Raw genomic sequence first — 144,179 nt, forward strand, 5'->3', positions numbered from 1 at the left:
AAATGAAAACATTTCATTGGGGCTGGCTTACAGTTTCAGAGGTTTAGTCCATTGTTATTTTTAGAGCCTAGATAAAACATTAAGATCCAGATGAAATGTTAAGGTCTAGGTAAAATGTTAAGGCTTAGGTAAAACTTTATGGCCTAGGAAATAGTTACCTGGCTAGCCTACCATTATAAGAAAACTTTCTCATATGTTTCTGCTAGGAAACTTCTTAATGCCAAGATTGACTACATCTTCTGTTATGTTCTGTGCCCTTGGAAACCAATCATGATAGAAGACAGTAAAACTGTTTTGTATACTAACCCAAAATAAGCTTGGACCCGAACCAACCACCCAACACCAATTCCTGCACCTATATATAAGCTTTTATGGTATAAGCTGCCCCTGGGGTGGGCCCCAACATAATAGAGACACCTGCATCAATATAAGAAACTATTTCTATAAGACTTCCATTTTGAGTAGTGGTCAAAGTGAGTAAAGTTTACATTCCCAAGACCTCCCTGGGAACTGACATTCACCTCTGTAGAAAGAGGTGTACATGAGTTATTGACATCCTGGTTGGCAAGTTAATATATGAATATTAGACAACTGGCCTGCTACAATTGAATATCACAACCAATGGATATTCAATGGAGCAGGATAAGTGTACAACAAAGACAGTTCCTAAGGAAATCCTATCCCTAAATCCTGATTGGTGAACTAACTTGGCACAGAAGTTTTGTAGATCTAGAGCTTTAAAACCCTGTAGGACCTTAACTAGGGGTCATGGTTCAGTTCCCAAATCTGGACCATAGCCCCGGTTTGTCAGTCCTGGGACATAGGCTCAATAAACTATCCCTGTCTGGTTGAGACTGGTGTTCCTCTGGCTGTGAGGTAATTCCTGGACCCCCAACAATCATCATGGCAGGAAACATGGCAGTGTGCAGGCATACCTGGTGCTGGGAGAGCTGAAAGTTCTACTATTACAGGAAACCTGAGTGTAAATCCTACCACCCACATCAGGGTGCCTAAAGCTCCTGGGCAACCTGATGCCTCTTACCCCCAGGGCACCTGTGCTCACACACACACAGCCACTCTACACATAGACACACTAGTAAAAATAAATCTGTATTGTGTAGTTTTATATATATAGCTACAATACCTCCTACTTTTTGTTCTGTTTGAAGCACACATCACTCCTCTCATTACTTTTAAAATCTTCTAGGAAGGCCCCAAGCACAGAAGTATTTCAGATTGTTTATAGTTTGTGCATCTCATGGTCATGTAGTTAGGGTTAGTGATTTCATATGCAGTTTAATAACTGATTTATTGATAACAGAAATAAAAAATAGACAATAAAAGACTTTATTCAAGATATCTAGAGCCATATAGTTCAAAATGCAAAAATAAAAGACAATTTCTGGAAACTTAAGGACTGTCTAAAACCCGCCAGATTAACATCTAGTATTTAAAATATAATATCAAAATCTAAGCTGATCTTTGTGTTTACTTTTGTGTTTTACATCTGAGATAGAATTTTATCCACCCAACTACTCTATTTACAGTTCTAATGCTTAAATTTATAACTTGGGTCTTTTCTCACAAACAGAAATACACAGCATCAAACTCTTTCTATACAACAAAATGCAACTAATTCAACAAACGAGCAATGGATTTCTACTATAAAAAGACAGCAAGGTTTACTTCTTTTGCAAACAGTACGGGTAAAGGGATTCCAGATCTAGTTTGGCTCACTCCTACTTAAAGGCTGTCTAGATTACCCATTGTCCATTACTGAAATACAAGCTGTGCAAAATACTTCTGCCATTCATTACCCAGGATTCAACACCCAGGTACCGTGAAGGGACTACATTAAATCAGTTTAGATTTCAAGAAGCAAGGCTTGCTGTGAGACCTGGACAGAGCCAGTGTGGGGCCTCACTGGTTTTCCTGGGGAACAGCTAGAGTTTCCTCCGAAGCAGATCTTACTATTTTTAAATAGAAGTACCAGAGTTGGGGTTCCCACTGAGAGACTTAGTTTTGGGTCAGCGTAGGAAGTTCAGAGCATAAGGTGGAACTTTCAGTGTGAGGGGGTCAATAGGGAGAGAGTGAGAACCCGGAGAAAGCGTCTTTTCAGACAGAGATCATGTTTCAGAAGTAAAAATAGCAAAACAAGAATAGAAAAATATAATAGCTATAGAGTTTCTGATTTCTAAGTCCAGGGGCTTTTGCAGAAACCACTTTGAAAGAGGGATCTCACTTGAAGCTAGCCCTTAGCCATCTTATTCCCCACCCCCATCAGTGCAGCCTTGTGAGACAGAGAACCGCTGGCTCGAAGGGCAGAGCTGCCAAGCAGACATGTTAAGAGGCGAGGACCACATGGAGACTGAGCAAATGGGCTGGAGATGGAATGTTGGATAGCACTAGCTTAGAGCTAGGAGCAGAAGGGAGAGGGGTGATAGGAACCTTTAGAGACAAATGGAACAATAGGGGATCTAGCGGCAATACCTGCTGCTTAATATAGGTCTTTTACAAAGGAATTGGGATTTTTTTAGTATTCAGTGAAACCCAAGATGCTGGACAGTCGTCTGGGCACTGAAGCGAGGGAATTTAAGGGAATTTTGCACTTATGTCGAGAATATGTGAGAGTACAGAGGTGTGGCTGAGCTGTACTGTGCCCTGGAGTAAACTAGTACTTGCAGAACAAACCTCTGCTGCCTCTAGTTAAAATATAATGAATGCTGGGGCTGTTTGTACGATTTCAGAGAGGAATTTAATTTAGTTTCATCAATACACTCGAGTGGATTTAAAATCCTTATTGTTCCTTGAAAAAAAGCACTGAAAACCAAAACAATGGTGTCCATTCAGTTGAAAAACTGTGTGTAACCCTGGGCTTCATAGATCTACTGAGTGCTATTAAGGGAAATTAACCTCTGAGGAAGACAGAGAATTCATCTCTTCACGGCTGTCAGATACATCTGAGTTGGGACAGGGCTCAGTCCCAAGCCACTGTAGCAAATCTGATGATATGGATTCCCAGGGAGGATTTCCCTCGGGGTCTCCTCTAATCACTTTCCACAGCCAAATTCCACGAGATACCCTCAATCCAGCGTAGGCCACAAATGTTTTAGGGACATCCATGAAGGGGCAACTGTGTAGCCTCCCACCTTAGACTGGCAGGAGACTGACCTAACTCAGAAAGGCCCCTTTGTTTACAGAAGACTGTTTGCAATAGTAATTAGAACCTGAAAGACCAAGCCCAGCTCTCTTCATATCTAAGTGACCTGCCCCCTGTGCAGAGTTTCCTTGTGGCAACTGTGATAACTTCACTGCGGGATTGTAGCCCAAGAGGATAGAAGCCTGTCAGTTGGTTGTCAACTCAGATATTTTGCTTTTTCCCATAAATCTGCATAGTGCTGACAGTGCAACCCACGATAACACTTGTTACTATGGATAAATGTCAGTAACTCTTCAACAGGTTCTTGACTTCAGAGCAGTGAGTAGCCCTAGCCCCACCCCCATCCCAGTATGAGGGCATGACAACCTGAGAAATCTTTACCAAATCCTCTTACACTGGATTTTGCTTTTATAATTATTTTCAAACATGCCGATCAGTTTCAGTGTGCCTCTAGGGATGGTTGGTTATTACCCAATGCATCCTAATCAGGCGTGTACATCTTCCAGGGCCCGACAGCATTTGCGAAGCTCTCTTCACGCCAGAGACTGGTAGCCCATGCTTTATTTGTAGCCCGACCCTTGAGGCTTTGTTAATCCAGTGAGCGACTATTTTTCTATGGTCAATTGGGTGGTATTAATCGTTTAATGGCTCAAATCATGTAGGACCAGTCCCCCAATGAACAAGCCCAACAGACTGAGATACCTGACTTATTCTCTGTGTAGAAATCAAAGAGAACAGGAATCTGGCTCACTGAATCAGGGAGCACTGCTGGACTTACTTCTGATAGCTCTTGCAGATAGGTATAGGGATGCTGTTGGGTGGCCTGGAAGGGCAGAATCAGGACTCTCAACTGTTTAGAAGACTGGTGGACTGTTCTGCAGCTTCCTGGCTTATTAGTACACGTGATATAGTCCTTGGGCTAAAGATTAATTCCAGTGTAAAGTATTATCGGGTGAGGTTGGAATGGAAGCACGCAGCCCTCACATATCTCAAAGGCTGCCAAAACAGCCTTAGCAGCTGACGAGGAGGTTCAGAGTATATTCCCGAGTGGAAGAAACCCACATATTTCATCTGCTGTAACATGACTACTGTAGTAACAGTTTATAGTTAATTGGGTTTGCAAACATTAGCTTTGGGCTTAATATGGATAAAAGTCCTGGATTCTTTTAGACTTCAAATGACCTAAGGATGAAGACTTGACTGTCATTCAAGCCCCAGAAGAGAAACACAGAGCTGAGAGGAGCAGGTGGTGACCTGGGCATCTCAAGCTTTCATCCTTTCTACCCTTCTCTGGCTTCTTTCCAGCTATGAATGTTGCCACCCTGGGTGGTGCCGAGTCCTTATTGAACAGAGACAAACAGCAAGAAGTGTGTCCAATTAAGACTAGGGAAGGATGTTAGAAGTCAGTGCCCTGTAAAACCAAACCAATTGGTATAGGCTGCTTTATCTGATTTGTTTGGCCGGCCTTTGTCCCTTAACCTAATGGACAGAGGGGTACGTACGGATATTTACAGGCAACAAGGGAGCCCATGCATTTGCTTTCTGCTTGTAACAGCTCTTATAGTTTTATGTGCAGGCTATTATCCTGCCCTAGAAAGAAAACCAAGACAACTGCATTCCCTGCCAAACAAAGCAGCTGAAAGCTCACTGGTGATCTACGGACCTACAACCGGGTGGTGTGGGAGTAGGAACCTGTCTGTTCCCAAGGGAGTTCTTCTAAGAGGACAAAACAAGGGTATGAGCCTATCTGGTGAGATGATCATATAAGATGCTGGCCCTAGAACCCCGACCATCCTGCACTCAGTACAGCTACTCATTAATAGTGTTTTGTAAGACAGGAGCAACCACGAATTCTAACATGTCTCTTCAATCCTACCTAAAGCCTGACAGAGGTGAACCTTTTTAAACAATATTTATTATTTTTATTGCATGTGCATGAGGTGTGTGGTGGCCCTTGTCTCTTCTTGACTTCTATGCTATCCCCAGGGTTTGAACTCAGGGTCCCAGGCTTGCGTGGTAGGTGCCTTTACTGGAGGAGCCACCTCAATGGCCCAGATGTGAAATACTTTATGGGATCAATGCTTATTATACTAATGGAATGTCTGTACTTGCAATTGGTCACTGCTGAAGGCTCTCCCCGGGAACATTCCAGGACTCTAAATACTGGCAAAGGCACCGGAAGCTGAAGTTCAGTACAAACAGTGGAGTCCTGGGCACTTGTCAGTTTGGAGAGAAGTTAGTTTCTCACCCACCATTCCCTAGTTCCGTTTTTACCACAGTTCTGCGCAGTTGACAGGGAAAGCCTCTGGTTCATGGGTGGGAACAATTGATACCTGAGGTACTTTAACTTATTCTCCTAAGATTCTACAGTAGGGGTTAAAGTTGAGTATAGAACTGATCTGTTGTTCTGAGAACAACAGGGGATCCTCTCATTTCAAGGCAGGCCCTACTGTGTACAGCAGGCACAGCACAAAGGGGAGAGTGAGTTCAAGAGAAGACAAGCAACAACAAACACAATTCTTGAAAATTAATCTTCTGTGAAAGACAACTTGGGGTGAAGGACTTGGTCCTGTTTAGCAGTGACCAGGACACAGATAATAATAATGATGGCAAGAACTGGGCCACTTAATGGGTCTTTCTTTAGTCTCTGTCTCTGTCTGTCTGTCTGTCTGTCTGTCTGTCTGTCTGTCTCTCTCTCATGTGTGTGTGTGTGTGTGTGTGTGTGTGTGTGTGTGTAGTAATATAGATGCCTAGCACAGGTAAGAATGTCATATACTCCAAAGCATGTCGATATCCTCACATTTAGACCATACAAAATGCCAGGCATGGAGGGAACTCTCATGGAGGACACAACACGTCACTGCTGTTTGCATTCGTATCCCATTAAGTCAGGCTGATCCTAGCCAGTACAGATGCTTCAGGGAACTGAGATGCAGCGGATCTGGTGGTCTGCTACTGTAGTAGTCATAATGTTGACAGGTGAGATAGGCAATGGGGGCTGTGGTGAAGGTGAGCATGTCCCCCTGCCTCCTTGGAATGCAGTGGCAGCAGTCCATGGGCAACTGCTATGTGGATTTACTTCTGTCCCAGTGAACTTTAATAAAACAGTAACGGGGAGACCATGACCAGCTGTGGATATGCCCCTCAACCTCACTTACAGTCTAGTTTCCTAATTTAAATGCCACCGTCAAGGGCTCCAAATACAGAGGTCAGCAGACTAATTTTGGACGGCATTCTTCAGTTGAGGGGACTGGTTAATCAAACCCTTTTAAAGCTGTTCTGTATTTAGCTAACTTTTTCTTTTGAAATAGAGAACAGACAGGAGGCGCTAGAATAAGCTATTATGAAGCTTATGTGACCCATGTTTGGGGCCAACAACTATCAAATATAGCAGTTTGCCCAAGGACTTTTCATAGCTAACAGACACACAGACAACAGTGAACTTGCTGGCACCAGACAGTATCCACACCCTAAAATAACTTTTTCACAACAATACTAAGAATGGTTGAAAGGTAGACAGTAGGTTCCTCCTGGGACAGTGCTAAGGACAGGACAAAAGGCTTCCAAATCCTTTTCTCTGGCACAAACGAAGACATCCCACCCCTCTCCCTGCCTCCACAATGCACTTTTGTGGTGTGGATTCTACAATCTGCTTCCCAGCAGGACTTTAGAAACTGTCTTCAGCATTAAGATATTTTTAAAGCCTTCTGAAGGAGGGGTTGCTGCACTCTGGGCCCTAGCATCTAGGTAATATGAAATGCTTCAGTGTCAAAGAAAACTCTCGGTACAACCCTAACTATTGGAAAACAATCACAGGGAATCCTAGAACATTAGTTACATTGGCTTAGTAATGGCATCCTGAGCAATGAAGGTGGCATCATCTTTGCTATAAAGGCAATAAAGTAAATCCAAAGTACTCCAGCGATGGGGCAGAGGACCAGTGGAACTCTAGGTGCTCTGGAGCCGTAGCCTCTGAAAACACTAATCCTACCGGAGATATATGATGAAATTTGAGCATCCTTGCTCCCAGAACTACCCATCATCCAGGGAATGGCATGGGTGGGTATATTACTGCAGAACCCCCTCTATGACTTATCCCACAAAGCTGGACAAACAAACAAAAAGAAGCAGAGGAGAATCCCAGCCAGCACAGCGTGTATAAGGTGTCTTTGGCATGTCACTATCAACCTGGTAATATTCTCATTTCCTCCTGAAGCATAGGCTGGAAATGTATACTATTTATTTTCCCGTTTCTACTGTCCTCTTTTTACAAATTATGTAACAAGTTACAGTGTTTTATTTCTTCATACCAGTGACACACTCTGGCCTTTCCAGGATACACAGTAAAGTGACACTACTCTCAAGATGGATCAAGGATGGCTTTGCCTTTAAGTTTCCCTCCGTGCTCTCCATTGCCAATCTCGGTGATGGACAGCTGGCCAAGGGAGATAAGTTCTAGAACTCCAGGCAGACAGGAGGAGCAGGCAGCACAGCATCGCAGTGTAGCTTTGTAGCTGTCAACCCTGGCAGAGAGGCTACTATTCCGACCAGGTGACATGGGGAGGAGAATAGAGGACATGTAGATTCCACAAGCATGTCATACTGAAGTAGCTTTACAAAAGAAAAAAATAGTTTTCAAATTTTCCACCAGGCTTTTAAGAGTGAGGGTTATTTTGTACTGATTTCTAATAGGCTTTTTTTTTTCTCCTCTCTATTTTTTTTTTTTTTGAGGTAGATAAGACATGGAAGAAAAGTAAAGAATGAAGAAGAGTAGCTAGCTAAAGCCTGTGTGGTGAGCTGGCCTTGAAAGCTATAAGAGGTGAGCACTGAGCTTGTCTTGTGCGAGCGAATGGAAACCTGGCTAAAATGTCCGCATCCCATTTCAGCAGGGATTTTTATGGACTGAAGAGGTGGGAAACGAGCTAATTGGGTCAGTGGAACACAAGTCTGCAGCAACAGGGACAAAGTAGACACAGCTGGTCCCAAGGGGACAGAGGGCAGACATCCCCGAGGAGCCCTTGGAGCCTACTGGCTAGGAAGGACACGGGGCACTAACACGGGTTCACAAGCACACAGAGGCTTGCCGCTTCCCCTTGCCTTTGTCACCATTGGTTACAGCAGTCCGCTCCTCTCCTCTGGCCTCTGTACGCAGGTATTGTTATTGTACTGGGAGGCTAGGGAAATCAAAATCCCAGCTTAATAATCAGTGAACTGGATGTGGGGCTCGTTTTCCCACCTGTTTAAAGGACAGACAAGCAGTGCCTGAGACCCAAGCAAAGCAGTCGCCAGCATCTGGGGCCTTCCCCTCCAAATGAACACACCACTGGAGGCCAAGTGTTAGTAGCTAAACTTCAGAGTTACAGGGAAGTGAAGCTACAGGTGAGCTCACACACACAACTGGTGGTTAAGGAACCCTTAATGATGTTAAGCAATCTACTCTTAGCTCTGATTCGTCCATCGATCGTTGCAACACACTTTAAGACTGAAATCACTTAGATGCCTCAGTGTCTCTCAGGTCTAAGAATAAACATTTGTTAGAACACCCTTCATGACAAGGAAAATCACACATAATGTTCTCGTGGGTTGATGTAGAGTCTCTCGGGGTTGCGTGGGTGATGTTGGCGAGGGCTTCGGTCTTGGTGGCACATCTGGCTATAAAGGGGGCACATGCGCTGAGTTCCATCTTCTTGCATTGTGCTCTCATCCTCATAGTCAAATCTCCTGCTAATTGGTCCATTCTAGAAATTCAAACATTGCTTACATTAGTGGAGACACTGTTTACATTTCTTCTAGGACACTGGTGAAAACAAACAAAAGTCAAATTCACTCAAGGCCATGACCCTGACCCTACCCCTCAAAGGAACTGGATGGAAAACCACCATGGTGCAGTCATTTGGTGCCCATGGCACCCGAGTAAGAGGAGTGGCACCTTGTAACTACAAACTGTAACTGTAACCTACAAACGCTGAGGAATTTTATGATTTGAGGTTTGGAATTGGGTCCCACTAAGGTCAGCTAGGGGAAGCCATGGTTGTGAATGTCAGGAGCCTCTCAAATAGCGCTCTGGCTTGGAAGGAATATATGAGATAGTCAGAGAGTTAAATCAAACAAAACAAAAATAAACATCAAGATTCAGCACTGGGGGATTAGGGCATGGACAAAGCAAAAGGAGCTGGCATTTGACCATATGTCTGATCATGGGGAGATTTTAAAACACTGCCCAAAATAGCCTCTCTCTTCACCTTTCCTTCTGACTTGACCTTGAGCCACAGCTGACACTTCACTCTAGACTGAACTGCATCCGATGCTCTGTGGCATTTCTGAAATGGCCCTCTCTGCCTTGGGTACTGGTTTCACACCAAAGACAGCTGCTTCTGAGATGACTTAGCAGTGTTCTTTAGATTACTTGCAAGAAGCAAATTTGAAGCCTTTATCAAGTCATGTACAGACATTTAAACAGAGAGCAATGGATAAGATGAACGGTTATGGCCATCTGACAGAACGGTAAAGGATACCTGGGTGAGTACAGCACGAGCCTTACTTACAGAGGGCTGAAGACCACCAGCTCCTTTCTCCTTGAACTGAGTCTGCAAAGGCAAGTGTTCAGTCTGGAAGACATTAAAAGACACATGCCCTGAAGCACCAACACATGAACCAATACCAGGCAGGCTCCCGGGTACAGGGAGCCAATCATGACTTGCTAAATGTCTACCAATGGAGTGAAATATTCTCCAGGAGGACAGAAAACATAAACATCTACATATTCTCTCCCCTCACCCCATCTGTCTTGGCGTCTTCAGGGAGAAAATATCCAGAACATGTGATACACAAGAGTTAGGGCAAAGTGAGAATATATGACTTGAGAGTTTAAGCACCGAAGGTCTTTGGTCTTTCCCCAGTAGAACAGTCCGGTGCCTTGAATCAGGTAAGAGTGGGCTGAACTGGCAATGACAAGCCTTTATCTGTGGTCATTCATGTGACCATTCTTTTCTCCCCGATTCCTACCTCATCACTTTGAACATCACCTCCACTGCAAAGGGCTCTCTTCTTAGCCCCCTCTGCCTGATACATTCAAGCGCCACATCGTTTGTAAGGCCCTCTATCAGCCTCGGGTGAAGTCAGCCATCGGAGCGTATAACAGCACTACTGTTTTCTCATCAGTCTCCTGAACAAAATGGAGTGCTGGAAGGAGTCTCGTACTCTCTCACTCATCTAACTCACACACACGTCATTCTATAAAACTGGTTTCCCTTGAGGTAGAGGTTTGAGGAGACCACCGCACTTATGGTAAAGATTCTACAAAGCTAATCACTCACTCCCTGACAATGAGAACGAAGATGTTACAGACCAAAGCCAAATTATCTTTCTCTATCTACTTTTACTCCTGTTGAAAGCCATTCGGTGTTTCCTCCTATCTGACTTAACATCCTGGTGACTATCAGGAGCTTTGAAATGCATTCTCAGCCGACCACTGGCTTCCCCTAGCCCAAGGAACAGAGACTGTCATCAAGTAGCATCGAAGAACACATCCATGTGGCACCCACCCATGCAAATACTTGGATTTAGAACTTTCTTCCGTAGCTAACAAAATCTCAAGTTCCTGCTCCCACCATGTTTGGGGGGATCTGAATCTAAGTTCCAGGCGATCGTCACTCATGTCTGACTCCACAGTAAACCACCTCTTACTTGCTTTGAAGTACAGACTGTGTTTTCCTATCAACAGTGTCTTCATGTGACTAAGTCAGGGGTTCAGCATGATTAAGGTATCTCATCTCACAGGTGGTTAGCAGACTGCTACTCAAGTGTAATTACATCTGGTTCTAAGTGTTTGTTTGAGGCTTAAGGCCCTTGCTTCTAGCTCCATGCCTACAGGAGATTGTCTGCAAACACAATAAGAGGAAGACTGAATGCCCTGTGTGGCTATATCTACTAACATGTCTTTGCTCTGCTGTCCCTTTGGTCTGGAAGGTTCACCCCTTAAGCTCTGGAGAGTGAAATACTCCCCCTGTATGGTGGCCTGACTAGACTCGTGCTTCCCTTCCCAGAGCCTTTCTGTTCCACAGCCAATTATTTCACTCAGCTTTCCCCACTGTTCTCTGTGCATCTATTATGCCTCGCCTCATAATTTGCCTTCTGTTATAATCTTGAACATTTGTCATTTTCAACACCAGTTGAAATACTGAACGTGTCTGGTCTGCTGCTCTGACTGAATATTTGTCCTCCCCCAAGGCCATTTCTGAAACCCAGTCTGCAGTGTGATGGTACCAGCAGGCGGGCCACTGGAAGAGGTGACGCCATGGGGGTAGGCCTCTCATGAATGGGGACAGTGCTGCTTTATCAGGCACTGAAGACACTACAGAGTTCTCCTCTAAACTATGAGGTTACAGAAAGATGGCCATGTCAGGAGAAGGGTTTTCCCCAGGCACCGGATCTTGCAATGCTCAACCCCCAGAACTAGGTGATGCTTCTGCGTGTCGTGAGTTCCCTTTTATGGCTTGTTTTTATAGCAGCTCAAACAGATACAACTCTTCATTCATTCCTGTATCCCACCCTGTCTTCTGTAGTAAGTTAATAGTTAATGAACTGATTAGAAGCTAAACTCTGATTGGTTCTTGGTCTCCTGTGTCAAGGCTAGCCATATTATACATTATCTCTGAGAAGCTACCTCCCCCTAGAGTCGTCTGCAGCATGATGCAAGGATGCTCTTCATACAACCAGATGACATTAACAACATAATACATACTGGTAATAAATTCCAAGCAGGTCATCTTAACAGACCTGTGGCCAGTCATGTAGAACCCTTGAAATTCAATACTATGTAGCTGTCATATTTGATTTCTTAATTTTTACAGTGAATGCATGTCTTGTATCTGGCTCTAGGCAAAGCAGCATGCACACATTCGCACGCGTGCGCACACACACACACACACACCTCGAGTGAACCTTTGATCACCCTGACTTCTCTGTTGCCTTCAGGAGAGGATGATTCATGATGACCAACGTCTTACTGAACTCACAGGGAAAAGTTCTACTTTTAGGTGAGCTGAAGTGTCTAGAATCTGGAAAAGGCAACTGAAAATGAGAATCAGAAAAAGCTCAGATCCAGGCACAGAGAGAGTTCATCTGGCTCAGATCAAATCTAAGCATACAAGGATCAGACAATGAATGGGTACTAGAGGAGGAGATAGATATTGGTAGAGACCTATAATCTTATCATTCCTAGAGCCCTATTAAAGCTGAGAAATGCTCAGGTTGTAACCAGCCAAAGTAGAAAAATTCCCTCTCAACATGATACTGAAGTACTCCATTTTGGATACCACAAGAAAAGAGGTTTACATTGGCTCCCTGTCCTGTCGGTATATGTGAGGGGCTGTACCTAATGTCGATCTTCTTGCTAATAGAGGCTGAGACAACACAGGGAATCACATGGCAAATGACAGGGAGTGCACACATGGCATGTCTGGTTTCCCTCTTCCCATAAAGCCACCACTAAAAGGATTTTGTTATGGGGATCCTTTTTAGTGGCATTATCTAATCTTAATCATATCTCAAAGCCACCCCTCAGCAGCATAGCTGCACTGCATTTCCAGCCTCTTAATACAGTGGGGATTAAATTTCAACATATGAAGCATTCACAGATACGGAACACATACCCAAAACATTTAAGAGACAAGAACCTGTCCTCCTTAGAGGTAAGGATAAGTTTCTAGGACAAACAGAAGCTTCTAGAAGATGAAGTTGTTTACATTCATACTGCCAGAAAATAACACAATTCTTACTAAGGAATAACTGTAACATTTACAATGCCCAGTGCCTAATTGATATCTAACAACCATGAAAAAAGTAGATAAAGTCAATAAAAAAATTAACCTGGAAATGATAGATACACTTTCATATGTCTACCATAAGCCAGACATCGTGGCTCACACATACAATTCCAGCACTCCGAGAAATCAAAGCGGGAAGAGGATTAGTTCCATGCCAGCCAGACTACACATGGAGATGATCACAAAAAGGTTATTATCCATGCATTTACAGCTACAAAGAAAATGTGAGCATTAATAAAGATAAAACGAGATGAAAGAGAACTGAAAAGCTAAAGTGGAAAACCTTTTTAGGTATGCTCATAGCCAATTAGACACTGGGTGTATACAGGTATACAGTGAGTATATATGTGCATACAGAAACTATCAATGCAAACAACAGAGTGGAAAGAGAAAGTTAGCAAACACTTCCAGTTTGGGTTAAAAAAAAAGTCTGTATTTCTAAAAGGTCAATGCATCCTAAAAAAGAATTGAAATATGTAATATTACCCAAACATATTGCAGAATCCAATTGCTGAAAAATCAATACTAAAGGCATAATCAAAGATATAGCTAGAAGAAAAATGGAATAAGATATGTAAAAATTATGCAAGAATTATCCCTCGCTTTTTATCAGCAATAAAGGAAAACAAGAGAGTATGCAAATTCAATTTGAATGTGTGTAATGAAAAAAATTAAACTGGATATCAATTGTAAGCCCCACAGAAATGTTAAATAAAGACAGCGAAATGAAGAAATTTCCAGACAACCAAAAGCTGAGGTATTTTGTGCTCAGATCATCTTTATCACAGAAGTGTTATAGAAGGATTCTCCATGTTGAAGAAAACCAACTCCAATAAGAACTTTGACATTTCAAAATTATGTATTATGGTTTAAGAAATAATGCAGTAAGAATAGATTACCAAGTTTATATAACACATGAAAAACAAACTAAAATATTATTCGATTATTCTAAGACTACTAAGGGGAGTAAGGAGGCAGAAATAAAGATCCTGTATTATAAAGTTGTGTAATATTACGTTAAAAGTAGAGCACAGTATTTCTGTTTTCTTTTTTGTTTTTGTCAGCTTGACCTAGGCCAGTGTTATCTAGGAGAGAACCATAATGAAGAAAATGCCTTCATAAGCTTGGTCTGTAGGCAAACTTGTAGAGTATTTTCTCCATTAGTGACTGATGTCACTAGTGTACTAGTGTACAGCTGAGGCCTTGCTCAGTCCTTGGTGGGCAGGGCCATCCATACAAGGGGTCCTCAGTGTTCTGAGAAGGCAGACTGAGCAAGCCATGTGGAGCAGGCAGGTAAGCAGCCTCCTCCATGGCCTCTGCTTCAGTTTCGGTCTCCAAGTTCCTATCCGGAGTTCCTGCCCCATCTTCCCTCAGCGATGGGTGTGACTGAGAACTGTGAACTGGAATAAGCCCTTTCCTCTCCAAGTCGCTTTTGGTAAGAGTGTTTATCATAGCCACAGAAACCCTAACTAGGACAGTAAATTCAAACCACAGAAAAACAGTAAAAATAAAAATATGTAACTAATAATTCAACAAAGAAGCTAATAACAAATGACTCACAGAGTATGGAAGGAGAGAGGAAAGGATGAGGGATAAACAATTGACAGAACAAATTTAAGAAATAAGTTGTGAGGTTAAACCCAACCATAGGAATAAGAATGGAGTGCATATAGAAACGAAAGCTGAGAATTTTTAGAATGACTACAACTCATCTAACTGACATGATTTATATAAAATTCTTTTGTGATACAAAGAGGGTATCAAAAAAGCAAAGGCAGCACTGTGTGGAGGTTGTCACCTGCAATCCCAGCACTTGAGAAGCAGGGATAGGATTATGCAAATTCAAGGGCTAGCCTGGGCTATAAAATAAAATGTAACTTCACATCCACACCCTTCTTCTTTCCTCAAAACAAGAAGGAAAAGCCATACCGTGAAAGCATGAGCCACTAAAGAAATGTTCAAAGTGTTTAAAAACTGGAGTGACTATACTATACCAAGCCAAGTGACTTCAGGTCAAGGACATTACTAGAAATAAAGGAGTAGTTTTCAAAGATGCTGGAAGGATCAGTACGTCAGAGAAATACTAGTCCCCCCCCACACACACACCCCCAAGAAGCCACAGTTTATTAAACAAGAAGCCGGGTGCCTGCCCCACAAGTTGTTGGTCAGAGAGGTCCCAGAGGGCCTGAGGCCGATGTGGGTTTTGCCATTTCTGTTGGTTGTACACAAGAACTTGATGGAACAGCCTGTTGTTGAAGACACGACATACTTTGGTCACAGAGCATGGAAAATCAAGCTGGAAGTGGGCTGGATGCTAACTCTTACTGGCTGGCTTTCATAGAGCTGGATGGTTTACTCTGCAGGAGGGAACAGGCCTAGTGCCGTAACCCTGCCTAAGAACTTGAAGCTGAGGAGGTCACAGCTCAGCCAAACCAAAATAGTATCAACCCGCCTTCTAAATATTTGACATTCATAGATGAGTAGAGCCCTCAGATCCACCAGAGAAGCTTCTGATTGCAGTGCACAGGGGTAAATTCAGAGACTCACAGTCAAAGTGTGGACAACTAGTGATCGAAGTGCTCAGCACTTTGTGTCACCCTGCCCTCACTCCCAAGGTGCAGGGAACATCATGGGGAAGGGGACAGAAGGGATCTCAGAGCCAGAGGTTGGGTGAGGATTGCTGCAAAGCAGTATGCACAGAACTGCTATAGCATTGGTTACCAGACCAAGATCATGCCACTCCACATTTCACCGTGGATGTGGGCAAGACTCCTGAGGCCCTACCTTGTGGGTCAGTGGACCGTGCCAGGAAACCTGGCAAGGTAGAGTGGGTTTAGAAGCTGCACCACTCCTGACCAGATCCCCACATAAAGAACACAACCACTGGTCAAGTGTTACAGAACACAGAGTTCTCCATACTGATGAGGTATCTAAATGGACCCGGAGGGTTTAGCCAGAAAACTTCCCTCCCTGGACAGTCCTCGTTCTCCTACCCCTTGAGTCCTGTATCAGTGCTTCCCCCAAGCCCAACATCTGATGGCAGTGTAGGGTGAAATGTAGCCTAGCTTTCTGAGTTTTATCTGCCTGAGCAGAGTTCCCACACCCCAGTAGCTAGACAGAATGTAAAACTACACCAACTTACCCATGAGGCCTCACTTCCAGAAGTAGCTTCTCCCTTGGTCTTTGGACCTCCCCAGCCTCGGGTTCTTAGTTAGGTTTACAATACCAGGCAGGCATGAGTTCCCTCCTAGAGGCTGAACCCTCTGCTACCATGAAAGCAAAGCAGTAGAGAATGAGAGTAAGACTTATGAAGTCCTGCTCCCTGTGGGGCTACTGACAGGTAATGATGGCCAGAAGAATGGGTGTCACTTTCTTCAGTGCTTTGGTCCCTGAGGAATTACGTGTGCTTCAGTGAAGTATCCCTCAAGCCATGCTCATGCAGGCAGCCCTATTTAAACTCAGTGAGTCATTCAGTCAAAGAGACAGGGAAGGAGGAGGAGGGAGACATGTTAAAAAGAAGGGTTTCATCCTTAATCATCAGAGAAATGCAAATCAAAACAACCCTGAGATTCCACCTCACACCAGTCAGAATGGCTAAGTTCAAAAATTCAGGTGACAGCAGATGCTGGCGAGGATGTGGAGAAAGAGGAACACTCCTCCATTGTTGGTGGGATTGCAAGCTTGTACAACCACTCTGGAAATCAGTCTGGCGGTTCCTCCGAAAATTGGACATAGTACTACCGGAGGATCCAGCAATACCTCTCCTGGGCATATATCCAGAAGATGTCCCAACCGGTAAGAAGGACACATGCTCCACTATGTTCATAGCAGCCTTATTTATAATAGCCAGAAGCTGGAAAGAACCCAGATGTCCTTCAACAGAGGAATGGATACAAAAAATGTGGTACATTTACACAATGGAGTACTAATCAGCTATTAAAAAGAATGAATTCACGAAACCTAAGCAAATGGTTGGACCTGGAGGGCATCATCCTGAGTGAGGTAACCCAATCACAAAAGAATTCAAATGAAATGTACTCACTGATAAGTGGATATTAACCCAGAAACTTAGTATAGCGAGATATAAGGTACAATATGTAAAACGTATGAAACTGAAGAAGAGCAAAGACCAAAGTGTGGACACTTTGCTCATTCTTAGAATTGGAAACAATCACCCATGGAAGGAGTTACAGAGACAAAGTTTGGAGCTGAGACAAAAGGATGGTCCATATAAAGACTGCCATATCCAGGGATCCATCCCATAATTAGCCTCCAAGCGATGACACCATTGCATACACTAGCAAGCCTTTGTTGCAAGGACCGTGATATAGCTGTTCCTTGTGAGACTACGCCGGGGCCTAGCAAACACAGAAGTGGATGCTCATAGTCAACTATTGGATGGATCTCAGGGCCCCCAATGGAGGAGCTAGAGAAAGTATCCAAGGAGCTAAAGAGATCTGCAACCCTATCGGAGGAACAACATTATGAACTAACCAGTACCCCGGAGCTCTTGACTCTAGCTGCATATGTATCAAAAGATGACCTAGTCGGCCATCACTGGAAAGAGAGGCCCATTTGTCAGGAAAACGTTATATGCCCCAGTACAGGGGAATGCCAGGGCCAAAAAAATGGGAATGGGTGGGTAGGGGAGTGGGAGGGGGACTTTTGGGATAGCATTGGAAATGTAATTGAAGAAAATACGTAATAAAAAAAAAAAGAAAAAAAAAAGAAGGGTTTCAGCAGGAAAGGGAGTGAGGGCTGGAGAGGACATTGGGGGAGGGGTGCAAAGCACTGAAATTATTATACACATGTAAGAAACTGTCAGATAATAATAATTTCAAAAAAAGGGACCAGGGCATAAAGAAGAGATGACAAAGCAGTCCTCAATCCACGTGCACCCGCCCAATAGGAGAATTACAAAAATACATGAATAACTTACTGACAAGAGTTAAAACAAGACAGATATACTCATATATACAGCTGGAACGAATACTCCTTTCTTATCGACTGAAAAAAGATATCTCATGGGTCACCAACTCTATGAACCATCTTGACCCAAATGGCATTGGTAGAAGACTACATCCAACCACAGCATAATGATAATGACAACAGTGCAGGAAGACAGACCATGTGTTGGGCTTTAAAAAGTCTCAGCATGGAGGGACTAAAATTCGATAATCATTCTTATAGACATTCATTCTCACTAGAGATATGTATGTATATGATGCTAGAGAATTAATGGGAGGTTAATATTAAAATATTTTAATTATTTTTATTTATATTAATTTTCATAATTTACTAATTTACAAGCATTTCTAAATAACTGATTGAAGAAGACGACAAGGGAAACTAGAAAAGACATTTCTCTGTATGTGTGTGTGTGTCTGTTCATTTACACATTCATTTGCTGAGACACATGAATGTGCATGGGTGTTTGGAGGCCAGCAGTCATCCTTAGAGACACTCTCTATATTCTTTTTACAAAGTTGCAAATTGGCATGAAGGTCAGGGTGGCTAGTCATGGAGCCCCAGAGATCTGGGAATCAAACCTAGGACTTGCCAATTCCCAGGCTCATATTCTGAAGTTAATGTAATAAAATTGTCAAACCATGTAGGATCTCAAACAAAGAATTACTTGTATTTTAAGTGTTCAAGCTAGAATACTGCTACTTTAAAATTAAACCTAAAGGAAGGAGGAAAGAAACAGTAATAATGGGAAATTAGTAAAAATGGACAAACTCTTAGACAACTTATAAAACTATAAACTGCCTCTTTGAAAAAAATTAGTAAAATTGGAAACTCCCAGCAAACATAAAATGCTGGAAATGAAAATTAAAACTATTTGCATTACTAAACTCACCCCATTAAATTAGTAGGACAAAATCATGTTATAAACAATTTGATGGTAAATTTCAACAACCTAGATGAAAAAGACAAATGTCTTCAAGATACCAACAAAATCCTTTGCAGAAGAAATTCCCAAGGAGATGGGCTTACTGTTAAGTCCTATTAAGCATTCAAAGACAGACTAATACTAGTCTGAACTCCTTTCTTAGATGGGGACAAAGAGGACATGACGAATCCTCTTGTGAGACTGGCATCGAAATCAGCTAATAAACTATTCACAGTATTCCCAGAAGTGAAATCAGAGCAGACTTCAACAACGAAGTGATTTTAAAAGTTCGTGTGTGTGTGTGTGTGTGTGTGTGTGTGTGCGGGTGCGGGTGCGTGCGTGTGCGCGCACACACACACAGCAATAAGCTATATCCCTTCAGTATGAATGAATCTCGAACACATCATGTTGATCGAGAGTATTAGATCAAAGAGAGCACGCTGATTCAACACACGTGGGTGTTGACAAAAGGCACACCTGACATACTGCAGGAGAAATCACATCAGTGCCTGCTCGAGAGAGATGTGTGTGTGGAAGGTGGTGGGCCAGGTGATGAGGAGGAACACTATGTAAAAATGTTTCTGGTCACTGAAATGTTCTTGGGTGAGGCAGGGATCATAGAATTCATACATCTGTTGGTGTTTATCAAAGTTTACACGTAGAATGCAGCATTGTTACATAAGCTATACTTCAATGAAGTTGACTTTTAAAAGGCCATATTTCCATTTTATCATCGCTGATCCATGTGGAGGAATTCAACTGAAGAGATGAAGTAGACTAGGAAGCCATTCACACAGTATGGCATCTGCTACAATAAAACAAATTCTCTATTACAACCTGGTCTCTGACAGAAACTTTCTGTTAATGTACCCAGGTGTGTTCTCGTGTTTTAATGACAGAGTTGTTAATCTTTGCAGATGTTTTCTCCATGCTAAGAGAAAAATACAAAAGAACTGGCTATCATACATAATTAATAATGTACAGACTCTTCAAAACATGAATGATATCTTCCAACCTATTAACTACCTTTCTGAAATGAGACAAAACCTAGTTGGTGTGGTGGAGGATATCTTTAATCTCAGTTACTTGGGAATGTGAGGCAGGAGAATGACTTGAGCTGAGGAATTAAGTTCAGCCTGGACATCACAGAGACATCCTGCTCCAAATCAACAAAAGTCCTAAATAAAACTGCTAACCAAAGTTCAATTTCTCTCTTACTGCTGTTAGTTGTTATGTGAGAGGCCGATCATGCAGGAGCAACACCCGTATTGATGGGATTCTAATTAAGCAGCACTCACATTGATCAGGTACCTGTTTAACAAGATAAGTGATTGGTATGCTCTCATGACAGTTATCCACATGGTAACTTACTCACAGACTGTCTACTCATATTCAAGACCCTCAGCATTTTGGAGACTGGGTGACATCCGTAGACAGTGTTCATGAGTGATCATAAGAGGCCTATGACAGATGATAATTTGTACTTCTGTAAAGACAAACTGGAATCAAGACCAAAGAGGTTTTCTTGATGGGACTTATTATTTAACCAGCTGCCAAGCTCGGGAACCACTCAATAGCCACCCTTAGCTTTTATTTTCAACTTGACATATCATTTTTATAAAAATACAAAGGTATTTGGGGATGTAGGGCTTTTGAAAGATTTATGGAATGCCTTCTGAATGCTTGCAGGAAGTGACATGTTACTAAGTTTGGACTTTCCCCCTTATTTCTTTTAAAATTAATTCATGGTTCCCCAGTATATGCAATGAACCATGCTCACTGTAGACTTTGATCCCACGTTTCACATAATAACTGTGTGAAGTCTGTGTGGACTAGACTCTCAAATACTGGAGATTTCTCTGCATATAGCCCCTCTTTTCCAACACGTGGCAGTTAAGGTTGGCCTCAATGTACTCCCTGGCAGTTCTCATCTATCAGCACTCTCCTTAGTTTAGTAAGAGACTGGCAGAGGCTCTCTGAAGCCTTGAATGGTGTTGTCAAGGGGCAGGGCTCAACAAAACCTTGCAGAGGTGCTTCGGACACAGGGGACCTGCTCTCTGTCCCACTCTCTGTAAGGGATCCCCACAGATGATTTGGATACTAGATGGCAGCTAGGAGAGAAACTTTAGGTTCTGAATTGCTTCCTGCAAAGAGGAGGAGGCAGAGCTGTGGACGGGGAGCAAAGTCCATAGAAGCAGGCTCTCAGCCCATGGTATTCTACAGAGTTGTTAAAGTAAAAGCCAGGAGAGAACAAGAACGCAAAGCCTGGCTCAGTGATGTTCACTGGTCAAGAGAGCCGCCACCAGCCATGTATGTCTGTGGTAAGCAAGCACTTGGGATTTGTAACAAATACAAAGGATTCTTCCTTTACTGGGGCCGTCCCAATGCAACTCAAGAAGAAAGGTTTCAAAATAAAGTTCCATACAAATTTTAATGTGTACTTTCCTGAAAGCATACCTACACCAAGTTATGCTCAGACAGGCCTTGACAAAGATAATATAGATGTCATATGTTTTTATATCCTATAAAATTATTAATATTTATAATAATTATAAATATTGTAACATAATTATTATTCCCATGTTATACTTGAAGAAACTGAGGCAAATGTTCACATTTGTAGAGTTAAGATTTAAATTCATGTTGATGTACTATCACATTGGCCTGTGTCTCCAACCACCATTGGAAACTGCCTGTCTCAAGAATATCCAGCTCTCCAAATTTGACTTAGAACATCAGAGCACGAATGGTGAGGTGGCCGAGTGTCCAAGGACGGATCCTAATGCTCAGTCCTCGGCAGCTTAAGGTCATCTTCATCTCATCAGATAGACGGTAGGGCCTGAGTGCCGTCACACGCCTCCCTGAGCTAAAGGCTCCGCAAGGTGACGGTGACAAGCTTCCCATGAGTGAGCAGGAGACTCGTGGGGGCGGGGCATGCAGAGTGCATACCTGCTATAGGATAATGCTCTAGAACGGTGGGTGCTGCTTAACCTTCCCAATGCTGCGGCCCTTTAACCCAACGGTTCCTCCTGTCGTTGTGACACCCACCCCCCCCAACCATAAAACTATTTTTGTTGCTACTTTGTAACTGCAATTTTGCTGCTGTTATAAATTGTAATGTAAATCCTTTTAGAGACAGAGATTTGCCAAAAGGGTAATGACCCACAGGTTGAGAACCATTGCTTTGAAACAGTTTGGAGGGCGGATTCCCTCTCCCCTCTCCTCCCCTCTCCCCTCCCCTCTCCCTCCTCTCCCTCCTCTCCCTCCTCTCCCTCCTCTCCCTCCTCTCCCTCCTCTCCCACCTCTCCTTCCTCTCCCTCTTCTCCCCCTCCCCTTCCCCCCTCCCCCTCCCTCTCCCCTCTCTCTCTTTCTCTCTCTGACTGTTTGCTTACACCTTGAAGAGAGAGAATTATTAAATTTCAATATACAATTCCCTAATTCAAGATATTATAGACTAAAATGAAAGAGTTAAGGAAGAAATGGCCACTTGGTAATATTTTTACATATAGGTCTAAATCATTAGACTCATTTTCAAGACAGAAGAGTGTATACATTATCACATTTGGTATCATGAGATTTTTCTGAAGCTGTCCCCGGCCTCTAGGAGCTTTGCTGTTGCAAATGCAGCAGGAAGGGTGTGCTCTCCCTTCTCAAGGATAAACAAATGCGTGACTTCTGCCGAGTAGACACACTGGATTTTAACTTTTAAAGTGAAACTTGATAAGACATATTTTAATGAAATTTCTTATCTCAAGGTATAGTTTCAATTCTCATAGTAAAATACACAAGATAGCAAAAGTTGCAATATGTATGCAAAGCAAAGTGTCTAATTAAAGTGTACAGATGACACAACGAGATAGAAAATTATTTACAAGCAAACTAGTCATCTCCACCCACCCATGAATCCTAACCATTTCCAGGGAACAAATCAAGGGGTTATACATGCCTAGGGACTCATTCTCACTATCAATACATTATTACACATTTATATGAGAACGCTCCAGCATCTCTGCTTGGGGTTGCTTGGTTCTTCGCCCTCATATTCTAATCTCATTCTTGATGAGGCACTCTAGATATTCACACAAACGAAGCCTTCCTTTCCAAGGCTTACCTATTACATGTATTACAAGTAATTACAGCCACGCATGTGAGCACTCGCAAGAACAATGAAAACTGCCCTTCTACAGCACTGTATCTCATGGCAGTAAAAGCAGAAGTGTTTCTTACATGAGCACACACCACCTTGGGAAAGCACGCACTATCAAGATATAGGCCTCAAGCTATCCCAGAAATGGCTTTATGCAGAATGGTAAAATTCTCTAACATAAGAACCAACACAAATTCCTCTCTAGAGGCCATTAACTCATCAATATGAGCCTCAAGAAACCTCCCATCCAATCTTCTATCTAAGTGAGCACACCCACGAACCTGAGCCAATACGCAATACACTTGACCTGACTTCACTTTCTCATGGTTCCTCCTACTGGAACGTTATGCAGCCTAGGAATCATGTCCCTTGTCAATCATATACTCATTTACTGAGGGCATAATAAAGTTAGAAAATGTGGGCCTGTGACAAGGCAGTACATAATGACCATTGGACATCATTCACTTCATGTCAGTGAGGAAGCAAGAAGAGAGTAAGGAAGAACCAAACAAAACATCTCACTACTCCCCCTTGGGAGTACACCTCTAAGGACCTAATTTCCTTCTGCCAGGTTCAACCTCCTCCAAGTTTCACTACAGGCTAGAGACTAAGCTTTTAGCATCTGAATCCCAAAAGGACATTTTCAGCACAAAGTAAGAGAGCAGAACACTCATGATTAAAAATTACAAACTTTGAGGGGCACCACATAGAAGATTCTTAAGTAGAAGGCAGTTTTGTTTGAATCAGAGAAGTCACTGCAATGCTGGTTTTGTGCGGTGCAGCCCACCTGCAGTGACACTTGAGTGAAGAGCTCAAAGGTACCTTGTGCTGGCAGCTGGCTCAAGAGTTAAGTAACAGCAGCCTGGAGCACTGACTGGATGTGAGGCCATACACTAGTGGTTCAGGAGAAAAGGGAATCAGGTGATGCCAAGGAGAGAAATTCTTCCACAGGACATCTGCTGCCTAGAAACGACAGGAGCCAGTCACGTGGTTTCCTTGTCTTCACTTCCTCCTACTTCATACTCACACGCATAACAAGTATTCATACTTGTTACACAATGGTGCTACTTTATTACATGTTAGTCTTGCTGAGGCAAGAAATCCTGCATGCCAAGAATAAATGACAGCTAAAAGCCTTTTCGTGCATACATAATTCATGACTGAACAGAGTTGGAGTATCTTACTATTGGCTCCTAAAATAGGCTTACACTACAAATAAGATCATGTACTTAGTCTGAGACTAGTAAATGCCATTGCGAGACAGCATTCCATTACTTAGGAGGAAAGGACTCAGCCAGTCTGCTGGGACATAAGCATTTCCATTATTTAACAGAGAACTAAATGTACATAGCAACTCAAAAATGCGTATTTGAGCCAGGAAGTGGTGGCACACTCCTTTAATACCAGCACTGGGGAGGGAGAGGCAGACAGATCCAAGTGGAATACTCACCCAGCAATTAAATGCACCCCACTCCCAGGATAAGCAGCAATAGCCCTAGCCAGCAGGTGACTCTGATTAGTATTAGCCATACAGGGAGACCTCCTTGGATACCATTAGGAACCCCGAAGCACAAAGAGCCTGTCTCTTAGCCCCAAGCAGACAGTTTAAAAGCGTTGGGGTGTTGGGGAAATCTGGCTTGAAATAGGATACAAATGTTCTGTTATCTGTGAAAAGCCATGCAAGGGGAATAGCCGGGAAACTCACCGTGAGTTGCCTACAAAGCCTCACATCTGAAACTCTCTCCCAAGGGTGTTGAAAAGAACTCATGGGCCTGTGCTCTTCAGGAATGTATTAATCTGTTTCATGTGGGCCTTCTTTTCAATAGTTAACAAAGCAAGGTGCTTTGGAAGCAAGGACTCTGCCTGCACTCTGCTTTTCTTTCTCCCCCTTTATCACAATACTCGGAACACCGGAGGCCCGTAACATCTGAGACTGTAAGGACCAGGTGATAACTTGAAACGTATATGTGAAGATCAAATTAAGGTAATTAGTCTTTCCGTGTATCACAGCCTTCAAACTATCCAAGTTTATAGCTATTTTGAGACATAATACAGTTTTATAAGCTTGCTACTCTGTTGCTGTACAGGAGACTAGACCCCATCCTTAGCAAGCTTGATTTTAACTGTAACAGATCAACTCAGAGTTTAGATGTGAGATGCTAGGCCTTGTAGCATTTGCCTTTCTGTTCCTGGCTTACTGCTCTTTATGCCATCGGTTAAGCAGAGGTGGATGCTGACCAGTATTAGCAAGGATCCACTGGTGAAAAAAAAAGAGGGGTCCCATGGGGAACTGAGGAGGCACCAAACTAGGTGTAGTGGGGTCAGGTCACACACAGAGAGGTGTCTAAGCCCCCAAATAACCCAGGTTGGGGCAACGATTAGAATCAGACCTGAGAGACACTACTCTGACTCATGGTGACAGTGGTTATGATGATGGTGATGACAAAGATGAAGATGGATGTGGGGATGGTGACAGAAATGACTAGGTTCCCATCATCCCTCGGAATGCATGGTTTGATCACTACCAGCTGGGGCCAAAGAAGGGAAAATCAGAGAAAGGAAACTCTACCGATAGACTTAAACCGAAAGTAGAGACACATGCGGGCTTTATACATTCTATTACATAAAGGTCTGCAGGACCGACGTGTGTATCTGTGTGCGAGTATCAGAGCCATTACTACAGATGAGCTCTCTCAGGATAAGCTGGATCAAGTTCCTTCTGTCCAGGAACACAAACGCGCAAAGGGAGGAGGAAGGCGGCCTGCTCAGCTGGAAGAGGGCCTGGCTGCTGGGGAAATGACTGTGTGACATCCCAGGCTTGTGTTTTAGACACTGCTCTGAAAGAAGGAACGAGGCTTTACGGGCCCCACAGAAAACCCTGATTAGATAGACCACGTATGATGACAGTGAAAGCAAGACCCTGGGGGTATAAGCTGCCGACAGCCTGAAATCTGACAAGATGTCAGGAAAGGAGAGGGCCTAAGTGTTATCACATGGGGAGCCTGTTAATGTGAAGACAAGGAACAGAGTCAGGTTCAGAAATCAACTTTGCTCCTTAATGGAGAAAGGCATCGTGGACCAGAATGGGCAACACATCAAAGAGAATGCACTCTGCCTGAGTACTAGGGGCATAATGGTTTGCTCTGGACAGTCTCTGCACCCCCTCCCCCAAAGAACATGGAATTTGTGTGCAAGCTGTTTGGAGTAGAGGAAGAAAAGAGCATGCTCAATGTTAGAGGCTCTGAAAGCTACAAAAATTGTCACCTTTCACTGAAAATGGCTTGGAGTAGTTTGCAGAAACCATGCTTTGGGGAGTCTGAGAAACTCAGTAATACAAGGACTCAGAAAGAGTAGTATAGCATTTCACTCTGGAATTCACAGAAAACACGAGGCTGCCAACCTGTTCCCAGAAGAGCAGGTCAACGGAACAGGAGAAAAGAAAAGGATCCACCTGATAATAAGTGGGTGGAGATTTTGCTAATGAATATTACAGGGCTATTAGGAATGAAGTTAAGTAATATAAATATCTTTTATGTAGAATGAAATCCAGGCTAATAGACACTTTTAATGTGAAAACATGGGTAGAACAGATTTTATTTTTTATTTCTAATCTTATTCACCAAAATATAAACATATTTACAGTATTTCATATGCATTTTAACTTAGCAACATCTAGGATTCTGCACCACAGTTGCAAGGTGCCTGCATGATCTTTAACATGTGTGCATGTGAGCACCCCTGTGTGCTTAGCAGAAGGTGTAAGAGCAGGAAACTAGGAAGTTAAAAGAAAGTAGAGCATGTTAGAAGTAGCTGCTATATACACAAGGGAAGAGAGGTTAGAATTTAGTGCATCTACTGTAGAATGTATGGAGAAACTCATAAAATATCCAGAGTAAGGCCTATAATAAAAATCCTCAATTGTATAAGTATTTTAAGCATATGTATATGCACATACGTATGTATGCATGTATTTATGTATGTTTGTATGTATGTGTACCATGTATGCACATGCCTTGAGGAGGTCAGAAGCCCTCAGATATCATGGAACTGGAGTTTTAATCCATGGGCATACATGTTAGTAGTTTTTAAAAATTTTATTCTTATGAAGGTCCATCCATGTGAAGAATAGGGTCACATGATATCCTTGTGGAACAGCTTTCTAATGCCAATACACAAGGTTGCATGGAGCCGTGTCCCACAAAGATGCTAGTCACCTCATACATAGGAGAAGGACATGCAGTAAATTGCAGCAGCTGAATGTGTTCTATGCACAAGCTTAGATGGTGCAGACGCATAGCAGCAGGGTTCAAGGTGCCCTCAACTGACCAATCAGATGGTGCACGGTTGCTCTGAGCTTTTCATCTCCAGAATTCTAAAACCCCAGTGCAAGAACCTCAGCAATTATCTAGAAACAAATGCCCTCTCTTTTTCTCTAAGAAAACAGAGGTCCTGAGAGGCAAAAACATCTTGGTCAAGGTTCACCTGTGGAAACAAAAGCATGAATCTAAACCTATATTCCTCGACTCACAAGCCAGTGATGACAATGTGGGTGCTGGCCGGGGCTCTACTCCCACCCTTCCAGGTGCTGACGCTGGAGAGATGGTAGAACTCTATCTAGGAGCTTACTCATTTCAAGACAGCAGTCTGCCATACAAGGTGGGTATGAAGATTATGCGTTAATACACTTAGAACAATGCCTTTCATTTTAAAATGCAACGTAAGTAGAAGCTATAATTAGAATTAGCGTATGTTTTCTCCGTTGGTAGGTAGTAAGAAAAAAAGCCCAAGCTCAGGAACTAATAGACATGATCTTGAGAAAACTGACCCCAGATCCAGGTTGACTACACTTCAGTCTGCTTTTTGAACTTTGTCCTGGGTTCCTGTGTGCATGCTCTATGGAATCCAGTTCCTCCATCCTTGCTAAGATAGCCAGGCAAAATGCCTCACCTGTTAAAGCAGTGGTCCTCAACCTGTGGGTTGTGACCTCTTTGGGGTTGCATATAAGATATTCTTCATGAGATATTCACATTATGATTCCTAACAGTGGCTAAACTACAGTTATAAAGGATCATTAAATAATTTATGGTTGGGGCGTCAACACAGCACATGGAACTCTGTTAGAGGGTCACAACATTGGGAAGGTTGAGAACCTCCGCTCTGGGTCTTCACCCTCCACACCAGGAGGCGTCTGATGCACCACCAGGGCCTGACCTCAGCAAGAACCTTCTTAGGTCAGCTTGGTCCTTGTTCTCCTGCAGTATTTCCCATCCACTGACCCCAGCCTGTTCTTTCCTATGATTCCCACTTACCCTACTGTATTCACTGTTAAGGAACACCCTGCTGGGCCCTTTGTACATTCTGATGGTCCGTATGAACCTTTCCATGGCATGCTTGCTTTAACATCTATTGTTGAACAGCTTTCCTTACCAAACTCCAGGGTCTGTTTCCTTTCTGATGGGAAGACAGACAGTTAATTCCAACCTGAGTGGCTGAAATAATAAAATGGCTTCTGTAAAGCACTAAAAACAGTAACTTCCATTTAACTAACACTCAGTGTGTAAAACTGCTAACAATAAAGTAATTTGAGAAAAGCTCTTAACTTTAAATTTTTTGTTTGTGAATCTCACATAAATATATAATGTGCTTTGATCAGGTCCATCCATCCCATCCCCCTCCTCCAATTTCTCCCTTCTCACCAACACCATTATTCCCTCCTAATTCCAAGTGTTTCTTGTTTCTCTTTTAGTATTGAGTCCATTTAGTCAGGCCAGTATGTGCCCAAGTATAGTCATGTAGGTTTAACAACCTACCTTCACTGGAACCCTCTACCTTCCACCATTCCAATGCCAAATAAAGAACAGGACGCCTCTTAAGGCAGATATTAAATCTAGACGGGATATCAGATCAAAGTCCCGCCAGTACCAAAAAACAGCAAGGCAAGAAAGTACAAGCATAGCTTAGCAAATTGGAACTTCATTTGGTTTAGGTCATGCACACATCTGTCTAAATAAGAGAGCTACCAAGACAAGAAATAAACATCAAACTGCAGGTACATCCCACTTTAACTGATGGAGTAAGTTACCTCTTCCTGGTAGCCTTTGTAACTCCCCTCTTTGGCCAGTTTCTACTCAAATGTATCCAAAACAAACGAGGATACCGGAGGCAGGGAACTCATTTTACCTGAAGTCGTTTTGGATACATTCACATGAGGCAAAAACTGTCCTCCTAATGAAATTTCAAGAAAAAGCCCCTGCTAACCATCTTATGCTTAGGATAATCTGGCATGCATAAAATTAAAATCAGGTGCATTATGGGAAGGGACATGCTCGGTACACAAAGCCTCACATATTCCAAGCCTGCCAATCAAAAGAGATCTATCCACATACATCACTTATCAACCAACTCTTTCTTCTTTGTGAATCGTTTAAAAGGAAGCCCAAATAAGGACTGGGGCCTTTGCGTGCTTAGCTCATGTGCTATGTCTGATCTGTACTCTCTCAGCTGTTTAATAAACTTTACATGCCAGTTTATAAAGTATGTGATTCTTGAACAAGACATGAAAACCTGAAAATAACCGTTAACCCAGATAGAAAGCTCCAGTAACACACACAAGCGTATTACACAAGGAAGTTGCTTTCCTTGCATTAATTCCAGTTTGGGAAAATTGTCGGTTGAACCCTTGTAAATTTTCTACAAAGGACATGGGTAGGTAACTTGTTCTGAGTCCAGTTTGGAGATAACTCAATGTGCTGGCTGGCTGTTCTGTTTGCTCTTCATGGATTGTGTTACAAGAAAATGGACAATGAGCCTGGTAGCTTTGTACCCTTAGATGACATGCAGGTCCCTTCTCTTTCTAAGGAGTTTGTATTACATTCTCTCATGCTCTTGGAGTTATGTGAAGGGCATGAACCACTCAAGCAGGGAAGGAGAGATGCATCCAAAGCTACATTGACTCATGGGGCAAAGTTCCTCACAGCTGTGGGGTTGGCGCCAGTGGCTGTCCTGTAACTGAGCTAGTCAACAAGCAGAGAAAGCTGCCGTGGGGAACTGCAAAGAGTTGTAGCAGACCCTGGGCACAGCAATACATGTTTGTCATCTATAAGCTCTTGAAAACACGAATAGTGGGTTTGTTTGGGATAACCAAGCTTATGCCCAATGCTGAAGGAGCCAGGAAGGTTCTGCCACATGCCGTAGTTTAGGAAGAATTTCTTTGAAGGGTGAGTTCAGGTAACTGGTTTCTGAATTACCAGTGAAATTCAATTATCTGTATTTTACTGTTAATTGTGTTATTATGGAGAGTTAAAAGCTGGTTACTGTAGTGAATAAAAGTGGAGCATTTAAAATGTTTTATAACTATTATTTAAAAGTCTACATAAAGATAAGCAAATAAATATATTTAATTATATTATATACATTATATGTATGTAAGTTTGTTTCAGAAGAAACTTTAAAGTTATTTTATTTAACACATTTGGTTGTAACAAAAACCAGGCAATTTTCCAAATACTGTTCTAGAAAAACAATACCTTAAGCAGCATTAGCTTGTGACTCTGTACCTAGAGTAATTAGAGCGCCCCACACTGCTTGGGGTGCTGCTTATGCAAAGTAGGCACAATTCATTTCCTTGCGCGTATGCAGAAAGCATCCAAGTTGGTTTTAAGGGAGTTCCCCGGCTCTCTACTGCTGTCAGGTAATTCAGGGTTGGGAATAGTTTGTTATGATTTCGACTGTACCATGACAAATACTAAACCACATTTTGATGGGGAACCCACATAAAGAAGTTATGTTATACAATATAAGGAATGGACAAAAAGGAACATTCAGGTTAAAAAAAATGGTAAAAGTCAGTCAGAGGTCTTTAAAAATTCGGAAAGGTATGAAACAGTATCTTAAGAGCTGGTGTAAGCATTTAAGGCATGTACTAACAGCATATAGATAAACAGCACATACAATGATTGAGCTTAAAATGCTGAAGAGAATATTAGTGTTTACGAGATTCCTATAGACTCACACAATTAGAAGAGGCTAAGGATGTAGCTTAGTTGGTGGAGTGCTTGCTTAGCATGCAGGAAGCTTGAGTTTGATCCCCAATACTACAAAAATTAAATGTGGGGGCACATGCTTATGATTCTAGTACTGGGGAGGTAGAGGCGATCGGGCCTTCCCTGGGCTTCACAGAATCCGAGGACAAGTCCATAAAAGTCCCTGCCTCAATCAATCAATCAATCAAAAGAAAACTAGATTTTTAGTTTTCTGGGATCTTTATTTCTATGCAGTGATGTTTGACCTGCATGTCTGTCTGTGAGTCATATGGGTGCCTCATGCCCATGGTGGCCAGAAAAGGGTGTCATGTCCCTTGCAAGTCAAGTTACCACAGTTGTGAGGCCCCGTGCTAGTGCTGGGAGCTGAACTCTGATTAAGAGCCAGTCCTCTTAACCATCAATCCAGCCCACAGCTTTCAATATGAATAATAGAATGGAATGTCTTGGGAGGTAGTAGGTTCTTCTAAGTGTTTTAAATTAAAGGCAGGGTGGCTAGCTTTTGAGGTGGGACACTGTTAGATTTTTATCTAGAGTAAAAGACTGAGCAAGCCATATCAATGATATCTGACTCAAGGACACTCAGTTTAGAAATGTCATATGCTCTAAGCCTTTCCTCTGGCAAATCAGCTAACAATTATATCACATTCATTCAAAATAAAACTAAACAACAAACTGGAGAGAGAGTAGTAAATTATAGGAAACTATCATGAAGTCCTGGTTTACTCACTAGTAGAGAACTGAGTCACTGTGTGGAGCCCCAGGCCTTGACTACTATAGACCTTTGACATAAGGAACTCAACAGAATCCCCTGTGTTAGTTACTCCACTCTGTCTGACAATGGCAACCAAAGGGAGGAGAATTTCCTTGGGCTTGTGGTTTGAGGGGATCAAGTCCCATCTTGGAGGAAGCAGAACTAAGAAGTGACAGAGACCACAGGAAAGAGATGACTGCTGGTGTTCTCCTTTAGTTCCGGAAGCCCCGCCCCTGGGTTGGAGACACTCACACTCGGAGGGAAGACTTCAGTGAAATCTTTCTGGAAATGCCTCAGAGACCGGTCCAGATTAGCTCTTATATGTACTAAGAACAATACTGACATATAGGCTTCCCATTACATCAACTCTCTGATAGAATAGAAAATAAAGACAATATATATACTTGGATAATAATAATGGGTATCAAGTACAAACTGCATTCTGTTAACTAAATGAATGAGAGTAAGCTTATAAAATGCACATCAGGAGACATTAGTGTAATAGTAACTCCTATCTGGTCAATCACGTTAGCCTCCACCAATCTAACTAGTATACAGTGACACAGACAACCACTCCAAGCAGTTGGCCTTTCATTTTTATTTAATTCATATGTCTCTGCTGATTGATGATCCTGAATATATCAGTATTTCGTATATGTCATAAACACATTTAGCTGATAAAAATAGCTGTGTAAGTCTTCTGTCCATGTCTAAAAAACAAACTCTTTCTGTTATTGAGTTATACAACTCCATATATAATTCTCTTGATATAGTTATAATGCCTATATAATTATTTTGTTCCTAATCTGTGGTTTGCTTTTGTTTTCTTAAGGGTGTGTTAATTTTTTTTATTTTAATTAAGCCCAACTTGACGTTTTTTATATTCCATGTTTTTATGTTCTAGGGCAATTTGTTAGTTTGATGTACACAAACACGTGCCTTACATGCAGTCACATCTCAGTAGAAAGGAACCTTAGTAATCTCATTCAACTATATTTTCTTGAATATAGCCTGTGATGACTCAGCTTCTACATACAAACAAAGCTATTATTTTACATGATTTTTTTCTAAAGAACTTGCAAGCAAATTCATTTACATGCCATTTAAGAAGAGTGACAGCCTTAAAAAAAAAACAAAACAAAACAAAAAACCCAGTGCCCATTAGAAATCTTAGATGAGACCATTACCTCCTGTAAAGTGTCTCTAAGCTTAAAGCAGGCACTACTGCAATGCCAAGTATTTTCTCTAGAAGACTTTTCCCTATCCACACCCTTCAACGCTTACTGAAAGTAATAGTCTCCATCTAGCAGCTTTTTATCTAATAGCTTCGTTAAAGCTGTCAGGATAGTCAATATGGATTTTAAGCTTTTGTTATCTATACGAACAGAATCAAACTTGTAAATGGTAATGGTTTGAATGAGACAGGCCCCATATGCTCACACGTTCAAATACTTGCTCTCCTGCTGGTGAAACTTGTTGGGAAGGATGAGGAGGTGTGGCCTTGTTGGAGGTGTGGCTCTGAGGGTGAGCTTTCAGATTTTAAAAGCCCTCAGCTTCCCACCATTCCAGTTTGCTCTCTCTCTGCCTCATGCTTGAGGATCAGATGTCAAGCTCTCAGCTACTACTGAAGTCCCATGCCTGCCTGCCTGCCGCCATACTCCATATCTACATGGTCACTGACTCTGAAGCAAGCTCCCAATAAACTCTAAAGCCTTAAAACACAACTTTACAACTAAAGAGACAGCTTGGCAGTTATTTTGCCCTGGTCACGGTGCTTTGTCATAGCAGGAGAAAAGTAACCAAGCACAAACCAGTGCATAAACTACATTTTAAGGACAAAGTTCTTTTGTTCTAACAAACAATAAAACAAAAACAAACAACAAAAACCAAGTTGCTGAAGTAACATTTGTGTATCCAGATACCACTAGGTCATCTCTAGCAGCTCTTGAAATTAAGCAGAATAAAACCATATGCAGAGTAGCTAAGAGGGCTACTGGCAACTCAGGAACTAACTGTTTGGATTGAGGGTGCTCCTGAGACCCATGTGTTAGTGGACTGAACCCTACAGAGGTGCTATGGGGTGGCAGCAGCCTAGAGGAAGGAAGTTAGCTAAACATCTCTGGAATTAATGAGCCCTTGAGTTCTTCCTCTTCTTTTCTCCTTTGTTTCCTGTCCATGAAAAAAGACTTTCTCCTCTGATACCTTACCACTGCTGGAGAGTGCCATGGAAACCATCAACAGCCAAGGACCCAAATCTCTACAACGAGACAAAATTTACCTTTTATTTTTGTAACTTAGCTATTTTGGGTATATCAGAATATTTCCTCACAGGAGAAAATATTTAGAGGTTAGTCAGGAAAGAGCCTTAAAACACAACTTTAGGGCTAAAGAAATGCCCTAGCAGTTAAGAGCACTGACTTCTTTTCCACAGGACCTGGCCATTGGTTCCTAGCAACCACATAAAGGCTAATAACTGTCTGTAACTCCAGTTCCAGGACACTCACCATCCTCTTCTGAGCTCTGCATGCATGTGATACACTTACAGTAAGGCAAAGTTTCTATATACATAAATAAAAATTAAGTGATATAAAAATAATTTCTTCTCAATACAGAAGCGGCTCTTCTTACCTACTGCTAAGGTTACAAATAACAACATAGTCACTTCTGATGGGATCCATCACCCCTTTCTCAAATTGATCTAATCATTTCATTAGAAAATCTTCTGTAAAGGGAGTACTCATGGAATCTCTCTTCCTGAATCTTCCTTATCAGGTCTTAACCTCATGTTACAAAACATTATAACAATTATACTCAACGGCCATGGGAGTACAAAGCAACTGTCAGAGTTGGGCTCTATAGGAAAAGTCATTTAAACAAGTGTGCCATTCTTGGAAATGTTAAAAGAAATCAAGCTGGGTTTCTTAAAAAGTAACAAAAGTAGGGCTAAAATAATGTCATAGAAACTCTAAGTTACTGTTTAGTTGCCATGGAAATCATCACAGGGGATGATCCTGATGTAATCGTTTTACATATGTATTGGTAGTGACACAAAAGGATGGCAAGTTGAGACATTTTGAAAGACTAACTCATCCAATGTTTGTGAAAAGTATTTGTAAATCAGCACCAATGACTCAAAAGTAAAGAATCACTCCTTTTCCCACCTCCACGTAGTTAGTTTTATTAATTCGTCAAGAATAAAATGATGTTAATCTGAGTTACAAGATTAATGTTTTAGGTCCAAAGAGATGCACTTGCTTTTAAGCTTGATGACCTTCGTTTGATCCGTAGATGGTGGTAAGAACTAACTCCTCCAATTTGGCCTTGGCACATGACCCCTCATAAACAATAAAAACATAATTTAAATTTATTTTAATTGGCCTGGCTACAGAAACATGTAAATTGTGGCCTAATTTATTCTTAACGTAAATTCAGAAGAATAAAATTTGACTTACTGATGAAGACTAATTTACTGATGTGCTTGCTCTGAACACATCTGCAATTCAGCAAATGCTAGCACATCAAGTAAACTACGACGTGTGAAACTGAATAGATGAACATCTTGGTTTACCAATGCAACAACAAAATTAGTTTGGACTCATAATTTCAAATGTAACCAGTGGTGAGAAATATATCCTGTAGACTTAGTGACCATGGTAACTATGGCTGGTACAGGATATTTGTACCATGCTAGGTTAGAAGCTATGGAAACTCATTTGACAGGTTGCCAAGGCGACTGGGTGGAAGTTTCCCAAACTTGTTGAAGAAAATAAAAAAATTGTGTTCCTAGATGAAATACCTAAGGGCAGCTCACCCAGAGAATAACTGTGGCCATGACCAGTATAGCTTAAACAAATGATTCCTTGCTATTTTTTTTAGCAATTTTTTTCTAGCTATTCAATTATCTTTAACGTTTTCTTACATTTTGATGTTTAAATGGTTTCTCAACCAATACGTATCTTGAAATTAATTTAGAATAGTTAGTTTCCCTCTAACCACAGGCTTCACATTCACAGATTCAACCAACTATGGCTAAAAATGCTAAAAGAATTTTAAAAATTCGAGTTTTTATACATGCCTCAACGGACATGTTGATTTCTTCTTACTATTCCAAACACTGAAGAATAAAAGATACTTAAAAAGCATTTGCATTGCACTAAGCAAACCAAAGATGGCTCAGTGTATGTATTGACATTCAGGCACGAGGCTGTGCTCTAGGAACACACTGAGAGTGTTGAACCGCATCCAGTGCCATCGTAGCATGCAGTCTGTAGGTCACAGGTGGGACATGCATGGTTTAAAGTATCTGGAGGCTCTGCAAAATTCTGTGTCTTAAATTTCATGTAAGGATTCCAAGCACACTGAAACAGTAGAGTCAGGTACTGACTGACATCTCTATTTTTTATTTCTAACTATGACTTTTTGAAAACTATGACCTATGTTTTAATCAGTGGAATGTTTCTTACATTTATGTATGGAATGGGGATGAGAGTATCCCCACATGAGAGCATGTGAGAAGAGGGAAGAGGACAACTTGTCAGTTCAAAAAAACCCACAGTACAACAACTTGCCTACAATAAACCAAGTATAAATAAATGACCACATTCAAAATAAAATTATATTGGTAATGTAAGCATAAAATTTCATTTAGAGGAAGTCTATCTTTTTTTTTTTTAAACAAAGAAACAAATGAACAACAACAAAAAATAACAGCAAAAAAGGCTCACTGGGTGAACTAGAAGTACTAGTTGCCAAGCCTGAGGGCCTAAGTTTGATCTCTGGGATACTTTGGAAGAAAGAGAGCATTGGCTCCCCTAATGTTGTTCTTTGACCTCCACACACATACTGGAACACATTCAAGAACTTGTATGTATGCACACACATAACAATAAATAAAAGAGTAAATCAAATAAAACTAGCCCATTTCTGTGTTCAGACATTTTTGAACTTGAATTCAAACTGTTCCACCTAAAAAGACCATGAGTGCTTTTCAATAAGAAAAGCTATTGGGTTCTTCGAAACCCAGGAAGAAATCCCGCCATACACAGCTTCTGGTACTCAACTTCAGTTTCTCACTGCTACTTAGATATGAGTCAATCAAGCCACCTCTAATTAAGACTTAGAACTCCCTAATGGGAGTGTGAACTTAACACAAGCCTAAAATAAATCACACAAATTTAATGCTCTGATTTTATTTCAAGCAAAAAAATAGTCTAAATTTAATTCCTTAAGAGTTAAAACCTCAATCTTACTAATATTTGGTTCAGACAATACCTCTCTATAAGAGTTCCCAAGTAGCATTGGGCCATTAAAGGTTTCTTTTTGTTTTCAGAGTGTTGGTATTGCGTCTGACTTAATTTTTCAAAACTGCCTGCCTTGTGCTGGATCCTTAGGTCTTCATACAGCCAGGGCCTGTGGAGCACACCTGTAACCCCAGCACTTTGAAGATGCAGGCTTGGAGGATCAGAAGATGAAGGTCTTTCTCAACTACACAGCAAGTTCCAGACCAGCTGCAGAGCAATGAGACCCTGTCTCAAAAACACCCTCCACCTTGAAAAACTTACTAGTCATGCTAAAAATCATAGATCAATATGAACTTATTATGAGTTGACAATGATAAAGGCTATGAAGTTGACAAAACCTAGAAATTGGCACCTATTCCAAAAGTCATCATGTCTTGTTCAAAAACCATAAGCTATACAATTTTCTAATTGCTTGAAAATCAATTCCACAGGTAGAAGTTCAAGGTGATACTGTAAATAGGTATTCAAGCACAGCCTGCCTCCACTCCAAGTCTCTATCACGTTCAGCTGGATAGAGTAACTGATTTTATGAACAATTAACTTCTCTATCCCTGTTAAGGATATCCCTGCAGCAACTGTAGAATAATTCCTGTACACAGCAATTAACAGATATGAAGAAAAGCTACAAGGGACGAAATAGCTAGAGTTGCCTCTGGTAGAGCTAAGATAGAGAACAGGAAAAGAAAAATCCATAACACTTCCAGAAAGGAGGGAAGTATTCCAATCAAATGGGACTAGGACACAAGCAAGTGTCACTAATGTAGAATCTAACAACAACAATAACAGACGTGCCTAAGTGGACAGGGAGGAGACCTGAGCCCTCAATCCTACATGGAGAACTGCAGGCAACTAAGAAATGCAGGGAGCAGGAGACATAGTCTTCCCCAGGGACAAGTACATCCAAATATCAGATGGTGTGCCCTGTAAACAAACATACACACAAGTAACATTGTGCACACTAAGGTTATATTTAGGAACATATAAGTATCGACACATAAATATATGCATGTAACAATGGTTAATGAAAAAAGGAGGCATGGTTTGAAAGAGAGCAGGGGATGGTGTATGGAAGGGAGGAAAGGGAGGAAAGGGAAACAAAGGGAATTATAATCCTGAAAAGAAAGAAGTTAAAAAAAACTGGAGGCAGAGATGGAAGAAATGTATGACATGCCAATGATAATTTTAAAAAGCTGTATTATGAGTATAAAACAGATGCTGTTTTAATTTCATGCACCAATAAAGTTATAATAAAGCAGCAATAATTTCCAAAAGAAATAATTTTCAAAAGAAATACCCTGAGTCTAGATGAGTCAGAGACAGCATTTTCATCTTTACTCCAGTAGTTTCGTTGCTTTGATGTCTTTAATATTTCTACTGTGAAGTAATAGCAAGCAGGAAGTATGATGTGTTCAGCTGGGCTTTAGGCCTACTGCATAGATTATGAGTCCACACAGCCATTCATTACAAAGTAGGCTCACTGTGTGCTCATCTTTGGCGGATAGTACTTGTAAGTTCACGTGTTCCAACAGTTTCACCTCAGGTCAACTAATCTTATTGTGCCCTTGACAAATATTTTCACCTTCACATCTTAGTTTTGACTTTGAAAGTCTCTCCTCACATAATTAGCATATAAATGTTATATCGTCAAAGACTAACTGATCATGAAAGTTTCTCCTTCCTATGCTTCAGTGAAGCCCTGTAGTTATTTCCCTGTTATTTCGGTGGCCTCTAGTTAGAGAAAACTTGCACGCTTAATGGCTGACTTGACACAACCTAGAATCACAAGCAAGGGAGTTTCAGTGAAGAACTGACTACATGGGATTGATCTGTGGCCATGCCGGTGGGGGAGTGTCTCAATTAACTTAGCTGATGTGGAGAGCCACAGCCCATCGTGGGCAACACCACTCCTTAGGCAGGGTTTCTACACTGCTCATGAGTAGGGAAATTAAGCACAACCCAGCAAGGAAGTGAGCATGCATATGCTCAGATTCTCTCTGCTCCTGGCAGGATGTATGGTGAGCAGCTGTTTGAGGTTCATGGCACTGCCAACATTCCCACAGTGAAAATCCTAATCAGGAATTGTCAGCTGAAATAAACCCTTTCTCTCTGAAGTTTGTTTTAACTTATTTATTTATTATTTATTTATTTATTTATTTATTTTGGTCAGGGTATTTTCTAATAGCAACAGAAATGAAATTAGGATAACACTGGGAACTTTTCCTTTCTTATAAGAGCAAACTCATGCCTGAAATACTCAGTAATTATTTTTATGCATGCTCTATTAAGCAAGTAAGTAACAAACATACTTTCCTATAGTATGGGGGTTAAAAGTGTTTACTATTTTATCATCGTCTTCCTTCTTTTCCTCCAGTACCAAAGATTCTAACTGTTGGTGGTATATGGAAACATCTTAAAATCTTCCAGTCTTGGAAAAGACAAGACTGTCAATGATATCACCAGAATGACTGTCAACAGCTGCAGCCTACTTGAAAAATACAGGGTGAGTGAGAGCCATGTGCTGGACATCAACCTGGAGATGATAACGGAAATCTACGAAGGAAACCACCACAAAGGGCAGGATGGGGAGAGGCTCAAGAAGAGTAACTAAAAACCCGAATGGTTAGTAACTGAAGCTAATTCACATGGTAGACAGACAGACGTTTCTTACTCTCGCACTTGAATTCTCAAACTCACGTACACCAGTAACTTCTGAGCTCCATCTCTAGCCGTTTTGCATTTCTTATCTTTTATAACATAAATCAATGGTGATAGAACATTCATTTTTTTGTTAACTAAAAAAAAATTGAACTGAAAGATCATACATTATTTCCCAACTTCCATTTTCTCCCTTCCATCTCTCCTCATGTAGCCCCTTGCTAATTCATGCCCCCTTTAATTACTGTAGATGTGTGTGCATGTACACATAGAGTTCTAAATCTGTAAGTATAACTTACTCAGTCTGTAGAATGCTACTTCTATATATATGGTTTCAGGGCTGACTGCTTGGTAACCAACTGTGGGGCTCTTCTCTGAGGAACACTATTTGAAAAATGCTTATTTTTATGTGTTTTATATTACTTGTCTGCATGTGTGAATATACACACACTATGTGAATTCCTGGAGCTTGCAGATGTCAGAAGATGGCGTCAGACTCTCTGGAACTGGAGTTACAGATGGTAGGAGCTGCCCTGTAGGAATTGGAAATGAGACCCAGGCCCTTTGTAAGATTAGCACGTGCTTATAGCCACTGAACCATCTCTCCAGCCCCAAGAACATTCGCTTTCCTGATGTTTCCTTACGACAAATGTTGATATGAAATAGTGTATACGCCAAGGTGCATGCCAAGGTTAAAATAAAAGCCAATCACAGCTGCTATAAAATGCATAAATGCTCACAATAATCCTATCCAAATAAATAAGATGAAAAAAATGATAGTCTGTAAGAAAAATAGTATTTAAAACACCTGAAAAGATACTATTACTAAAAAATATCAAAGCTACAATTATTTTTATTTTATTATATTGTATATTTACAATATACAAAATATAGATGTGGCATTTCTGGTAAACTAGGATTAGTTAAGCAGACAACATGTTCTACTTGAGTGTTTGTGAATGAACTGACACTTTAATACATTATGTGTGTGTGTGTGTGTATATATATAAATTTAAAGATGACAATTCATTAATATCAACCAAACTTCTAAATATACCTGTTCTTTGAAACAAACTTATCGTAACAATTATAGCTGAAGATACAAAATAAGATACACACACAAAGCTATCTATTGTAGCATTGTTAAAAAATCCTTTGTAATTATAATCTATAATAGAAACATACATTAAAATACTATGTACCCATAAAAACAAATAAGAGAAGTCTGCATCCCAATCATGAGCCATCTCCAGAACATTCTAGCAGGAAGGCATGATGGATATACAGCAGTATAGCATGCTACCATTTGTATAAGACAATGGTGTAATACATAAAAACACATGTTCTTACTGACATGCCTTTTCTTGTCTGTGCTTAAACAAAGAGCAAGAAGGCAAATCATTTAACATGCCACTAAGGTAGAGAATGTAAATAGGAATTAAACTTTAGAAAGTAACCATGTACAGGGCTTTTTATTAAATACTGAAACATAAGTGGACAGTCTTCTGTAAAAACATCCTAACATGAACACTCAGGGGCATTTAGTAAGGAATGTAATATATGATAGGGAATTACTGATAAAAACCCCTCAGTCTTACCAGAGAGTAAGTCCTGGGGATGCCCTGGATAGTCAGCATGCTCAACCTGTAGCCTGCAGTTTTGCAAAGGGTTTTCAACAGGTGTAACTCATCCTATTCTGAAGCCACTAATAGAGAAGCCACTACAGAACTCAACTTTACAGAAAAGTAAAACATACAAATAAGACCCATTGAGAATTATCATCAAATATAAATATGATCACTGCTAACACTTAAGGATGCTTCCCATCTCTTTTTCAGTATTTTCTTTTCACACATAACATAATGATATTCAGTATATAGACAACATGAACTCTACAGACATTATTATATTGAAATATATGTATGTATATATTTATATTACATATCATATACTTACAATATGTATTAGTATACTGAAGTGTTCATATGTATATACGTATATACTTAGCTATCACTGAATAAGTGAAGAAAGGAGAATATAAAGAAGGGCGATGCTTTCAGTTATGCATTAAAAATATTTTATCAAAATGCATAAGGTAATACAAACAACAACCACCTTGATTTAGTTGTTTCACAAGGCATGCTTACATCAAACCAATCAGTTTAAATCATAAATCATGCAAGTTATTTATGTCAAATTAGAACCCCTTGCCTCCTGGAATCTGCATACTCAACAAGTCTAGCCCTAGCCCTGGCCCATGAATCTTTTGTTTGTGAGCCAACTTTGCAGACTAAGTGGCTTCTTCCCTTTCCCATTGCTCCCCTGATCTTCTCCCTACGTCTCCACATCCATACACCTCCCTCCATCCCTGCAAGCTAAGAAGCAAGTCTATTTGTCAGCCGCCCGTACCTCCCTTGCCCATCTTTCACCCCACCTGTTGTCATGGCCACAGACACAGATACAGCTCCAGATTCATGGCTTTTGTGTAAGCCACCTCTGTCTGGTGAAATACTCTTCCTTCCCCACCCTTCCTTCCCTCAGCCCACTGCCATATCTGCACCTACAGGCCATGTTCGAAACCAAAGGTTTGGGAGCCATCTTTGCCTGGTCCTATTAAATAGCTTACCCACCAGCCTTACCTGGCCTAACCTTGGTCACACAGCTCCTGCACTGGCCCAATCTAAAGCAGGACAAATTCTCACATCAGACATACAACCAAAGAAAGGAAGTCCACATGGCAAGGACAAATAGTAAAGTGAAAAACAACACTCATAGCCAAGACAGCAGGTCTCTCGGCAATCCCATTAGTCCTACAGATGTGCTCTAAGCAAGGCATTAACCAATAAAGAAAAGGTTACAAAGCTAAACATGCACCAACCTCTGCTGCACTTCATCTCATAAAAAGCAGACAAATAGAACTAAAGACACGGAGGAAAACAAACTCCATCAATAGTAGGTGAGTTCAACACCATAATTTTCCAGTAGGTAGGTCATCGTGACAAAGACTAAACAGAAACCTTACAATTATTTGAAATGTTACATCAAATGGACCTTACAAACGCCTACAGAATACTCTACCTAGACTACATCCTACTCAGTAATACATGGAACCTTCTTTAAAATAGGCCACATGCTGGAAAACAAAGCAAACAAATACAAAAAAACCCAAAACAAAACAAAAACAAAAACCCTGAAATAAACATGTATACTATCCAACCATTAAACTTAAAATTAAAGTTTAATTAAGCAATTAAACTTAAAATCAAGAACAAACAAAACCGAGTATGAACTCATGGAGAGTAAACAACTCATTATTGATTGATGAATGGGTCAAAGACAAAATCCAAATGTTCCTGAAACCACATAAACCCAAACCATGGGACACGTTCACAGCTAGTCCTAAGAGCCTAGAAGGGGGTGGGTCTGGATGAAAGGGGGACATGGGGATGAACTATGAGAGCACAAATAAATGACTTTATGATACAATTCAAATATGAAGGAAGACAAGAACTACCAAAATTAAACCAAGTAGACACGAAACCCCAAACAGACTCATAGTAAAAGGGGAAAATTTAAAGTAATCAAAAGCCTTCTGACTAAAGAAAACCACAGATTCACATGAATTCACAGCAGAATCCTACTATACTTTCAAAGAACTACACCCAATTCTTCTTAAGCTATGTTTTAAAAAAAAGAAATGAAATAAAAGACTAAAGGAAGGCAGGCAGGAAGGAAAGAAGCACACCCAAACTCCAAACTTGCTCTATGAAGCCGGCCTTACTATTCTAGTACATAAACCAGGTAAAGACACAACAACAACAACAACAACAACAACAAAACTACAGACCAATAGTCCTGATATTGTCATTGATGAAAACTCTTCAATAATATACCATCAAGCCAAATATAGGAACAGATTAAGAAGATTATCCACTATGAAAATGTTAGCTTTATCTCTGAAATTCCAGGATGGTTGTTTCAACACATACAAGGTAATAAATGTAATAGACCACATAAATGGACTTAGACATAACACACATGATTTATCTGTTAAAAAAAGCCTTTTACAAAATCCAATGTGCTTTATTTATAATAAATGTCCTGAGGGAAATTAGGTAGGAGGGAACATACCCCAACAAAATGAAGATTACCTATGACAAACCCATTTTTTTCCAGTGGTGAAAAGAATGAAGCAATCTCATTATCAACAGGAAGCAGCCCAGGCTGTCTACCATCCCCACTCCTTTTCAAGGTAGCACTAGAATCACCAGCCAGAGCTGGGGAAAGAAGAGAGACAGAAATGGAAAGAATACAGACAGCAGGAGAAGACAAATCACCTGTAACTGCTGACTCACATGATACCTTATGGAGAGGACACCCAGGATTCCACCAAAAACCTTCTATAATTTCAGCAAAGTGGCAAGGTACAAAATCAACTTTCAAAACTCAGTAGCCTCCTAAATGCTAGGTAGCTGTGAAGGGCCACCTGGAATACCAGCCTCCTTAGGCAGAGTCTGGATTCTGGAGCAAGCTGGCTACTGAGCCCAGCCAAACCACAGAATTCTGAGCTCGACCAAGAAACCCTGCCTCAAAGACTAAGGGAGAGTCATCCATCAGTGGTGGCGGATCCTCACATTAACCTTGGGCCTCTACTGCATATGCACCTACACACGAACATGCACGCTCGCACACACACAAAAGCAACGAAAGGAAATATCCAGGTCAAAAATAAAAGCAAAAAGACAAACTCAGAAAGGAAACTAGATGTTCCCACTAGCTACCATTTATAATATGCTATATAGTTGAAGAGCATGGAAGAAAATCAGCTTCACACAGACACGTTGGGAAAGGGGGGCTTATCTCAATAGTCTTTTTAGTATAAATGGAACACTTGTGCAGTACAGCACCCAAGCTGTGTCTTGGTGCTGTTTTTTAAGGTCACTTGCTATACAGGATCTGAGACTCATCAATAAGCTCCACATTGCTTCCTCAAAGTGCAGAACGTTTATACATATGCACCTAACATCCCCCACACCCTTCAATTACAGAACCTGTTCTGTATATTCTTACACTAGAGGTATTACTCATAAATTATTGTCAATAATTTAAATTCAATTAATTTTAATGTTAAAAGTTTTACATTTACTAATGTTATCTGCCAGACAAAAAGTTTACATATATATGAACAAGAACAACTATAAAAAACTCTAGGAGGTTTTACTGTGGGTCTGTCTACATGTTAATAACAACCACTTAGAAGAAGCCCTGGAGATAGGGGTGCGGTGTGGGGGGGCCACTGCTCATCACAGTATCTGAGCTGTGTGCAATACACCAAAAAAGAGAACAACACATGTGATCACAAAGAAGACATTTCAGTCCAGAACATAAGCAAACACTACACGAGCGCCTGTGTGGCTTCTGGGATTGTCATTACTACGCTGTCAGTCTGAATTAAAGTGATGCCTACACGGTTCTGAAGCCTGGGAAGTCACTCTTAAAGAAAAAAAAATGGATCTTGGCAAGAAAAAAATTGAAACAAGAATTTACTAATTTACTACAGTGTAAATCATCACCAGCTTATGGTTTAAATAAGAGAACATAAGAAAAAATGTAATTATACAATTAAGATCTCAAAAATTTGAACTGGTTAAACAGGTCTCTACTTGAAATCACTCACACAAAATCTCAGATTTCAAAGAAAACAAAAAACTATTAGACTTTAATAAGATTAATAATCCTTGACTGCATAAAAACTTGACTTTTGTACATGAAGGACAACATAGAGCTATAAAATAGGAAGTGAGGTAAGACAAAGAACTATATCTACATTAGAATTCCTAAGTAAAAATAGTCAAATTTCAAAACTAAAAACTTGGGGAGAACAAAGGTGCACATCAGCAGCTCTGTAAGTGGTGAGTGATTGTGAGGCTGGGGCTCAATCCAGCCAGGAATCCCTGGAAAAAAATGCCACATACTCCAGGATGGAGAGGAAAGCAGGTTTTGCATGCTGTTTGTAAGACTGTGTATTGATACTCTGGCTGATGATATGACACCTTCTAAAATGTAAAAGCACAAAAAAATACAGTAATTCTACTTCTTGGCATAAATTTCACAAACATACAAAGCACAACAAAATGCATATTTTCAGTACAATTATGCAACAAAATAAGGACCTCATTGGGTGAATTTTATGTTATCAATGTAATAGAATATTTTGAAGGTCACCAAGGGTGGAACAAACAGAGCTTAGACCAGAATCACCATTAAAACACACCTAGTCAAACAGGGACATACCAATTGTTAACAAACCCAAAGATTCTGGTCCAAGCTAATTGAAATTGTGTTTACAAATATTCATTTAATAACTCAGAGGACCTTAAATAAAGGTAAATGCATTGGCTACTCTGAAAAGTCTGATTATCATGGAAGACATAGTCAATAGAGAAAAAAATTCAAACAAAAATGTACCCTATAACTCCCCCTATGTTTACAAATACTGCAGATAAAAGATGAAACCATATGAAGTAATGTCATGGAGAAAAGTGTGGCGAGAAGTTTAAGCCTTCAGTAGCAGTGTTGTCTAGGGGCAGGAAGTGGGATCCTTGAGGACAGTGACATGAAAAAAAATATTTGCACAATTGATCTTTTTAAAATCTTTCTATGAGATTGTAATTTATATTTTGTATATGAAGAGTGTATTTGTGTACGAAGCATACAAGAAAAACAAACCATCGTAATGTGATAAGATGCAGTGTAGTGTTTCAACATTGTATGTTTCCTAAATGAAGGTCACTCCTGTCAGGTGGTCATCTATGGAGAGGACACACGGGTAGACTAAAGTGCTCTTTGCCTTCAGATAAGGCAGCGCTTCTGATATCCTGAGTATGTGTACCGCCGCCATCTCTGAAGGAAGACACTCGCCACTCAAGACATGTCTCCTCACAATACCAGGCTTTGTTTCCATTTCAGGGACTAAGGCAGGTACCACCAAAGTAACCCCTCGCACTGCAAACAAGCCTAAGTGGGAAGAAATAGCTTCTTTCCATAGTTTTTCAAGGAAACCCACCAACTGACATGCTACGAGTAAGAGTCACACTCATCACAATAATTCCACAATGCTGACTGATGGATCAGAACTTGATTGCTGAAATATTGCTGATCTGAAGTCAAATTATCATATTTATATTTAGTCCCCTTAACAGCCAGCCATTCACAGCCACTTCTGAGCTAGACTTGGTACTCTTGTGTCCGTCTGCTCAGTTCTTGTAATGCATTAGCACAACAGACCACTCGTTTCCACCAATTCTAAAGGTATGACCACCACTGCACAGCCTCTGGTACCTACAGTTGGGATGTCTGCTGTAGACTACCATGTTTCCACCAATGCATCTGAAAATGTGCCTAAATTTAAGACTTCTATTTGTGCCGGGCGTGGTGGTGCACGCCTTTAATCCCAGCACCTGGGAGGCAGAGGCAGACAGATTTGAGTTCGAGGCCAGCCTGGTCTACAAAGTGAGTTCCAGGACAGCGAGAGAAGCCCTGTCTCGAAAACAAACAAAAAAAAAAAAAAAAAAAAAAAAAAAAAAAGACTTTTATTTGTTCTAGACCTTGATTCTATATTGGGGCATGTCATTTGAGACTACTCTGTTCCTGATCTGTGGCTCAAGAATAAACTAATCTTATCACCTTTGAGGAAAGGATAGTGTTTAATATTGACAACAGGATCTTCCTTAAAGCCAGGTTGGCCTTTTGGGAACATGAAACCTTTGATACTTGGCCTACAGCTAAATGATTTCAAGTAGAAATTAATGAATTTAAAATTCTTAAGTTATCTTTTGAATTAGACCATGGGCATCATAAACTTACATATCCCTCAGAAAAAAGAAACAGCTATAAGCTTTACATTTTGATATAAGATAGACTCAAATATTCATATGATTAGTGTATCTTATATTGTGTGAGTTATAATAAATTATCTTTCTAAAGCTTTAACTATTTCTAAAAGCATTTTTAAAGAATGAGGAATATGTCTGATTTCATTACCAACACAAGTTCTGACTCTCCTAGGCAAGATTTAGCTTTATAATTAGAAGACATTGCTGACTAATGCTTTTGACTGCTTGGCGTGAACAAGAAAAAGGAAATCACGATGCTTACTTCGTAAGGACCAATGCTGCCCAACGTTTACAAGGTGTTTTCCCGGCAAGCTTTCTCACAGAAGGTTCTGACTACTATGCAGTCATTCACTTCTGCCCAGGAAGGATTATTCCTGTTACTAAACTTAGCGTAATCAAATTACTCTAATTATCTGAGTAATTTATCCTAGCTCCCAACCTCAGCCACCCTGAAAGCTTTCTGCTTCACTGACAGCTCAAGCCATCAGGAAATAACACCTTCCTTCTGTTTGCATACAGTGTCTTAGAGTGTATTAACAGCTGTAAAACCCAACGCATATGACCCGAACCATTTTTTTAATTCAGGTTTCTATAAACAATCATCTTGAAATCAGCTATTGGATGGATCACAGGGCCCCCAATGGAGGAGCTAGAGAAAGTACCCAAGGAGCTAAAGGGAACCAGTACCCCGGAGCTCTTGACTCTAGCTGCATATGTATCAAAAGATGGCCTACTCGGCCATCACTGGAAAGAGAGGCCCATTGGACAGGCAAACTTTATATGCCCCAGTACAGGGGAACGCCAGGGCCAAAAAGTGGGAGTGGGTGTGTAGGGCAGTGGGGGGGGGGTATGGGGGACTTTTGGGATAGCATTGGAAATGTAAATGAGGAAAATACCTAATAAAAATATTTAAAAAAAAGAAAATACAGAGGATAAATTATATGCAAGCTGATTTTCCTCACAAGATTTAAACTATATTCAATTAATCTTCTATAGAAGATAAGATTAATATCCTGAACAAAATTCTTAAAAACAAAGTTTGAACACCCACAGATTAAGGCAGGAACGCTCTCTAGCATTTAGCAGCTCTTAATAAGGAGTCTGGAGGCATTTCACTCTGTTTCCCAGATCTGTTTATTTATTTATTTGCCAAAGGCACAAACAGACGGTGTCCTGAAAAGACAGCAGAACATGGCTGGATGCTTTACACTTCTGCCTGCCCCATCCCTGCTTAGCAGCAAACTGACTATATATATGGTCAGCAAAGGAGCAGAAGCTGAGAACATGTCCAGGAAACCATTCCTTTCCAGTTTCCTGACCAAATTATGTGCTGTATGTGTTCAGACTAAATACAAGGTAAAGATCAAAGATCTATCTTTTAAGGAAATGGCCTGTTCCACAGGCAAGTCTGAGCTACAGTGAGAGCCCAAGATACTGTGTGTAACAGAGAAAATGGCAGAACAAGCTAAAACAGTAAACAACAACAACAAAAAAACTATAATTGAGATTAAAAAAATTCAAGTACCTGGCCTTATCTTTCTCAAACATGAAGCAAAGACATTCCCCAGGTGTAGACACCAGATGACAAGTGTTACACTTGCACATGAGCTACTGCACATTGATTCCAACATGAGAGCTAAACGTCACCACAAACGTAACATGAAGATCCAATATTCCCTTTGAGGAGTCTGACCTGGAATACATACCACCTGTCACCAAGGAAAGGAATGTTGCAATGGAGACTGCTTTCATATTGGAAAGAAGCTAAAGTGAAATGCAGTGCTCAGAGAGCCAGGTCCACAGCATTCCAAAGACACTCAAGCTCTCTACGCCTTAGCCACATCAAAAAGATGCCCCTTTTTACAATAGATCTCCAGGTTAATACAACCGCCTCCGTAATCAATCTCTAACCACAGCTCCTAGTGGAAGGCCACTGGAGCACTGATTCTCTAATTCACAGTAGCCATCACTTTTCTAATTTGTACACAAAGTCTGATCACTCACTCATTTCAGAGGAATACTTGAACATGTTAAGAATCATGTTGTTACAAAGGATCATGACAAGGCTTTGAAAAATTAACACAAATGGCATAGGATTTTTAAAAAATTTATTCACTTCAAATTTTGCAATGGGGTCTCCAGTAGCCCAGGCAGGTCTCAAACTCAGTGTCGCCAAGGCTGACTTTAAACTCCTGGTCCTGCTCCAGCCTCTCTCTCAGGTGCTAGGTTTGCAGATGTGTGCCACAACAGCTGGGCAAGGTGTTTAGAAGCTAGCTCTGGTGACTTTAAGTGTCTTCGAGAGCACGTACCTGGCCAAGAAGGTCTTTCTGAGGGAGAGAAGGAATTCGTTCTTCATATACAGGGGGTGGCTTATGTGTAGGTGGAAGGTCGATTCTGTATTCAAAATAGTAAACAAAGATGGGGGAACATCGGGGAGGAAAAAAAAACAGTTTTCACAAATCTGAAGGATATTTTCTTTAGACTATAATAATTCACAATTATTACACTCTGTATGCTTATTTAAGTTAGGTTGTTAATATGTCAGGAAATTAAAGTCAGCACTATTTCTAGTATTTAACACCAAACTAACTTATCCACATTGAAGAAGCAATTCAAATACAAGCATTGAAAAATTACTATTAAACAAGTAAGCTTGTGCATGATCCATCTTCTTACGTTTGCTATATTTTTATCTTTGATTATGCACACAAATATTTTAAAGATAGTTGTTTAAAGGTTTTTAACTTATGTATCTTGTATGTCTGCCACATGTATGCAGATGCCTACAGATCATAAAACCATCAATTATAAAAGAATTCCAGTATTGTATTTCACCAAATTAAAGTGGCATTTTACCATCTTTTACTCATAAAAAGTAACTTTCCACTAAGGAACATTGTAAAAATGTATAGCACCACTTAGCTAAGAAAGCAAGGGAGCAGTAGTAGGATGCTCATGGAAACAGCACCAACTACATTATAACAGAGTCTACAATCTCCAAAGGCCAGTGCCTTTGAAAGGTGAGAGAAGTGTTTGGCTTCTGAGACAGGGTTTCTCTGTATAGCTCTGCTAGTCCTGGAGCTCACTCTGTAGACCAGGCTGGCCTCCACCTCAGCAGATTCATCTGTCTCTGCCTTTTGAGTGCATGGGATTACATGCATGCATCAGCAGCACCCCAAAGCATGCAAAAGGAATGTATCATTTCAATACCAACCTCAAGCCCTCATGGAACAACAGACTGCACAGGAAACCCCACTACTCTGTTGGTATCATCCAGCTAAGCAACCAAGAGACAGTGCAAGATTAAAGTGAAATGACACATTAGTCACTCCATTCTACAACAGGGTACAATTCAATCTCAATCTCAATGATGAGGCCAAAAACTGTTTATTCTTCAAATGAAAATATGCTTATAATTTACAGAAACAGAGCATTTCCCTTAAGGGAAAAGCTTTAAAATGGGAGTCCTTAAAAATTACTCGATAGTTTACCCATAGTTAACATATGGATAGCTTGATCCATATATGACAGACATATAAACAATTAAGTTGAAGATGTTTTTAATATTGAAACCAGTACTTACTAATGGCCTGACTTCTATTCAGGTTGGATAACCTACAAGATCATCATGGTGCATTTGGAAAGACTCCTAATGCCTGTGATGAGGAGCTGCACAACAAGTCTCCAGCAGCCCTGTCAAGATGCTCATTGACTAGGATGCTGCTTAAGATGTTCTGATGAAACTACAGCCAACTAACAGGGGGCCAACACTACCCTTATTGCCATCTGTTCAACACTGCCTGGATGTAAGTAATATAAACGTAGACATAAAGGATGATGGGAAATGGATGGTCACAGTGGAACACAAGCAAAACTGTTACTTACACTTTGTCAAGATAGGACGGTCTCTTTTTCCGAGGCGTCAGCAACACAGTCACAAAGACGGTGATGATGAAGAGGGCCAGGACAGCTCCAATCACGGCTCCAGCCACTGCTATGGATGAGGTCTGCGTAAGCGGGATGTCTGTTAAGTAATACAAAAGCTTTTCAAACAACTCTGAAGAGTTCTTAAAGCTGCATGCTTTAATTTTTACAATGCTCAATGGCTATTTGATTATGGTATCCAATACTTAGTTTAGAGGACTCTAAACTTAATTCATCAATTTTAGGAGTATTATGTTAATACCCTTCTGTTTTCCTTAAGCACCCCAACATGCTTTACTCAATTCATGTATAGAATATCTCCGGGCATTAATGAATCTATTGTCTATGATCAAAGAAAAAAACTCATAAATAATTTTAGGTTGATAAAAATAACCAGTTGACTGTTAATAGCCACACTTACCATTTTTATTCTATTAAGATGAAAAGGAAACACTATTAAAATAATGTAATAAAGCCACACAGTGGTGCTGCGTGCCTTTAATCTCAGCACTAGGGAGGCAGAGAAGGGCAGAACTCTGAGTTTAAGGCCAGCCTATCTTACAGAGCAAGTTCCAAGAGAGCCAAAACTACACAGAGAAACCCTGTCTCAAAAAAAAAAAAGTAAGAATATTCAAGAGCTAAACAACAACAAAAACAACAACAACAACAACAAAAAAAACAAATAAATGATAAAATGTGATAGTGGATATTGTATTGAACTTTAAAAAATGTTTTAAAGTACAATATTTCAAAATAGTACACACATCAACAATGGCAGTTCTTTCCTATATGACTAAAGGCTACATTTAAATACACACACACACACACACACGTATAAAACTTGTGAATATATTTCTCATATGAAACATACACTCTGTTAAGGACTTAACATATCAGCATCTCAAACAAATTTTTAAAAGGTGCTAACATTCATAAGCTCAGAATTAGTGGAATCACTGTGATTCAAATGAATTAATTAATATCATTATCTTTTACTTTGCTGACTCTAGCCATATGAAATCCAGCCATCCAATTCTGTGGAGTGATTCTTAAGTGTCTTCATACCCATTTTCTGTTCTTTTCTATGTTTGTTTTCTGAGACAGGTTACCATATATCTCGGGTTAATCTGTCACTTGCTGTGTAGCCAAGGATAACTATTAGCTCATGATCCTAAAGGTGAGAGGAACCTTGTAAGTGGGGACAATAGGCATCTGCTGTCATGCCTAGTTTGTGAGCTGCTGGGGAACCAACCCAGTTCTGTGCATGATAAGTATGAACTGTGTTAAATAACCAGTTGACTGTTAATAGCCATACTTGCCATTTTTATTCTATTAAGATGAAAAGGGAAGACTATTAAAACTCCACCCTCAACCTATAAACTTGATCATGTTCTACTCTTCTACCCAGTAAGGTAGATAGCAAAAATGCCACATTATAAAAACAAAGTTCTAAGGTAGCCTGCCCACAGTCATCCAGTTAATGAGCAGTTGAGAACCAAACAAAAAGCTGGTCTGAGACACGAGTCTCCAACCCACAAGACTTTGGAGTGGGTGGGAGGCAAAGGCTTTGCCCTTTGGCTCCCTATGGGAAATCAAAAGCTGTTTTTATGAACGTTTTAGACACATGCCTTAAATCCTTGCAACTACAGCCTCAGATCAAGTATGGCAAACTGAAACAGAGTTGGTGCACTAGCATATTGGGAATGTTGTAATAAATCGCAGCACTCGAGAGGCTGGGGCAGGTGCATGTCTCTGTTCAAGACCAGGCTTGACCAACGGGGCTTTTCCTGACTGAAAGGTTTTTACCTTCTATAGCTTTCTTTTAACAAACTAACAATATCACTTACAACTGGGTTACTTCATTAGCCCCATTGTAGACTGAAACTCTTAGCCTTCAGGGCAAGTCATCCATTTAAACTGTCAATGAATACAATACAGACAGAATGGGTATCACGGGTGGTTATGCTCAAACTAGAACTTTTCACTTTTAATACAGCCAGCATTATCAACCTCTGCTCCTCAGTACAGTTGCTAGCTCTCAATTTGATAGTACTTAGTGTTTGCAAATGTGAGCGAGATTTGGGATAATTCTGTATGTTTTGTTCAAAATGTAAATTGTATTTTCAACCACTACACCAAACTATAATGTGGATGACCGTACTGTCTGTAGAGACAGGCCAACTAAAATCCATTTTAAGGAGCTTGAGCCAGGTCAACCACCTAAAAGCAGTGGCAGAAATAAAAGTCCCAATTACCAAACTTGGTATTTATTAAAAACTAGCTCTTTTAAATATGTCTTTATTAGAATGCTTCATCTGATAAGGATAAAATGATAGGGCCATAGAATTTAAAATTTGCCCACTCTTATTTTATAATGATGTTCCAAGGTCAGTAAGGGTAGTACTTTCAAAACGCTTTTTCAAATGCTCAGATTACTCGAGTGTCAGTGTAAACTAAGATTTTTTTCAACCTACATATCACAAAACTAATTCACTTCACATGGGTAAAGTTGATGATAAATACATATGCTATGTTTCATATTTTCTTTCTTGATTATTTTACTAATTAAGGGAAAGAAAAGGATACACCATACTTAAGGATAGTCCAATGTTTTAAGGATAAAAGTTGTTGAGTTCTGTACGAAATACAAAGGAAGATGTAAAATCTTTTGCATTCAAAACAAAGTATTTTTGATAGAAATTTCAGAATTTGATTAAAAAATTTGAGATAAATGCACAGCCACTCCAAACTGTTGGTACTGCGCCTGTGAAAAGGTTCATTGCATAATTGAAACTTGGCATTTTTAAACCTAACCGAGTAACCTGAAGAACCATCTTATCACCACGGGAGATGGTCTACAAAACTCAAATGGTTTTTTTTTTTTTTTCTTTTTCTCTTTTTTTCCAAGACAGGGTTTCTCTGTGTAGCCCTGGCTGTCCTGGAACTCACTCTGTAGACCAGGCTGGCCTTGAACTCAGAAATCTGCCTGCCTCTGCCTCCCAAGTGCTGGGATTAAAGGTGTGTGCCACCACACCCAGCTCAAAACTCAAATGTTTTAAGTGACAGAAAATCATGTTAGCATGAAAATGTGGTATAGGGATCTCTCAAAACAACAGATCGCTGCCATCACAGCAGTTTTATGATCTTGTATTTGCTGCAAACTTACTCCCTTACACAAAAAAGAAAAATGACCATCTCCTAGACCTCAAAAATATACCTCCAGTAATTAAAGATACCAAGTGGACATCTTCTCAGACAGCCAATACATATTGAACTCAAGAAAAATATGCATATATTGAATAGCACAGATATCAAATATTAGTTTTATATTTTTAGTCAATCTTTTACTTACTCTCATACCATGCAGAATTGTTATTATCAATTTTTCCCATAAATAATCCTTCATTTTTCGGTCCTGAGGATCCACACCCCGTACATGCCCAGCCCGTGATCTACCTCTGAGCTACACAGCCGGCCAGCCATTCTTCATTTTTCAACAGCTCCCTTTTGCTCTCAACATGATACCCAAGCTTGAACCTATAGGACATTTCATCTCACCGTTTTTTCTAAGTACCACATTTAGCTCAGGTCAGTTTCAGCTGTTCCTTCAATGACCAGACATCTATTTGCCAAGCACTGTACCACCTCTAGGAATACAAGGGTAAACCATAATACTGCTCCCCACACGAAGGAGAAGCAGTCCCAAGATGAGGTTATAGAATTCACAGAATATGCAGAGTCCAAGAACATTTAAAAAAAAAAAAGCACTTCAATTTAAAACACATTTAATAGGCCTAGAGATACCTATCAATGGTAGTGCTTGCCTAGAATGGGGATCTACACTCTTCATTATTAGCCAATTATGACCCACCCTTTCCAAGCAAAGAAAGCAGCATTGGTTAAAAACCAGAAACAAATTATAACTTGCACATAATACTTGAGCTGGCACTCTCAGTCTGATATGATACAAGCGTCAGATGCTCACTTGGGGCCTCACACGGGGAGGAAGGAGTGGAATACTTCCCAAACAAATGTGAACTGCAGTACTTCTTCAAGCCCTTCACTTGTGTGATCCTTATTAGTGCAATCAGCATGTATAACAGGAAGGCGGGAGGTAGGCTGACTGACCCAGTGTTCACTTTTAACAGTAAAAACTGTAAGGGAGGATTTACATGGGTAACCCGTGTACCAACGGAGCAGCTAACCAAATGAGATTACCAGAATGCATCTGTGACATACACACATTACACCTAGCATGTGGTCCTGTGAAAGAATCAGCATAATGAAGGTATCACATAATGCAGATAAAAGCACGGTCAATATCTTACTCAAAACATAACTTTCACCAATTAGTTGAAGTATTAAAGTAAAACCATGACAACCTAGTGAGCTATGATGAATCAACCAAAACCAATTCAGGTACCTCGAGACTAAATAAATGTGCTTATATTTTCTTAGTATTAATTACACGCATAATAAATCTATGAAGTCTGGTATAGTAGCACAAAGTAGGTAAATTTGGTGCAATTGACAAGACACTGAAAAATATACATCTATTACCTAAAGACAAGCTTGCAAACTACCTATTGTGAGCACACCATTCAAGTTTTCAATGATGCATACCTTCCATGTGAAGGCAACTTCCATGAGTTGCCTTTGAAAACACCGCATTAAGCCAAGTATCAAAAGATATGAACCATAGAAGGGTGGGTTTTTAGTAAGTTGTTGAATCAAAAAGTCTAAAAACCAAGATTTTAAAAATGAAGCACATTTAATCATTTTTAAATATCATTTTGTGAGAAAAGGTTAACTTTTAAAATGAAGCACATTATGTATCCCAAATAGTGACAATTACACTGACATTTAAAAGTATTATTTATCACTTAAAATGTCCAGTTCAGACTACTTTAAAATACATACAACTGAGTTGCTCTAGAAGCACAAATATACTTGGAATACATACTAATTTTAGCTCATGTTACAATCAAGAGTTTTCACTGAACTACAAGGTAGACAAATAATAATAAAATATAAATCTGGGATACATACAAGATGACAGAAAAGACCATTTGTTAATTCAGTCAAAGTATCATAAATCTACTACTTGAGACACATTCATATGGACTGGTTCCCAGTGTGGAAAGGGGAAGCATGGACACACTTATTCGTGTATCAGGCACGCTGCAAAGGGAAAGCAGTTACTATATCTAAGCATGAGTAGGCCCTCTGTTCCTGTGTCTCTGCATTGAGGACCAAACGGTTGCCAGTGTCAGAGCAGAAAGCAAGAATTATAAGCCTCTTAGTGGAAGAATGCATCATCTCCTACGAAGCAACCCTGCACACACAATGACTGTTGAATGCAAGCAAGGCTCTAGACCTTACGAACAACTTATAACAATGCAGAGGATGCATTCAGGGTGCAATGCAACCATCAACACAGGGAAACTATGAGAAAATAAAGCCACTTTTAGAATGAAAAGACAGATGGAAGAAACTTCTGGTATGGTGGCCACAACACATGAAAAGGTATTTCTAAAATTACAGTATACAGACCATACTTGGATCCTAATCAAAACTCCTAAAAGTAACAGAAATGTGAATACTTACTGCTTGAAATTAGAGAAATACTCATTTTTGGTATAGTTACCATAGAAACTTAAAAAAAATACTACAGCTGGTTTTTCGAACAAACTTTATCTTTTAGAATGGATAAGGATTTACTGCCAGTGAGGTAATGACAGAAAGAATAACAGGCTTACAATGCAACATCAGTGACAGTGACCTGGTAATAACTAAGAGGTGGCTTTGAAGCAAACAAACAAACAAACAAATCTACAAATAGGTTTTCCCTGAGACATTTCTGGTAACTGAAATGGAATAATTTCTGTATCGATGTATCTATACAGAAGTATCATGCATGTAAGGAAATAAGGCTTTGGATTGTTGTCAGGAATTAAGAATGACTTCTGCAGCACTGTTACCATTCTAATTTTCTCCCTGTCTCTGCTGCCATCATGGTGTACAGCTACAACAGCGGAACGCTACTTCCTTTCCACAATGAAGTAAACGTTACTCTTCTGAACAGTAAGCCAGTAATACCTACTGCCTAGCTCCAATAACAGACGTACAGTGCAACCTTTTGTAAAACTAGGCTGAATCTCACTACTCATCCTCATATTTTAAAAATCTGGATGTACCATAAAAGACGACAGACATATGTAAGCAGAAAGAAACGTGTCCAAAACTTTAAAGTTGGGCTATGGTGCCACTATTATGAAGGTGCTCTCATGAATGAATTCTTATGTGTATACCATGAAGCAAACAAAACAAAGTGCATGCTACTTGAAGAAATGGCTGCTTGTTCTTTAAAAACAGCTTAGAAGAATGTATACCATTATTAAAAATAACCAGCAGTAAAGAGGAAGTGGATTATAGTGTGATTTCTATCCAAAACAGTTCACAAGCAGTAAGTAAACACCGCTACATGGCAAGGATAAGCGTCTTTTAAAATGAGCTGACTTCAAAATAAAAACCAACTGGTCTCTATACACAATGGTTCCAGGATTCCAAAATGTCAAATTACAGTGATGTCCAAATCCCTAGCAACCTTCTAGATGAACATAACCTGTACATATCCTCCTACAGACTTTCATCTTCAGATCACGTAACATGCCTAGTGCGTTGTAAATTCTGTGTAACTGTTGTATGTCGTGCTTAAGAAGAGGTGAGATGAACAAGTTGGGTGTTTGATGCAGATGCAATTTTTCAAATATTTCTGAATATCATTGATAATGAATACAAATAATGGATACGTGTTAAACCAAACTGCACAATGGTTAACATGTCAATGTGGCTAACATGTATACTTATAGGCACTGTTAAAAGTTTACGTAATTCCATCTTTAACCTGATATTAGTAGTTTGTTAAGTCCTGCGATTCCGAATGGCATTCTAAATGTTAGTTGAAATGAAAGTGGGTTGTGCACAAATGAAATAAAACACAGGCACAGAAGCTCATGTGAGAATGAAGAAAATAAGACAGAATTTAGTTTTATTTTAGAAGTATACCACTGAAAGTCTTTCTTTGAAAGTCTATTTCATGATTTACTGAATGGCAATGAGAGCCATCACCTAGTAAGTTAACTTGGCAGGAAAAAAAAAAAAAAACAAGGAAGAAAAAGTATTACGGTTATATTAAAACTGAAGAAAACTGAATCCAGTGTTAAAAATCATCTGAGAAATACACCCCCTTTCTGAGAGGTCACTTCCAATGAACAAGTAAGGAGAAAATCTGTTAATACTCTAGATTCTAGGTTAAAAACTCAGTATGTGTGCCATTTTTTCCTCTCTCATATTTTATGTTATTACTTCCATATATGACCTACTATATTTATATGCCCTAACAGTCTTTATCAAAATCACATCAAATATTTTTGCATATGACTTGGCTACATTGTTGTCAAGTTCTACACTTATTCTAAGTCCTATGATCCATTAATGTAAAACGAGTAGCTATAGTTTCTTCCTAAACTTTCACACACCGGTGACTATCAGAAACAGCAGTTACTACTAAAACACTTAATGTTTTCTTTATATATCGACAGCCGTGTGTGTGTTGTGTGTGTGTGTGTGTGTGTGTGTGTGGCAGGGGAGGGACACACACAGAGCTCTTATCAGGCACATGGTTAAATACTAAATGTTTAAGTATAATCAAGTACTATTTCATAGTTTACTCGTAGCATAAAGACATTTAGTGTATTTTAATAAACTTTTATAGGAAAAAATCAATTTGTATTATTGAAATATTTTAACCAGTAGGAAAGAAACCATGAAGTAAATATAAAAATGTAAAAAGTTTAAAACATATCAAAGTAACAAAAGTAAACATGGCCTCTATAGAGTAAAAATTATCTTCCAAATTCTCTAAGGAGCTGTGATTTTTATATACCTGACAATCAGCCGTGCACATGACCAATATTCATGTGAATACAGGTGTTCACAGACAACCCCCTATGTACAATGTACATACATAGAGCTTTAATGAACAAGAGTGCAATGCTTCCAAAAGCCTTAAGCACCAGTGTAAGATTCCTAGAACCTGCTAAGCCTCTAGCACGCCAAGTGATCCAGATTACGGATACAGACTACATTAAATACTCTATAGGTTTTGAGATTGCCTTTTGCCCACAAATCAAACAAAACACCTAAAGCTAGCCACTTAGTAAACAAAGCATGACGGGGTTCCATCGTCAGCAGGCATCTGCACTTCAGTGACATAGTTCTTAAGACAATGTTGCTCATGTCTTTTAGATTAAATATTCAAATTGAGATTTATATAGAAGCCTAGATGTGACCATTCTGCTTGGACTCATACAACACATCAAAACCCTACTTCTTAAGATCTTTGATCAAAAGAACAATAAATTCTTATCTTTCACGGAAAGAAATTTTAGACCTATTTTTCTTGTGGCTTATATCATTATTGATAATTAAATAAGGTTACTTTTGTCACAGTGTATTATTACTAAAAAGTGTACTTCCAAAGACCTGAACCAAAGTGTCTGTATATTAAGTGATTAAATATGTTAAAACATATTAAAAATGATTTACTGGCGAACTAACTGTACTTCTTAATCTTCTATTATTGCCTTATAATACATGTTGGGATAGAGCTAACTATAATTAACACTGCTAAAGAAAAATAGTGTCTAATCATTCAGATTAAAGCTTTCACTATTTGCAATAGTTTATGAATATGCCACAATTCTGTCTTCTATATGAAACATATAATAAAAATCTATTATATATATATATATATGTATATATATAATTCACACATATATATGAATGAAAGAGGATTGGGAAAAGGTGGTTGGTGGAGTTAAGTGTACCTAATATGTTTTTATTAAAAATAATTATCTATTATGATTCATTTAATAACATCTTCAATGTCCTGGCAAGACACTGGTTCTACTCGATCCTTTGCCCCAAACAATTGATAGAAAAACATTCTTCGGACCTTAAAGCAGTTTCCATTATCACAATTTTAAGAACTCTACTGCAGAATTAATATACCATCCAAAGAATATTAACATTTGAAGATTTATATAACATCTCAGAAGTTAAATGATACTGGAAAGAATATAGTTAATGAGCTATGTGAAACAAATGAACAAAATAAACCCCCAAAAATCTCATGATATGTTTCCAGTTTTAATTTGAAAAAACCAAACAAATAAACAAACAAAAAAAGCTTGAAACATATACATACATTTAGGAGAAATGAAGAAAACAGGAAGGGATTGCCAACATTCATCAGCAAGTGTTATCAATGACTGGTTCTGTAATTCAGATTTCTCTAAAGAAACCTCAAGCTTCAAAGCTTATTTTAATATTGTTTTGTACATGTACCCGTTTGAACAATACCAACATTAAATAACTAAAACAAGAAGATTAGAAAACTCTTCGTATAGGTTCCTGGCTGGAGCAGCTCATGTCTAACTCTGGCACACAAGCAGACTCAAATCCCCTCTCTGTCCTGTACCGCGCTTGCATCACTATTCATCTGCTTAGCAAATAAAGCATTAAGATAAGGTTAATGCTTTGTGTACCAAAGCCACATTCACAAAACAACTGAACAATTTTCTTCCAGAGATGAAAAAATTAGTAATTATTGTGTCAGGAGGCATATATTTTATTACTCTTGCATGTGTTTTAGACAAAAATATTGAACAGCTAGTTATGCTCTTCCACACATCGTGTTCACTTAGTTTATGGCCACAGTTTTAGTGCAACAAAATATCTTTGAAAAGCCACTCTACAGTAATTATGGCAAGGCTCATTTAAATGCAGAGGTAAAGATCCTATCTCTATAGAAACTTAGAAAAGAATGGTTGACGATGAGAAGATACTCCATCAGGATGGATGATTTTAGTATACTAAAAATATATAAGCATTTCTTGGATGGGTTTTACTGTCAATTTTGATGGAGTATTCTTAGTGGTGATAAGTTTTGAGAGGTATATGTTACACAATCATTATACTTGAGATTATAGTCTTAGGTAAATATTTAATACACAATGCCAAGGTAGTTTCTTTTTTTTCTGTTTTTAATTTTTGTACCAAAAACGTCATACATTTAACGTTGACATCTTTCTTACCTGTGTGCCTCAGACCAATAAAGTACTCTGCATTAGAATTTAAATCTTGAGACAGTAGTATAGCAGTGAAAACTGTAAAGCAGCTCAGATACATTGAACCCAGGTTTTACATTTTCATTTGTCAGATCAGAATATAAAAAGTAAGCTCGAAATCAACTTGAAAAAGCTTATTCTTCCTCAAGAAAAAGTATGAACAATCTGAAAATGGTCAACTAGTGTGAATGAAACCTTGTACATAGTGAAGTCGCGTCAGTGGCTGTTAGACATACCACTCCCTCCTGGAAATTACGGAGCCATCTACATGAGAAACCAAACCATCTTCACTTTCATTGTAGCGTTCATCACTGACAAACTTCATTCCCATTTTTAGATCTTCATAGTAATCCATCGGTCTTTCAAACCTAGTGAGGTTCTCTACATTATTCCACTGAGTTTTCTCAGGCTCCTCTAAGTAGTCTTTGCGGATCAGGTTGTTTACTGGATTTTTGTTTTCCTTTTTTACACTGTCTGGGTAAGAATCCAGCTCATCCTGGTGAAGAACATCAATCTGTGATTCTTTCTGCATGTCTGATGGTGGAATGTAGTTTTTGGCAAAGTAGTCTCCACGAAACGTCCGTCGTCTCCTATAGCAGAATACCCCAGCTAAAATGCTCACAAGCACTAAGAAGAGAGCCCCACCCACTACACTAGCAATGATGGTGCCAATTGTGTCATCCTTAAGTGTTGCCAAAGTTGACAAAGGAAAGGGCAATTTTTTATGCTCTGTTGCTATATCCTGGACGTCAGCAGGTGAGGAATGCCACTGAACTGTCGGCTGAAGGGTGGTGGTGGTAGGAGGATCTGATGGAGACAGTAAAGATAGACAACACACAGAAAGGCAGACAATGTCAATGAGGCTGATTCAGCAGCGCATGAGCAGGCAGCACAGTTAATACATGTTCAATTAACAATAGTTTTTCATTCTTAATTTGAGATTAAAAAGGAGTATTACTTAACAAATACTTTAAAAAAATCCTGACACTTTAGTCTGTTACCAGTGAAGTCTGAAGGCAGTGGTGTGTGTCGGTCGGAAGTCATTCGATCCACACTCGATGACTGCTGTGCTCTAAGGTATGGGTTAGTGTTTCAATGTCGAGTATTTCCTAAGTGGTTTATGCATGGCTGCCTTAGGAATTATCACACAAATTTTCAATTAAGTCAAAAAATCTCAAATGTGTAGTTTCTTAGCCAGTACCAAAAGGAAAGAAAAATAAAAATTGACAATAAAAATATTGTCTTATTCTTAATATGCATGTTTACTTAATATGTAAGAGTAGAACTTATCTTTTAAAAGAATGAAAAACCATAGTCTTGTTAAGTGGACATACTATATAAATTGTGGGCTTAATAATTCTCTCAAAAATATTTTTTCTTAAATAAAAAGTACTATAACTTTTTTATAAAAAATATATAATAGTAGAGACCATTATTTGGTAATTTTAAAGATAAAAAAGCAGGTATGTAAAACTATGTCAATCAAGTGCAGTATTATTAAATGAGAATATACACAAAGTAAAAACACAACATTCGCCTCTAATAATCAAAGATAATATACTGAACATTTGTAACATTAAGGAATTTCAACTGTATTTGTATAATTCCATGCCACTGTTTTAAGACAGACTGTAAACAAGAATAGCTAATATTTTAGAGAGAACATTCTAATAATATTTAAGTATTAGATGCAAATGGATCATTTATTGAAATTATATTACAGAGTAGCCATTAATATTAAAAAGCAACTAAACATAAACAGCAAAAATTAAAGATTGGTTAATTGTCCATTAAATGCTATTTGTAGGTCATGTTATATACAGTTCTAGAGTTTAAAGATGAGTTTAAAATGTTGAGTTTTTCATAGATAAAAATAAATAACCCAAATGGTAATCTCCTAAAATTAATTTTTTATGTGAGTGGTTTTGATAGAACTTTTAAAAATGATTGTTAGAAAAGTACTAAATCTACATGGGGTAAGTTATTCTAACATCACAAGCTAAAGAAATATACTTACTGAAACAGGACTCATCACGGAATGCCATATGTATAGAATGTGGTAAAAATTTAGCAAGAACAGAATTTAAAAAAAAAAAAAAAAAACAAGCCACCAAATACTCTAACCTCTTTCTTTCCCTGTGGCTTTAAGCTATTGTCACGGGTAATACTGATGGGCTCTACCAAGTGCCACATGTATGTGAATCTAGGAAGACTTCATGAGACAATCTTCTCTAGCTGGGAAAGTTCATTTTGAAGAAAGTATGCAAATGTGAAACAGAAGGATTCTTTCTAGCATTAAAGAAGTAAAGCTTCATACAGTCCAGCTTCAAGGATTAAGGTGCTAAAGAAGTAAGACAAAAACCTAAGCTCTTTTATGACACAATATATGTATTTTTTAGGGGAGTAACAGGGCAGCCAATTTACTAAATGATATGTAATGATTACAAAGAAAAATGCATTAGAACATTGAAATAAAAATACAACTTGCCTACATGAATTATTTAAAACTTATCCATCTCTCTATAACTGTATACATGGAGCTGTTCGAAGCTTAGGATGACCCTAACGCCCTAGTTTCTCAGAGCAATGCATACACCTGAGCTCCTACCTCCTAGAAAATACAAAACTCAACAGTGTTGCAATGTATTGATTCAAAATTTGAACTTTATTTTGTTTGTACTTTTTCATATTTAACAAAAGAAAGATTTCAGAAAATTTTAACAAAGATATTTAAGACTTTAGTTTAGCCTTATTCGTGGCCTGGTAATTTTCCAGTTCACTATTCCCCTTAACTACTGTTAAAGACAGCATAACCACAATGTACTCAGTATTCCAGGGGTGAACACTTCGTTTTACAGCTTCAGCAACAGACAAATGGGAATCTTATTTGAACCTAGAATGAATTTTGGTTTATGCACGGAGTCAACGGTTTTAACAATCATCAACAGCTACTTATCCACAGTGATTTAAAAATCACATCATCACTGTTTTATGAAGCATCTATATATTCTTTGCTAAATGTATGACATGAAAAGATGACAGATATAAAAATTGCAGTTGATTCTGAGATCTCTACTAAGGGGAAGGTCTTTTTAGTCTGTTTTGCCAACTACTTAATTAGTTTTGCCAAATAGAAGAACAAATACTACATTCAGGAGTATCCTTGTAGCTATAAGGCACAAATTCAATCTATTAATAAATATGTTAAAATTAAGTATATTGACCTTAATTATTTTACATAAAATTTTAAAATTTTCATAGCTTAAAGTTAGAAATTACCATTTATAGACTCTTGAATTTAGTAGTATGAAATTCTACTGTGCAGAGGAGTAAGTAAGGTTTGGTGTACTGATGTGAAATGTTGTAATTTGATATTCTACTTTCAGAGAAGCAATAAATTAGTTACGGGAAAGGACAAACAAACAGTAAATCAGAAAAACACTATGTCCAGCAGTCAGCTAGTCTTGGGCTAAAAGCCACGAGAACGACACTGCTCAAGTACAGTGCAGCAACCTACACTGAATCCTGTAATCATGAGCCCATGGCCTTCTGCCTAAAACCTAATGGCCATGAATGTGAGAAAACAAAGATGTGAAGAACAAGCCCACTCACAGTTGCTAAGTCCATAGTTTTCTAGGTAAAACTCTTGACATAAGATTGTGTATTTTTAAAAGTAAACCTAACACCGAGATGACATCTTCCTGTGTCTTGTCCTGACCAAAGCGCAGTAGGCTGATGAAAAGGCACCTGGAAAGTACCAGCACATGGCGGATACTTAATAACGACACACAGCAGTGGAGAAGCACATAGCGGATACTTAATAACGACACATAGCAGTGGAGAAGGCAACTCCAAGGGGCAGAGTCAACAGTACCACAGACTGCACAGGAAGGAAGACCTGCTTCTTGGCTGCTTCATAAGCACTATCTCACACAGAGTTATTGTCTGCAGCAGTACTGAGTAATTAAACTGCGTTTCATATTTACCCAAAGTTGTCTCTGTACTTTGTAACACTTAAAAGATTTTGATTTTAAAACAAAAAAAAAGGAGAAAAAAACATAAAAACAATTAATCATCAGTTCCCTAAACAAAGAAAATAAGGTTACTTCTTTCCTAAATCTAGTTTTTCTTTTCATACATGCAACAAAAGTGTATGGGATTCCCTACTGTATATCACAGATTATTGTACATGGCAGCAATATAGCCATGATTGACGTAGACACAAATCCTTGACCTCTTAAGTGTTAAGTTCTAGTGGGGATAAAAGTGGGTAAGTATATGAATAAAAACATGAAGTATGCCATATTAACAAGTACCAAGGAGAAGAATAAGGCAGAGGACAGGGGTGGCAATCAGGTTCAGAGAATCACAGAAGAAAGATTTCGTTGGAAAATGTGACAGTTTGGGAAGGGAACTAAGGAAAGATCTACCAGGATGCCTCCAGACTACAGAAACAGAAAAAGAAAACTGAGTCCGAAGCACACCTGTTATGTTCAATGAAAAAGGCAGACCCAGTGAACATGGACATAGAAGATGATATGACTCCAAGGAGTGCACAGAGGGCTGCCTATTCCCTGTGAAGATCTAGTTTTAACCCCAGTAAATGGAAGTTCTTGGAAGGTTTTGCAGAGATGTGACATAATCTAATGCACGCTTTAAAAGACTGGCTGCTTATGTGAATACAGATGGAAGGGTGACAGGTTCAAAGCAGGAGATTAACAGCTTTACAGGTAAAAAGTTCTGGTTGTTTTTGATCAAAGCAGTAACAACAGCAGAAAAGATATAGAGTGGAATAATATTCCACATAACATGCAGGAATGCTGATATGGGATTAGTGGTGGACTGAGGGGAGGGGAGGGGAGGGGAGGGGAGGGGGAGGGGAAGGGGAAGGGGAGGGGAGGGGAGGGGAGGGGAGGGGAGGGAGAGTTTAAAGGGCTGTGTCTTGTGTGAATGCAGTGACAGAACTCACAGGCAACTGAAAGGAGAAGACACTGAGAGTCTGCATCGAGGGGCAGGAGAAAAGTCAGGACAGACTCTGATTTTGAGCAAGGTGAGTTGTAAATGTCTACTCAATCCCTACATATAATTCATGATTCTAAACAGGCAACTGCAAACAGAGGCTGAGAAGTCTTCAAAACAAAACACAACAAATTATAGCCCTGGAATCTAGAAAGTGTGAAGTTTGACTATCACCAATGGAATCAGCACACATATGTACGAAAGCAACTTGAGCCTGGGTATGTAAAGACGACAGAACGATAACATCTGGACCTAAGATCAAATACCTCACAGGAAGCTGTGTAAAAGGACCAAAAGGTAAATACTCCCCAGGAAACTAAAATTTAAGTGTTCAATATAATTTAAATATACACTGCCTATGGCTGTCTTTCAACAGAAGAAAGTGACTCTAATACTTGAATCAACTTCCCACCAAAGTGCTATTACTAAAGAGCTACATGTGTCTGGACATGGCTTTATGTTCCTTGTGAGTTAGTTTCACAAAGAAAACTGGAGCTTCTTCTGTATGCCAGGCACTGATCCATTGCTTGTCCTGAGGACAGGTGAGCCTCTACACAAGCCTGTCACTAGCCTGTAGTGACACTGGGGGCAAACACAGGGTCACACAGAACTGAAAACACAAGCATAATGCTTTCTAAAATCTGTAACATATTCTTACATTTGAAAGGACTTAGAACCACAACTATTCATTCTATAGTAGAAACCTTCATCTGATGGTCCTGCTTTTTCTCATCTTCATTTCCTATGAGTTAGATGTGAACATTGCTACATCATTCAGATAATTAAGAATTAGTGAAATAATTTATTGTATTTTTCCTGTTTCAGTACCTTATGGGTAATTCATAGTTATTGATAAAAAATACGGGTTTTGTTCTTATATTTTGTAAATGCTCAAATTTATACTGAATTTAATTAACAAAAGTTTCATAGTGAAACAGTATGTGAAAAAATACATTTTCAGGGTCTAAAAACTTAGAAAAATATCAAATTTTACATTATTAAAACACAGTAGCATCTTACTTCACTTTTCATTACCCTAAAGTGGCAGTCTCATCTCCAGTGGCAAGTGATGTTATTTCCAAAGCCAAAATAAAAAAGTTAATAGCCCATTTTACTTATCAGGCAATTACATGCAGAGCAGCAAATAAAGACAGAAAACAAAACAAAACACTGTTCATTGTTTAAACACAACTTAGAAAGGCATGCCACAGTCGGAGATATATAAAGAACTTGTTGACTACACATTTTGGCATCACCTTAAAGAACTGCTATGTTAAATACACATCTTAGAGGCTCTTACTCTATCATAGCTCCATCATGTTCTCTCTTAAATTTCCTAGCAATGAACCTAACCTGTTATGAGGAAAAGTATTGCACTGTATTACCTTACAATTATTATGCTATGACTACTTTGTCTCATCTCAGAGAAAGACAGTAGCTTACCTGAAATGTAGATAACCTTTTGATCACTTCTTTGACCAAGGGAATTTGATACTTTACAGACATAAACGCCAGAATAATTGACAGTCAATGGATGGACAAAATGAAGAGTATTATCTGACGCCAATAAACCATCAGGCCATTGTCCATCCAACCTAGATATTTAAAAAGCATAACATTATTTTAAATAGGTTCAAATAGCAAACCCTCACAATTATTTAAACTGTTGTACTTTTAGGATACCAGAAAAACTGTGTCCTTTACCTATAATTAGTTATGAAAACGTATAGTTTTATTTCAATAAAGTTGAACTATACAAGTCCATTAAGTACGTCCACTTCTTTGGAAAATTAATCCATGTATGTTAGATAGGTCAGCATAATGAGAGGGAAGCTTTTCAAAGCTTTTATTAAATTTCATCAATTACATATATACTGCATCCTGATAATTATCACCCTCCCCCATCGCTGAAGCTCCAAACCCCCTCTGCCAAGCCCACCCTATTCATGTCTTTTTTATGATACACTAAGTTTAACCAGAACTACTGGTATGACCATGTATTTGGAATGATCTACTGGAGGATAGCGGGATCATCCATCGGGACCTAGCTGAAAACATCTTATATCTTCCCGTTCCCCAGAATATAGGAATAGCTAATAGTTCAGTAAGCGATATAAGTCCTATTAGTCCCTTTTAGACTAGTGACAGGTAGGTATTATCCAGAGCTAGTACAGACTTCACAGATATTGTTAACATCACGACTTCATTGATTGTGTCAAGCACAAAAGACTGTATTTCACAGCTCTTCACCCATCTTCCTGCTTTTTATTTCCCACTCACCCTTCGCAATATTTCTCTAGCCTTTGATGGAGTGGAATGAATTTAGGACTGAGCATTCAACCATTACTTAAGTCTCAGGGCTGAGCAGCCATAAAGTTCTGGATTTAATACCATTCACTGTAGAGGGAAACTAAATCTGTACATCTCTCCTGGCACAAAAATCAACTCGAAATGGATGGAAGACCTCAACATAAAACCACAAATTCTGAAACTGTTAGAAGAAAAGGAAGGCAATGTGCTACAAGATGCAGTCACAGACAAGGGTTTTTAAGTAGGACTTGAATCACTCAGAAAACAAAGCCAACAATCAACAAACTAGATCTCATAAAAGTAAATAGCTGTGTACAGCAAAGAAAAGTCCAGTCAAAGAAATATCTTTGCCAGCTATATACCTACAGAGCTACTCTACAGAATATTACACACACAAGAAAATAATACAAAAAAATTTCAAGAAAATAATCTACTTTTACAAACAGGCTAAGGAGTTAAGTCCTAGTTTGCTTTAAGGGTCAGTTTGATAATGCCTTGAGTCACATGAGATGGGAATCTCTACTGAAGGATTTCCCAGATCAGACTGTATTATGGGCATACTTGGGGAAATGACTATTAGATATAGGAAGGCACAGTTCACTGTGCGCACCAAATCCCTACATTAATGGAACTGGGCTATACACAAAAGCTAGTTTAGCATGTTAAGGAGCCAACAACCAGCATTGTTCAGTGGTTTCTGCTTCATTTGAAGACGTAATTTTCCCTAATAATGGACTATGGTGTGTAAATGGGCACAAACCATTTCCTCCCCTAAGTTGCTATGGTCAGAGTGTTTAACCACATCAATAGAGATCAAAGTAACAATCTAAACAGATAATTCTTGATGGTGATGGTGATGATGATGGTGGTGGTGATGATGATGATGGTGATGATGATGATACAAATCTCTAATACACATTTTAAAAATTTAGACATTGTTAGCCATGAAGGAAATAAAAATTAAAAACTACTTTGAGAGCTGATTTCACCCACTAGAATGGCTATCATCAAGAAATCAAAAGGGAGGATATGGAGAGATGGCTCAGCAGTTAAAAGCATTTGTTGGTACTGAACCAAGACCTGTGCTTGGTTCCTAGCACCCACATGGCACCTCACAATAGTCTCTTTACAGAGCCAGGGGATCTAATGCCCTTTGCTGTCTCCATAGGCTTCTATGTAAACATGGTATTCAGATGCAAGCAAATATACATAAAAATAAATAAAATATAAAACAATCAATTGACAACAAATGCTGTCAAGGCTATAGACAAAGAGGAACAGATAGTCACTGTTAGTGGAAAAATAAAATAAATTATGGAAATCAGGTCTTCAAAAGACTAGAAATACAAATATCACCCAGCTTTACCAGTGTTAGAGATATACCCAAAGGAGTCTATATTTTACTGCAGAGATATTTGTTCAACCATACTTAATGCTGCTCTATTCATGGCAGCTAAGAAATGAAATCACCTAGATGTTCATCAATTGGTGGTTGGATGATTAAAAATGTAGATAGACATAATTTTATTCAGCTGCCAAGAAAAAAATGAGATACTTAATTTGTAAGTAAATTGAACTGGAAAAATTATGAGGTAAGCCAGGCCAGAAGGAAAAAAACACTATGTTCTGTCTCAGATATAGACCTTAGCACTGTGTCTTTAGATTTGTGTTTAAGGTCAAGTACATTGCGGGTTGGGTATGCAATGGGGGGGTGGGGGTGGGGGGGTAGTAAAACATGGGTGATATGGTGATACCCAACAGGAGACACAGAAGGAAGAGTAGAAATGCAAAGTGTAAGGTTTGGGGTAGGGCAGGTAGGAAGATTACAGGGCAGGGGGTAATCAATGAACTAAGAAGACCTAGGAAGGCCATTTGGAGACTCACTAACTTCCATGTAAGCCAAAATCAAGAGTGAGAGCTACAAGAGACATTCTGCAGATCTCAGTTAGTGCTGCTCCTAAAAAGCCATGGATTATTAAACAAAAATCCTAGCACTAGATATGAGATGCCTCTTTATTAGCTAAGCCTAGAGACCCTAACGATAAAGCCTCTTGCCATTTCTCAAGAATGCCCAACAGAGCCAGGCAGTGGTGGCCCACGCCTTTAATCCCAGTACTCGGGAGGCAGAGGCAGGCGGATTTCTGAGTTCAAGGCCAGCCTGGTCTACAGAGTGAGTTCCAGGACAGCTAGGGCTACACAGAGAAACTTTGTCTCGAAAAAAACAAAACAAAACAAAAAAGAATGACCAACAGAATTAGATACGACTCTATTGCTGAAGATATCACACACCCTAAATAGAGGATACAGAGAAAGAAACCAAGCTGAAACTGAAGTGGAAGCTTCCTCACCACAAGCTAGTAATCATCAGATCCACGACAGTAATTATAGGGAAAAGGAAAAAAAAAAGCTAAAATCTCTAACACTGCTGCCAGTATCCTGGGACAGAAATACCAGGACAGGATGGTAAGAGACAATAAGATAGAAAAATATTGAGAAACTTCTCATTTGTTTAATTTCTTTAGCCATGAATCTAATTATGCACTGAGTAAAATCAGCCTTACTGCTTTTAAGAATCCATTTCTCTTTTAAACAGTTGGGTGCTCTGGGTTTAACTCTGTATTACCTGCTCCACACGGACTTGAAGGGTGGAGGGTTTGCATCAGCATTACACTTGAGGTTAACACCTTTTCTTCCCACGAACCAATTTCCATCATATCCTGTTACTGAAACTTCAGGAGCATCTATAAAATCAATGCATGCAAGATACAATTATCCTCCTTTGGAATAAATACACTATACGATGAGAAAACATTAACTCAATAGATAAGCTTTAGAAGAATGGTAATTATTTTCTTTACTTTCAGCATAATCACTCGGGAAGGCAATATTCAGTCAACAGTACTTGACTAAGACAATGAATACATTGATGAACACATGAATGGAATTCAGATACCACATTAAAAAAAAAATCACCCACAACTCTATTTAGCATGGATGCTGAATGTTAGACTGTTTATTAACCCTATTAAGAAAGACATAGACATATAAACAAAGAAATACATATGAGACATGGCACTTAGGTAGCTTAGTACCAAGTTAGAGACAATAGAGTTGCTTGTCTTTTAAGAAGTACACATCTGAAGTACAAGTTTCCACAGCTTCCTTAAAGCTAGCCTACTTTAAAGTCTCAAAACAACAAAATTAAGCACATATAATCTGAGTAACTCTGCTATAGGAATATCTGCATACTCAGTATTCAGACCTTCGTCAACAGACAACACAACGTGAGACTTAAGTTAAAAGCGGATGCTGGCGCATACTCACACTGTATGTCTAGTATGAAAGAGTAGCGAATGTCCTTTTCTAAGGCTGGATGTTTTACAACACAAGTAATTCGCCTTCCTCGAGCAAATCTTGTGGGAAACAGCTTGTATTGGCTGACAATCGTTGCTGTTTCATTAGGAAAAGAAGTTGTACTAGATTCCATTTCACCAAGATCACCTTCCCAGTCAATCTGTGCGACTGGCTTTCCAGTGGCTGCTACACAAACGGCTGCTACTGTCTCATTCCCTCCATCAATTAAAGAATCCGGCCCTTTTATCAGGCTCACTGTGGGTTCAACTGTTTAAGGAAAAAGAAGGCATTTCCATTAAGATAATAACTTACAATTTGTTCTGGCCAGATCTAGAAATATTTCATAATCTTAGGGATAAATACAATAAGATATTATAAGTATTTTTAAGTAATGCTAACATCAACTACATTTCTGGAACACAAAGACAAATTTTTATTTACTACCACAAAGATGGCTGTCCCTGATAAAGCTTCACATTCAGAGATGAATGAACTATAACCCAATTAAACATTTTGTGGCCTTGATCATAATTTCCTTTATGATATTAAAACCATTACTTTTTGGAACTTTTATACTTTAAAAATATATGTGTGTGTATTACTTCACTCTAAACAAAAAGTTTAAAGCAAATAATCTGAAAATAAGTTCCTGGTTTTGCTCTCCCTCTAACTCATACGTATTTATGCATTTCCTTACATACGTCCTCACTGAGAAACAAAGGAAAAGGAAAGAAGTATAGGTAAGAAGTTTACAGCAAACAGCCATGTACCCCAGCATCTGAACTAAGAATAGCAGCTCCAAAGTTCCCTGTATCTCTCCTTATCTTACCCCTTGCTCTTTAATGTAGAACCATAATCCTAACTTGGTAAATGAACTTTTAAGTATTTTCTCATTAAAATCAATAAGGCAAATCCAAACCAGACAGCCTTACTTTACCTGTGCCTGAAGTGCACAACAGAACATTATTTGTGCAGGTTTTCTTTGATTCAACCTTAGGTTTAACAGATTCATTTATCTAGCTTTATTTTTTAAATTTACTTCAACTATTTATTCTCCCATGATTTAGATCCATGTGGAACTACTGCAGAATTTATTTATACAGTAAGTCATTTATTTACATGAGGATTTATCACTGACATACACTATGGGTTGTTCCTTGCTTTTCCTAGTTCTATAACCATTGCTCATATTCATATCACAATATATTTATAACAACTTTTTTTCTGGTTTGTACCAAATACTAGACCTGCCTTCTGTAATGTTTACCTTCAGTTCCACCTAGATTTACTCAAGGTGCCGATTAACCTGCAATTTCCAAGCTATGGATCTCTATCACTAGCTATGTTACTAGGTTACTCAGGATTCACCAATCTCATATAGCACATGACACAACATTAAAATTTACATTTCTCAGGTTATGAATGAGCATAGAGACCATCACATATGTTTTAGGGTCATCTTTAACTTCTTTCACTACCAAATCTATATTAAAAGTTTTTAACTGTTATCTAGAGGTTCTACATAAACCACAGAAAAGTTTCTTCTACATTATATGGAGCACAGATTATTCTCTATCAGTTTCAAGCCCGCCATTCTACTCTTCTGTGGGAGTTTTTTGTTTTGATTTTGTTCTCTGATTTGTCTTGACACTCTCAGGAACTGAACCAAGGTCCTGTGGGTGCTAAGCACTTGTGTCACTGAATTGTATCCCTAGTCCTTTTTGAAAAAGCTAATCCAGCTTTACTGAGCAATCTGTTATTTATTTTGATGGCTATTTATATACTAAGAACTATTCTACGCTAAACTGAGGCTAAGAACTATGCGATTTTTTGTTTGTGTCTAGTTCTTTCCATAAATTTATAGATTGATACACTTCCCCAATGGTAGAAGCAATACTGTTTTAAAGCTTCTAGTAATTTCAACATCCTATGTCTGTTTAGATCCATTTGGGTGTTTTTAAGGCAATTCTGCTCTTCTCCCAAGGCTGGGCTCAAACTAACTCTGGAGCCTGCTGAGACTGGATGCATGGATTACAAGAATGGCTACAGCCGCATATGTAGCAGAGAATGGCCTTGTCAGGCATCAATGGGAGGAGAGGCCCCTGGTCCTGTTAAGGCTCGATGCCCCAGTATAGGAAAATTCAAGGGTGGGGAGGCAGGAGTGGATGGGTGGGTAAGGGACCACCCTCATAAAAGCAGGGGGAGGGGGTTGGTAGTCAGATTTTGTAGGGGGTTGGAGGGCGGGAGAGGGAATAACATTTGAAATATAAATAAAGAAAACATCCAACTTTTTAAAAAAAGAATGTACCCCCAAGTTAGGGTCATTTCATGTGGCAGTGGGGAGTCACAACCCAACCTACATGCATGACAGACACTCTACCAGCTGAGCCATATCTACAGCCACAAGTTTGTTTCCAAAGTCTTGTTTGTACAGGGTATTGAATACAAGACTGTCCTTACTTGTAAAACTGGTGGTACTCAAATGGTGGACAGACTTGAATTTGAATTATTAATGTAGAAATACTTTCAGACTAAAGATCATTCCCTCCAGAAAAGATCTTTCTTTATGCCAAGCTCCTATAAACTAAGCAGGCCAGGTCTTTTGAAGTCCAGCCTACTGAAACGTAATACACATCCGGGATCTGTGAGGATGCAAGCAGGATTTGCTTTGAGTTTACTGTTACTCAGAGTGCAAATCTTTGAGATACAAAGCAAATACATTTAAGCCATTCCACACTGGGCAGAACTGCACTTAGCCTTTGCCTCTTGCGTCACTTGATCTTAGCTCCCTTCTACAGGCTTCCCAGCTCATCTCAGCATCAGGACCACTCTCCCTTATTAGCCATTATCTCCTGGCTGGCTCAGTGCACAGTCATCTTCTAGTGTTAATGCAATCATACTCTTCACAATATAGTTTGAGGTTCCAAATGTCTCAGAACTTATATACTCACTAAAGCTTTCTTTTCCTCTTCAGAAAGCGTGTATTTAAAGTCAACTTTGAATGATACTATTTATCTCCAACTGGTTTTATCACTTTAGTTGACTTCTGTGTACAGATGCCCTCTGCTAAGCAGTCTTCCTCATCTGCCTCCATGGACCCCTTATGATCTTGCTAAACCTAGAGAACACTATTCAGTAAGACACAAGGGGCCTCAAATGCACACAATTGACACCACAGCTGCAGGACTATAAACTAAACTCTAAGCAGCAAGGTCTTGAGAGAAGATGAGGCAGCAGCACAGTTTATAGTCATGTTCATAGAGAAAATTTCAATTCCTATTCAATCAAGTTATTTTCGTATGCTCCAGACTTGAAATTTCCTATATGTCATATGAATCCTTTGATCAAATGGCAAACTACTTTATCCGTGGTCCACTTCCAACCATATTAATTCCATCAATCCTATACTTGCTCAGGGCACCTGTGTGATCACAGATATTCATCACAATGAGGAAGTGTTACTGGTGTTTGATGGGTTGGAATCCATGGATCTCTAAAGCAGTCTATGATAAATAGGACAGAATCCACAACAACAACAACAAAAAATCTAGCTCCCAAATTCCACAATTGAGAAATAAGGAGACTTTCCTCTAAAGATCTCTTAAACTTGGCTGTCTGTCAATCCCAGTAGAATATTGCCCTAAATTTCTTTCCATGTGCCAAACTCATACTACCCATTACTTAAGGACTCATGATCATACCGTTTATAATGTACTTCTTGTCTGCTGTGTTCACCAGTTCATTCCTATATCTTACTCAGGAAATCTTACTGGCCTGAGGGAAAGGTGGGCTCCTGGAGCTGAGCAGAGAGGCTTTCTGAGGGAGATCTGTATTACTCTCCTTGCTAGCTACGGATTGCTCTTGTTCCTCCATCCCCGATCTTGACCACTACAGTACGCATCTGCATTTCCAGTCTGCTTTTCCATACACTTCAGGGAGTTACCACAAGGTAACAGATTTACTCAAACTTTCACCATAAACTCCAACAATTCAGGTAGGAAAATAAACCTAATTTATTGTGGAAAACAGTGTGTTATTCAAATAGGCATACAAATCTTCAGTGGCAGGAACAAAAATCAATGGGAAAAACAAACAAAAAGACTCCACAAGCCCAAATTAAGTCACCGGGACAAAGCAAACAGGACAACTTAAACAACCAAGCAAGAAATGTGACTCAAGCTTTAAAGTGAAGAAATAAAGATGTTACAGATAGTTCAGACTTTAAGAACAGGATCTCACTTTGTAGTCCCATCTGAAATGAAATTCACGGCAATCATCCCACCTCAGCCTTTCAAGAGCCAGAGTGACAGGTGTGAGTCACCGTGCACACATGAGAGTGACAGGTGTGAGTCACCGTGCACACATGAGAGTGACAGGTGTGAGTCACCGTGCACACATGAGAGTGACAGGTGTGAGTCACCGTGCACACATGAGAGTGACAGGTGTGAGTCACCGTGCACACATGAGAGTGACAGGTGTGAGTCACCGTGCACACATGAGAGTGACAGGTGTGAGTCACTGTGCACACATGAGAATCCCATCCATTGTTGGCATTAAAGTGCTCTCTAGTGTGAAAAACTCTACACAGCATTACAGAATGACAGGTGTGAGTCACCATGCACACATGAGAATCCCATCCATTGTTGGCATTAAAGTGCTCTCTAGTGTGAAAAACTCTACACAGCATTACAGAATGACAGGTGTGAGTCATCATGCACACATGAGAATCCCATCCATTGTTGGCATTAAAGTGCTCTCTAGTGTGAAAAACTCTACACAGCATTATAATTATAACCAAACTTTGCATACATTGAGAGCCTAGACATACACAGCTTTAAGACAGAATTTGAAAATGTGTATTTAATTTAAAGCAAATTTACAAAAATCCTCATTTTATATTCTTAAAAATATCTTTTCTTTTAATAATTTAAATTGTATTTCATAATAATCAAACCCAACTCAAGCACACTTACCTAACACAGTCACTGTTGTAGAGGACTGAGCATTTCCAAGTGGGAATGTAACGGCTTTGCATATATATTTTCCAGAATCTGAGAAGCCTATGTTATGCAGAGTAATTGTTGCATCATTAAGTGAATAGTTTTTAAACAAGACTCTTCCCTGATAATCTCCTTGAACAGAGAATCCATACTGAGGATGATGAACTGCAACAGTCTGTGTACTTTTGCCATGTATCTTCTCCCATGAGATCTGGGTTATAGTTTCATTCACTTCAATTAAACACTTCAATGAAACATTCTTTCCCCACACTGCTGTGACATGTGGCTCCACAATAATTGATCCAGCTAAGGCACCTATAGGGAAAACACAAAACACATAGTTTTGACCATGGAAAATTTATGTTAACATATAGTCACTCTCCCTCTTTCTATACATAAATTCACATCCCTCCCACCCACCCATCACACACACACACACACACACACACACCACCCCCACCCCCCACCCCACCCCCCACACACACACACCTCTCTGAACAGATGAGATGGGATCTGGATTCAGTTAAAAGTCACATCCAAAGTGACTATCAAATCATTCAGCAATGAGCTCAGTAATAAGTGAACTACACTGGAAGCGAGCTTGGAGCAGATCCTCCCCCATCAAGACTCCACAGGACATTTCAGACCTGGCTGATACCTTGACTGCAGCATTAAGAGAAGGTAATTCAGGACACTGCTGAGCCATGGGTATATAATATACCCTTGCCCACAGAACCGAAGGCAAGCGGATGTTACTTCAAAGTTACCAAGTTTTAAGGTATTTATTAATACTTATTTGTATAAGATCTTAAGTCAAATATATGATTCAAGTACTTTCTTGTGGAATCCTTCCATATTAAAATTTTCTATAAAAAATATCTTTCAAGATAGACCAAATTCCAGAAAACACTGATGAAGAAATGATATATGAATATAAAACTGATTTTTTTTCAGCTGAGTGAAGAAAACTTCTACAATCAAGTTTAAAATGAAATGACACAGAACTTGTCAATTATGTCTTTCCTAAAAGCCATAGACAATCATGATCATTCTAAAGGAGACCAATACTAATCACGCTGTTCAGGAAATGCTTTACAACAGAGACAAAATGCCTTTAGAGCACTCACAACACATGACTGGACAAACAAAAAGACTATGAAGCCATAACTTGCAAAAATATCTTTAAAACTTAATTTTATGTCTAACATTTTATTTTTTTTATTAGGTATTTTCTTCATTTACATTTCCAATGCTATCCCAAAAGTATGTCTAACATTTTAAATTGAGTAAATATACATCCTATACAAATACATATATATCGAGAATATAAAATATGTTATATTTAAAAACATATATAAATACATACTATATAAATACACAAACATATATACATATATATACACTATATATATACATACATATATATATATATATATATACATATATATATATATGAAGGAATAAATAAATTTGAATGCATTCCATTTTATTCAAATGCTGTTTTGTCTTCCTTTTGTTTTGTTTAACAGTCTAGCTCTATAGAAAAGCTGGTCTTCAACCTCCTGACTCCTCTCACAGCCCCACACTCATTTGCAGGCTGGTGCCACCACATCAAACAGTCCTAGACAACAATTTTAAACAGAAGGAATAATATTGTAAAAAATTAATTAGGTGGGAAAATGTGCCTTCTTACAGGTGACTACAGATCTCATAAGAAGGTATTGATCATTTATAACACTATATTTAACAGCCGTGGAAGAAAATGATTTCATGTCCTTTACACCGTTGTTCACTATCAAGCCCCTCAATTTCCCATCATTCACTATCCATGCAAACATTGCTATAACTCAAGCTGTACGGTGTGCACCTAAGGACATTCTACCATACACATAGATCAGTGTCTTGCTCAAGTCATCATCAGAGAAGTTTCCTTTTGTAACAGATGGAAACAAATACAGACAGCCACAACTAGACACCAGAGAGTAAGACACCTTGGAACACTCAGTCCTAAATGAGTCTCCATTAATGCCTTCTTCTCAAGGCTGAGAGAACCCTAAGGAAGTGAAGATGTAAAGACTGTAAGAGTCAAAGGGGATGAAGGATGCAAAGGAAACAAGGCCTTCTAAAAACAGCATGACTAAGCATATATGAACTCACAGACTGTGGCAGCATGCACAGGGCCTGCATAGGTTTGGGTTTGCATAGCCCCCATCCCTAACCCAGAAGCTATCACCGACTGATAACTACTCACAAATAAAACTTACTTTTCCCCAGTAGTCTCTCACTGGGTAAACAACCCACTCTTAAGACCAGGCCCCAGGCCCCAGGCCCAGCAATACACTGCCAACACAAAACAGACTCATAATTTTTGAAGGGTTCTTTATCTCATAATGCTCTGTCAGGAAATTTTTAATTTTTTTGGTTTTGGTTTTGTTTTGGTTTTTTCCCCACTTTTTTACAGGCCCATTTCATCTCTATTATGGTCTCTGGTTTTGTGTTTTATTGAATGACTGTGTGTGTATGTGTCCCCTAAGCTTTTCCTTTAGCTCTTTTTCTTTTGTTTCTGTACTACTCTGATTTGTTTGTTTTTATCTAATTTTATTTTATCATTTGTTTTTAGATGCCTGCTTCATCCAATTGAGAGAAAGAAAGACTGGATTGGGGGGGGGGGGGGTCGGGGGAGTAGGGAGGATCTGGGAGGAGATAGGGATAGGAAAATCAGAATCAGAACATATTGATTTTCAGTAAGAATAAATCATTTTCAAGTTGCTTTGCAATAAGATGCACAATTACTATAACATAAAACCAAACTCTACATTGAAGCTACATTAAGCTATACATCTTACACATGATATAACACACTGAATTATTCCAAGAATATACCAATACTATGATTGATAATAAAAGCTGACATAGCCAGGCGTGGTGGCACACGCCTCTAATCCCAGCACTCGGGAGGCAGAGGCAGGCAGATTTCTGAGTTTGAGGCCAGCCCGGTCTACAGAGTAAGTCCCAGGACAGCCAGGGCTACACAGAGAAACCCTGTCCCGAAAAACCAAAAACAAACAAAAAAAAAGCTGGCATAATTTCCTTATCTGATACCAAAAAAAAAAGAATTTAATAACAACACTTAAAACCTGTCTTTTATCAAAGACTAACAGATGAAGAAACAAGGCCTCTCAATAATAATACAGATTTTGCAAAACAGTCGCCATCATCACAATGAAATTATAAAAAGAAGTAAAGTCCTTAAAGATGGTCTGCTATCACTGTCCCCATGTAAAATGAACTGTAAATCAAACTAGTACAGTAAGTCAGGACAAGTAAAACCAAAGACACATATTTATAAAGCACAAAGTTAGTATATTATTATCCTATTACTTGAGAAAAAAATCAAGATGAAGCGACATCAAATAATCTGGTTGCTCAAATAACAAAACATATAAATCATAGCTATGTGTTATGATTGATGCAACTTATATAAACTTACTGTAGAAAAAGTTAGTCATACTATCCAATATATCAATTAATAAAATAGATGAGTGACTAACACACACAGCAGTGTTCTGGCACTTGTATCTTGGGACTTCCAGCCTTTCTACAGTGAGAAATAATCCCTGTGCTACTTAATCCACTTGGTGTATCTTGTATGCAACAGCAGCTGAAGCTGACCAACACAGATAGTATCAGAATAAACTTGGCAAGCTACTACTGACTATATATCCTGATGGCCCACAAGAACTAAAGCTGGATGGGTCGCCATTACTAAAAGAATATTTGTACATTAGTAAGCCAAGAGGGAGGAATGTGGAAGGCAGAAGAAAACAATCCATTCATTCAAAATGTGTTTTTAAAAGCCAACAGTATTTAGATAACTCTCAGTTTAACAATAAAGATAAGAAAGAGACCAAGAAGAAGTCTGAGAGACTGTAATACACTTAGTAAGAAAAAGTGATCCTCAAGCAAATCTAACTTTAAGCCTCTACTTGTATCCATTCTGTTAGTGGTTCACTGGTCAACAAGTCACACACACACATTACAAATGAAAAACACAGGAGACAATATAATTTGACTCTCTTGAGGAAATGAATAGGGGTACACATATAAAGACCAATTTTGGTGTTTCTTTGTTTAAAGCCTTAAGCTTCTACTCAAGGCTTTGCACTACCCATCAAACAACGACGCTTCAGTTGTCCTCACACTCTATGGGTTTAAAATTATAGTATTTTTGTGAACAGGGTTCATGCTGCCTTCCAAATAAGACTTAAACATGTTTCCACTTCTGGATTAAACCAACAGGTTATAAACCACTTCTGAATAAGATTTTCCCATTTGGAACCTGGAAACTAGAGGAACAGATTTTCTGTTACAATTTAAGCCAAACTCTTTCAAAAGACCCTGTATCCTGGGGCCTCCCTTGCTACACAGTAAGCTCATTCTGCCCCTGCTTTCTCATGGGAAGCCAGATTTAACTATAAATAAATAAATAAATAAATAAATAAATAAATAAATAAAGGAGTCCTTCATATGCACAAATGCTTATTATAAGATACCTCAACTGCTTAAAATTTACCAATAAATTAAGTTTAGAGAGTTCCCGGATCCTGCCGAGACTAGTCTACCCAGATGAGTGTGGACTACAGAAGCTAACAGCTTCTGGGACAGGTGGAAGCCACAGAGCTTCTGAGGCAGACCCCGTTCCGGCTCCAGACATCCCAGCACCTTCCCTGCCAGAGGAGAGGTGTCCTCCCCATCTTGGAGGGCTTTGCTGTAGCACCTGGGGGAGCCACCTTGGTTCCTGCTTCCCACCAAGACTAGTCTGTGCAGTTGAGTGTGTGGACTACAGATGCTAACAGCTTCTGGGACAGGCCCTGTGTTGGGCCTTCATCTTCTGCCAGGAGGAATATCTGACCTCCAGATATATGAGAACCTTCCCTGCAAGAGGAGAGCTTGCCTGCAGAGAGTGCTCTAACCACTGGAACTCAGGAGAGACCTAGACTCCCAGGGCAGCTGATAGAGGCTAACAGAATCACTAAAGGAACAAGCTCTAACCAGAGACAACTATAACAACTAACTCCAGAGACTAACAGATGGCGAAAGGCAAACACAAGAATCTTACTAACACGAACCAAGACCACTCACCATCATCAGAACCCAGAACTCCCACCTCACCCAGTCCTGGGCACCCCAACACACCCGAAAAGCTAGACCCAGATTTAAAAGCATTATCTCATAATGATGGTAGAGGACATTCAAGAAGAACTTTAATTAAACTCACTTAAAGAAATACAGGAGAACACTGCTAAAGAGTTACAAGTCCTTAAAGAAAAACAGGAAAACACAACCAAACAGATAGAAGTCCTTAAAGAAAAAAGGAAAACGCATCCAAACAGGTGATGGAAATGAACAAAACCATACAAGACCTAAAAAGGGAAGTAGACACAATAAAGAAAACCCAAAGTGAGGCAACGCTGGAGAAACACTAGGAAAGAAATCTGGAACCATAGATGCGAGCATCAGCAACAGAAAACAAGAAATGGAAGAGAGAATCTCAGGTGCAGAAGATTCCATAGAGAACATCTGCACAACAATCAAAGAAAATGCAAAATGCAAAAAGATCCTAACTCAAAACATCCAGGAAATCCAAGACACAATGAGAAGACCAAACCTACAGATAATAGAAGTAGATGAAAATGAAGATTTTTCAACTTAAAGGTCCAGCAAATATCTTCAAAAATTATAGAATGAAACTTCCCAAACCTAAAGAATGACATGCCCATGAACATACAAGAAGCCTACAGAACTCCAAATAGACTGGGCCAGAAAAGAAATTTCTCCTGACACACTAAATAATCAGAACAATTGCACTAAATAAAGATAGAATATTAAAAGCAGTAAGGGAAAAAGGTCAAGTAACATATCAAGGCAAGCCAATCAGAATTACACCAGATTTTTCACCAGAGACTATGAAAGCCAGAAGAACCTGGACAGATGTTACCAGACACTAAGAGAACACAAGTGCCAGCCCAGGCTACTATACCCAGCCAAACTTTCAATTACCATAGATGGAGAAACCAAAGTATTCCACGACAAAACTAAATTCACACATTATCTTTCCATGAATCCAGCCCTTCAAAGGATAATAACAGAAAAAAACTAATTCAAGGATGGAAATCATGTCCTGGAAAAAGCAAGAAAGTAATCCTTCAACAAACCTAAAAGAAGACAGCCATAAGAACAGAATGCCAACCCTAACAACAAAAATAATAGGAAGCAACAATTACTTTTCCTTAATCTCTTAATATCAATGGGCTCAATTCCCCAATAAAAAGACAGACTAACAGACTGGCTACACAAGCAGGAAACAACATTTTGCTGCTTGCAGGAAATCTATCTCAGGGAAAAACACAGACACTACTTCAGAATGAAAGGCTGGAAAACAATTTTCCAAGCAAATGGTCTGAAGAAACAAGCTGAAGTAGCCATTCTAATATTGAATAAAATCAACTTCAAAGACAAGGAGGGGGACTTCATACTATCAAAGGTAAAATCTTCCAAGAGGAATTCTCAATTCTGAATATCTATGCTCCAAATACAAGGGCAGCCACATTCGTTAAAGAAACTTTAGTAAAGCTCAAAGCACACATTGCAACTCACACAATAATAGTGGGAGACTTAAACACACCACTTTCATCAATGGACAGATCATGGAAACAGAAACTAAACAGGGACACAGTGAAACTAACAGAAGTTATAAAACAAATGGATTTAACAGATATCTACAGAACATTTTATCCTAAAACAAAAGGATATACCTTCTTCTCAGCACCTCGTGGTACCTTCTCCAAAACTGACCATATAATTGGTCACAAAACAGGCCTCAACAGATACAAAAATATTGAAATTGTCCCATGCATCCTACCAGATCACCATGGACTAAGGCTGATCTTCAATAACAACATAAATAATAGAAAGACAACATTCACGTGGAAACTGAACAACACTCTTCTCAATGATACCTGGGTCAAGGAAGGAATAAAGAAAGAAATTAAAGACTTTTTGGAGTTTAATGAAAATGAAGCCAAAATATATCCAAACTTATGGGACACAATGAAAGCATGTCTAAGAGGAAAACTCATAGCTCTGAGTGCCTCCAAAACGAAACTAGAGAGAGCACACACTAGCACCTTGACAACACACCTAAAAGCTCTAGAACAAAAGGAAGCAAATTCACTCAAGAGGAGTAGACAGCAGGAAATAATCAAACTCAGGGGTGAAATCAACCAAGTGGAAACAAGAAAAACTATACAAGGTATCAGCCAAACCAGGAGTTGGTTCTTTGAGAAAATCAACAAGATAGATAAACCCTTAGCCAGACTAGCTAGAGGGCACAGGGACAGCATCCTAATTAACAAAATCAGAAATGAAAAGGGACACATAACAACAGATCCTGAAGAAACCCAAAACACCATCAGATCCTTCTACAAAAGGATATACTCAACAACACTGGAAAACCTGGAGGAAAAGGACACATTTCTAGATAGATACTAGGTAACAAAGTTAAATCAGGATAACATTAATGATCTAAACAGTCCTATATCCCCTAAAGAAATAGAAGCAGTCATTAATAATCTCCCAACCAAAAAAAGCCCAGGACCAGATGGGTTTAGTGCAGAGTTCTATCAGACCTTCAAAGCAGATCTATTTCCAGTTCTTCACAAACTATTCCACAAAATAGAAGCAGAAGGTACTCTACTCAATTCATTCAATGAAGCCACAATTACTCTGATACCTAAACAACAAAAAGACCTAACACAGATAGAGAACTTCAGACTAATTTACCTTATGAATATCAATGCAAAAATACTCAATAAAGTTCTCACTAACCTAATCCAAGAACACATTAAAACAATCATCCATCCTGACCAAGTAAGTTTCATTCCAGGAATGCAGGGATGGTTTAATATATGGAAATCCATCAATGTAATCCACTATATAAACAAACTCAAAGACAAAAACCACATAATCATCTCATTAGATGTGGAGGAAGCATTTGACAAAATCCAACACCCATTCATGATAAAAGTCTTGAAAAGATCAGGAATTCAAGGCCCATACCTAAACATGATAAAAGCAATCTACAGCAAACCAGTAGCCAACATCAAAGTAAATGGTGAGAAGCTGGAAGCAATCCCACTAAAATCAGGGACTAGACAAGGCTGTCCACTCTCGCCCTACCTTTTCAACATAGTACTTGAAGTCCTAGCCAGAGCAATTGGACAACAAAAGGAGATCAAGGGGATACAAATTGGAAAAGATGAAGTCAAAATATCACTTTTTGCAGATGATATGATAGTATATATAAGTGACCCTCAAAATTCCACCAGAGAACTCCTAAACCTGATAAACAGCTTCGGTGAAGTAGCTGGATATAAAATTAACTCAAACAAGTCAATGGCCTTTCTCTACAAAAAGAATAAACAGGCTGAGAAAGAAATTAGGGAAACAACACCCTTCTCAATAGTCACAAATAATATAAAATATCTTGGCGTGACTCTAACTAAGGAAGTGAAAGATCTGTATGATAAAAACTTCAAGTCTCTGAAGAAAGAAATTAAAGAAGATCTCAGAAAATGGAAAGATCTCCCATGTTCATGGATTGGCAGGATCAATATAGTAAAAATGGCTATCTTGACAAATCCAATCTACAGATTTCAATGCAATCCCCATCAAAATTCCAACTCAATTCTTCAACGAATTAGAAAGGACAATCTGCAGATTCATCTGGAATAACAAAAAACCTAGGATAGCAAAAACTCTTCTCAATAATAAAAGAACCTCTGGTAGAATCACCATGCCTGACCTAAAGCTGTACTACAGAGCAATTGTGATAAAAACTGCATGGTACTGGTATAGCGACAGACAAGTAGACCAATAGAAAAGAATTGAAGACCCAGAGATGAATCCACATACCTATGGTCACTTGATCTTTCACAAGGGAGCTAAAACCATCCAGTGGAAAAAAACCCAGCATTTTCAACAAATGGTGCTGGCACAACTGGCAGTTATCTTGTAGAAGAATGCGAATGGATCCATTCCTATCCCCTTGTTCGAAGGTCAAATCTAAGTGGATCAAGAAAACTCCACATAAAACCAGATACACTGAAACTTAGAGGGAAAGTGGGGGAAAGCCTCGAAGATATGGGCACAAGGGAAAACTTCCTTAATAGAACAGCAATGGCTTGTGCTGTAAGATCGAGAATCCACAAATGGGACCTCATAAAATTGCAAAGATTTTGTAAGGCAAAAGACACTGTCAATAAGACAAAAAAGCCACCAACTGATTGGGAAAGGATCTTTACCTATCCTAAATCAGATAGGGGACTAATATCCAATATATATAAAGAACTAAGAAGATGGACTCCAGAAAATCAAATAATCCCATTAAAAAATGGGGCTCAGAGCTGAACAAAGAATTCTCACCTGAGGAATACCGAATGGCAGAGAAGCATCTGAAAAAATGTTCAACATCCTTAATCATCAGGGAAATGCAAATCAAAGCAACCCTGAGATTCCACCTCACACCAGTCAGAATGGCTAAGATCAAAAATTCAGGTGACAGCAGATGCTGATGAGGATGTGGAGAAAGAGGAACACTCCTCCATTGTTGGTGGGATTGCAAGCTTGTACAACCACTCTGGAAATCAGACTGGTGGTTCCTCAGAAAATTGGACATAGTACTACCGGAGGTCCAGCAATACCTCTCCTGGGCATATATCCAGAAGATGTCCCAACCGGTAAGAAGAACACATGCTCCACTATGTTCATAGCAGCCTTATTTACAATAGCCAGAAGCTGGAAAGAACCCAGATGCCCCTCAACAGAGGAATGGATACAGAAAATGTGGTACATTTACACAATGGAGTACTACTCACATATTAAAAAGAATGAATGTATGACATTCCTAGGCAAATGGATGGATCTGGAGGACATCATCCTAAGTGAGGTAACCCAATCACAAAAGAACTCACATGATATGTACTCACTGCCCAGAAACTTAATACCCAAGGTACAAGACACAATTTGCAAAACATATGAAACTCAAGAAGAACGAAGACCAAAGTGTGGACAATTTGCCCCTTCTCAGAATTGAGAACAAAACCCCCATGGTAGGAGTTTCTGAGACAAAGTTTGGAGCTGAGACGAAAGGATGGACCATCTAGAGACTGCCATACTGAGGGATCCATCCCATAATCAGCCTCCAAACGCTGACACCATTGCATACACTAGCAAGATTTTGCTGAAGGACCCAGATATAGCTATCTCTTGTGAGATTATGCCGGGGCCTAGCAAACACAGAAGTGGATGCTCACAGTCAGCTATTGGATGGATCACAGGGCCCCCAATGGAGGAGCTAGAGAAAGTATCCAAGGAGCTAAAGGGATCTGCAACCCTATAGGTGGAACAATATGAACTAACCAGTACCCCCCGGAACTTGTGTCTGTAGCTGCATATGTATCAGAAGATGGCCTACTCGGGTATCAGTGAAAAGAGAGGCCCATTGGTTTTGTAAACTTTATATGCCTCAGTACAGGGTTTTTGCCAGGGCCAAGAAGTGGGAGTGGCGGGGGTGGGGGAGGGAATTATGTGGGGAGGGTATGGGGGACTTTTGGGATAGCATTGAAAATGTAAATGAAGAAAATACCTAATTAAAAAAAAATCAAGTTTCCAATCTGAAGAGTCTAAGTTAACAATCAATTTTTCTTCGTATGAGGAACACTTGCTTTATCCTAGGTGCTTCTGGCAGGAACCCTATGCTAAACCATGCTGCTTCTGCTAAGCTTTGTACCATTATCTACTTACTACTAACTTGAACCTGACAGGAGAGAACTTTTTCGTCAATGAAAGCACTACATCCTAAGTGATGTACAAAACCCTAACTCCGGCACCTTCCAGTCATGCAGTCAGGACTTGGTGCCCTTGAAGACAAGGGAGGAAACCTACAGCTAAAGAGAGAATGGAATACCACATACCATGACTAGCATGGATTAGTTCTTCAAAAGCATGTAGTGAGGATTACACTGCAGTGCCAGGGGAAGCACACAGAGACAGAGGTTCTCTTGTTCTTCACTCTTTGCCTCAACAAGTAAAGGAATTTTTCACAAACATGATTATATCTACTTAAATACTATCTTGTATCATTTCTCAATTTTTTTTTTTTTTTTTTACTTCTCACCTACAACTCATTTACACATTACAGGTCCCAATTTCTTTTTAATGTCAGTATTTATAAAGTAAATATTTATAAATAGTCTATAAATGTTTATTTTAGTCTATGTCCAAATTAAATAACTCCAGATTTCACTAAAAAACAAAGTCTACTAAGACTTCCAAGAATTTAGAATAATTTTAAGAGCTTTTCTGAAATTTGTGTATGCCTTATCAACTCCAGACTTCAAGAAACACATTTTGAATACTCCAAATTCCTTTAAAAATAATAAATATGTCATATCAAATTCAAAAAGCTAAGGGGAAAAAAAGGCTTTTAAGACCCTCAATTACTTAAACAGAGATAGTAGAACAGTAACATGAAGTAAATCACTATTTATATACTACAAACTTGAATATTCTTCAAATATGGATCTTTTTCTCATGCCATCACTAGAAAAGACGGACTCTGAGGTCATATTCTATATGCTTAGGGGAAACTGTGTCACATAAAAATTGAGAGAACTGAGCATTCTTTCAGCCATCAATATGTATGAAACGTGTATTTTATGCCTGACACATTTCTAGGTGGTAGGAACTCAGCTAGAGCAGAGAGATGCCAGCCTTTAATGGGTGTATTCTGATGCAGACATAATTAAGGAAATAATGTTCTGCACACACATGGCGGAGAAGGAAGCATGGCAAGGAGAGTCACTGTAGGCAGGTGTGACAGATACAAGAGTGGGAAAAGGAGGCCTCCTTACAATGAGACTGTAGCAAGGACTTTCAAAGAACAATTCAGGTCATTGGGGTACAGTGAGTATAAGGAGACAGGAGATAAGAGAAGCCACAAGGGAGCAGGGACCAGATCTGCGGGCTTTTGTCTTGAGTGAGATGGGAAACCATGGGGTGGGATTTCTAGCAAGGATAAGCAAGAGTGTAGAAGAAGCAGAAGAGGCAAAGTTACTCCATGACTTGTGGTCAGCACATGTGGACTGACAGGAGGTCCATCTATCAAAGAGAATAGCAACTGTAATTCTTTGAAGAGCAAGAAGACAGGAGTTCCAAATCACAGTCTTAAACTTCTTATGTTTGAGATGCCTATTTCATAAGCAGCAATACACATAGTTGACTGAATTTCTACATACTCACAATGAACTGTCAGAAAATGAACATTTTAAATACTACTGGTATTTAAATACTAATGGTGGGACCAAAAGAAGAAATAGGGATAAACCTGAGCAAAAGGGTGAAAGTTCTGCACAGCTGAAACCAAACTCAAATGCTAAGAGGAAGGTAAAGTCTAAAGGTAGCGATGGGCTCTATCTACAAGTCAGGGACTGGGTAAGAGGGCACTTTAGCTCTCTGAATTGATTTGTGCACTTACTGTAGTCAAAAGTCTTATTGGGATTTTAGGAGGAATGAACAAGATGTGTGTAAAATTCAAACAGCACCACAAAAGTGACCTTTCTTGGCTATGTCACCACAAGATTATTCAATGAACATCATTAATAAATTTCTGCTCCGTAAGACATTCTTAGACAAGCCACTGACTAAATGTACAGTTTTAATGCAAACAGACCCAAACTGAAAATAGTTCCACTGTTCATTAACAAGTGAAGAACTTGTATTACATTACACAGTAAAATATCACTTCACAATAAAAAAGGAACATCCCTCTCAGTTATTAATAAGCAGGAACTTCTTCAACTCGAAAATGGCAATCTACAAAACAAAACTATGTAAATATGGATATATCACTTGTAGATATCTATCAAAACAAAGTTTTCACTGAAGTTGCATTGCATATGTATGTCAATTTGTGAAGAATGAACATCTTAACAACAGCATGTCTTCCTATCCACAAATATAAGAAATCACTTCATTTATTTAGTTCTTTGCTTTTATCTGGACTTTAATAGTTTTCTGCATGTAGCTTTGTACATGAAAGCTTTATTAGATTCTTATATGAACATTTCATTTTTTAGGTGCTAATGTAAATGGTCCAATTTTTATTGAAAATAATTTTTCTTCATAAGAGTATATTCTGACCTGTTTTCCCCTTCCCTAGCGCCTCTTGTTGCTGATGGTAGACAAGAGGCACCACTGGTTATACGTGGCTATGAATCCTACAGATGTAATACCAGCTATCCAGATGAGATGAGCCTCCTTTTGCAGCAGACATGGCTGGGAATATCCTGTATCTCTGAGTGGATTTAACATCTGCTCCACAAAAGGAAATACACAGCACAATAAGCTGGTCAAAAACTCATGTCTGGAAAATCACAGGTCCTTGGTGCGTGGGGGGTGCTTTCTGCTATATTTTTACCTAAACTGGCATATCATTAAACTGTCTTATGTTTATACACATATCAATTGCTATTACCAGCTTTAATCAGAGAGCCTCTCTTTCCAGAGAAGATCAGTAAGTGTAGAAACTCACGGGTGACTGTAGTGCTGAGAGTAAGTGGCAGCTGAGCACTCAGCCCCAAACAGAAAACATGCTCCATTCTCTTGAATGTTTACTTAACACTGTTGAAGAGAGGCTGGAAAAAATGTAAGAGTCAAAGGGAGTGAACCGGCCTCAAAAATATCATCTTCATGGCATGTCCTGCCACTGAAATCATGAATTCAATAGCAACAAAAGGCTACCCACTCTGGGCCTCCCCAACAACTGGCCAGTGAGCAAACAGTCAAGCATGAGCAGGCCTTATTCCTCTAAGTGCTGAAATACCGGTTACTAAGAGACTCTGGAAGAAGAGTCACTGTCTTCAGCTGTGTACCTACCTGGATAATCCCATGCCCATGATCACACATGTGGCCCTAATTAAACTCAGTGATTAACAAAAAGACATGAATCTTGTAGAGACTACTATGGCTTGGATAGGATCCCATGCCCTCTTCTGGTGTGTCTGAAGAACGCTGCAGTGTACTCGTATACATAAAATAAATAAACCTTTTTCTAAAAAAGAATAAATGGTAATAACATTTACTTATGAAATAATGAAATCGATTCCTTACTATGGTAAATTTAATTAGCAAAATAAAAGTATAAAACCTAGACGTTAACTCTTTCATTCCTAAATTATAAAGCTTTCTGAGTATAAATGTTTAGTCATGAGCTAACACTTAAGGTTTCCTCTTCATTAACGCTAACCTGAAAATTGAAAAGCAATTACGAAAAGTATTTAAACTACTGAAATGATTTCACCTTATGCTTTAGAACGACAGAAACGCTCCTCATTTACCTCTGACAACATTTATGTATTTTCCTACTACCTAAGTACTTGATTTGTCACAAAATTTACAAAAGTTTACGATATGCCTAAATATATTTCAGTTTCTAAAAAAAAAAAAAAAGCAAACTGCAAATATCAGGAAGGAATTTTGCAGGGCATCTGATCTACCCTACTCTACAACAGAGTCGGGGTTCTTCCCATAGGGATGCTTTATAACAAAAGCACAGAAAGCAGCTTTCTAGATTTAAAAGGACATTTTTCCTGCCCTTGTCATGTGGTGCACGCTATATCTGAGAAAGCTTTGAAAGTTTTGCAGAAAGAGAAACTGTTATTTACCCAGTCTTTCCAAACTTTCCTGACTTCCAAACACCATGGCAGAAGGTTATGGTTCACAAGTCAGAATTACATCTACCAGAGGCAAACGCACTAAGGGTTTTTATAGCAGTTACCAAGACTACCAAGGGAAGACTTCTGATGGCTGAGATGGTTAGTACCATCGATCTGACAGGCTGTAGACTCACCATGGAAACAAGTTTATAGGCATGTCTATGAGGAATCATCTAGATTCCGTTAGTTGAAGTGGGAAAAACCCTAATGTCAGTGGTGCCATTCCACTGGGTGGGCTATGGCTCCATCTGTGCAAGGAGAAAGTAGCTGAGAACAGCATCATCTCTGCTTTCCGACAAGCTTCCCTGAGGTCCTGCTGCCATGACTTCCCTATGATGGTCTGTACCCAGGACTTAGATCCAAAGCAAGCCTGCCCTTCCTTAAGCTGCTTGTCAGCATAGTTTGTCATAGTACTGTTATATTTTTAAATAATAAAACTAGTTAAAAACTTTAAGTTTTACCCATAACAAAATTTGAATTACACAATATTTTAATATAATTATATTATAACAACTAATCAATTTGCAACCAAATGAATTTGTGTGGAATCCACTTCTGACTTCTTCCTTTTGGTTATGTACTTCTGATCTTAAGTATGTGGTAGATAAAAGGAAGCAGGAATGCATACATAGGCATTAACCATCTCATAAGCGCCAGACCAAAAGAACTAGTGCTTTCAAGACATTAATCTATTCTTAAGTTTATATCAAGTTTTTTTGTTGATTAAATGCAAAATTTTATATACAAGTTAACATGAATGAATAATCTAGACCCCTAAGTGTTAAGGACAGAATCTCCACAGGCGTACACAGAGCTCACAGTTCAGTGGTATACTTTTCAGATACAAAACTGAAATATAAAACCATGCAAGGGAATCAGCAAGAAGAGCCATAGTAGGTAAAGGTACTTCCCACCAAGCCTATGGGATGAGCTGGACTTCAGGTCACATGGTGGAGAAGAGAAGCAATTTCACAGTCCTCTGACTTCCACACATGCCTGCTATAGAAGGGTACACACATGCACACACCACACACACCTGCTCCCCCTCCATAAATAAATGTAAAATATTTAAAGTGTAAGTAAGAAGGTAGAAATACAAAAACATAACTTTGAGCCAAACTTCATTGTATTCACAAATTCTCAAAATTGTCCCTAGCAACACACTGGGTACGTAAGTTTAACTTACCACTTAAAAGATGTCACTGTCGCCACCTAACAAAGCCTCAACACAATTTAAAACACTCAAACACAAGAATTAGTAGTACTAACCACCAAGGAGAATTAATACATTTGAGGTTCAGATAAACTAGGTAGATTCTCTAGTGCACCAACCTGCTCTCCTTCTGAGCCTGGAATGTGGGCATCTATTAAGCAAGGAAGCATGCCAGGATACACTCCTGTGCACTGAGTCTCAAACAAGCTTCAATGGTTAGTGACATTTCACATTTGCCATCACAGCTTTTCCTGGGACAATTAAGTGCATCCTGAGGGGCTCTGGGAGAGTACTCTGGAAGCTTGTGCCTGGTTTTCCCCAGACTGCCTTATGACCCCTTGCTAAGAATAATGCTTGTACTGTCTTGCTGTAATAACTTGCAGCCTTAAGAATGAGTATGCAGCCTGCCGTGGTGGTGCACTCCTTTAATCCCAGCACTCGGGAGGCAGACGCAGGAGGATTTCTGAGTTCCAGGCCAGCCTGGTCTACAAAGTGAGTTCCAGGACAGCCAGGGCTATACAGAGAAACCCTGTCTCGAAAAAACCAAAAAAGAAAAAAAGAAAAAAGAATGAGAGTATGCTGAGCTGTAAAGAATTCCTGAAAAACCTAACATACCTTTCAAGAAAGCAAGCATTTGGTAATGGGCAGAGGGGAGGAAAGCTCCAGGGTGTCTATGGCAGTGACCCTAGCTGAAGACTCCTAGCAGTGGGGCATATGGATCCTGATGTGGCACTTCCAGCCAGGCAGGTCTCCCAGTGGAGGGATAAGGACATACAACCCACCCACAAAAACCTTTGACCCAAAATGTGTCTTGCCTACAAGATGTGCAGGGACAAAGTCAGAGAAGAGATGGAGGAAATGGCCAACCAATTCCCAAAACTGAGATCCATCCCATGGGCAAGAACCAATCTCTGACACTATTAATAATAATTTGTTAGGCTTGCAGACAAGAACCTAGCATAACTGTCCTCTGAGAGGCTCTACCCAGCAGCCAATGAAAACAAATTCACAGACCACAGCCAAGCATTAAATGGAGCTCTGGTCTTGTGCAATGAGTTGGGGGAAGGATTGAGGGAATCAAAGGGACAAGGACTCCACATGAAGACCAACAGGTCAACTAACCTGGGCCCTTGGGGGCTCTCAGAGACTGAACCACCAACCAAAGAGCAAACATGGGTTGGACCCAGGCATTAAGTGTGACTTGGTCTTTCTGTGGTTTGCCCAACAACTGGAGAGAGGGCTGTCCCTGAATCTGTTGCCTATCTATGGATCAAGTTACCCGAACTGGGCTACCTTGTCTGGCCTCAGTGGGAGAGGATGCACCTAGCCCTCCTTGACTTGATGAGCCAAAAAGGGAATAATACTAGGGGGTGCGAGAGGGAGATCTATGTGAGGAGTGCCTGGGAGGAGAAAGGGGGTTGATATTGGGATGCAACACAAATTAGTTAGTTTAAAAAAAAAAAAAAAAAAAAAAAAAGGAAGGCAAGCACTAATTGGTGTGCTCTTCCCTGGGTCTGAAAAGATACATACTAGTAACATCATACAGGCCAAACAGGTTATATTCATTTAGGGTATATAATATGTATTTAGGAAATTATAAGCCATGAATTTGAAGAGAAGGTACAGGGTGGGAAAGAAAAAAGAAATGGGGAAATGTATCAAAACTAAAAAATACTCAAAAAATTAAAACATCAAGCACTGAAATAAAAACATGGTGTATACAGGCAAAAAAAGTTACAAAAAGACACAATGTGAAAAAGTAATAGGAAAATCTTAAACATGTTTAACCTGAATTTTTGCTCTACATAAATTTAAAAAAGTATTTTTTTAAAGTATGCTTATGGGTAAAATATCCATAAAGGTAAAACTTACTAAGTTTATTAAGTTCGTGTGTGTGTGTGTGTGTGTGTGTGTGTGTGTGTGTGTGGTGATAAAAAAAAATCACAATTGTTTACTTGTCTAATAAAATAGTAAAAAATAACCATATCCTCTTTAGAAGGGGGAACAAAATGCCCATGAAAGGGTTACAGAGACAAAGTGTGGAGCAGACTGAAGGAATGACCATCCAGAGACTGCCCCACCTGGGGATCCATCCCATATACAGCCACCAAACCCAGACACTATTGTGGATGCCAAAAAGTGCTTGCTGACAGGAGCCTGATATAGCTGTCTCCTGAGAGGCTCTGCCAATGCCTGGCAAATACAGAAGTGGATGCTCACAGCCATCTATTGAACAGAGCACAGGGTCCACAATGAAGGAACTAGAGAAAGTACCCAGAGAAAGTGCCCAAGGAGCTGAAGGGGTTTGCAGCCCCATAGGAGGAACATTAATATGAACTAATCAGTACCCCAAGAGCTCCCTGGGACTAAACCACCAATCAAAGAAAACACATGGTGGGACTCATGGCTCCAGCTGCATATGTAGCAGAGGATGGCCTAGTCGGTCGTCAATGGGAGGAGAGGCCCTTGGTCCTGTGAAGGTGCTATGCCCCAGTATAGGGGAATTCCTGGGCCAGGAATGAGAGTGGGTGGGTTGGGGAGCAGGGGGAAGGGGGAGGGGATGGGGAATTTTTGGAGGGGAAACTAGGAAAGGGGATAACATTTGAAATGTAAATAAAGTCCAGGGCAAGTAGACTGATCACCATACAACAGGGCAACAGTGACAGTGAACAGCCATGAGAAAGTGAGCACGGAACCTGGTGCATATCATCACAGAAGTAAATTCCACACGCATGATAGTGTGCCAGGGGAAAACACTGGCTCTGATGACCTGAGCAAACATTAAAGTACTTCCACTCAGAACCACTCCAGTAAGTGAAGAGCACAGAATAGATCTGCAATACATATACTAGTATCAGAAAAGATAAAAAATGTTGTGTTAACAGACAAAACTGTGGTTATTTCTGGAGACTTACAATTAAAAAGGAAAGTTAGAAGGACCTCTAGCATGCTGCTAAGGATTTATTTCTTGGCCTGAATTGTGGCTTCTTATATTAATTCTACAGTAATTCAACAGCACACTTACATATGTAAGTTTTAATACTGCATTCACCTGTCTGAACTTCTGTCCATGCTAGCTCACACTTAGCATCTTCCAAATGCTCTATTTATTTGGCACTTTCACTTGAGCCAAGCCCAAAATAGTAATTCATACTATCAAAACAAAAACCATCACACTTTTGTCAGAAATTCAATTATGTTACAGAAAAAGGTATGTTGAAGACCAAAGCCCTGATGCCTATAAATATAACTTTAAAAATAGGATTATGTACACATGTATTTAACATGTAAGATGTGGTACAATAGGATTGTTGTCCAAAAATCCCATGACATATGTACAGAAAGAATAACATGATAGAGGCAGTTACTCTACTGACATAGCTACAAACAACAAAGACTGACAACAGCCACAGGAACTAGTCTTTGAAATAAGACACATGTCTATGGTAACTTAGTAAGTATGTGGTACTTATAAGGCCCACAGAGGACTCTAATATATCCTATATAATTTCTGACTCTTACCTCAGCCTACCATTCAGCAAGTGCTATACTATTCTCTTAATGGATTCAACACAAAACCCAAAATGTACTCATTTCCCTGAACTTTTAATAGCTGGGATCATCATGACTTATTTTCTTCTAATAATCTCTTATTTTAAACCTTTCACTTCCATTTTCACCATTACTATTCTAACTCAGAATATACATTTTATGTTAATTCACATTACTTTCCTTACATAATTTCTCTCTTCCCAAAGTGTTATATATTACTTTCCCTGTATTATTTCTCTCATTCTAAACTGTCAGACATTCCATTACATGGTACTCAAAAGGTATGCAGTATTGGGCACTATATTCTACTTCTTTTAATAAATATAGTAATAAATAATCCATCAATTTCTTTTATTCCTTATTAGCTAGCTTTTATTTTTTTCAAGGTACCTAAAATAATCTCTGGGAGACTCAGTACTTAATTATCTGTAGCCACCAACATAGACTTATTACTACCACCCCATCATTTACATTTCACAAGTTCAACTTCTGTCAACTTGTGCCTTCAAAGCTGATTCACAATTTATTCTTCATATGTCTTACTTCATTGCTTTCAGCTATCATTCACACTGATTTATTTCAAAATATATCACTAAAATCATGAAAGATCAAATCCTTCCCTGTCTATAACTTTCCTCTCTCCCTATGATTTTATTTCCCTCACCTTAGAAGGTACTTCTACTATGAAGACTCCTTAAAGATCAGCCTCTCTTATGTTTTCTGTTCCTGAACCTTGCTATATCCCATTTCCCATGTGCATCTCCCATGCCTTCCCTACAGATTTAGAGGTCATAAAATTCATGTGGACAAGAACAGGCTTCCCTTTCATTGTCTATACATGGGCAACTTCAGGTAATGTATTTTCCTGAGCTACAGTAAGCCTAAGTCTGCCCTAGAAGCCCTCAAAATGCATGCTCTTGCTGCCTTAGCCTCCCACGTAGCTGGTTTTACAGGCCTATGCCACACAATCTAGTATCCAATTTCATCAGTCAGTGTCAGAGGCAAAGCTAAACTATCCAGTGCTTTGAAGAGTAAAGTCCTGGGCAGCCTCTTCAATGGGATTTGATCTAAACTTCTGGACACCCAAGTAGCTTCCTTCAGTTCCATATCTGCACCACTCACTGTCCTTCAATCATTTACTTTCGCTGGAGTCAAGTTCTAGGCACTCCTTAGCTGAGAACTCTGAAACTTAATGACTTAGAGCTTGGGACAATACCAGGCTGGTGACTTAAACAAGGTATTTCCTTAAACACTGAAGAGCCAAAAGTCTGATTAAGTGTGCTAGCATGGTCCAGGTCCTGCCAACAGGTCTTCCTGCCTTGTGGATTATTATTTTCTTGCTGTACTATCCTTCCGACCTATTCAAACTCAGTCACCTGAGCGACTCACTAACACTACCACAGTGGGGATTAGAGGTCAACACATAAATGAAGGAGAGACGCATACATTCAGTTCCTAGTGAGCTGATTCACTCTTCACTCTCCATTTTATCTTTCCCAAGAATAGGCCCTAGCCTCTATCTCCACTAGACCCTCACTGGATAATACACTCGGATTTGACATTTTCCCCCTTCTCTTTGTACTAAAATTATTGAGTCCTGGGACTTAGAGAGATGGCTCTATGGTTAAGAGCTCTCAATGCTCTTAGAGAGGTCATTAATTTGGTTCCTAGCACTCACATTTGGAGCAGCTTAACTCCAACTCCCGGGAGTCTGATGCCCTCTTACTGCACTCCTTGGGCATACACATGCATGCACACAACTTAATAAAGCAGAGTCCTTGATGCTTCAATGTTTCTCTTCCTGACTAGCAATCTACTTTTTTCCCCTTCCTTCCTCTATGACCCAAAGCCGGGTCTCATGTATTCCAGACCTGCTTCTAAGACTGACTCTGAGTGTCTGCTCCTAACCCTACCCTCCTCACGGATTCCAGGTGTGAGTCACAATACGTGATTTGTGTGATGCTGGGAATCAGACCCAGGGCCCATGTATGCTAAGCAAGCATTGTAGTAGCTAAACTATATCTCCAGCGCTTGTAGAAAATACAGGTATGGCCTGGCACACTGCACTTCTAAATAAGAGAAATGGCACGTCATGATCCCGAAGAGAGAACACTGAATTCTGAGGCCGATGGCCTGTGGACAAGTCTGCACTCATCTCCTTTAATGTGCTTCTTTCGTGTGGCATTAGTGTTCACGATCCAATCCAGGGTAATGGAAAGCCCTGCCAAGGTTGAGATGGGCCCTGCCCTACACGCACCACATTTACCAAAGTTTTTCCCAGCCATCTTTTCTTCTTTGTTTCTGTCCTCTTGCTTTTCAAACGTAAACTTCCCCCCCCCCAAAAGAATTCATTAATAATCATGCCAACAGACTCAATATCAAACATCAACTATCATCAAATCTTCTCTACTAAAGAAATTACTTAATTTTTTTCCCTACACTCATGTCTGAAGGACATCTTTTTTTTTTTAAGATTTATTTATTATATGTAAGTACGCTGCAGCTGTCTTCAGCCACACCAGAAAATGATGTCAGATCTCATTACTGATGGTTGTGAGCCACCATGTGGTTGCTGGGATTTGAACTCAGGACTTTCGGAAGAGCAGTCAGTGCTCTTAACCGCTGAGCCATCTCTCCAGCCCAAGAAATTACTTATTTAATTTAGCTTCAGGCAAGTTCTCCAGACAAGGGCATAATGCAATCAGATTATTTGACAAAATATCACACAAATGGCCTGTAGTTCAACTGCTACTTCTTTGTTCTACCTCTGAAACTTGACAAGCCAGGTCTCCCTTGTAGACATTTCCTCCTATAACAATGCCTTGTTGAGCTCTGTTTACAACATTCAACACCTTTGCTAGTCCAAACTCCCAAAGCTCTTCATATTCCTTAAAAAAAAACCAATGTACCCAGGTTCTTCACATCAATGCTCCATTTTCTCTTATTAGTCACTTTTCTTTTGCTGTTACAAAACAACTTAAGAAATTGGTTTGCCTGGGTGTTGGCTCCAGAGGAAAGTCCACAATGGCAGAGAAGGAACTGCATGGAAGCAAGAGAAGGAGCTGAGCATGGCCCTTCCCATCAACACGAAAAGTGCAGAGGGAGCAGGAACTCATGTGCTTCCTCCAGTGAGGCCCCACCTCCCAACACTGCCTAAATTCCCCAAAAATCATCTACTGAAGACCATGTGTTCAAATGTCCTATAGCAGACATAGCTCATTCAAACCACCATAGCTCCTGTTAACCAGTGTAATCTTAGCTAAGAAAAATAACCACTTGCCTCCATCAAGTTCCTATTTGAATACCACAGAAAAACTCATTCCTTCTAGAATCCTTACCCCAGTAGTCTTTTCAATGTACTATCTTCTACCTCATTAGATCAATGTACTATCTTCTACCTCATTAGATTCCCCAGCCAAAAAATGTTAAATTCCTCCTCAAGTCCTTCTCCATCAATAGTAAAAGATATTCTTCCTATAATCCTACAAACAACTTTCATTTACTTTTATGGTACCAGAGACAGAAGACAAGGTCTCATGCAAGATAAACCTGGGCTCTACCACTGAGCTATATGCTCAACTCTCTTGTTACTCTTTATTTTAAGACAACGTCTCACTATGCTGCTAGGCTCACATTCCTGAACTTTCAACTGAAATCCTGTCTCAGCCCTGTAGATAGCTGAGACTACTGACCTGAACCACCAAGTCTTATCCCACAACACTGCACACGTGCTCTGTTGTGGATGTAGAGTAGAACTTAATTTCCACAGCAATTTTGTGAATGAAGTATCATTTAAAAGTAGAAAGTAATTAAATTTTCTCTCTCCTCTCTCCTCTCTCCTCCCTCTCTCTCTCCCCCCTCCCCCTCCCTGTCACACACACACACACACACACACACACACACACCCCTCTTCACTGCAGATCTCCTGACACTGAACTTCGTATTTCTTAGGCAAAGGCCATATAGCTCAGTGGGAAAGCATGTTCAAGGCCTAAAGTTTGGTCCCAGGCACTGTAAAAAGAAATAAACTGCACATGTCTTAAGGCCCAGTATTCCAAAGGGGTGTTCTTTGTTTAATAAGACGTGGGGAAGTCTCGTTCCTATTTGAAATAATTTTACTCAGCTGAACTCTACTTGTCTCTTTTGGGCTTCCCTGGTCATCAGTCCTGACAGCCCCAAGGCACACACTCTGGTATCATGGCCTGATTAAGTCAATGAGCAGCATCTCCCTCCAGTCCAATTGCTAAGTCCTTTAACTTCTGTGTAACAAGATCAAGTGTTATAATTATCTAAACCTTATTATATTTAAACTATAAATAATATTCCACCCACTCTTTAAACTTAAGCTTCACAAATCAACAAGTACTTTACCCATCTGATAGGAAAAGCAGCAACTAATACAAACAGAGGCACTACTCCAGACGACTGTAGAGGGCAGCAAAGCAACACAAGTATCCTCAGAGAAAACCCTGATCTTAAAGGACACCATCAACATTAAAGCTTTCCAGGACAAGAGGCCTGTGGAATGTTATAAAAATCTGCAGAATACACACACACACACACACACACACACACACACACACACACACACACACACATTATCCATGTATTTAAGTGTGTTTATATATAAATAGTTTACTAAACAATGCATGGCTTCAAAATAGGTACCATAATTACTACTAATTACTTTCGGTCTTGAACTGAAAAGGTTTTCTCACTGAAACTATGAAAATAATCTATTTTTACTTTTGAACTATCTTCTTAGATACAGCAATAAAATGTCATACTTTAACCAGGCAGCCATATTTTTCTAAAACATACCTGTTCATTACCATTGCCAACCCTAGACTTTAAATACTGTCTTTTTTCATTTCAAAACCAGTCAGGTATAGGGTCTATATCAATTTATAAAAAAGAGAACCTTTTGACATTACAATAATATACAATAAGCAAAAGAAAAGGGCAACTCTTCACTGGTATTTTATGTTAAATTTCATTCTGTTTAAATATTGCTTGTGAATAAGAAACTAATACCAAAATTGATATTCAATACGAATGTGTTACTGACATGTTTCTAGAGTCTTATGCTAGTTATTTGTTTATCTCTTTCAAGTTTTACAAGAATTGCAAGAATTCAGAGTAGCTATGTCAGCTATGAACATAAGCACACTTCCAAGTTAGTGAGAAAATGCTGCTGATGTTGTAGCCCTGCACACTTAAACCAAGGTCCCAGTGTTCTTTGTGTGCATTATCCCACCCCACTCTGAGTTGTAATCGCTTCAAAAACAATTAAATAAAAGGCATTAAAAAAAAAAACATTTTTTCTAAGTAAAGGACGTAACCAATTTCTAAACCAGTTAAAATCATTTTACCGACTGCCTTAGCATTAAGTTGAACTTAGAGCCATAAACAATTATCTCTAATTTAAATCAAATTGGATCCACAATGACAAGACCATTATGAAATGAATTTTAACCATTATGAAATTAATTTTAACCTAACTCAGTGTAGCTATACTTAAGAAATTTTATTCTATGTCTTCAAAAACAAAGGTCCAAAATATTTTGTAAGGCCAATCATTTCTATCCTGCCCAATTCACAGAATCGTTTGTTTAAAGCTAACCCTGTCGAGCTTTGCAGTGCTGCATTCATTATAGTTTCGTTCTCTGAAGAGTGCAGGTCATTCTTAATTGTGCTGTTCTAAGTTACTGACTTGAAGGGCTGGCTCTATGCACAACCTATTTTTAGGTTTTCTATTTGGTACTTTCATGTCTTCCCCAACAGCAGCTCTGGAATATTTGCATTATAAGATAACACACTACCAATCATAAGTCTACCCACTTCATGCACATCATAACAATATACCCCCACTGGAAGCTGTTTAAACTACATCCACACTACTTAAATAACGCATAGCTGATTTTTACAATACCACTGAAGAAAATTTACATTCCTTCAAAAGGGCTATTTTATTGAACCTCTTCAAATGCAAAATGGGTATAGCAATGAGAAGCCAACAGATAAAACAAAACAAAACAAACCACAGTGGGAAAGCACTGCAGGTAACAAAGCCCGGCCTATCAATCTTCCCTAGTTTGCACCTCAAATTTAAAATACATCTCAACAGTTCATAGCTCCCTTAACATATTTTGTATAGTATAGCTTTTACAATATAATAAGCATTTAATAAAAAGAATAGTTAAAATAGATTGCTTCATGAAACAAGCTTTTAGACCACTAATAATCTAATGCACACTGTGAACTTTTTTGTGAGAGGTATTAATTATTTAGTATATACCTTTTCCAATTCTCAAATACATTAATCATGGTATTTTCTTCCTAAGACGAATGTTCCATGAAAAAATCCTACCAACACTATTCTGAACATAAAACCACAGGAAAATGGATTTACATTCTCACAGTACATATGCAGCTGTGAGGGACACCTTAATGAGGAAAGCCATTCTTACAGCAAGTACTTTAGACTGTAAGTTGGTAAAACAATGTGATTATAATCCCATAGAGGATAACATACTTCAGAGACAATTTATAGTTTACTGCTTCAATGTCTCAAGTGGTAGCCATCAGCTACAATACATCTCACTATTAAGAGCATTCAGTGTGGCTTATCCAAACTGAACCTATCTGTAGGTATAAAATGCCAGGACTTCAAAAACTCTAACATAAAAATAAGTATCTACAATTTGAATATCAATTATATGCTGAAATGGTATTTGGTTATCTCATGTCATGTTTATTTTTTAAACCTTTAAATGCAATGTTAGGAAAACATGATTGTGTAGGTCCGATTACACCATATTGTACACATGTGCACTTAAGACTAAACTTGATTTTGTTGCTAAACCCTTGAAGTCAGGAAACTCGAGTGGCCCACCCCACCCCATGAGAAGCACATGCAAATACAGAAGGGTGAAGAAGATGGTGCAGTGTGTCTCTTTCAAAATCTGCTCACCTGGACAGGCTGTAAATAAAAAGGTTGCAACAAGGAGAATCACCTGGGGGAAGATTCTAAAAGTGTCTCTCAAGACACCTTGAAACTCCATGCTCTCCAACTCACAATACACAACTCTTCTACTACCTACTTATACGATTAGTACAATGAATGGTAAGCAATCAATAACCCTACACTAGTTTAAAGTACATACGTGAAATCTATAAGCGTAAATTATCCTAAGGTAACCATAAAATATGAAATAGAGAAGTATCAAGACAAATGTGCGGCAATCCTCACTGAAATTTTAAGTTGATGGCCTATAAGAGAGCCATTTAGGAAAAAACTTCAAGTCCACCCTTAAAAATGTTTCCAACAAACCTAAATGAATGAACTGTCAGACTCTACTAAAAAATAATAAAAATCATACAGGGAAGAGAGAAGGCTCAGTTGTCAAGGTGCTTTTCATGCAAGGAAGAAAGAGTACTGGGGTTCAAATTCCCAGAACGCACATAAACACTGGGAGGTTGTAATTGCAACCCTGGGAGGAACAGGCAACTCCAGGCTAGCCAGACCGGCCCTGTCTTCCAGCTCTGGGTTCAATTGAGAGACCTTGCCTCAAGGAATAATGTAGAGAATAGACAGAGTCTGTCAATCTCTACTTCTGACCTCCATGTATACACCCACATACATGAACCTACATAAATACGTGCACCCACACATATGTGGACATGCATACACATACATGCATACATATGAAAAAATACATAGGCTGGGTGTGGTGACTAATGCTTTTAATTCCAGCACCTGGAGGCTAGAGGCACACTGGAGCTCTCTAGTTCGAGGCCAACCTGGTCTACATAGTGAGTTCCAAGATAGACATATCTGCATAGTGACACTTTGTGTCCAAAAAGCAAAGAAAATAAGTAATTTTTAAAAATTAAGATCATGAGCTTAATGAAATTCAGTAAAGTATCTGTGTCTAAGAATTAAAGGGCAATTTTAAGCAAAAATGTATTTAAAAACCAAAAGTATGACAAATTAATGATGTTTGGATATTCGAAGTGTTTTCAGAATGCTTGGCACACAGAATACTTAAAATTCTATTATCGTCTTAAGGATTACTTTACTCTGATTTGCATATTAATAGTAATTATTAATTAAATGTCTTATCTTTTGAAAACCATATAGTTCTTACTGTCAATTTTTATGGAGACTAAGAGTTAATATGATAATCTATAGAAATACACTTACTACTTTTTTTAAAAGATGTATTTATTTATTATATAAAAGTACATTGTAGCTGTCTTCAGACGCTCCAGAAGAGGGCGTCGGATCTCTTTACAGATGGTTGTGAGCCACCATGTGGTTTCTGGATTTGAACTCAGGACCTTAGGAAGAGCAGTCAGTCAAAATTCTGTTTTTAATAAGACTATCATAGCTATCTTCTCTTCAATCAGTTTTTAATGACTAGCAATAACTATAAAGTTTTATTTAACTATACAGATGCAAGATGCATTATCAAAATTTGTAAGCTAATACATATGTATATAAGTATGTATGTGTACATAAATATGTGAGTAGGTTGAACATCCAATATCCCAAAAGCTGAAATTCAAAATGTTTCCAAATAAAAACCTTTGCACGTGCCACAAGTAGAAAATACCATACTATGCATGAAGTTAGTAGAAACATTATGAGATTTCCTTCAAGTTCCGTGCATAAGGAGTATAGGAAACCTGAGCACATGCAGATTAGGCCTATCATGATGATACCTATCTTCATCACCCAGGTGTGCATCCCAACACTCAAGTCTCAGGGCAAGAGAGACGGCGAGCAGTAAAGAGCACTTGTTGCTGCTGTAGGGGATCCGAGTTCAGTTCCCAGCACCCACCCACATGGTGGTTCACAACAATTCTCATCTCTAGTTCCAGAGGATCTGACTCCCTCTTCTGACCTCCGTGAGCACCAGGCACATGGGAGATTCCTAACAAGCAAGCACATTTTTTCACATAAAATAAAATATTCTAATTTTTTTTTATCTTAAATCTGAAACATACCCGATCGCAAGCATTTCGAATTGAGAGTCTCACAGTCTCACAACATAAACAAGTCTGGCATAAATAGGGAGTGCCAATAAGTACACAGTATAGAAACACACACATACAACTCAATAGTTATGCTTCTTTATGATGCTGTAGAGGGAAGCCAAGTTTTATTTTATTTGCTTCTAAATCTGTTTGCCACTCCAATAAATCATAACAACCCTAACCTGATGTTATAGATACAGAGAGTAGTGTACAAATCGTGTCTCCCTTCCCTTCTCCACCCCACATGTTCAATATAATCACTAATTTTCTAAGTGACCCTATGGAAACTTGCCAAATCTTAAAATACATTCAACGTGGCTAAGGGAGGATCCAAGTAGTTTCCACACTGATACACATTTGACTATATTCTAGTTTTCTGAAACAGCTACCATTTTATATAAAGTATATCTAATAAATATTTCTGATTATGTTATACAGTCATAAATATGCAAAATATCAATTAATTAGAAATTTCTATTTGGGATTAAGAGTCACCTAATCCAGGACTGACAGTTTATTACATACAATGTAATAAAAGCTAGCTTGCATAAGCTACTACATCCATGTACTCTTAAGTGTTTTAGTTAATTCTTTAATATCCTAAGAGCCCTATTAGTAAGATACTATGTAACCTGCCAATAATTAATTTTTAATAAGTGGCAGTGTTCATTCCTAATCAGATTGACTTTTTAGTGATTAAATCCTAAGTTTCAGTGAGTGGGTGAGCAAAGGGAGTGTAAGGAGAAAGAGACTGATATTACATCACTAAACTGTCTAACTTCACCAAGATCTGACTCAGCTGAGCCAGGACGTACTTCAGTTGTAAAAGTACCTGCTTACAACACACAATTCCCTGGATTCCATCCCTAGAGAATATACACGCATCCACACATACATACAACAACAAAGTGAGTTTTGCCTTCATCTAGATCTGTTTACCTAATGTTCTCCTGTCTCCTTTAGACCAGACTCATTTAGAAGCTCAGAAGACCTCACATACATCTCTACAGAAACTCTAAACTTTCCTGCACTGGCCTTCCTTTCTGTCTATGGGCAACACACTGCCAACTATGCATTCCCAAGTGCTTAGAAAGACCTAAAGCTATGTAAAGTGTGTTTAAAGATTTGCTATTATATGGTAGCTGCTTATTTGCCACCACCTTCTAAACATTTGTCATAAGACAAAGCCTTGGTCAAAAGGCTTTGACCAAGTGGCAGAATCCAAAGACAAATGGCTCTAGAAGGGGCAAAACTTCACCTTCTAACTCTTCAGTGCCATGTTCCTGCTAAAACAATGTTCTCAACCTCCCAGGAAAAACGTAGAAAAAAAGAGTGAGACACATACAATAATCATCAATTGATAATTATGATCAGAAAGGAATATGGAATTTCAGACTTAAAAAAATTAGGTTTGAGTCAGATGTTGTAGAAACTTGGTCCCTTAGACCTTGTAACTAGAAATGTCTTAGACTTGAAAAACCTGGCAATTTCTCCACCACTGAAGCTGTCGTTTAAAAACTTCAGCTCTCAAAGCATAAATATGGTTGCATACTTACATAATCCCAGAATTTAGGAGGTTAACAGGTGGATCAGGAATCTCAGACCAGTGTCAACTACACAGTGAGACCCTGTCCCCAGCCCCCAGGAGAAAAGTTTAGCTGTTCAAATGAGATATCACACAGTCCCCAAACCCATATAAACTCCGGCATTTACATTTTTTTTTTTTCAAAATATAAGGTCTAACCTCGATGAGGGATATTTTTAGCAGTCAAATTAGCATGATGATGTTAACCACACCAACTAACGCAATGCTGAATCTAAACAACTTATCAAGAAAAATTTAAAACTGCAAATGATTAAAAGAAGAACATTCTGATTAACAATCAGGTAGGGTCATCTTTTTAAAGTCAAAAAATCAAATGAGTTCATTCAATCATTCAAAAGGAGTCATTCAAACAGCAGGCATGAGTCAAATCATGTTAGTGCTGTGGAATGTTAATATTACTATCATTCATATATCAACAGGTTGTTAGCAAGGGAAATTAAAAAAAAACTGACATTAAAAATTCTGTTTCTATACTTACTAAGTCAAGCCAACTGTGTCCTATTCCTGCTTCCTAAAATAGAGGCTTATTAAAAAAAAGTGTCATAAGCACTTGCAAATTAGGGTGTTATAACACAAGCTCAAAAAGGCAGCCCTTTAAGTGAGTGGGACACAGTAACGTGGCTCTTATCTATATCTACAACAGCAAGCAGAGCTGACTCTGAAAACTCCCATACAGACCTCCTCTAGAGCAGTTGTTCTTCCCCACACTGCTTAGTTGACTGGGCTCTAAAATAACTGATCACCCTTCTCCCCTATAACACTATAAAGGAACTCCTTAAAATGCATTTTCTATGTAAATACTAATGTTTGCACCCAGATGTAATCAACAACTCACTGACACAACCACGATGAAATTACCAATGTAAACTCTATTTTCTCTATCAACTTTTGCATCACTTCAGTCTCCCCTTGGGTTTTATCTACACAGAAAGCCCTCTAGACCTAGAAACACTCCTTCAGTACTTACCACAAACTAAGTCACCACAGTCAAATGCTTGTACCACGCACATACACACACTTCCTCCAAGTATCCTGGAACTGAAATCCTAAGGACCATCCACGAGCCGCCGTAATGGCTCATAAGAACAGCATACAAATTCTATGTAGAACTTAATATTACCTTAAGAAGGGAGCTAAAGGCTTAAAACTTACAGGACTAAAAGCTGTTGTCTCGGGACCAAACATCTGGAGAGTGGGGATATGGAAACTGGACATGCTGGACATGATAGCATGTCGTTTCTCACAAAGCACTCCATGTAAATCAAAACCTTGACTTACAGCACTGGAAATGTACTAAAATTCTCAGTCTGTAAGTGGCACTCAACCTCAACATAATTTCCTCTCCCTATGAACTAACTACCCTGACTCACCTACCAGGAGCAGATTTTTCTTTCTTCTGCATCAGAGCACTAAGGAAATTTGTTCACATCTCTCCCTTATAATAAATACGGGTACATCAGCTTTTAAGATTTCATATGCACTGATAACCATTGTCTGAAAAAAATCTAAATCTAAGTTGTATTCCTCCATCTTTCCCGTCAGCAATCCTTAAATGAACAACACCTTGCGGCATTTTGATATTACCCAGACATTCAATAGCCTAAGACTGACTGGTAGCTTTATTTCACCAAATCAATGCTGTCCACTGATTACCACGTCCACTTCTCTAGCATGAAAAGTAAATATATCATTTCATTTTCATCTTCCTTAAAAAAAAAAAGTAGGTCTCTAAAACTAGTCTCAGATTCCGGGAACGGAACTTACAAAGAGATTAGCTCCTAAATCTGGAATAAAAGAGGCACACTGGAGAAACCCGGGGCTACTTGTTTTAACAGCCAGGGAACAGTAGGTGCAATATGTATTCAAAAGGTAAATCTTGCGTCCCCGAGAACAAGGTTTTCTTCTAAAATAACCAGGGGCTGCGTGAAGGACGTCCAAAAACTGGAAGGCGGCGTGAGGGTACCATCTGGGATCAACCCAAAGATCCAAAGGTTACCAGGGCACAAATCGTGCTGGAAGGGGGATGCAGGCGCAGAGTGGGTTTTTAAGATGGTGCCTTCTCCCGGAGGCCAGGAGGCGTGGACCCGAAGGCTACAGTGCGCTGGGCTAGTGTCCACAGGGTTTCCGGACTTGCAGCTCAAGTTTCATCGGAGAGAAAGGAGGAGGCGGCAACATGCACTCAGGCATCCTAACCTCAGCCTAGAAGTCCGCGCTCTCCGCTTCGGCGCATCAGCTCGGAAGTAACGGTTCCCGGGGCACGCGGGGCTCCGCGCACCGAGCTCCACCGCCAGCCCTGGGGGCCCAGCGCGACGACCCGCGCGGCCTCGGGGGGCGGGAAGCCAGCGGTCGGCGCCCTGTTCGCTCTCCCTGCCCTTCCCGGGCCTCGCCCGGGGCGCGGCGAAAAGTTTCCAGGCAAAGTCCGCGGCGGCCGCTCGCGCAGCCAACCGCCCGGCACAACCGCCTCGGCTAGCCTCGCCGCCCGCGCCCGCCCTGCTCAACCCCTCGCTCGCCCGCTTCACCTACCACAGAGCCGGGAGAAGAGAAGCAGGGGAATAAGCAGCAGCAGCAGCGGCGGCGGCGTCGGGGCCGGCAGCAGCAGTCCGGCCGCGGGAGGAAACGCCGAGGAAAGTTGTGCTTTGCCGCCTCCAGGACACAACGGGGCCGGGCCCGGGGTCCGCGCCATGCCCGCCTTGCCCCGGCCCACCCGCTCGCCCGCGCCCCGGCGCCTCAGGCTCTGGGTGGCGGCGGCGGCGGCGGCCGCGGCGCGGAAGGGCCAGCGCGCGTGTCCTCAACCCCCGGCTCCTGCGCCGTCGCCGCCCGCCGCCACTCGGCCGAGCGCTCGCGGCTGCCTCGACTCCGCCGTCGCCGATGCCACTGCCGAGGCTGAAGCGGGAGCCGCCCGCCGCCGCCACTCCCCTCCCCGCGGTCCCCGCCCGCCGCGAACTCCTGGGAACTCGGAACGCACCACCCCGCCCTGCGGGAGGGGGAGCCGCCGACCCTCACTACCGGGACGAGCCCGCCCTCCCTGCCGCCGGGCTGCCTGGACGCCGGCCGAGCCGCCCGCCGAGTCTCCTCCCACCCTCTCTCCCCACACGCTCCTCCCACTTCCAAAAGAAAAAAAAAAAAAACTTCATCCACTTGGAAAACCGGGCTTCTCCCGAGGCTAAGCAATCTGGACCAGGCAAGGCGGCCCCGCCCCTTGGCCCCGCCTCGTCTCCCCCCCTCGCCAGCGCTGGAGATGGTCTCGCCCACTCCGCCCCTCGCGGGGCTGGGGCCGCCGGGGCACACAGAGGCGCTCCGAGGCGGAGGGCTGCGGGACTCCTAGTCCTGCCTTTTTCTCCTCCAGAGTGGCGAGGTTCCCCTAGCGGGACCAGGGATAACCAGGGGGGTGAGGGGAAGGCAAGATGAGGGTACCGGCTCTCCGCGGGTCGGAGCGGGGGGTTGCCTAATTTGGGAAGCTGGATACCGCGGGGCTGGACCAGCCTTCTCCCTCCTCACCCAGGCGTAGGGACTGAAAGGAGATTCTCCACTCCTCCCTCCTCCCCAGGAGCATCCCGGTTCTCCTCTGTCCGGGACCGGTGTTGGCCCAGGCGTTTAGCCTGCTTTTTACACCGGGAGGGAGGCTTGTTGGAAGGGTCAGCGGAGCTGCCGGAGGACAGGAGGGGGCCCTCCGAAAGGTTTGCTCTCTAGCTCTTGCTTCTCTTGGGCTGCCCGTTTGTCCACTTTCTGCGCCGGGCGACCGGCAACAGGAGGCCATGGATCTCCCATGCGAGGTCTTCGAGTGTGGTCTTGTTTTCTCTTTGATCGTTCGCATGTTCGCACTTGTAATTTTATTTTCTCGCGTGTCTCTCTTTGAGTTATTCTCAGAAAAGTGACCTCGGGAAGTATTAAACATTTACCCTTAAGAGGAGCATCTGTGATTCACCATAACCCTCCCTCAAACCCCCAAAGCTTGTCTGCCCTTCCCTCCTCCTCTATCCGCCACGCACAGCCGGAGTGACTTGACCTTGAAGCCCCAGTTACCGTAGGGGGAAGGAGATGGATGAACAGTTTGGGCTATCTGCGGAGGCGGTGGAAGCGGAGGACACCGTCCGGAGGCCGGACACCATTAATTTTATGTTGTCCTACCATCCCCACCAGATAGCTAAAGATGTGCTCCAATAAGAATAACAGCCACCCAGAGAGCAGCCTGTGGCCACTAAAGTAAAGCTTGCCTGGTGCCCACGACAACGTCGTGCTCCAGACTGAGTCACTGGGATCTCCTCGGCTTAACACACTGATTTATGATGTCTTACTCACCTCCGTAGCATCCTATCCAGTCTCTCTTCTTTTTTTATCTTGCTCCCAGCACTGGGGCTACTTGTATTCATTACTTCCACCCCTTCCGTCTTTCTCCCTCCATCTGCCCGCCCCAGTCTTCCTGCAATCACTGCCTTCTATCACCTATCCACCTATCCTCCCGATGCACTTATGAATAAACCTTGCCCTGCATTGCTGGGGAGATCCCCCGGATGATGCTCATAATTGACAAACTGTAGCTATTGTGACATCCCCTCAGCTGTGCTGACACCACTCTTTCCCTTGAGAACACTTCTTCCCCTCTTTTCACATTCCCTAAATCTAATTTCACTGCTAAATTTAGACAGAGCCCACTGCTGCAACCACCAGCTAATTATCTGTTTAGATAGCACTTTAACACGTTGCTGAGTTTCAGTTAAATGTTAACCAAAATTTTAATATCGTTAGCCAATTTCATTTCCCCAGTCTTCCCCTGATGGCTCCAGATTCCAGGAAAAATAATTTAGCTAACATTTTTTAAAGGTGCCAAAGGCTTAATTCGGGGGCTACTGTGCAGTCTGCTTCGAAGAATAAGGAATTAACAGGCTGAGGCTATCTCCAAAGGGTGATCTGGAGCTTTTAAACAATCCTCTCTCTATGAAAACAGTTGATAGTAGAATGCAATTCTATTCCCTCACATAAATGAAGCAAAAACGTGGAGAACTTACTTATAGACATGATATGATGAATAAAAGAGCAATGTGCTGGTTTTTTATGTGAATACACGCATTATGTGCTAATAATAATAATTTGTGTTGATATGGCATCTTCAGCCAGAGATGTCAAAGCACATGTTCGTATCACAGGGAAGGTGGCAATTACTATTATCCCTGCTTGACAGTTGGAGGAACCTAGGCACAGAGGTTAAGTGCTCTGCCAACCCTGTCTGCCATATGCACATGTACAGTTGTTTTTTTTTTTTTTTTTCCTGGCTTTTTTTTTTTCCTGCCAGAATTTCCTTCTTGCCTTCCTGTGGACAACACTGAGCCCTCGGGATTTCTTTTTAAGTAAAAACTTTACTTAGGCAATATGATTTTCTGCTTTCCAAATGTCTAGTCTGAGATTACTCTACTTCCCCTAATGGATATTATTACTGGGCACACAATAAAAAGATTTTCCATTTCATAGTAAAACTTGTTTTTTCCCCAAAGACTAGAATTATTGATTTTCTTTTAAACCTTTAACATGAGAACACTATTGGGCTTCATAATTTCAGTTGTCTAACTTTACAGATAAATTCCCATTAATATGGTTAAAGAAATAATTCTTAACTAGTCAATTAAAATTTTTGATCCCATTTCATATGGAAATATATATTGCATGTTAGGAAAAACATGTCAAGAATGAGCGACACAAGCCTAAAGCCAACAAGAGTTTCATTATTTCAGGTTAAGCATCAATGGGGCTCAATCCCACTTTTAGTTTTAAAGACCTTTTGCCAATTATCAGAGTTCATTAGCTCTTAACTAAAAAACAGATTTTTCTATTCACAGTGAAGTAATTATGGAGAGTGATGGGAATTTTAAGTTGTTTCAAAAGTTTGAGACTAGTAAAATCCTCGACAAAACAAGTCCTTTGTCATCAGGTTGGACACTATATATGTAAACCAATTGTTCCTACCATCAGTAACCACATTAAAGAAGCATTCCTTTTCCCTAGTGGATGAGGTGAACATAGAACGTTTGAACTTTGGTACCATATAGACAACTATAGATGATGTGAGCCACTTAGGCCGCCAGGGTTCTGAGAAAGAGTTGTGCAAAAGACTACAAGCAAGGCACAAATTCACAAAAGTGTCTACCACTTTCAGAAGTTTCAACCTCGTATCAAATGCAATTCATATTAAAAAGATCATTATTTTGCACTGCCTCCATTTCCTTAGGTGTGTGCCCAGCTCTCACATTACCGTTGAGACGATCAAGGATAAACCCGGTGAACCACCTCCATACCTTTCTGTCCACTTAATTCAGTTCATCTTCTCCATACATGTAATGTGTAATGTCTGTTGTCATTTCACCTGCAAGGGCACACGGTTCCTTCCTATTTTTTCACTACTAATATGGAAGCACTTGGAAGAGTACGATAAAGGCCTCAGTTGGATGGTTGCATAACCACTATAGCAACGTGGCATAACATACTCTAATTGCTGTCTAATGGTTAAAAAATTTCAATATAAGTACATTAAAGTTTTCAAGACATTATAGCATGTATTGATCATGTTGCATATTTGAGATAGAAAATGATTCTGACAATTCGTGCACATGCACGTGAAGGCATGAATCCGTATTGACTATCTTCCTGGATACTTCTTTTTTTGAGACAGGGCCTCTCACTAAACTGTATCTCATCAAATAAGCTAAACTTTCCTAACCAGGGAGATCTAGAGATCCTTCTGTGTTGACTCCTCTAACACTGGGAAAACAGGTTTGGTTCTTAGCTCCTGGATTGTTTTGTGCCCTGTGTATTCAGATGCTGATTGCTGTGGCCAGAAATCTAGTTGCAGTCTGGACATTGTCATTGTCATGCTATTGAAGCATCTCCTGTCTCTAAGATGTGTAAAGATTGTTTTCCATCACCTCGGATTCGTTACTAAAGAGCTGGGTAGCCAATTAGCTGGCCAAAAGAGAATTATAGGGTGGGACTTCCAATCCCAGTTGGCTCTGGAGAAAAAAAGCGGGGTGGGGGGGGGGGAGGAGTAGGGGAAGAGAAGATGGACTAGGAGGAAAAGGACCAGGAAGATTCACAATGAGAGAACAGCCCCAAGGACACAAATAGAGCAGAGTGAGCCAGAGCAAGACCAAGACCGAAGCTAATGCCACAAGGTTGGGCCAGGCCAGCAGAGATCTAAACTCAGTTCCTCGCATATGCAAGCACTTTACTGGTTGAGCGTGTTCTTCTGGTGCTGTGTTTTCAACTATTGTCTCTTGACTGTATACTCCCAGAATTCTGCACTCTCGTTTCCAAAGGCCAGGGCTGCTATTCTACAGTCTATAGTCTGGCTTCCTGATTAGTTCTATCAGTAAGTCACTACATTCTAGGGCTTGCTTCTTTCCCTTGGTTGCTCCCAACAGCATCTGCGCCCCCACCCAGTAATTCTAAGTTATCTTGTCTTTAGGACTCGCTTCCAGACTTTCTGTTTAACAACTCTACATATCACACTCTTCACAGCCTTTCAAAGCTACCCACCCCAGAGAAGCTCTTCTTATTCGTTCCTCAGAGGAGCACTCCGGAACTCAGCATCTCTTCCCTGAACTTCTGAGCTCGGATAATCCAAATTTTCCCCTTTGTTTTCAGGACTCTAAAAGCAATAACTTCCTTCCTACCACATAAAGCCCCCTCTCTAGGAGATTTCATATGCTCCTTCTTAACACAGAGACCCCTTCCAACACCTTTGTAACACTTTCTTTTATAAACTTCTCTCTGTTAAATAACTTGGGCCTCCATCATCAGACCCCCATGCTCAGTTTTTCTCTGATTATTTCTTTACATCCTTACTTATAGATGTTGTTTTTCTCTATGTAAAACTGTTAAAACAGCAGAGAGCCGACATCACTCCATCGATACACAGCCGCAAGTCCAAATTGCAAAACTTTGTATTTCCTTGGCAGAGCTCGACATTTAGCAGAGGTGATCTTGAGAGCAGTGAGATGATGTTGTTACCTTAGTAATAAACAAATGGGTCTTAGTCGTTTTTGTTTTGTTTTGTTTTGTTTTGTTTTTTAATCCAGGTATTTTAAAATCCAGATACAAACGTCTCATTTTATGTGGCTTGGCTGATTTATTTCATTTACACATGTTGACTTAATTTAAGAGTCATTATGGGGTTAATAGATTATTCGGAAAAGAGTTGGACTCCTCAAGCCCACAGGGACAGCCTGCACGTATCACACATCTGACTACTGGCAAAATGTAGCTTACCTCCCTACCCTTCTATGATAATGCCAGCATTCCAAAGAACATAGTTTGAAAAGAAACATATTCAGGCAGAAAGCAGAGCTATGCTACAAGTGTTAGCATTCTGTCTAAGCTTCACCCCACAGTTACCAGGCAACAGCCAGGTATGCTCCGCCCTCTTGGGCTCTTTCCTTCCCCTGTTTTGGTTTAAGAGGGAAGCAAGAGAACAAGACAGGGAGAAGGGGACAAGCAGCCCCTTTTATAGTGGGCTGGGCTACCTTGCTGTTGCCAGGTAACTGTGGGGAGGCGCATACCTGGCTGTTGCCAGGTAACTGTGGGGAGGAGCTTAGACAGAATGTTAACAATAAAACTGAGTTGTTCAATAATAAAGTTGGTTGGATTGACAGATATAATTGAACTAGCCCTATTACTGGTGATAGCATCCATTTAAAGATGCGTACTCTAAAGGGAACAGAGAAGGAGGGCTAAGTTTTACCTAAAGAAGACTGGGAAAGCTTTACAATAAAAACAACATTTGGACAGTCTTAAAGTCTGGCCTGGAGTTTTCCATAAAGATAAGAGAAAGGGAGGGAGAAAGGAAGGAAGGAAGGAAGGAAGGAAGGAAGGAAGAGAAAGAGGGAGAGAAAGAAAAGAGAAAGAAAGAATGACAGTTGGAAGTTCCAAACACATGACATGTCACTATATGCTCTGGAAACCACAAGCATTTCTGTGTTGCTAGAGGGTAGTGCACAAGGGATATAAAACCGAAGATTAAAATGAACTCAGGTTGGCAGATGTGGTGGTTTAAATATGCTCGGCCTATGGGAAGTGGCACTATTAAGAGGCATGGCTTTGTTGGAATAGGTGTGGCCTTGGAGGAAGCGAGTCACTGTAAATGAGCTTTGAGGTCTCCTAGTGCTCAAGCTCCATCCAGTGCAGAAGGGCATCTCTTTCTGGCTGCCTTCAATCAAGTTGTAGAGCTCTCAGCTCCTCCTTCAGCACCATATCACCCTGCAGGCTGCCATGCTTCCTGCCGTGATGATAATGGACTGAGCCTCTGATAATGTAAGCCAGCCCCAGTTAAATGTTTGCCTTTATAAGAGTTGCCTTGGTCATGGGATCCCTTCACAGCACTAAAACCAAACATAGCAAGATTTCTGTTTGGGCTATTGTGTTGGTGTGGCTTGGGGTGTTTTGTTTTGTTTTTTTTTTAAGAATGTGTGCCATCCTATGAAATAGGAACTTAAGGATTCTTTGGGAAGTCATTTGGAGGGTGTTCTGCTGGAGCAAACACCACCTGAAAGAACAATTAGCTAAAGTGGACACAGGCAAAAGACTAAGGCAGCCTCCGGAAGGAATATTTAGCTGAAGTAGACACAGGTGATGTTCTGCTAAAGTGAGCATGTGAAAGGACACATAAATGAAGGATTTTTGCTAACAACACACCACACATGTATTGGACCACCTTACATTGTGTAGCTGAGCTGCATTTGTTATGACTCCATAGAGAGAAACACACCAAAAAACAAACAAACAAACAAACAAACAAACGAAAAACAAAAACCTTCTAGTGGTGTGCTGCAGTCTCTTGGGACTTCCACTGACTCAAGCTGATTGACAGAGTGATGGTCAGCTGAGACAGACACACGTGCTGAGGCAAGACCCGTGGAGGGCATGTGATGTTTGGAGGGCATAAAGAGGACTCAGTGGACAGTGACACAGGCTGAGCTTGTCCTGCTTATAGAGCTAGCTGTGCAATGCTTGTGGGTCTCACAGCTTCACTGATTGTCACTTCCTTGAGAGAGGTACAGACAAGAGCTTCTCCTGGCTTTCCTCCGGGTCCCTCCTGCTGACTCGTGCATGCCTAGGCTGAGGCCTGGCTGCCTCTGCTAGGTGGTGCCGCTGCCAGTTATTCATGTTTGCTATCCCAACTCCACCAAGCTGGACTGCTGGTAAAGTGTTTGTGAGTGGATCAGGTTGCAACTCCCTGCTAATGTGTGCACTGAACGGTTGCTTTCCAAACAACAGACAGGAGTTGCTCCAAAGAACCTTTCTAAACAGGTCCACTTCCCCTCCCTTCTAGGTAATAGGCTAAAAGGGAGGTTAGAGCATTTAAGAACCATCATTAGCTGGGTGGTGGTGACTCACGCCTTTAATCCCGGCACTTGGGAGGCAGAGGCAGGTGGATTTCTGAGTTCGAGGCCAGCCTGGTCTACAAAGTGAGTTCCAGGACTGCCAGGACTACACCGAGAAACCCTGTCTCGAAAAAAAAAAATCATTAAAAATAGGGTCTGAAAAAAAAATTAAAGTTACAATCCTACACACAAATAATGGGACTACAGGCATGAGCTATGATGTTCTAAATTTTGTAAAGAGGATTGGATTATATCTGAGATCGTGGGAACAACTGAAGAGTTTTGAGTAAGAGAATGACAAGATATTTTGCTAATGAAGTCAGAGAAAAATGGGAAGGTGAAGGTGGTATTGATGTCACAGTGATGTGGGAAAATAGAAGTGGGAGTTTATGGAGGGACTGCGTGGTTTCTCTACATAAAACTGTTTAAGCATCACAAAGCAGCAAGTGAATGAGTGTCACTCAGATGAAACAAAGAGCAGTTTAATTAAGACAGGTGTGGAATTCCAGGCTTTTAATTCCAACACTTGGGAAGCAGAGGCAGGTGGATCTTTGTGAAGTTGAGAACAGAGTGGTTGGGAGGGGGGTGATGGAGAGAGAGAGAGAGGGAGAGAGAGAGGGGAAAGGGAAGGAGAGGAAGGGAGAGGGAGAGAAGAAAAGAGAGACATAGAGAGAACTAGAGAGGGAGAGAGAGGGGGAGGAGGAAGGAGGGGAAGGGAGAGAGAGGGAGAGAGAGGGAGAGAGAGAGGAAGAGAGAGGGAGAGGGAGAGAGGGGGAGAGAGGGGGGAAGAAAGAGAGAGAGAAAGGGAGAGAGAGAGAGGAAGAGAGAGAGGGAGAGGGAGAGAGAGGGAGAGGGGGGGAGAAAGAGAGGGGGGGGGGGAAGAAAGAGGGAGAGAGAGCCCATCTCAAAAAAAAATAATTGGAGAAAATTGTAGTGTCTTAAAACAAAATATTCTATCTCCACACATGTAGGGCTGAATGTGATATAAGTAGGCTGAGTCCACTGGTTCTCAGCCTTCCTAATGCAGTCGCCCAGCATGTCAGGATGACCCCAACCCTAGCGTTGCTACTTCATAACTGTAATTTTGCTACTGTTATGAGTCATCAAGTATATATATGATCTGCAGGGTATCTGACATGCCACTCCTGTGAAAGGGTTACGAAGTGCTGCTATAGATGGTGGAGAAAGACAAGCAAAGGGATAAAGAAAGGATGTGGGGGCGGGGCGGGGGGAGAGGAAGGAGAAGCCCCGGAAATCAGTGTAAAGGGATGGTTAAAGACTGAGGTAGCCACATCATGGAGACGGACAAACTACAAGAGCTGCCATTGTGGAGTTGATGGTTTTATACATTATTAGACAGTTTTGGGGTAAATTGTAATTACCTCTAAGTCTTAATAAGCCAGCTCATGTATTGCCTAATTTCTTTTCAGCTGCCAATAATCATAGCTTCCCACTTTGTGATCTTTGGTAAATTACTAATTTGGTAAATTACTAATTTGGTAAATTACTAATTCTCTCTAGTTTCCTCATCGAAGGTAAGGAAAATGACTATTCAGTCCTCAGAATATTAAGGCTACTTTAGTTTATATAACACTAAAGAACAGGTCTGGAAAACAAAACAAAACGAAAAAACAACCAACCAACCAAACCAAACCAATAGTTTTGGATGAGGTTGAGTTATTATTAGCCACTGAGGTATTTTAAGCAGAAAGAAACTCAGTGATTTGTTGTTGTTGTTGTTGTTGTTTTGAGACAGGGTTTCTCTGTATAGCCCTGGCTGTCCTGGAACTCACTTTGTAGACCAGGCTGGCCTCGAACTCAGAAAACTCACTTTGTAGACCAGGCTGGCCTCAAACTCAGAAATCCGCCTGCCTCTGCCTCCGGAGTGCTGAGATTAAAGGCGTGCGCCACCACGCCCGGCCCAGTGATTTCTTGTTTATCACAACAAACTGCAAACAGTTATGATCAGGTTTTGGTTCCCAACAATGCCATTAAGATCTTGAAACCTGTTCCGTTAAACTCGACCCATGATTAATAATAGTGTACATATTTTTCTTTATGACATACAAATCTCCTCAACTCACTTCTGGTAGTTTGCAGATGTTCCCATGACAATCTTTCAAATCTAGGGACTCATCAGGTTTGGTGGCCAAGGTGAAAGGTCTGTGGACAATTTACTACGGGCTGACTTCACAAACGGTGAGCGTCCCCTGCATTTTTCAGGTGGATACTGTGTCATCACAAGGATTCTTAAAGTCAAGAGAGATGGGAGACAAGAGGCAGAAGATGGTGCATTAGAATGCTCAGTGGGAGGCTGTGTCCTGGCTTTGAAGTTGGAGGAAAGAGTGTTTGAACGAGGAATAGTGCACTACCTAAAAGAGGAAGAAGGCAAGACAGTCCTACCCATCTTGTTTTCAGCCACATAAAAACCTCTCTTAAACTAACCTGCAAAACTGTAATTCATTGTTGAAAGTCATTGTATAAGCAGTCATCAGACAACACCTTTCAACTTTTTTTTTTTTTTTTTTTTTTTTGGTTCTTGAGACAGGGTTTCTCTGTTTAGCTCTGTTTGTCCTGGAACTCACTCTGTAGACCAGGTTGGCCTCGAACTCAGAAATCCGCCTGCCTCTGCCTCCCAAGTGCTGGGATTAAAGGCATTCGCCACTGCTGCTTGCTCAACTCTTTTTTCTTTTTAAATTGGATATTTTCTTTATTTACATTTCAAATGCCCACCCCCCCTTTTTCCAGGTCTGCCCTTCTAGAAACCTCCTTTACCCCGTCTCCCCTCCCCCTGCCTCTATGAGGGTTCTCCCCACCCACCATCCACCCCCCTCCTGTCTTCCTGCCCTGGCATTCCCCTACACTGGGGCATTGAAAACCCTCAGGCCCAAGGGCCTCTCCTCCCACTGTTGCCAGCAAAGCCATCCTCTACCACATATGTGGCCAGAGCTGTGGGTCCCTCCACCTTTCACCTCTTAATTACTTTGAGCATAGTTCAGAAAGGCAGGCACAGTCAGCTCTGTTAATTTCTAACCACTCCTACCTATCTGCAAACTCTGTGCGTCTGCATTCCTAATCTTTGCCTTTGATCCCTTGGGGAGCCATGCCACTAGCAGCAAACATCCTCGTGCCTTGGCCTTAAATATTCCTCCCCTTCAAACTGAAATAAATGAAGCATGAATTAGTGTCTCAAAAATTTAAGATCTGGGTCTTCTGTCCCCAAAGAAGCTTCTGATTTGGTTTTGTTTTCCACTTTGTTCAACTCATGCTTCCTATAACAGGGCTGAGTCTCTCTCCTCCTAGACCACTGTTCTGTAGCCTGCATTGGACAGCTCTGCTGCTGTGTGCACTCTCTTAGTCTGCTTCTCCTTGAACTACTTAGTTTTAGGGCTTCAATACTTTTTCACCCACATGAACCTTCCGTCTTAGTAAAAAAAAAAAAAAAAAAAAAGTATGGATTTAAGACCTTTTTCTCACCTAGTTCATCATTTCCTATAAATTATCAATGTCACATAGCTCTCCATCTCTCAGGCTTTGTGTTCTAACACATCTCTAAGTTCATTACGCCCATTCTTGCTTGTCTGTCTTCCTCTCCGGAATGGACATCATGGCAAAACCGCACTCAGCAATGCCTATGTGATTTGCTGTCCCTCACTAATGGCACTCAACATTCCTGCCCTAGGTCAAGTTGTTTGATAAAAATCTCAACAGTATGCCAGGTTTAATTCCTGCAATTTTGTTTTGCAAGCTTCCACTTCAGCTTCTCAAAGCTATGCAACAAATCTATTGTTGGCATAATTGACATCTTTGCAGCAACAGCCCAGGTTTTTATTCTCTTCTTTTCAATCCTGTGTATATTCCCTCAGATCTTTTTCTTTTCTTTTCTTTTTCCTAACTTCCTTGGAAAAATATTGAAATTTTTCTGGGTGATCTAGCAATCACCTTCTAATTTAACTGGCAACCCTTACTTCTCAAAAGTAATTGAAACATTCAATGCTGGGAACATGATTCCTAACCTCGCCCACAAGTCACAACCTATGGGTAATTATTGTCTCCCCCACAAGTCACAACCGATGGATAATTATTGTCTCCCCCACAAGTCACAACCTATGGATAATTAATTATTGTCTCTACAGCTGAGGAGGAACGAAGAACACCAGTGCAATTCGCTTCTTTAAAAAAAAAATAGACTAACCGTTGGAATATTAGAATTTGAAAAACCATTTACAGTTTAAAAAATATAATTCAGAGCTTGGAACCCAGATTCAAAACTAGTAGACAGGTGGTAGTTCACAGGCTGCCCGAGGGTCTTTCTTGCAGGAACGGAAAGCCAGAGCCGCTGGCCTAAGGAATAAAGCAAATTAGAGAAGCTACCTGCCACCTTCTCAGAGACATCAGTGCTACTGGTTTCCTGAAACAGTAACTTCATGGTTAGCTGCTGCCATTTGGTGTGGGAAAAGATCACTTTGGCATGAAATGTATGTAAATATTTTGGTAAGCAAACAACTTTCATCATGACTATGATCAATAAATCGCTGTGTGGGAATCTCGGGATTTGTTTTTGTTCTCAAATGTCCTTTGTTTCATCAGACCTCCTTCTCTTCAGGCCTTTCTTAGTCATCTCATCTAACTCCTTGAATTTGTCCCCATCTTCACAGTGACTTAAATTACTATAAAGTAGTTTGGGTTCCTGACAAATATAGAGACATGTTACTTTAGCTTCATCGCAACATACCCAGAAAAAAAATAATATGCCCTTTCTATCTTCGAATTAATAACATAAGCAAAATCTTGGAGGAGCTGACCCCTTTGCCTAATGATAAGTAACTGTTCCGAACTAGTAAATGTTTTGTCCCTAGAAGGATCATTGGCAATGGATGAAAGAATTACTTTTTCAAATTCTATGATAAAAGAGATACTTCATGTATCCAACAGTATTTAATGTAGCCTGCACATGCTTCATTCGGTAGTCATAAATAAGACATATAGATCCTCCCTTCAGTGGCTTTTCAGGTTAGCATGGGAGGCAGATATTAAATGAATAATTATGCAACTCATTACTTAGTCTCAGTTTTACTAATGTTATCAGGAAAGATTCAGCATGGCAGAGCATATATAGTGAGGAATCCAGATTAATGTGGGCCTAAAATGGTTTTACTGATGAACTGCTATTTCTACGAAGACCCTTATGATACATTGGCATTAACTGTTCAACAACAACTTGCTGTATATGTGCATATCATACCAATCCCATCCCAGTTGGATTTACCCACCATCCCAGTTGGGGTCTGACTGGGACACAGGCTGCATAGTATAGTCTGTCTGAGACACAGCCAGAAGTGTTTGATTCATTTACAAAATTAAGAGTGGGAACATATGTCTCCCAGCTCTCCCCTTGACTGTGCTCTCATCTCCATCACAGGAACTGGAACTAGGCACAAACTGAAACTTGCAGATTCTCTGGTCAACACTTTTTCTGTTCATACATGGCACTGAGCAACACTGGCAGTGGCCATTAGAAAATAAAAGGCCAATTACTTTCCTGTTTCTTGGGGAGCCTTTAGTAGCAGCACAAGATGTAGTGTGGTCAACCGAGTTTTCTAGCATCCTCTATAGAAAGGCAGGCACTTACTTAGTTAGCTCCAGCAGAGGCAAGGCAGGCAGCATCTCTGGTCCATGAAGGGGAAGGGAAACTATGAGCACCAGTCCAAGAAGGAAAGCAGCTTCCTGGCCCACATGGTATCTCACTTGACAAAATAGTACTTGGATATTGGTTTTCTTGCTCTACAGTGACTAGCCAGCATACAATAATGACATATCTTATTTCTATTGATTTTTTTCCTTTGACAATTGCATGCACATATTTATACATTTTGGTCACACTTTCTGTTCTCCTATCTTCCTCCCACCCCTGCCAATCTGCCCTGCCCACTTTTGCTCTGTGACTCAGTGGGTTTAAGTAGGGCCTCTCAAGAGTGTGAGTGTGGGAAGCTCTGCACTGGAGTATGAGAAACTCACCAGTGACTCCATCAATGTAGAGAATGGCCTTCTCTTCTATACCAGCCTTCTACTGCCATTTACTTAAGGAGTAAAAGAAACATTACTAAAGCTTAAACCACACATAGAACCCCATACAATAATAGTAGGAGACCTCAACCTCCTGTTCTCACCAATGGACAGGTCATCGAGACAGAAACTAAACAGAGAAATAACAAAACTAACAGGTTATGATTCAAATGTACCTAATAGACATCTATAGAACATCTCATCCAAACACAAATGAATATACCTTCCTCTCAGCACTTCACAGAACCCTTTCTAAAATTTACCGTATAATTGGCCACAAAGAAAGCCTCAAAAGATACAAGAAGATTGAAATAATCCTATACATCTTATCAGATCGCTATGAATTAAAGCTGAACTTCAACAACCACAACAACCTGAATATTCATAGAAACTGAAAACTCTCTACTCAGTGATCACTGGGTCATGTCAGAAAGAAACAAAGAAATTAAAGACTTTCTAGAAGTCAATGAAAATGAGGGCCCAACACCCAAACTCATGGTAAATCATAAAAGCAGTGCTAGGAGGAAAGTTTATGGCACTAAGAATAGAAAGTGGGGATTAGCCTTAAAATAATCTGTATAGGACACAACTTCCCAAACAGAACACCAATGGCTCAGGCACTAAGGTTAAGAATTAATAAATGGGACCTAGATGAAACTGAAAAGCTTTTGTATGTCAAAGGACACTGTCATTAGGACAAAACAACAACCTACAGATTGAGAAAAGATCTTCACTAACCCTACATCAGACAGAGGGATAATATCCAAAATATATAAAGAATTCAAGAAGTTAGACACCAACAATCCAAAAACTGAATTAAAATATAGGGTACAGAGCTAAACAGAGAATTCTCAACAAAAGAATCCCATGTAGCCAAGAAGCACCTAAAGAAATGTTCAACACTTAGTTAATCAGGGAAATGCAAATCAAAACAACTCTTGAGATTCTACATTGCACCCTTCAGAGTGATTAAGATCAAAAATGTAAAGGGCAGCGCATGCTCTTGAGGATGTGAAGCAAGGGGAATACTTCACTGTTGGTGGGAGTGCAAAGTTGTACAACTACTCTGGAAATCTAGCTATACCACTTCTAGACATATACTGAAAAGATGCTCTACCATCCCACAAAGACACTAGGAGCTTTATTTGTAATAGTCAGAAACTGAAAACAACCTAGATGACCCTCAAGTGAAGAATGAATAAAGAAAATGTGGTTCATTTATACAATGGAATAATACTCAGCCTTAAAAAAAACAAGGACATTGTTAATTTTTCAGGCAAATGGATGGAACTAGGAAATATCATCCCGAGTGAGATAACCCAGACCCAAAAGGACATGCATACATAGTACATATTCACATATAAGCAGATATTAGCCATAAAGTACAGAGTAACCATGCTATAATCAACAGACCCAAAGAAGCCAAATAACAAGCAGGGCCCAAAGGAGAACAGCCGAATCTTTCTCAGAAGCAAAAACAAAACAGACACTGGAGATGGATTCAAGGAGAGGACTGGGTTGAAGAGGAGATGGGGAGGAGAGCTGGGGTGGGGGAGGAAGATCATATGTAGGGACAGCAGGGGAGAGAGAAAGGTGATTGGTGGTATAGACAGAAATCTCTAGGACATGCCAGAGACCTTGGATGGTGTGGTATGTGGCTCCAAAGGATCTATGGGGGCAATGCTAATTGAGACTCCTATGATTGAGGGATATGGATTCTGCAGTGACCACTTCCTGTAGCCAGGCAGGACTCTCAGTGGAGGTATAAGCTCAAGCAACCAACCCATAAAACCTTTGATCCAAAATGTGTCCTACCTATAAGATGTGCAGGGACAAAGCTAGAGCAGAGATGGAGGGAATGGCCAACCAATGACTTCCCCAAACTGAGACCCATCCATGGACAGGAACCAATCCTTGACACTATTAATGGTATTCTGTTATGCTTGCAGACAGAAACCTAGCACAACTGTCCTCTGAGATGCTCCACTCAGCACCCAATGGAAAGAGATGCAGATGCGCACAACCAAACATTAAGCTCGGGGAGTCTTATGGAAGAATTGAGAGAAAGAATTGAGGGACAGGGACTCCACAGGAAGACAAACAGAGTCAACTAGCTTGAACCCTTGGGGACTCCTAGAGACTAAGTCACCAAAGGGTGAACTTGGGTTGGATCTAGACACCCTGCACAAATGTAGCAGATGACCAATTTGGTCTTCATGTACGTCCCCAACAACTGGAGCAGGGGTTGTTCCTGAGCCTGCTGCCTGCCTGCTTGTGGATCTTGAGCCCCCAAATGGACTCAGTGGAAGAGGATGTGCCTAGTCCCATACTGACTAGATGTGTGGTGGGGAGTTGTGTGGGGAGGGGTGTTATTGGGGGAGGTGACACACTGAAGGGAGCATCCTCTACTCAAGAGAGAGATGGAAGGAGAACTTGTGTAAGGGTGTACTGAGAGGTGAGGAAGGGGTGATGGTGGGTTGTAAAATGAATAAATAAAAAAAAACATACTGAAAGCCAAGGAAGGTAGAAAGGATCCAGCTAGAAGAGATTCTTAAAGGTCATGCTAAACATTTCAGATTTCAGCCATCAATAATAGGAAACAACCCTTTAAAGAGTTCTGAGATGACAAATAACATCATCAGTTTTCCATTTATAAAAGGGCAATTTGACTACTATCAAGAACATGAACCCTGAGTGTAGGAGTTTCCTCTGGGAACTGAATTAACTAAATTCAAGGATCAGATAAGTGTATACATGAACTGAATTAACTGAATTCAGTCAGTTAAGTGAATACAAGAAATGAAGTGAGGAGTAATAGTAGTTAGATCTAAAGTTATAAAGACATTCTGAAGAGGACCTGGTAGGACTTGGCACTGGTTGAATGTAGATGTTGGAAGGAGGGAAGTCAAAGATAATTCTAAAGTTTCCAACATGCAAGTATTTCAGATCACTTATGAGCATGCCACAGGAAGATGAAGTTTTACCTTGAGAGCTGGATAGATCTGATTGTGTATAGAAGGGAAGCAGTATCAGGAAAAAAAAAGACGAGGGCATGGGGAAAGAAAGAGAAAGAGAACAAGAGAGAGAGAGAGAGAGAGAGAGAGAGAGGAACAGGAAGGAAGGATAGAAAAGAGGAGAGAGGAAAGAAGAAATGAAGTTAAAAATTAAAATGTGATATTATATAAATGTAAGATATGAATGTTTTTAGAAACAACGATCAATTACATTGACTGGTGTGATTAAATGAGACCATTGGTAATCTCATGAGCCAAACCAAGAATGGCTAATAAAGCTGGGCGTGGTAGCGCACGCCTTTAATCCCAGCACTCGGGAGGCAGAGGCAGGTGGATTTCTGAGTTCGAGGCCAGCCTGGTTGACAAAGTGAGTTCCAGGACAGCCAGAGCTATACAGAGAAACCCTCCAAACCAAGCCGTGCAGAGGTCACTCTCCATGCAGACGAAAGCTTGGGTGTACCTTAGTCACCACCCCTCCCACTGCCCTTCTTCCACAGCAGCTCACCAGCCAGTGGTAGGAACAGAAGCTGGAAGGAAAGTAAAAGTGGACAAAACCAAGAAGAGGAACACCAGCTAGCTTGGAGAGAGCAAGCAGATGGAGGATGCCTGTTATCTCAGAGCAGTAAGTGGGAGACACGGACTATCTCAAAGGGTCTCTGAAATTAGAAGGTGCTAGTGAATAAGAAGAAACTGATGAGACTAGAAATCAGAACGTACTCTAAAACATAAGACTCCCTGCACCAGTACCTACTGGTGTGTGATTGTCTGACCCCTCCCCGTGCCGCCATCTTGTGAAGATGTTAAATACAACAGGTGAAAAAGAATATTCAGGTTTAAATAACAGGAAGAGATTAAGCCATTAAGACTTGGAGATAGCCGGGCGTGGTGGCACACGCCTTTAATTCTAGCACTCGGGAGGCAGAGGCAGGCGGATTTCTGAGTCCGAGGCCAGCCTGGTCTACAAAGTGAGTTCCAGGACAGCCAGGGCTACACAGAGAAACCCTGTCTCGAAAAAAACAAAAAAACAAAAAAAAAAAAAAAAAAAAAAAAAAAAAAACAAAAAAAAAAAGGACTTGGAGATAATGCAATTGTACTTGCGAAAATCTCAAGACAATTAATTAAGAACCCACCAGAGAATTCAGTGACTGACTGCAAAACTAATATACAGAAGTAAATAGATTTTACAAATTAAAACAAATTATCAAAGAGGTAGAAGAAAATGCAATCTTTCTTTAGCATCATGACGCAGTGGTGTGTGTGTGGAGGCGGAGGTGGTGGGCAGCTTTCTAAGTACATCAAAAAAAAAAAAAAAGCAAGAAGCCAAAAGAAGAAAACAAAAAGAAAAAAAAGAAAAGATCCGTGTGCTAAGGTGTTTTCTGCATGGCCCACAAAGTTGCAATGCATATTATAGAAGCTATCCTTGTATATGAATAGCTTCCAAAAATTAATCTTCAGACAATACACAGGAAGGATTTGGGCATGGTTGAATTCAGAGTATGGAAAAGAAAAGAGAATGTAAGAAAATAGGAAGTCTAAGAGCAAAGAGAGCACATGAAATCCATCATAAATATTTGAAAATGCTCAATCTCGGAAGTGAAATGATGAAAAGCTGAGAAAGTTAGCGGAAGTTTTCATTGGATGTGTATAGTCATGCTCTTATAGTTCGTTGAGAGGATCCTTTGGATCCTCAAAATTACACTTGCATATCCTATATGTTTAAAACCCTCTAGTAAGAACTTACTTAACCCATAGATAAGTGGTTCTCAACCTGGGGATATTTTACATTATGATTCATAATTAGCAAAAATGCAGTTAAGAACTAGCAATGAACATAATTTCATGGTTGGAAGTCACCACAACTTGAGGAACTATAGCAAAGGGTTGTAGCCTTAGAAAAGTTTATGACCTCTGCCGTAGAGTGAGCATTACAAACGTGAAATCAAACATGAGGATACAAGTGCAGTGTTATTTAGGATAGTAAGGCTTTAGAGACACGCTAAAATATCCATCAGTAAGTGCAGGCTAAGATCTGGAAAATTCATAATTTATGCCACATTATTGATAAAGTAACACTCTATTCATTGATATTATCCCTAAGATAAAGTTTAAATGAGAGAATCGTCTGTGTAGCAGTGTGTAGAGCTTTGCTGTTTCCTAAGAATGACTGCACTTGCTCACTCTGTTCTCTGGCAGATCTTGTTCCGAGGAGAGGCGAGGTGACTTGGTCTTCAAAAGAATAGAGACTTTCCATCATCTCTTCCTCCCTCACTTTTGAACTTTGAATCATTTAAATACATCATTATGCAAAGTAATTAACAGGAGGTGAAAAAGCATGGGTATTTAAGAAATACACCGGGAATCAGTCTGGTGGTTCCTCAGAAAATTGGACATAGTACTACCGGAGGATCCCGCAATACCATCCAGAAGATGCCCCAACTGGTAAGAAGGACACATGCTCCACTATTTTCATAGCAGCCTTATTTATAACAGCCAGAAGCTGGAAAGAACCCAGATGCCCCTCAACAGAGGAATGGATACAAAAAATGTGGTACATTTACCCAATGGAGTACTACTCAGCTATTAAAAAGAATGAATTTATGAAATTCCTAGACAAATGGATGGACCTGGAGGGCATCATCCTGAGTGAGGTAACACAATCACAAAAGAACTCAAATGATATGTACTCACTGATAAGAGGATATTAGCCCAGAAACTTAATATAGCGAGATATAAGGTACAATTTGCAAAACACATGAAACCGAAGAAGAAAGAAGACCAAAGTGTGGACACTTTGCCCCTTCTTAGAATTGGAAACAATCACCCATGGAAGGAGTTACAGAGACAAAGTTTGGAGCTGAGACAAAAGGATGGACCACCTAGAGACTGCCATATCCAGAGATCCATCCCATAATCAGCCTCCAAACGATGACACCATTGCATACACTAGCAAGATTTTGCTGAAAGTACCGTGATATAGCTGTCCCTTGTGAGACTAAGCCGGGGCCTAGCAAACACATAAGTAGATGCTCACAGTCAGCTATTGGATGGAGCACAGGCCCCCCAATGGAGGAGCTAGAGAAAGTATCCAAGGAGCTATAGAGATCTGCAACCCTGTAGGTGCAACAACATTATGAACTAACCAGTATCCCGGAGCTCTTGACTCTAGCTGCATATGTATCAAAAGATGGCCTAGTCGGCCATCACTGGAAAGAGGCCCATTGGTCAGGCAAAATTTATATGCCCCAGTACAGGGGAACGCCAGGGCCAAAAAAATGGGAATGGGTGGATAGGGAAGTGGGGGGGAGGGTATGGGGGACTTTTGGGATAGCATTCTAAATGTAATTGAGGAAAATACATCATAATAAAAAATATTAAAAAGAAAGAAAGCAATCAATACACCGGGAAGCAGAATGCACAGGATAACTGGGCAGATAGGCTTGAAACAAAAGAATGTTTCCTCAATTTTTATAGACCACACAGGGGAGATGCAGCGTTAACTGACTAGGTCCAGGTTAAAGACATTTTCCATGGAAAGGAGATTTTTAGAGGAGGGGTTTTTGTTGTTGTTGGTGGTGGTGGTTTTGTTTTTTGTTTTTTGGGTTTTTTGTTTGTTTGTTTGTTTGTTTGTTTTTTAGTTTTTCGAGACAGGGTTTCTCTGTGTAGCCCTGGCTGTCCTGGAACTCACTCTGTAGACCAGGCTGGCCTGGAACTCAGAAATCTGCCTGCCTCTGCCTCCCAAGTGCTGGGATTAAAGGTGTGTGCCACCACGCCCTGCTCTGTTGTATTTTCTTTGTCTTAAGGGAGAATGCCCTATCAGGAGACTGTAAAAACTGTAAAAATCAGTCAATCAATCAATCAATCAATCAACCAATCAAAGAATAAAATCTGAGAAGAATAGAAGATTGTAGAAATTGTGTGCCTAAGAAAGGATGGATTTGCAATAGATGGATGTTGAGCAACCCTAGCTGCTCAGCTCTCTTTCTCCATCAACTCGGACATGGTTGGGATTAGACAAAACAATGAATGGAGACTGGCAGTGGTGACACATGCCATTAATCCAAGCACTTGGGAGGCAGAAGCAGGCTTTCTGAGATCGAGGCCAGCCTGGTCAACAGAGTGAATTCAAGGACAGCCAGGGATACACAGAGAAACCCTGTCTCAAAAAACAACGAATGGAAGTCAGTGGTTACCCTTCCATTTTTCTTGCTAAGAGGAAATCTAAGGACAAAATGACATCTGTGAGTGGGAGTATACCCAGGAAGAGGGGACTCAAATAGCAGGCAATGTTACTGTAGCAAAGAAAAGTACCATTTCTCTGATGGCTATCTTCTGTCAGTGAGGGAAGAGCAAGGTGATAGGGATTTGCCTCCACATAACAAAGACAAATTCTATCTTCTCCTTTTAAGTTCTCTGAAGTGGTGTTAGATACTCAGAAAGCATTCAGTGTCTGTCTATAAAGCTACACAGAAACTGTCAGATTTGTCACTTAGAAAAACTCTTTTTAAGGTGCCATTCATGTTAAATTTGACATAATGTGTCCATTTTAAGAGATCTTTAAAGGGACATTGAAAAATATAGTATAGTAAATAATTTTTATTAAGAAGTCTACCATTTAAGTCAAATGTAAAAGTAGGAACATGCCCTTGAATCATGTTATTTGCCATTATTAAACTGTTAACAATAGAATGATGTTAATCTGTTATTCATGATACATTAACTATTAAAAATTTAAAATATGTATGTTAATACATCATTATTTTTAAGCTTTTTAACTTCAAGTTACACTCTGCTCACCAAAACTACTTTATGAAATCCTAATTTTTAAGATTGAAAATAAATGTAATTTCAATAAAACTTAATATTCAAATATAGCTGTGGCCTTTCTAGTAGTTGGAACTCAGAAAATTATATGGGAGGAGACACAGCAGCTTATTTTTATGACAGCAGAGACTCCAATTGAAAATGAAATAGTATTCATTTCCCGAAAGTCTATTGCAAATTTACTTAACAAATGCTGTCCAAGAGCCCTGGTCCATGGTTCTGATTTTGGAGGTAGTTCATGTCAGGGCCCAAGAGTGCTTCCCCATGGAGATCTTTAAATAGTAACATTAAAGAGCTCTGTCTTCAGAGTTGTCACTGGGAAAGGTATTTTCCTTGTGGTGGGTGGGCTGAGAGTGACTTGATTGATAGGCCCTTTGTAATTAAGTTTTAGTTCTCTTCAAACAGATAGTCTTCAGTGATGGGACAATAGCTTTATTGGCATCTGTGTGGAGAAATTTAAGTTGTATATTTCTTATAGCAGGAAAAATTATTTGGTTATTTTTACATGGGTAACAGTGGGAAAGTCCCCACTGCATTGAGAAGGACTCAAAACAAAGAATCGTGAAACACAAGTACTCGGTATTGAAAGTACATAACCATTTATGCAGGAAATAAATAAGAACAGATATGCTTAAAATATATGTTGTTTCCTGTCCCCACAGACACTGCACAACTAATACTATTTGTACAATTTAAAATACAAACATGAAACGTGACAGTAGCCTTTTTCGTTTCTGAATACAATAAGGGCGATGCACCTTTTACATGAGAGAAATTTTCCATCTGAAAGAATTTAGTATTTTTCTACTTTATACACAAGGGAACTCAGGCCTCCCTCATTTGTATTGCTAAGTTCACAGTTGAGGCTCCTGCAACAAACAGCCGATTAAGATAAAAATCACCTAAACTGACCTAATATGAATTTTGTGTGACACAGCGACCATCATAGGAAAGAAAGACCCATAGAAATGAGTGAGCTTGTGAGTGGTTGCTGCTCAGCTTTGACCCAACATGGGGCATCCTGTGCAACTCTGACTGGACAGAGAGGGTATGGTGGAGCTGCAACTGAGGCACTTGCAGAATCATCCAGAGTACATGCTTCTCTGTCCCCAAGATTTCCCAGCTAGGGTTTCCATTCGTCCAGCTCCCTGCCCTTTACTGTCATGTGCCCCATCCCCACCTCACCCCCACTCCCCAATCCCAAGTCTTATGATCTACTCTAGAAGGCCAGATGATCGTTTATGGTCTGCTTTGGGGAAAAGGGCAAGAGAAAGAGGAATTTTCTTCTTCTGTTTTTTTTTCTTAGATGCCAAGCTGTCCCTGGCAAGTTCTTACCCTCTCAGGCCTCCCTTTCTTTCCTTGGCATTGTTCTTCATAAAGAAAACTCACTGTGGGAGTACTCCTCCAAGATAGTGGGCTCACCTCAGCCAAGGTTGCTGGCACAGGAGCAAGTTACAAAGATCAATGAAGCCTAGCTAAATATTAAGCTTTATCTTCCTTTTGACTCTGAAGGTGATAATCTATGTCTATGTTGTGGGTTTCCAATAGAACTCTAACGTCTAAGCAAGACATTGCCTACAAATCATGCCCCTATTCTTTTATGTCTCCCCATCATTGCTTTTAATAGCAACGGTGTGATCAGGGAGGGTTTGTATATGTTTATTATTAGAGCCAATTTGGTTCTCTTATTCATAGTGCCATTTTCAATGTCTTTCCATCATATAGGGGAAGCTGGGTCTTCCCACTGGTATTCTCCTACTCGTCAGTCTACTAAGCCCTGTTGACATCAAATAACAAGCCATTTACTCAGGGACTTCTCTCCTAATGCTACAGGATACGAGTTTGCTGGATGCAATTGGTTTTAAGCTTTGAAAAAGTAATATTGCTATTGGCAAATGTTCACACTTCCCTACAACATTTAGGTTTTACCCATGTAAATAGGCCCAGAACTACTTTTAGATCGGGAAACTTAGTGGAAAAGTTTAACCAGAATATCTCGACTAATATTCAATTATTTTTTTCAGGCATTTATATGTGTTATTCCCAAAGAGAAGCCCTCTGTGGCTCTCATTTCTAAATTATGGAGACCTGATTATTTCTTACTATATCAAAGTTTATTTGATTTAGCGGCTAACTCACTAGAGTATAGGCTTCATTAAGAAAGTTATTTATTCTTATACGCACACACACACACACAGAGAGAGAAAGAGAGAGAGAGAGAGAGAGAGAGAGAGAGAGAGAGAGAGAATGTATACTATACACGCAAGACAATCCTTACTTCATAGGCAGCTGCAGTTGATGAATACTTCTTAAATGAACAACTGATAAGAGCAAAACACAGGAAGCTGGGCATGGTGGCGCACGCCTTCAGTCCCAGCACTCGGGAGGCAGAGGCAGGCAGATTTCTGAGTTCGAGGCCAGCCTGGTCTACAGAGTGAGTTCCAGGACAGCCAGGGATATACAGAGAAACCCTGTCTCGAAAAAAAAAAAAAAAAAAAAAAAAAAACAACAACAACAACAAAAAAGAGCAAAACACAGATATGTTGTCGATGAAGATATTCTGTATTTTCTCACATATTTCCTTCTTCCATAAAGCACAAGGGAGGGAAAGAGAGGAGAGATAAAGAGTCCTTTCAAAGGATTACTGCCCTAAGGCTTTCTTCTACTTTTCAAGTTTCAGATGTCAAACTTGAAAATCCAGTCTAGAGGAAACAGTGTCATGCTGTTTGTGAAAATCCAGTTTAACTGTCCAGTGTTTGTGGGAAGATTAGAGGTAACTTTTGACCGATAGATAAAGAAGTCTGAGAGAAAAAAGGCTCAGAAGGCAGACCAGAGCAGGCCAATTCTGCACTCCCTTCCCGTCCCCCACAGATCAAGCCAGCCAGTCTGTTGAATTTCTACTGTCTGCCCTGGTGAGGGCACGGGTACATTCCACCTCCCACAAAGTGCTGCCCAGAGAATGCAGATGCTACTGACTGAAAGTGACTGATGCTTGTGTAGTTTTCTACTGGCCGTTATCTTGACATCTGTCTGTCTGTCTGTCTGTCTGTCTGTCTCTCTCTCTCTTGTGAATGTCTGCTTCTGTGTTGATGATGGTAAATTAAAAAGCAAGTTCATGTTTTTACAAAGCTTGATATTTACCAATATAAGCCATAACCTAGGGTGTCTGTTTTAGTACTATTTAAAAAATGATTTCTAAGGAGTGAATGATAAGAGGCACTGCATTTCCAATTATGCTCCACAGGGCAAGTATTATAGTATTTGGCATTTGAGGGATATGTTGCTCATAAGAATTGCTTCTATATTCTTTCCTCCATAGACTAAGTAGGACATACATGTATGCAAAGACATTGTCACAAGGCCAGACAATTAAGAGTGACTTACCTTGGTGGTGGCCCATGCCTTTGATCCCAGTACTCGGGAGACTAGAGGCAGACGGATTTCTGAGTTCGAGGCCAGCCTGGTCTACAAAGTGAGTTCCAGGACAGCCAGGCTATACAGAGAAACCCTGTCTAGAAAAAAAATCAAAAAAAGAAAAGAGTGACTTATCTTGCTTTTCTTTCCCTTGATATAGAGGTACATGAGATTCCAGTTAGACCCACATTCCAGGAATTATCTATGGGCCACAGGGCATCCATTTGGCTATTGGCAGTTTGTTTTTGTCCAAATTGGGAAGATATTGAAAAGGAGTTTCTCTTGGATGAAGAGGACTATAAGTCATGGCAGCTGGGACAGGTACAAAAAAACTAAGTAATTTACCAAACTTCTAAAACTTCTTTCAGACCTACCAAGGCCAAAAGAAAGATGAGGTTCTATTATGCCAATGGAGCAAGATAAGACACCTATAAGGAGGTTACTTCAATTGTACAAAGATTATTTAACTTGCCTAAAGATTATTTAACTTGACTTACAGTCAAGTAGGAGAGTATCAGTGGAGAGCCACATACGACTTGAGTACTATATAAACAAGCAGAACTTTAAGATGCGTCTTCATGATCGTGTGTGCATTTGTAAGTTGAAATACATGGAGGGTAGTGGGTAGAAGGGGGAAGGTTGAGTCTAATCTACCTGTATGTCAATCCTGAGACCCTTCGACCTCCTGAAGCTCACAACGACATTCAGACTGATTACGGAAGTTAGTTTTCAGACCAGGTACAAACTCATTTCCATGCACAGACTAGTTCAGATAAATTCTGTTTCCTTATTTACTTTACAGTTATGGGGAAGGAAGAAAGGCTAAAGCCACCTACTGCCACTGCTTACTGCCCTCCCTATCCACTCCCGCATGCACACACAAATTCAGTGACCGACAAGAGAATTTTAGAATCTTTAGGGGATTCTGATCATCCTACCTTACAGTGTGTGTGTGTGTGTGTGTGTATGTGTGTGTGTGCGTGTGTGTGTGTGCGTGTGTGTGTGTGTGTGTGTGTGTTAACGTAGGCCAAAGGTATGTGGAACTATGATAGCTGACCCCAGAAGCCAGATGTGGCAGGGAGATTATACAGAGCAGCAGAAGTGGCTTCAATTCTAGAACTTATGGAAGACTCACTTTGGGCTTTAATTTCTTCATCTTAAAATGAAAAGTTCGAATTGCAGCAGTGGCTCTCTGAGATGGGTTGAGTGGGCACAAGATTCCCAGTTGGCACCTTTGGTACGATGAATAGTCTACACTTTGAACTTCTAACTCTCCTAAATTCATAGCCTACCAAGCCTGGGTCTGAACAGTTCTCAGTCATGTCCTTGTTAGGGAGCAACTCGGTTTCAATCAAATAAGACTGGAGAATGAGAGCCGGTAAGGAGGCCAGTTCTTAGAGGGTCAGTCAGACAAGAGCAAACACCAGTGACAAGGACATCTTCTTGTTTAGTGTGTGAAAATGTGATTACATTATAGGGAAAGCTCATTCTGCCTAGATTGATTGAATTACTCTGGCTATAACAACCCAAGTGACCACCATGTAATCAGCATCACGTTAGAGATCAGCACTTATTTCCTAAGAGACTCAAACTCTAAGTTTGTGATGATGTGGCTGTGCTAAGTGACCTTACTGCTAAGGTCTAAGTACCTCTAAGTACTAAGTAGTTAAGCTCAGTACTCCACTGTCAGAATGCTGATATTCTTTGTAACTTATTAATGAAGAAACTCCATGTTTTCACTTCATGGAGACTCTGCCCATTACAGGGCTGGAGTCCTCTAAAACTAGCTCTCTTTCTGTTCTTTTCTTTGATTTTCTCATTGTTAAGTTGTTTACACTTTATGGAGGAATGCTGAACAAAACCGCAGGCCCATCTAACCCATTACTTCAAGTTTACTCACGGTCATTGATTGCCTTTGGAAGAAAACAAAGATATGCCTTTAAAGTTCTGGTGGGAAAGGACTTCTTAACCTTGACTTCTAAACTTCTTCTTTTTTTCCTTTTTAAAGATTTATTTATTGTTATAGGTAAGTACACTATAGCTGTCTTCAGACAAGACCAGAAGAGGGCATCAGATCTCATTACAGATGGTTGTGAGCCACATGTGGTTGCTGGGATTTGAACTCAGGACCTTAGGAAGAGCAGTCAGTGCTCTTAACCGCTGAGCCATCTCACCAGCCCCCAACTTCTAAACTTCTAAACTTGTAATGCAGCAACTTTGTTTCAAACCAATAAAGAAGGAGAGCCAGTAAGGTGGCCAATTCTGAGAATAGTGAGAAAGTAGACACCAGTGATAACACCTCAAATTCCAGAGTAGAGAGAAGGAAAACTATTTTCTGTCATCAAAGAGTCAGAAAATTCTGGGAGTACAATCAGGGAGAGAAGCAGAGGGTACCACTGGAGGAGGCAGGAGCAGCCGAGGACAGCCACGCAGAACAGCAGCTGCAAATGAATCAGAAAGTTCCTGGGGTTGTGTGGAGGACAGAGGAGATGAGAGGAATACTCATTTCATAAATGTCTGATATGAGTAACTGGCATAATGAGTAAGATTGATTAAAAATAAACTGGGAAAATAAAAGAATTAGAAAAGCTAAGAATAATACTATACGTACGATCTGATTGACAATCCACGTTAGTTGTTAGTTGACTATTTGAAGGATATTTAAATTGGCTCAAAATATTCTAAATACTGTAGGTTGTTTAGCTAAAAAATCATTTAACTACACTTTCAGGAATGGGAGAAGGGTGATGATGGCTCTAAGTTAGATTTTTGTTTGAGGACAAAAATTAACATTAAAGAAATCAAGAATATTTCTATAAAGCATATTCCATATCATGCAAAATGTCTTCTAATTAAAAGGAAGTCATCTCTAGAGGACTGATTCTAAGGTGGGAGAAGAGAGCAAACCATGAGTCACATTCGTGTGTGCTTTAGGACTACTTGGCTCAAATAAAAAAATAAATGGATTTCATTTATATGAAGATTGCTAGTTTCCCCCCCCCCCCCCCAAAGCTCTCTTCTAAGTTGGTGCTACACATCAGTTAAGATGATGCTGAGCAGGCTGGCTATGCTATAATCTGTTCAGCTCACTTAGACACAGCATGGGGCTTTCTTAAACTGGCCTATGCAGTTTTCGTTCATGTGTGGAGATTCTTACTTGCCTGGTACACACCTTTTAAATTTCATTAGTTGATGCCAGTAAAGGTATTTTAGGTATTTGTAAGAAAAGGATTTAGTCAATGGTGAAGCTATTTTTTTTTTTTTTTTTTTTGAGATAGGGTTTCTCTGTGTCTCTGTGTCTCTGTGTAGCCCTGGCTGTCCTGGAACTCACTCTGTAGACCAGGCTGGCCTCGAACTCAGAAATCCGCCTACCTCTGCCTCCCAAGTGCTGGGATTAAAGGCGTGCGCCACCACGCCTGGCTGAAGCTTTTTTTTTTTTTTTTTTTTAAGAAAATTTAAGGTACAATTAGTTATGACATCTGTTTGACGTCAAATGGTAAGAAACACGAAGAACTACACTTTAGAATTGCCACTGTGAGGTCCTTTGTAGTTGTTTTGTGTTTTACAACTTTATTTTTAAAGCCAAATGAAAATTAGTGTTGTTTTTATTTTCTAGAGATCATCAAAAATAAAGAATGAAAAAAATGTAGATAGTAAAATTAACTCAAAATGTAAATGTCATCAAAATGTGTTCTGGAGGGACATAAATATTTTTTGAAAGTTAAGTGAATTGATCATATTTCATAACATTTCTTCATTCCACATGCTGTTGAAGAAAGAGAATACTGTCATACGAAAATGTAATGACTTTTATTTGAGCACCTACTGTATGCCAGACATTGTTGCCAGCTTTCAAGGCCTCCTTATTTTCATGGTGCATGCAAAGAAGCGAGTTTCAGAGATGTTAAGTAACTTGTTCAAATTTACACAGGTAATTTGGTAATTTCATGGAATCTAATTTTAAGTCTGTTTCTAGTTCAGTATGCTATGTGACATTCTTTTCTTTTCTCTTCCTTTCTTTTCTTTTCTCTTCCTTTCTTTTCTTTTCTTAATTTATTCTTCTCTCATGCAATACATCCTCACAGCAGCCTCCATTCCCTTCCCTCCTTCCAGTACCCCTGCCCCCTCCTCCCCAGATACACTGCTCATTTCCCTTCAGAATGGAGCAGACATCCCAGTGATATGGCATAACCAAGATGCAATAAGCCTAGGCATAAAACCCCATATCAAGGCGGGATGAGGCAACCTATGTGAAGCCAAGATGAAAATAATGAAGGAAAACATCAACTGGGCTACTGAAATTGAGTCAGGGAGACTTGCATAGTAAAAAAAAAAAAAACATACAAGCAGGAGTTAAAGCCGAAAAGCAATTTTGGTAGAGCCATCCTCAGGCTTTTGTTGAGTAAGAGCAACAGTAACTTCAGTCTCTGGCTAGGCAGTTCTCTGCACTCTCTGGACTGGTTGCAGCCACATGACCTGGAAACTGGATAGATATGCAAATTCCTGGGCTTCATCTCAGACCGAGAGGCAGACACACAGTTCCCAAGCTCCAGGTGAAAGAAAGCACTTGAAGATCAAGTTAGCACAGGATTGCTGTGGCTTCCCTCGTGGACTCTGAGTCAGCTACTGTGTGGAAGGACCGGGGATTTATATTTCTCACAACTCCTGCTTTTCTGACACTGCTGTTCCACAAACTGTATTTGAACTTGAATTGTAGACCAAGCACATAATCAATTCATTTTTGTTCAAAGAGTAAGCAAATAGGTGAATGATGTCTTCATAGGAAAATGATGAATAGGGCAGCTAATCAGGGGATAAGGAGAGAGTTGGAGCAGAGAGATGAACTTAGAGCCCCAGTAGTCAATATTATCACCAGAGGGAGTGGTGTTTCATGATGAATTAGAACATCATCTAGATTCTCCTTAGCAGTCCCAGGTTGACTTTCTTTATCATGTGTTGACCAGGGTATGGAAAATTGCAAGGAAAGAGCCTTTAGTATCAGGACTGAGAATGATACTATCCAACAGATCTATTAATTATTAAAAGAAAGAGGGAACAGCAGGTAGAAATTAATTTCTTTGGTTGTGTTGGTCTGTTTTTATTCTGGAATGACAGAGTACCCACATCAACTTTATGTGGTCCAGAGCAGTATCAAAACGAGAGTGACATTTTTCATGGAAAAGCATTTCACACGTTTTTCTTTTCCTCCCTCCAATGTATGGCTTCTATTATTTGTTACCTTCTGACATCCTCTCTGTGGTACACTGTTAACTCAATGAACAGTACAATTGGTCCTAAATACAAATTCTTCATGTGTGGTTGGTTAGATCCCTGTACCACCCTATCCCACAGCTAGGCACATGTGATGTGCAAGGCACACATACCTGACCTTGACTCTTGCCCTAATTTGTCCTCAGAGACCCTCTAGTGACAGAGAATAATTGAAATCAGTGAATCGGGGTGGGGAGGAAGCAGGGAAGCACCCTGAAGGGAGGGAGGGGCGTTAATAACTGGAGGTACCACATCTCTGGCATCTTCTGTCCCGTTTGAACTCATTTACAGAATACAGAAGACAAACATAAAGGATATCAACATAACAACTGCTGACAATCAAACCCAAAGCATGGGACATACTATTCTGATAACAGTGCCCTGCGTGGAAGCCAGCTCTGGTTTTACTAAGCAGGCAGGCCTTCTGGCAAACAAGATGCTGGAGTAGATTGTGGTAATAAAACACCTAGGGAATATGAGTGATAGATGTAACAGATTTGGAGGTTTAAATTCTTCATACCCATTCCTCATAGTAATTTTGCATTCCCAGTAGAAACATGGGAAATTGTTGACTTACCTTGGAGAGAGTTCCTGCAACACTTTAGCTAGTTTTTCTTTCGGCTCACTTTGATGCATTAGGGACCCAGATACCATAGACCTTACTAGCTGTAGCCATACTTATGATTTTCTCAAATAGACTTAATCATATATTGGGAGCATTCATCAAGCTTCTACTGTGGATCAGACCACGTGCTGGATGCCAGGGATATACCAGCGCATGAGCCCAACAAGTATCTACTCTAATGAAGATGGCATTCCAAGTTTCAGTCAAGGAGTTTGCAACTTAGCACTGAAGTTCTCACACATCTCGGAAGCAGTACCAGCGCTCAGAAAGGAGAGTACTATCCTTATTGCACGGCACTTGCAGCCCTCGAGAGTTCTTCATGAAACTGTAATAGCTACATTCATTCTCATTTAAAATCCATCGCAAATCCTTGCTAAGCTATACATTCAGTGGAATGTCTCCTGGGTTAATTATAGATTTGGTTAAAAAAAAAACCCTCGAATTTTTTCTATTCCTTTTCAGAAAGACAAGCTCGCCAGCATATCCAGGATAAACACATAAGCAGTTGTTCACAATGACTATGATTCCTAATTGTTCTTTCTACAGGAGAAGGCATTGTAGCAAGTCATCCAACCTCTCACCCATAGCATCCAGAATTCGCACGTTCTTATCAAAGGGAATTGCCACAGAGGCTCAGTCTTCTCTATAATCTTACGGCCGCTCCTGAACGACCAGTCATAATTTCTCTTCAGTGCTGTTTTTCTCTATTGAAATAGGATACTTCTCTCCCCTGTCTCTATTTCTCTATTTGTGTGTCTTTGTCTCTAATCTCCGACCCTGTGTGTGTCTTTAGAGCCAGGATTAAAGAACTGACCCACATCAATAAGGTTCTCAGAATTGTGAAAGACAACTAACTAACTAACTAATAAAATAAAATTTAAAAAATCATATACTGAAACAAAGAAAGTCCTGCTTTGTTCCTGGAAGAAAATGGCCTTTGTTTCTTATCTCTGACGTAGCTCTTGGGGTAGTAGCTGAAGTTGCATGAGTCATGGAGAAAGATGCCTGTTGGAATCGCAGAAGCCCAAATGTATCTTTTCTATTATGTAAATAGCAGTCAGGTCTTACTAGCAGTTAAGGATACATATTCAGAGAAGAGTTGCTTATATTCTGAAATATGATATGAAAACCCTTTATCTCCCCTCTACCTTATTTGCAGTGATTTAAAACACCATTTACAGAAGGCACTATATGTACTGAGTATACATAGATAGAGCATATCTTGGGCCATACCTACATCAAACGAGACTGTTAGGAGGCCACAATCTGATCTTAAAAGACAACAAAAGGCTCAAATATGAAATATTTAAAACATTAAAATGAAAGAGAAATGAATGTTTCCTAGTAGTACTGAAATGTATTGATGGTGTCTGTATGATTTATTGATAGAATCACACAGGGAAAAGTTTTTAGACATTTTAAGTGTTATTTTATGCCTCCTTAGAACAAAGCATTCCACTAATGAAAATGACAACAGCCAAAGCAATTCCTCACACTTATAAAAATCTTTGAAACCAATGACACATATTATCAGTTCTCTGTGAGCTATACCCCATTTAAATGAAATAAATGTTAAATTAATTTTAACCTTTTTCTTAATGGTTCTTTTGCACAAAACTAATGCCCCCCTGCCAACTTTCCCACAGTTATTTCTAAAGAATTCCTGAAGAGAGGTCACGTGTGTGTGTGTGTGTGTGTGTGTATTTGTGTGTGTGTCTATATGTGTGTGGTATGCATATGTATGAAATGGTGTGCATATGAAAGCAAGTAAATGCAGTCAAGAAAAGGACTCTCTCTGCTTTTCTCCTTAAGACATGGTCTCTCGCCGAACCAAACACTTCTGTTCTTGCTGATTGGTGGGCACAGAGGATCTGTCTCCATCTTCCTCCTGTTCCACTACTGGGGGTTTCAGGCATACCATGACCAATGTTTTATGTGTCTGCTGCAGATTCAAGCTCAGGTCCTCATGCTTGCAGAGCAAGAGCTGTGAACCGTGGAGCTATGCCCTGTCATTTTTCAAATTAATTTTAAGTTAGAGTATAAAATAATTGGTTTGTTACATTTCATTTCATTTCATTTCATTTTATTTATTTATTTATTTATTTATTTATTTATTTATTTATTTATTTATTTATTTATTTATTTATTGAGACAGGGTTTCTCTGTATAGCCCTGACTGTCCTGGAACTCACTCTATAGACCAGGCTGGCCTCAAACTCAGAAATCTGCCTGCCTCTGCCTCCCAAGTGCTGGGATTAAAGGCGTGTGCCACCATGCCCAGCATTATTACATTTCATTCACACGCATGTGTTGTACTTTGCTCATATTCTGCATCCTCCTTGTTTTCTTTTATTAATATCTTGAGTAACTGATGTGACAAAGTCCTCTAGTTTCAATATCCACTAGCAAAAAATTGCTTTCTCTTGCTCCTACCTTAGCAGCTATGGTCTTTTCTCTGTTTTAGCCTTCCAGGGCTCAACTCTTAAAGCCTGAACCGAGTCCTCCAACTTTGTCATGCCTGTCATCTAGTTCATGATTCATAAATCCACTTGAATTAAGCTTTAAGTATATCCCAAATATGACTCATTTCCAGATCCTCTAACTCTGTGACCTTATTCCTTTCTTCCTTAGATGTTCTCCAAATTTCCAAGTTGACATCACTGGTGCTAATACAGTGTCTAGAATGGCCATTTAGAACCCGATGTTATATCTCTGTTCTAGGCATTGTTTTCTGTGTCACCTAGACTCAAGTCCAAATGTACCTATATCACTTGGGCTTTACTCTACTTTGCCATCTTTAACTTCCTTTCACTCACACACCCCTGTAATCAACCCTATATTTATAGAACTGCTTCTCTCTGTGTCCTCCTAACTTGCCACCTTA

The 144,179-nt window shown here is 40.0% G+C and overlaps 1 protein-coding gene across 14 annotated transcripts; it reads right to left on the bottom strand.

Annotated features, from left to right (window-relative positions):
• Nucleotides 1–1,290: 1,290 nt before the first annotated feature.
• On the bottom strand, nucleotides 1,291–112,161 carry Nectin3 (nectin cell adhesion molecule 3). Of its 14 annotated transcripts, none has more exons than XR_001781847.2 (10): nucleotides 112,017–112,145; nucleotides 77,444–77,785; nucleotides 72,441–72,737; nucleotides 71,740–71,857; nucleotides 68,250–68,401; nucleotides 61,755–62,594; nucleotides 51,556–51,694; nucleotides 49,980–50,064; nucleotides 9,706–9,768; nucleotides 1,291–8,898 (listed from the first exon to the last, which is right to left on the bottom strand). XR_001781847.2 is itself a non-coding variant. In NM_021496.3 (9 exons), exons 1-9 carry the CDS (start codon nucleotides 110,398–110,400, stop codon nucleotides 8,722–8,724), a joined length of 1,533 nt encoding a protein of 510 aa, NP_067471.1. In that variant the 5' UTR covers nucleotides 110,401–110,593; the 3' UTR covers nucleotides 8,484–8,721. The 14 variants fall into 14 exon arrangements, 6 of the variants coding, with proteins under 6 accessions (NP_067471.1, NP_067472.1, XP_006522497.1 ...); XR_001781846.2 differs by lacking the exon at nucleotides 112,017–112,145 and adding an exon at nucleotides 110,241–110,776; XR_001781848.2 differs by lacking the exon at nucleotides 112,017–112,145 and adding an exon at nucleotides 109,911–110,185.
• Nucleotides 112,162–144,179: the final 32,018 nt, after the last annotated feature.

This window comes from Mus musculus, chromosome 16, assembly GCF_000001635.26.
Source record: "Mus musculus strain C57BL/6J chromosome 16, GRCm38.p6 C57BL/6J".
Taxonomy (NCBI): domain Eukaryota; kingdom Metazoa; phylum Chordata; class Mammalia; order Rodentia; family Muridae; genus Mus; species Mus musculus.

Excerpts from the sequence above, each read along its gene's own strand:
- Nectin3 (NM_021495.4), bottom strand. The coding sequence starts at position 110,400 with ATGGCGCGGACCCCGGGCCCGGCCCCGTTGTGTCCTGGAGGCGGCAAA. Across the intron at positions 72,738-77,443 it reads TACAACAGTGACTGTGTTAG|TTGAACCCACAGTGAGCCTG; the intron begins GTAAGTGTGCTT and ends TTCCTTAAACAG. Across the intron at positions 62,595-68,249 it reads AAAGGTTATCTACATTTCAG|ATCCTCCTACCACCACCACC; the intron begins GTAAGCTACTGT and ends TGTCTCCATCAG.